We start from the raw sequence: 132,664 nt of genomic DNA, 5'->3' as shown, positions 1-132,664 counted from the left end.
TGAGACACGGATGTGGATGGCCTTAAAAATCTTATTACTGTTTTAATTATACGGAAACCTGTAGATTTTGAAGCACATGGGCTAATTATTTACAAGGCTGCAAGTTTCAGTAATATCACAGTTGACGTAACGTCCGTTAGAGTGTCCGCAATGGTGTGGATGTCCCGGCGGACTTTCCAAAAACACCTCCTGCCACGTCATAAGGACCTCCCACTGCACTACCACATCATAAGCACATCCCACTGCACAATAGTGAACATCCAGAAGGACATCACGGCGGACATCCACAATAATAAAAATTCACAAATTCACAAATATGCAATTTACGGAATTAAAATTTTGACATGAATACGAGGAAAATGCAACAATTTTATTTAAAAAAAAACATACATATTTAAATTAAAAAAAGTACATAGTTCACAAAAAAAATCATCCCAAACCAAAATACGATTCAAACAAAGTACATGTTAGGCCTTCATTTTCGACGATAATACATGCGTTAGAGTTTTTAAAAAAATCGTATATATAGGGTTTGCAACGAGCCGTATATATAGAGTTTTTTTTAAAAAATAAAATAAAAAATTGGGACGTCTGCCGAGACGTCCGTCGTGGCACCGCAATGGCAAACGTCACGACGGACGTCGCCGGAAAGCCGCGGATCTGCGGTGTCCGCATCCGTCCCTCCCACGCCTAATGGCGGACGTCCTGCGCGGACATCCGGCACGTCGGTCAGACGTCCGCCGGGACATCCGCCATTGCAGATGCTCTCAGTTCGATTTTGTGCAAAGTTGTGTTACATGCCACACTAGGGATGTCAATCGGGCATGCCCGTCGGGTCTCGGGCCAACCCTACTCGGGTTGCGGGTTAATCGGATGCGGGCTAATCGGGTTGTGATTTCTTTCGGGTTATAAAAGTTCAACCCTAACCCTAAAGGTCGGGTTTCGGGCTAGCCCAGCGGGTTAATCGGGTTGCTACCGATAATATTAACATGCGATCAATTCAATAAATAATTACGGGCTACATTGACATCCCTATGCCACACCTAGTGAGAGTCAAGTTAGAACTAGCTAACATTGATTGCCTAATCATGATAATGAGATCATAATTTTTTGGGGATTTTATGTGTGAATGTTAATTAGTCTAGAATCAATTTGTCGCTTATCCATGTTCTCACTTCGTTGGTAAGGCATTTAAAAGGTCAACTACTCTGCACAGAAAACTATTGTATATTTGGTGTAAGACATTAGCCTTAATTTAATAAATTAAACTCATTATCACCAATTATTGATGATTACGATAGAATATATGAACCCTCACAAAACGAACAAAATGTGTAACTTGCAGACCCAAGAAATTTACCTCAGTGAAATTTTTGTGATAATTAGTATATTTAGTTATAGTCGTTATTAATAACAATGAAATATTTAAATTATTAATAGTAGTAGTATTAATTTTAACTACCACAAAAATAGGATTCATTATTGTACTCCGTTTATAGCCTCAACATGCGATAAATTTAAGTTTATAGTTTCAAGTGCCTACTTTTTTTTTATTAACTTGAACTTTGATAAACTATCTAATTGTAACCATAATTACCCGAAAGTGAGACATTTGTTGATTCTTTGATAAAATTACAAAAATTGACGTCCAATTGCAATGAGATTAGAGCATAATATATTGTACACTCACAGGAATTTCCAACAAATATCATCTAACAATTGGAGTGGTCAGAGTCACACATGAAATTTAGTGCAACAATACCTACATTCGAGTGCAATTCTAACTATATATTGATAGTCTGATGAGTATAAGAGCTACTAACGATGGGAAATTTCCAGTACGTAGTGAAATTTCGAGTGAAATTTCATGTGAAATTTCCAGTATAAGAGCTACTAACGATGGGAAATTTCGAGTGAAATTTCATGTGATCGATAGTTGTTATTATGATTACCAAACTGATCGGATAGATGGGCTCTCACATCTGTGCGTCTGCCCATTTCTCAACCTCTCCCAAAGCCCAAGAAGAAACAGGCCCATGTAAGTGTAATGACGTCATTATCATGCTGAGTTACTCACGAATTACCCCCTCTATCCCATAATAGAGGTCATAGTTGGAGAATGACATGAGATTTTAGGAGATATTATTTTGTGTGTTAGGTGAAGAGAAAAAATAATATATTTATGTTACTGTGAGAAAGAACTTTTTTCAAAAAAAGGAAATGTGGTATTTTTTTGGGACAAACTAAAAAGGAAAGTGTGACATCTATTATGGGACGGAAGGAGTACTGTACCATGTCAATAATATTACTTGGCACTCGCTTCCCAAAAATAATTTATTTTTCTATTTATAACATATTGCACTTAATATATCAATTTATTTTCATTTTCTTCCTCTCACTTTCTCCATTGTCAATATCTTTTTAATACTCCTATCTAAATCTTTTTCTCTATTAAAGATACATTAACTATTTTGATTACAAATTATATTCTTCATTCATACAATATACTGATAATAATTTTTATTAAAATTCATGGCATACTTAGACCTATCTTTTTTTGGTAAATAAAACCTGATTACTAGAATAAATTATTAAAGAACATAGCGAAATGAATGGAATGTAAAGAGCCTCAGAATACACAAATAAGGCTAGGGAAAAATACCGAAATAACGACCTTATCGCAACGAAAAAGTACCAAAAATACCGAAATACTGTGATTTTCGGTATAGTATGATACCTTACTGAAAGATTTCGGTAAGGTAACAGTATGAATTTTCATATACCGCATTATACCGTTGCATACCGAAATTCGGTATATACTGTAAATTAAGGTATATATAGTAAAATATAAATTTAATTATATATAAAATATATTTTATATATTTTTAAATTATAAAATCTATTGTGAAATATAAATATAATTATGAATAAAATATATTTAATATATTTTTTAAATTATAAAATATAAATAATATTATAAAAACTCAAATTATCTACTTTCATTAATGTTGAAAGTCAAGTATACCATAAAAGTAAGGTATACCGAACTTCGGTACGGTATCGGTATGGAATTTCGCCATATCGAAAATAAGGTATACCAAGTTCGGTATACCGAAAATTTTTGTAAGGTAAAGATATAATTTTTTCACATACCGAATTGACGGTAAAGTATATGGTATGTTGGTTTCGATAAGGTATACCGTACCTACCCACCCCTGTCACAAACCACATTCATTAAAAAATTTCATTTAAATGTTAGTAAACGTTAATGAATCTCGAATTCATTTTTGATCCTATTACTGTCAAGCGGCCATGAGAAGGAAGAGCCATGGTGAAGCGTGCATACACATCGCACAACGACCACAGAGGTTATTCCCGAATATGCTTCTTTCATTTATCTGCAATTCACAACATGATCTTGGCGCTCCAATTTCTTTACTACAGGAGTACTTTTTATGCTTCACTTCACTTTTTCATTCTTCCATAATTATTGTGCTTTCCCAGTTAAAGATATTGTGCTGCCTATAACTGGTCGGCAATGCTTAAGATTCATTTTCACATGATTTAGAAATCAGACGATAGTTATGGCTTATTAAACTAATTGGTTATTCTAGCATTGATCAGTACTGGCATATTAGAGCTTGGCCCAATTGGACGCCGGTGGGTCAAATAACAACGTGACAAGATAGAGACGATCAGATTTCGGAGTATAAGTGTGATTGAAGTAGCTCTGGATCTTGATAATCCAATTAGAAGCATCCATACCTGTGAAACGTGGCGGCTCCATGCGGGGACGAGGAATTGACCTCGGGCTGGTGGTCGCCGGGGTAGTAGTCCGAGATGGTGGTGGTTTCCACCCATGCATCAGCGTAGATATCTCCATAACCGGGTCTGGCGCTTCCTTGTGTCTGTCCTCAGTCACGTGTCCGCCAAAAGCTAGAGTTTCCATCTTCTTAAGCATCGGTTCTCGGTGCCGCGCCAAAGTGTGGAGGCTGTACTTCAGTGGAGATTGGGGCTCCAAATCCATCGAACCTAATGCCATGGTTGTTGAGTGTTGAGGGAGAAGAGTAGTCAATGGAAGCACCAATTGATAGGGTTTAAGTTCCGTATCGAGAGGTTTGTAGAGCACGCGAAGATTGAATAGAGCGAAAGAGATAATTCCCTAGTTGAAGTTCTAGGGTTTTTGGAATAAGAATGAGAATAGAAGTTTATTTCATATTTCTTAATGTTTTTGACTCTCTAATGGACTCTTGTATTTATAGAGTCCGGACCCTGCTTGATTCGACTCTACGATTCGGGAAAGAATCAAGAAGAAAACCCGAAAAGATTTATATAAATCCTATGCTAAAATACAATAAATATCTTTTGCTTGAGAAGCAAGGTTTGTGTTCCAAAAATACTATAGCTAGACAAGGAAATTAAATAATAAACTACCAATAAAAGATATCGGGCCACGGCTTAGTTGGTCGTTTGGGCTTGGGGCTCGAGGTCCCTATCAAGAAGCTTGCCTTTATAGTGAAAGTAATCAACAATGAAGGATTGCTACGTCTGCTGGTTATTGCTATGCATAAGGGTTCTGGAAAGTTCTTTTTTTTTTTGCTAACAAGTCATTATCATTTATCTTCTTATATTGCAATCTATGACTACGTTTTGACTCACTTCTCCCAACCATTTACTTATAAACCACCTGGTTTAGTTGCGGAAACATGAGCATCTTATATAACTTCAGTAACTAAACATGAAGTAACACAGGATTGACTATTTCCTCTGATAATAGAATAGAACTGCATCTTTTGTTTCATTGGCAGATTTAGCGTTCTCCTTAAAAATTGATTCTTTGCATGTGTAGTATTTACTTTTTAAATTGTTATGCTTGATTCTGATGTAGGTTTAATCTTACAAGGAAATCTTTTCTTGGCTATAGACTTTGTTTCTCGGCATAATGATTGTTTCATTGACATTATTATACTTTCAACTGTAAGTCGTATATCCAGATATTATCTTTACTTCTGCATTTTGTATTTCTATAATTTTGTCAACCTGGCATTGCCCTCTGAAGAAGCTATTTTAGAAGTAAACCGAAGCCATTGCCCTCTGAAGAAGCAGAAAATAGAGCTGTTAGTCCACCAAGGAATAACGCATGAAATATTGGGTGCACAACTAGGGATGTAAGAAGATCTCCGACTAATTCTAACTGTCCGGGGTGACTGCCTGTTAACTCTAAAGCTTAGGCTTGGCTTGGAGTAATTTTCCCAGAATTCTCTCAACTAACCTTGCATCTGATGTCTGATTTTAGAATGAAGATAAATTTTTTGGCAGCTTTACTAAGATTTTGAAGTGTAGTTTTGTTTTACTAAGACCACAGGCTTGATCCCTTAGGCTAAGGTTTATTTGAAATATGCCGGCGACCTGTTTCAATGTGCTTATTTCAATATACTAGAATCTAACATATTAACTATTCATATTTCATTTCATTCCATTTCTGTATTATTTGTGTTACCAAGCATAGGAATGTAATCAATCAAGGAATAGCAATTCCATTTCATTTGTATTCCTTACATTCACCAAGCACAAGAATGGAATGCGGATTCCATTCCATTCCCATCTTCATTCCATACCATCGTACGAAGAAGTCCCTTGTTATAGTTGTAATGTAATACATATGCTTTATAATTTAAGAATCCCAATGTATTATTTGATGTATCAACGTCACGAATTCAGCGAAAATAACTTTTTTTATAGCTCATTGAGTTTCGTGCATGCAACAAATTGGTAGACCAGCGAGAAAATTGAAGTAATTCTTTTATCGTAAACAATATTGAATTGAAGGGATGCTAAGGCCATCCACAATAGCGCTTAGCGCATTGCTTAGCCGAGCGCCGGCGCTAGGCGGTGCGCTAGGCGATCTATTGCAACCGCCCAGCCATTTCCGGAATTAAAAACCGCCTAGCGCTTGGCGGTTCCGTGGCGCTAAGCGGTGCACTGGGCGATCCGCTCGGCGCTATTGTAGCGTCCGGATCGCCTAGCGCACCGCCTAGCGCGATTTTTTTTTTGAAACACTATATATACGCGCCGGTCCAAGCCACGGCGTGGCCGCCCCCCAACGTACGGAGTGGGGTACCTCACGATGAAGACGGCCGCCTCCAAGCACATGCCGACATGCGTCAAATGGAGGCTCATATTCGACTCCAAAAGGATTTAATTGAAGAGTTATTGGCGCGGAGGACTGCACGGCAGTAGTTTTTTTTGTTAATTATGTATTTTTTTTAATTAATGTACTTTTTAAATTTTAATAATATTATTGAATTTTCTCGTATAGGTCTCGTAAATTAAATATGCCTATTTTGTGTGATTGTTAATTATTTGTTTTATATAATTTTGAGTGATGTGGCTATTGATGTGCCTGGGCTATTTATGATGTGACTAGGCTATGGCTGGGCTATTTATGATGTGACAGGAGGATTTTTAGTGTTGATGATGTGGCAGGAGGAGTTTGTGGCTAGGCTATGGCTGAGCTATTGCTGGGCCATTTCTATTGTGGATGGCCTGGCTAAGAGCATCCACAGTGGATGCCCTAGTGGAAGTCCTAGTGGTTGCCACATCAGCATGCTCCTTCTTTCTGCAATGATTTGGACCTAGTGGGTGCCAAATCAATTAAACTCAATTTGCTTTTAATTTTTAATATTATTATTTTTTTATTTTTGTTTTTAATTAATAAAATACCAAATTATATTATATTAAACATTACAAATTTGAAAAAACACCTACATTACTTAATTAAAAAAAACTACATCATATTTAGCAAAAAGAAATGCCCAACATCGGCATATCGTCGTTGACACCACGGGGTTTTGGGAATTGACTCGGATCCTTTATTGAAAGTGTGAAAATAAGAAAAGAAAAGAGAAAGTGAGAGGAGTAGAGAGTTAGTGTGTGAAGTGAAGAGAAAGTTGAGTATTTTTATAGTGGTTTAATTAGGGTTTAAAGAATTAAAAAAAATAAATAAATAAAAATGAAAAATCGCCCGATCAGGCTCGGGCTCTAGGCTGCAATGGATGCCCGATCTCACGCCCGATGGATCGGGCGCGACCGATCTTTCGGTCATGCCCGAAGATGCCCGATGTCTGCAATGGATGCCTAACGACGCCCGAGCCAGATCTCGGGCGATCGGGCGTGAGATCGGACATCCACTGTGGATGCTCTAAGATTTTACTGAGGCTTTGAATTCTGAACTAAAATAAGTTTATACATCAAATTTTATCTTATATCTTCTAACAAACGATTGTCATTTAAGGGTTGAGTTTATTTTGAATAAAAAGGTAGTTCAAAAAGTACAAAAGTCATTTCAGCAATATTACATCAAAGTTAAGAGATGTGTGGGAATATTTTTAAAGGAGTACTGCGTTTGATTTTATGGCAAAGTTTAGTTACTAAAAATGTGGTTCACTCTAAATCACTATTTAGTAACCCAATTTATCTAATGTATTTATTTTGTATCCTTTATAAAATTAACCATATGGAGTATATTAGAGGTAAGCGCTCAAATTAGGAAAATTCGGAACGATATTAAAATTGTTGGTAGGAATTGAAGATACATTATTATTTATTGGCTCACTTCATTGTTTGAAATATTGTTTGGAAGAATTCAAATGATAGTTGAGATTCATTTTAGGAAATTGGACATGTTTCCCCGTTAAACTGCGTTTCGAAATGGGGGGACGCGGACGTCGGCGATGGACGAGAGGTGATCCGCGGGTTTCAGCAGACGTCTGTCGTGATGTCCGCTAATGTCCCAGCAGACGTCCCAAATTTTGATTTAAAAAAAACCTCTATATATACGGTTCGTTGCAAACTTTATATATACGATTTTTTAAAAACTCTAACGCATGTATTATCGTCGAAAATGAAGGCCTAAAACAAAAACATATCGTACTGTCGGGGCAGGGGCACTCCGTGCCCCCGAGTAGCGGCGAACTATACAGATTCAAGACATAACATGTACTTTGTTTGAATCGTTTTTTGGTTTGGGATGTATTTTTGGTGAACTATGTATTTTTTTAAATAAAATGGTTGCATTTTTCCCTTATTCGTGTCGGAATTTTAATTTTGTAAAATTGCATATTTGCGAATTTTGATTATTGTGGATGTCCGCTATTGTGGAGTGGGATGTCCTTATGACGTGGCAGTGCTGTGAGATGTTCTTATGACGTGGCAGGAGGTGCTTTTGGGATGTCCGTCGGGACATCCGTTCTATTGCGGATGCTCTTAGTGACACCTAGTGATGCAATTAACTGATAGAGTGTAGACTCTGTAGAGGGAAATGACAATGTCGCCGGCAATAAACTATTATTTGATGAATTTATCATTAAATTTATGAAATATAATTAAGGCTCGAGTGGTTTCAGCTCATGCTTGTTTGAGTGTTTTGGCAATGACGGATCTAGGTGGGGTCAGAGGGGTTCGGCCGACCCCACCGCCGGGCAACGCGGGCCGAGAAACACCATTAGTTCCGGTCTTTGAAATCGCCGTCGACCCCACGGTGTGTCAGGGCGGAGAAGATAGCAGATGCAGTGTTTGGTGTCTATATAAGTTTGACTAGAAATCGAGAGAGGGAGGAACACCTTGAACATTTCCGAGAAGAAATTCAAAAAATGAGTTGCACGAAGTGGAAAGATGGAGTTGAGAAGAAGAAGAAACTGAACAAAGGTGGGATCGGAAAAGAAATCTTTATTGCGGGACCCACGTTTAGTTGGTGTGCCGAGAAAATAAGGCATATAATAGTAGTATTAAATTAATCAATATAAATGTAATTCATATTTTTTAAAAAAATAAGGCATATAATAGTAGTATTAAATTAATCAATATAAATGTAATTCATATTTTTTAAAAAATAACGGATTCGTAGCTATGGATATAATATCTTATTTTGATTGAAAATAATAAAAATAGATTATTTCAAAATATTAAACATTAATATTTTAATAGTTTCATAAAACTTTAATTAGTTATGTGAAGTGATTGGATAAAATGCTTTTAGAATTAAATTTAATTTTCAATGTTAATAAACTTATTTATTTCGTCATTTTTTATCGAAATATTTTACTTTACCAATTTCAAACTTTTGTAAATGAAGAGAAAAATGAGATGTTGTTTGATGCGAGTTTTGATTCATAGGCAACATATTTGGATGATGTAATTTGATCTGAAAAAAAAGAGTTTACGACGACTATGATACCCGAGGTGCACAATTTGATTACTTCAATGGAGAAAATGAGGGCGATATATAACGACAAATGAAGCCACAAAGAAAACCTCATTGATGTCGAAACACGAGAACAATACTCTTCACTATCCGACCCCACGAGTTTCATTTTCTGGATCCGTTATTGGTTTTGAGTGAACCATGTTTGTGAAATCGGTCACCCCAGCAAGAACTCTAATACCAGAACTCAGTTACAAATTAATAGCATTACTTGTATACTTTACAAGAGTGGAAATAGATTCAGGATCACGGAGTTCATGAAAAGTTTGGCTCAAAAGATACTTGTATAATTAAGCCCTTGCTTGTTTAACTAGTAGCCAAGTTGCTCCATCAACCAACCAAAATTGCCGGATTGTAAGAACTCATAACATCTAGCTTCTTGCTTGGCTAGACTTTCTTGATGGCGGGTAAAGTCAGCTAGCAACGGGTAACAATAGAACTTGAAACAATTAATCACCATTCTTACACACCAGTAGAAGAAACCATTGATTTTGTAGTGCTACATTGCAGGGTTGAATGGCAGGGCAAGAAACAAGTATGCATATGCATGTTCTTCCTGCCAAAGGAGGATCGCACTTTAATTCTCCCCACGACATTATTATCTATGATTCTTCGACTCGATTGATATATTTTGGGAGTCAATCTTCAGCCTTGATATAGGACCTAGCTATGCACCTTCACTGGCATATGCTGAGAACATCGCATATGCTTCCAGTCTATACCTTTCCTTTAAGGTTTCTCACCCTTTACTTTTCTTTGGGGTCATGCTAAAGAAAAGTTCTCACCTTCACTCTCCCCCTCTTTTTGCTCTTCTACATTGAGCTTATATTTCTATGTTGTAAGGAATCAGATCCTTGTTTTTCTTTTGCTTTTTTTACATACAAGATTCCTCATTTTTATGTCGTTTTTTTTCTTCACCAGGTGATGCATTCACAATTCCAACACAGATGCATGTAGTCAAGAAGCAAGAATGATTATTATTGTCATTTATCACATGGAAATGAATAGGTTTCACTCACATTATTATTTTAGTACGTATAAAAAGGATAGGTTAATTGTAAGTTGAATATTAAAGTTTAGTACATGTCATTGTTCTCATAGTATATTGTGTACATAACTACAGGAGATAATTCATGGTTATTACAGACATAATGCTGTGATAATGATATTATAGACGACATGGTAAACTTGGAATCAAGCATCAAATCCTGTCTGATTCACATAAACTAAATTAAGCAAAATTATTTACCATCAATATACTATATTTAACTAATTGATAGTTGTTTGAGGTAACATGGAGATGCACTTAGTCATTGTTTAATTTTACAGATTTCGTGGAGTGTTAGGAGATATTTATTGGATTTTTAAATGCATTTCCTTGTTACTTTAGTATTGGTGTTCTGGTGGTGCACCGTGCATATAGCTTTCTTCAGCAGTTTTGCAGAAGTTTTTCTAATCCTACTTTTCTGGACAAAAGATGAAATGAAAGGTTATTTCTCATTTGGCTCCAGATCGTGATTGGTGCCAACATTTCATGTTTTTTTTATTTACATGCACTTTCAAATTTTAACTGTGGCATTGTTTAGGGTATTCGACATGTTTCCTTCTTAAATTTCGTTTTTACTATTTAGTGACACTTAGTGAGTAGTGATTCAGTTGGCTTATGCTTGTTTAAGTTTTCTGACTGAACCAAGCTTGTGTAATAGCTCACCCCAACAAGAAACTCAGTTACTAATTAATAGCATTACTCGTATACATTCCAAAAGTGGAAATAGATTCAAGATCACAGAACTCATGAAAAATTAGTACTATCAAAATTAGTACTCATCAATATTCATACACACCAATAGAAGATAACCATTGATTCTGCAGTGCTGCATTGCGGGGTTGAATTGCAGGGTAATTCTCCTTTGGCAAGAAACATATGCATTTGCATGTTCGTCCTGCCGAAGGAGAATCACACTGTTATTCTCTCCACATCGTTAACTATCTATCTTCCTTCGACTCGATCAGATATATGTTGGGGTTGATGTTCAGCCTTTATATAGGATCTAGCTACGCACCTTCGCTAGCATATGCTGAGGATATGGCATATGCTTCCAGTCTATTCTCATGCTTTAGGGTTTTTCACCCTTTACCTTTCTTTGTGGTCATGGTAAAGAAAAGTTCTCACCTTCACCCTCCCCTTTTTTGAACTTCTACATTGAGCTTATTTTGCCATGTCGTAAGGAATCAGATCCTTGGTTTTTTGGCTTTTATACATACAAGATTCCTCATTTTTATGTCGTTATTTTTTCTTCACCAGGTTGCATTCACTATATCAACATAGATGCATGTAGTCAGGAATCAAGAATGATGATTATTGTCACTTGTTACATGGAAATGAATAGGTTTCCTACTCACATTAGTATCTACTCACATGCTGATAGTGCATGGGGTCGGGCGGCCTGCCCAACCCCGCCTGCATCCGTACCGGAGATAATATTATATGGTGATTGTAGACATAATGTTGTGATAATGACATTATAAGACGACATGAGTCAACTTGGAATCAAGCATCAAATTGTGTCTGATTCATCACATAAACTAAATTAAGCTAAATTAATTTATAACCGTAGAAAAGATTACGTTTGTCTTGTAGTATTCTTTATCCTATATCGTGACCCAAGAGATTATGGTTGTCTTTATGTCAAAATCGATGTTACCAACCAAATATTATTAAAATGTTCTTTGATTTGTAGTCCTATACAAATATTTTCTCTATCCTACGAAGTCATATATAAATAAAAATGTTGAAAAACTCTCTGCTATTTCCTTGCGTGCTTGGGAAAACCAAAACGTTTATTAGTAAGAATATGCTTGAAATATACCTATGTAGAAACCGTGTATAAATATAGAGGAAAGGGATCTCAATTGTCCATCATAACATGGAGAGCATTGTGAAATTAGGGATGCATTACTGGGTAAATACTCCTTTGGCAGTGGGCGGATAATGCTAACTCGGCGGTCGGAAAACTGCCAAAGGAGATTTGCCCCGCGATACATCCTTAAATTATATATTTTTTTATTTTCTTCTATTTATTTCTTTTCTTTTGATTTATAACTATAGCTGCAGTTTTTTTTAAAATTTTGAAATCTATAAATGCGACCCCACCTTCTTCTTTTCTCACAACCCAACCGAAAAAGTACAACTAAAATAACGATCTCACTCCTTAGACAATGCCAGATGGAAAAATTCCATCGTACATTATGGAGAAAGCGATATTTTTTACTCGACAATCCGTTTCGCATGTCCAGTGTGAATTTCAAGTCACTTCGACATAATTGACGTTTCAGCAACGTCTACTATGACTGCATCAAGTAATGTATTTTATGTATAGGAGTGTTTTGAAGGGGTGTGTTAAAATGACAACACCTTAGCCTGCAATATTATAAACGCTACACTGCAATATCCAATACGCTAGACTGCAATCAGTCTAGCGTATTGGATATTGCAGTCGGACAAAAATTGCAGTCTAGCGTATTGGATATTGCAGCCCGAGAAAATTTGCCATTGAGCGTTTCTTATGATTGCCACATGGCAGCTGATTATTCGTCCACATGTACAAATGATTGGCTAGGAATGATGGTATGGTGTCACTTTAAGATGTGTTATCATTTTAACACAAACTGTGTTTTAAAAAGTAATTCTATATTTATGCATATACTCATGCTAATTTTGCAATCAAAAGTGTCACCCACAAGTGTACGGGATAAGTAGCACTTGGCAAGCTAAAATTATCGATCCATGAAGACTAAAAGCCGGTTTGAGTACTATGATGCAACTTTGAACACTATCTAGACTAATAAAAGGGGTTTTTGGTTTTCATAACTAAGATAAAAAAACAAATAAGCAATAAAGGCAAATTAACTAAGTAAAGCAAATAAAAGATGATTTTCACACAAATTGGGAACTATAGGGATATGGATCCGTCGGTATGAATCACGGGTGTCACCTAGGAATCATGCTCATCTATTGGGTCTCATGTGTGGCTAGGGAAGTCGGGAAGATTGGTTAGACCCCCTCTCGGGTGCATCTAACACGTGGATCAATCTCTAGTGTAGGAGTCTACTCTATACAATTTGAGATTGACTCCCTAAAACAACGGACCCAAGTCCTCTCTCTAGCTCATGCATCTCTCGATCACATGTAAGACACGTAGCTGTTGATTACCTAATCATTCTAATCATGCATTTCTCAATGTCAACAATTAGAACAAGATATATCAAATTGATAGCTAATCAATTGGATAATAAAAACCCAATAACCAACAAAACCAACACAATGAGATAGATAAGCATAAATCTAAGTTCAACCCGTAGATTCCATTCAAACTTCACCAAATCCCTAAAGAAATCAAAACAAAAGGAAATACAAAGGAAATGGAAAAATAACATAATAGAAAGATAAACTAGAACTTCCTATAAGTGATATTGATGGTGGGGATTCTTCTCCTTCAATCTCTTGAGAGGAGAAGCTCCTTGGCCTTCAAATCCTCTTCATTCTCTTGTTCCAGCTCTTGATTTGGTAGTGTGGGAGTTAGGGCTCGAATGCGTGAAGTTCCTTTTATATTTGGAGTGAAAAATGGGCAAAATAAGGAAGCTGTCAAAAACACCCGACCGGGTGATCTATGACTGTCAAAACGCTCGACCGGGTGTTTTGTCTGGAACTAGCAACTCGCTTCAAAACGCCAGGCGGGCGAATTCTCTGTCTCTCTATGTACATTTCCAGCCAGAACGCACGTTCAACTCCGTTTAAGCTCGTTTTAGACCTGTTTTTGCATCAAGACTTTGACACTATCGTTAGCTCTAAAAGTAGCAAATAAGTGGATGAAACCTAAACTTTATACCTCAAATTACTCAATAACTTGTATTAATCACCCACCTAAACATCCTAAATTATGGGTTTGTCAGCATAATAAATAGCCAAGCATTGGATATGCATATCCAAGGGATGTAATTAAGCCACATGGAAATTGTTAGTTGAATAATTAATTCGAAAAGAGCAATAAGTCTCATTCCGGCAATTTTTCATTCTTTATTTTTCACTCTCATAATGATCCACTATATTAAAATACTGAAAAACTTACAGAAAAACTTGCAGGAAGAAGCACGGCGGTGTGAAGAAGATATGAATAATAACCTAATTAGTTCTACTAATATTTGATTAGTTTTTAATTAGTGGGTTGTCCCTTATTAGTATAATATTAAAAATGATTAGTCAAATTAATAATATTAATAACACTACACGTACATAACTGAAAAAACTGAAAAAAAGTTAGTAAATTAGTTCTACTACTACACGTACACTATTATTTTTAAGAGGGAGCATTTTTTTTTTCCACGAACTTTGCCAAAGTATCATTTTAGGTCTGTGAACTTTGAAAATATCATTTTAGGTCCGTCAATTACAAGTTAATATCATTAGAGGTATTTTGAACTTTTTCTGGACGAAAATGCCCTTAAGGTCTTCAAATGGCAATTTGGACAATTCTTTCGCCATTCATCTTGCGCTAGAAGCCTATAGTCCAACAATTTTTAACGGCAAATTTTTATAATTAAATTCAATTTGGATGGTAATTGATCTCCATTCTGAAATTCATATAAATAATACTCCGAATGACCATCCAAATTAATAGCTATCTACTTTCAAGACAAATAAACAAAATATAATTCACAAAACACCTATAGTAAGTTCTTAAAATGCAGTTTAGATAGAAAAATAAAATAAAGTATCAGGTCCCAATTTACTATCCCTACATAATTGGTTATCTAATAATTGAAAAATTAACACATGCTACTATTTTTACGGTAAATTTTAATTATATTTAAAATCAATTTGGATGGTAATTGTATTAAATAGTAGTAAAAAAAATTGTTGGACTCTAGGTGTTTGACGCAAGATGAGTGGCGAAAGAATTGTCCAAATTGCCCTTTGAAGGCCTTAAGGGCATTTTCATCCGGAAAAAGTTCAAAATACCTCAAATGATATTAACTTGTAGTTAACGGACCTAAAATGATATTTTCAAAGTTCACGGACCTAAAATGATATTTTGACAAAATTTCTGGACCTAAAAAGATGTTCCCTCTATTCTTACTACTACAGATACATAATTTTCAATATTAATAATTGTTTATTAGTTTAAAATTGACAGAATCTTAATTTTAAAAAAAATCTTATTATATTTAGTTTAAGTTACTCCGTCCCTCAAGAATATGCTCTCTTTTTTTTTTAGTATATCTCCTAAGAATATGCACTTTCTAATTTTGGAAAGTCATTTCTCTCTAATGAGGTGAGACCCATTCTCCACTAATAATACTTTATTTACTTTTTCTCTCTACCTCTCTCTTACTTTACCAATTTTACATTAAAACATGCATCAACTCCAAAGTGCATATTCTTTAGGGACGGAGGAAGTATTACAAAGGGTCATGGGTTAGTGTGTAATTTAGATCAAATATAGGTGTGACTGAAAAAAATAAAAAGTAAGTGAGTGCAGAATATTCTTTTGAGTTTGAGTTCAGTGTAAATGGTTGGAGTAAAATTAATATTTAGTGTGATATTTACACTAAAATAGGTTTAAGTTTAGTGTAATGGTTGGGGATGCCCTTATAATTTGCATGATCAATTTCGATTTATCTAGTATAAATTTCATCATTTCCATCAAGTTCTCACCTCTTGTATAGTTGTATTTGCTAATACTCTATTAGGCATCAATACATCAATTGTTTAAATTCCGAATTCTTCCAATTATACATGTTACCCATATGTTATGAAACTTCCAATCTATACTCCCTCCATCCTCCGTCCAACTAAGTTGAGTCATTTCTTTTTTTTGACAAAAAACAAATCATCTAATCGCTTTACTTTTTCTCATCATCTACTTTACTCTCTCTTATCTCTCCTACTTTTTTTTTTCTCTCTTCTATTTTATTTTATTATCATTTAACTCATTCAACACAATTTATTAATTTCGTGCCCAAAAGAAGTGACCCAACGTAGTTGAGACGGAGGGAGTATAACAAATGACGTTTCATCATCTCGATATTTATGTTTCATTATATCATATGATTTAATATCCATTCTTGTTAGGTTTTTCATTACAAACATAACAATATTACATTGGCCAATACATACAATATATTCCATCAATTTGCATCTACTAATGTATATTTATTAGATTGCCCCTGCATAAGATAGTCAGTTCATTAAGGTGGTCAAGCTACCATGCATGACATTCCGAGTTGATAAAAACTAACAATATATTATAATTATCATTAGTACTATTTTATAAAATGTTTGAGTGCATAAGTATTCAACAAAAAGTTTGAATTTGCATGCATGCATGCTTTAATTCATATTCCCCATTAACCCCACTTTTGACTGCTTTATTTAAAACCACCCGCGCTCGAGTTTCCACATAAATTCACCAGAAAAAAAAATCTTTATTACTACTATTTCTCATATATTCATCCCAAATTGGGATATGCTGGATATATGTGGCATATGCGGGGACAATTCCTGCCCTAAATTCTTGAAAATATACGAGTATTTCATAAAGACAAATAAAGTATTCCCTTTTTGTTATAAAAGTGATGGGTCCACGAGTATCAATTCTCATGGCATCCCCTTTCTCCCAACCCAGTTTCTTTTGATTCAATCTTCATTTCAACAAATTCATTTACTCATTGCCACGTTTCGCTTAACCACGGGCGGAGACACGTGTAATGGGAAGGGAAGGGAAGGGAAGGGAAAGGCTACGGATTTTCAGTGTACAAATCCACCATGTTTGAAGATCTTGAGCGTGTTGAATGGAATTTAATTAATGGGGTTTTCGTGACTGATATTTTCTCTGTTAGAAGAGGAAGATAAGAGGTTGTAAATTGAGGGTTAATCTTGTTGATTAAATTTAATCCTTATCTATGAATATCTCCAAAATGAATAATATAATGAAACATTTTAATCAGGTTTAGCAACTTTCAAGTTTTTTAATGTATAAATCGATTATTAATTATACTTTTATTTGTTAATATTAAGTCCTATTATTTGTTAATGTCCTTTTTGGATATAGATTACATTTTAAATATGCATTGGTCACTGATCTAATTAGTACCAAGTACTACTATATCTTTGAGCAACATACATAAATATTTGAGACATAGGATCCTAACCATTTTTGCAGGAAACTCATTGAATTACTATTCATATTCAACTAATTAATTATTTCCTCGAATGCAAAGCATGCCAATCGAAAAAAACTTTGTAAAAAAAGATTGAGGATCTAGAAATGTATTCTTGAGAATGTTCTGTTTTATATTTTTCATTTATGATTTTGTTTATTTTTGTTTTGGATCATGTACATCAAGTTGTGAAAAAAAAAAGGTTAGACAACACAGGCTGTAGATGCTTAGCTTTGAAGCTCTTTTTTCCAGTATTTGCCTTCTCAATCTAGTTCGTCTCTTTGAATGTTAAAGGGCCATTTCTGCATCATCCATCGAGACAACAATGTTCATCTTTGTTTTAGCTATTTTAACAAATTTAACTAATTTCTATAAATGCCTTTGGTCTGCCATATGTTTTAGTATCTTTTTAGTGTGTCTCTGTATATGTTCTAAAATCTTGTCACTTCTAGATTCCGATCGACAAGCATTGTAGCAAACTTAAACATAAAGAAATTATTTGGTGGATCTATATATCAATATATTATGCATGTATGGAGTCGGAATCAATTGAAATCATTCTCTTTTTTGACGAATTAGAGCATAAAGAATGATTGCGGAATGTACCATTTGTACGACATTGGGGTACACTATATATACATGAACCCACTCGTTCATATTGATCACAACAAACATTACAATATTTGAGATATGCATGTGTATATTTGTGTTACGGGGCAATTACTCCTCTGGCAGTAGCACAAGCTAATCACTTAATAAGCTACCGCCAAGGGAGATTTGCCACGCAATTCAACTGAATACAAACTCTTATGCTAGTTTAAGTTCTATCTAATTTTTTATATATTCATCTTTCTATACTCATTGTTATCGGTCACAACCAATAGCCCCTACTGGAGATGCATGTGTACATTTGTATTACAGGGTATTACTCTTCTGGCAGTTGCGTAAGCTAGATGCTTAAGAAGCTACTGCCAAAGGAGATTTGCCCCGCAGTACAATTTAGTACAAAAGTTTATGTTCTAACTCCCTTTTACTATCTACTCATCTTTTTGCGTTCATCCACTTCCTAAAGATTGAGGTAACAACTTTTGTACACATTCCCTTTGGCCTCCACTTGGCCACAACTGGCATCGTCTATTGAAGTGTCTTAATGTAAGGCCTTTCCAAGACCCCTGCTTAGGCCTATATATAGGCATGAATTTAAAAGTTCTTCTACACGTTAGGAGGAAGTCATTTTATCTTTGAAATAATACGCCAATCCGATGGTACTAACTGATGTACATATAATTTATTTTGTGAAAAGAGGGATCATCCCCAACTCAACAGAACTGTTAGTTTCTTCATTTCTCTTCGTAATAATTTCCCTAGTTCATCTTCTCAGTTTGCATATTAGTTATTCTCTAATTGTAAATAGTTACATTACTGCACGCAAAGCTTTTTTCTTTCTTTATTTCTATATTTCTAACATTTGGATAAGCTGCATTAATACTCCCTCCGTCTCATGTTGCTTACACTGTTGTTTTTCGGCTCGTCACAAACTCCTTACACTATTTATAGTTTAAGTTAAAATTAATGCATTTAATTAATATGTTAATTTAAGTTAAGAGTTCCTTTATTAAGTGATGTCTAATTACACTTAAAATTTTTAATTTAATTACACTAAAAAATTAATCCCAAATTTATGACCTAAAATGAAAAATGCGAGTAACATGGGACGGATGAAAGTAGTATTTAGTTCTGTACTTCGTCTCTTTGATGCATATAGTAAGATGTATGTTTGATTGTAATATCAACTAACATATATTCATTAAATAACATATTAATTCTAACTTGTACAATAAAAAGAGAATCATAGACCGCCGTCCCGTGTATTTTTTAATCTGGAAATTTAGTTAATTGTTATCGTGGGATTACGAAGTTTCTGTTTTTTGACTTAGTGAAATTTCTACACAAGACAAATACAACATTAAACAATCGAAGTTCTCGTGATTAGATGACTAAGTAGCGTTTGCACGTGAGAGTGGAAAGTGGTTTAATTAATCAAACTACGCAGCCCTCAAGTATTATTTCGGGTCAACTGCGACTTCAAAGATGCCATGTATGAACGGTATATTCTCGTCTCTTTACGAAAATACCCTTCGCCAAGGGATTGGATACAAACACGAATACACGATCATACAACAAATGATTTTTTTATATATAAAAACAATTGATTGGTTCGTCTGTGACCAGAGTTTTTTTTATACAATTTAGTTTTGTAAATTGTGTGTATATTTACAATCATACCGTGAAACAAGATTAATCCAATTATAATTGTTTTAATCATTCACAATCATACAGTAAACGTGTTTGGAAATTCTGAGGGCAAGGGCATTTCCGTCCATAACAAATTCAGACACCATCATATATAAAACCAACTCCTCTCAAAATCCAAACAAACCACATCCAATACCTTTCAATTTTTCATCAGCCGCCGCAGCCATATATGGAAGCTGAAACTGTTCTAAACCTCTTCGATTCGATGTGGTTCCACCTCGGAATCCTCGAAAAAACCCCAACCCCTCCATCCCTTCAAACCCAACCGAATCAACCATCAAATCAAAAAGTTTCGCGCCAAATATCGTTGCTAGGAAGATCAAAGAGCGACGACCTGTCAAGCTTCACAACAAAGAATTCCACCTCTCCCTCTATAATAAAACCCCACCTCCAAACCATACTCTCCGACAAAGAGGTTTCGGTTTCATTGGAAATTCCGAAAAGTCCAGCGATGAAGAAAGCCGTGATCAAACAGCAGCACGACATGAGAAGGAAGAAGAAGCTGAGCAAAAGCATGTCTCAGCTGGAGTTCGAAGAGGTGAAGGGCTTCATCGACATGGGCTTCGTGTTCTCGGAAGAAGCCAAGGAGGACCGGGCCCTCGTTGAGATCGTCCCCGGCCTGCAAAAGTTTGGGCAGAGCACAGAATGCGGTGTTCCAGAAACCGAAGAGAAGAGGAGGAGAAGGAGTGAGGAAGCTTCTAGAATGAGAGGGAGGCCGTACCTATCAGAAGCGTGGGATTTTTATGAAGAGGAAGAGAAAAGGTTGATGAAATGGAGGGTTCCTTTTCCTCTTCCTCTTCCTGCTGCTGCAACAAATGAGATGGACATCAAAGATAGCCTCAAATCCTGGGCCCACACAGTGGCTTCTGCTGTTAGATGATGATCATGATCTGAAGAAAAGCTTACGTGTTAATATTCTTTTTTTCTTTTTCTTTTAAGTAGCGTTTGGTTATGGTTTTTCTTCTTTTTTAGAGTTCGAAACATTCAAATTCTTTTTCTTGTTCTGGAAGTTTGTAATTGTAAATAGCAATTTGGGCTGCCTTGTTTGTAGATTCAAATAAAGCCAGGCATGCTCTTGTTTGTACATTATAGTATACATTGACACATTCATTGATTCGATTTTTTTTTTCTTATTTAATTTGCCGGTGACGATATCTATGGTGCAGTCAGTGTGTGTATAAATTGATTAGGTATATGAATTTATAAAGTAATTGGAGATATTGAATTATGTATTTTGATAAGGTGGTTGTAAAATATCAAATTGAGATTATATAATGATTTACTTTCTCATTAATCTGTTGGGCCGGTGCGTGAGGGCGACAAGTGATTTACAAGATGTTCAGAAACATGAGCCCGATGTAGGCCCATGACCCATAAGCCCGTAATTTTGGAGACAAAATTAGCCTAAGATAAAAGTATGCCTCGAAGAAAAGATAGAGAAACGGTTGAATTTTGTTACAGTAACGAAATCAATAGGTATTATTATTAGCACGAATTTTGTTAGGAATTTAGCTAAATCTAATTTTCATAATTAATAGAGCGCGAATTCCTCAACGCGCCGCCGATATGACGGAGCCGAGGCGATTAAGAGGGCACAGCGCCGCCGCCACTTGTTGCATCGCTTCCCGAGCCCGACCAGGCTTCATCGCCACAGCCGCCGAGGTCTCGTCCTCTCACACTCTAATTCATCATCTGCGTCTAAAAACAGTTCAATTGAGCTCGAATAACAAGTTTTTCCGTATTTAAAGTTGCTGACATGCAGTAACATTTTATGGATGTACCTCTTCTATCTACTTTCAGTGTTCTTAATTTGCTTTCCAATTGTAGGATGGTCGCGTTTGCTTTTATGATTTGCGGTGCAAAGATATGCTGTTCTCTATGGATGTGGGGAATGGGAACCCTGTTTCATCTTTATGCTTCAGGCCAGGTTTGTGATTTTTCTCCTATTTTGGGTGGACTTTGTTTTGATGTTTAATAGTATTAGATTTTATCGCTGTTTTTAATAAATTCTTCTCATATTATCGGATAAGATGTCAAGCTAACTTTGACTACCTAAACAAGAGTATTGATCTCGTTTATTGGAGTGAATGAATGCAAGTCTGCCTATTCTGTAACTACAAGTTTGCTTTTGAGCTAGTGTTTGATAGTTGGAGGGTAAGTAGTTTCTGCTGGTGGTTTAATTTTTCCCCTTTTTCAGCTGTGATACACAATTAGAATACACTTGCTCATTAATAATAATAATAGTATGCTTCTATGCTCTTAGTTATTTCTCAGGTACTTTTCTTGCATAAAATGATTTTTGCTGTTTCTTTATCTCTTTTGATGGGAGTTTTTTTGCCATACATGCTGCAGGGAATGAAGAGACCATCTATGTTTCTGTAGAAAATGAAGTCAAGTGCTTTGATTTACATATGGTATGCTTTGATTTTGTTACTGAGAATATTGGTCAATATTGGATCTTAATTTCTACGCATGACGGTTCTCGTTGTTTCGTCACCTTTGTTATGTGAATGATTCAGATTGTTACTATTTTGTCAGAAACCAATAACCATAATCCTTATTCTGATAGATTGTGCTTACAAGTCTCTTTTCACTTTTGTGGCCATTTACATTTTATTTTCATTTTTGCTATGAAGGTTGTTTTTTGCATTAATAATGCCTAAAAGTGAGTGCTAATGCTATTACTAACAGCCTCGTTAAATATGTCAGACGAATTCGTGGAAGCAGCTAGAAAGTTACAATTATAATAAGGATGAGATAAATCAGGTATGCCATCTTAATTCATATTTGTTCTATTGTAGATTTTTTTCTTGATTTGACTGGTTGGTTAGAAAGCATATTGTTACTTGAAAAGGAATTAGTGATCAACTCCATAAGTCAATTTGTTTTCTTAGTCAGACAGGAGTGATCAGCTTTGTTTTGGCTAACATCTTCTCCTAACTTACTATAATATGGAGTACAATCAAACCTAATTTATGGTGATTACTCAAAATTGTGTCATCATTTACAATGTACAGATTGCTTGTCACCCAAAATCGTCCTTTCTAGCTGCTGCAGATGATGCGGGAGATGTAAAGGTATGCACTTCTTCTTCATGTGGTTTCCTTGTCATGGGTACTATACACAAATGAGTTCATCGAAGATGTTATGATGATTGCCATCCTTGCAGATCGTTGATGTTCACCAACGATGTCTATACAAAACATTGAGAGCAGGTCATCAGAGTGTATCCTTTCCTTTGTAATATAGATTGGTTTTTCATAGGGCATTCAGCTTAAACTCATCAGATTGTCATTCTTCTTTTCCTTCCGAGCATCAATACTCAGATCTGCTGATCACTTTTCTTTCAAGCTTTTCCTGTTGACCTTAATTCTGCCAAGGTAGTGAGGCACTTTTAGTTTCTTAAGAAATTCCTTGTGTTTCTGTTTGATGACTTTTCTATCTCTAATGCCTTTCCATTATTAACTTGTTTCTTCAGATCTGCAGCAGTGTCCAGTTCCTTCCTTGGAGATCTTGGGAAGGTATTCTTAGTAATATATCTGATTCTAAATGACTCTATTGTTCTTTATTCTGGTCACCTCCTCAATCTACATTCCTCTCATGTGATTTTTAATTGAAGCTATCTTGTAAATGAGTTCAGTGTGCTTTGTTCAGGTCACCTCATCAATCTACGTAGCTCTCATGTGACTTTTAATAAAAACTATCCTGTATCCCATTTTGTTATGTATTTTAGAGAACTGTACCCCTGCTGGACATATTCTGTTATTGAAAATAAATCTTATCTATCCGTGCCTTGTGCTTTACAGTTTACACTTTGTTTTTGTGGTCTACTTAATTATCCTTGTTTCTTATGTCATGTTTTTGTAGTCATCACTGGTGGTCTGGATTCAAAACTTGCGCTTTGGGACTTCTCCAAAGGGCGTCCAAACAAAATTATGGACTTTGGTATGAGTGCCTTGTGCTTTGCTCTTAATTTCTATGTACTACTTAGTGCTGCTCTTAAGCAGCTTCCCGTGATAATATTACACTCCCCCCTAAAAAAATATTATATGCTTGATTTCAGTATAGCTGGTTTGAATTTGAAATAGACGAAAATAAAAATTTCTTAATCATTCATGAGTTTAAGTAATTGTAGTACATAGTTGGATTCCAGATTTCCAGGATGATATAAAACTTTCATTAGCTCGAATTAGTAAAAGTGGCCCATTTTCAGTATTTATGTGATATCATCTTTATTCTAGAATGCTTTAGGTTGAGGTGAAAGGGGCACTGTTTATTTTTCCATGATATTGCTCTCCTATTTCAAACTCCAATCTTGCTAGATAAAAATCATGTTCCATTGTGAATAGGCAGATAAATGCTAAATTATACTATCATTTTGGTTTTTATCCCATGCCTTTTTTTGCACTCAAAATTTCTATCCCATACATATGCTTTCTAATTTATCTAAACTTTTGCACTAAAAAATGCAGTGATACTTTATTCTCCTGTTTCAGACTCCAATCTTGCTAAATAAAAATCATGTTCCATTGTGAATAGGCAGATAAATGTTAAATTATACTACTATCCTTTTTTGCATTCAGAACTTTTATCCCATGCCTTTTTTGCATTCAGAATTTCTATCCCACACATATTGATTTCTAATTTATTTAAATGAAAACTTTTGCAGGCAGCGGAGGCAACGCTGGACAGTGCTATAACCCAGCTTTTGTGCATGCTCTAGTAGTTCCTGACCTTGATTTTGTAGATAGTGTTGGAAAGATCTGTGTTGTGGCTAGGGGTGATGGTGTTGTCAATGTAATTAATCTTGAGCCCGAACATGCTTCTCAAAAATCCAAAAATACATCAAAGCCAAACACGGGTACTAAATCACAACCAAAAGAGGATTCCCCAACCGTAGATCAAAATGACGGAAACCTACATTTGGACTACTCGAAGGGAGGACATGTGGCTGCAGTATCCTCTGTGTAAGTGATACTGCCAACTGCTTGTAGTAATACTCTTTTGTTTTGCATTCTCTCTCACACACATTTAAAAGAAGTTTTATTCATTGCCGCCGCCATTATATGTTATTCAGGAGCTTTTCTATGTTTGGAGAGAAAGGGAAGTTTATCATTTCTGGTGGAAACGATAAGTCAGTAAAAGTCTGGGATTGGATGAAATCACATGATGGTGGTCAAACTAGCAACGGCAGCAGTGATATTCTATGTTCCAGCATTACTCTGAGTAGAAAGGTGAGCTAGACATTCTTGATATGGTATATACAAAGCTTGTGTCCCACTCTCACCTCACCCTTCTTCACTATGGCATTTTTATGATTGTATCTTTGTCTGATCAGGTGAATTGGCTCTGCACAACTCCCTCAGATTCGGAAAATCTAGTTGTCTGTGATACATCTAAACTAGTAAAGGTTTATACAATTGGCTAAATTCCCAGAATGCCACATTTAGTGGATGAACTATTTATCTTTTTGGACTCTGTTGAGATCTGTATTAACCTGCCACACATCACAACAAATGACAGTTTGTGGTGGCAATCTTGAATTTAGTGTTATATGTTCCTAAGATATTTTTTCTTCAATGTATTTTGCTCGTAAGAGAGATTTATTTTTGCAATATCTTTCTTGCTTTCTGTTCATTTCATGAAATGTTAATTTTGAGGATTTAGTTTGGATAACTACGGTTACTCTTTTTTGCACTGAATACATAATTATGAATTCGACGAAATAAGTTTTATATTTGCCAATTATATAACAAATTATAGGAGTGTGATCCGATGATAATGAAAGGTCAACATAAACTTAAGTTGATATTTTAATACATTGTGCTGACATTAATATTTAAATGTTAACATAGTTTATTAAAATATCAACACAAATATGTGTTGACATTTTAATGTGATCATATTGACATTTTTAATACACTACGTTGATGAGTTAGCAAATAAGCAACTTAAGAAAAATTAGCATTTTAAAACATTTCACAAATTATTTATGATGAATTTCGTGCTATATCAAAACTTGACCGTTCATATAGGCCATTATAAGATTTAATTCAACTCCACATGTTAACATTCCTTACTCTTCTTTTGCTACTTAAGTTTCACATTTAAATGATGATAGCTTTACACCAGGTTAAATGCTGTAAATGCATACTTGTAGACAATTTACTACTCTATTAATAAATTATAATGGCAATGATCAAAAAAGCAAACAAAATAAAACATAACACCAAACTATATGACAAGGACTGATACAGTGTAAAACTACATTAATTCAGGGGCCTATTTGAGAAGACCCGAATATATGAGGACAAATCTGTAATATTCCAGAGTTAAGAGTCCTTGAAGATGAAGAATAGTTGGTTGAGTCAGTTGAGAGATGTATGTCCCCAACCATAACCTGCCTTACAATTCCCGCAAAAATTTTGAAATCTTTCAACCAGAAATTAGAAAGAAAAAGAAAAAAAAGATGATCCTTCTCCATCACCTTCTGCTTAAAGCTTCATTCCACCAAACTCAACAGCCTTTCCCAATTTTATTTCATCTTCATCAAACACAACACTTATATTCCTTGATTTTGTCTCTCAAATCATTTCCACATATATATTGCCATACTTGGAAATCTTCTACTTCCAGCCTGAGTGAGAAAATACTCTGGGGAGAATTAGAAACCTGCTATTTGCAGAAGGTGGCAAAGTAAAGATGATGGAATCTGGAATTCCCATATGCAACACTTGTGGAGAACAAGTGGGATTAAACTCCAAAGGTGAAGTCTTTGTAGCCTGCAATGAATGCAATTATCCCATTTGCCAACATTGTTTGGATTACGAGATCAAGGAAGGCCGTACCGCCTGCATCCGCTGTGCCACTCCTTATGCCGAAGGTACTACTACTCTTTCGATTTTGCTTTTACTGAATATTCACCTGATCACAGCTTTGATGCATGTTTTCATAATGAGCAAATTGAGATCTGAGTGTTGTCATGTTTCACATTTTTTTTCTCAAAATATATGTTTTTGTATATAAAACATTCAAGATTTGAATGTATTGAATGGACAGATGGTGCAGCAGCGGCTGAAGAATCCGGCAATCATATTCCAACTATACATACTTCTCAGGCAAGAAGCATCATAATGTTTTTTGTTAAGATGAAAAGTTACTTTGTGATTATACTTTGTTTCAATGTTTATTGGAATGCCAATATATGCTTGAATGTTTTTGCAGGAAACTGGAGTTCATGCTAGAAATATCAGTACTGTTTCCACAATAGACAGTGGTGAGTGAACAATTTTAACAATAATAAAAAATGAAATCTATCTTCCTACATTGTTGGATGAGAAACTTATGATCTTACTCTTGTCTTATATCCAAGAATACATGGATGATTCTGGAAATCCGATATGGAAGAATCGGGTGGAAAGTTGGAAAGACAAGAAGAACAAGAAGAGCAAAGCTCCCAAAAAGGATAAAAAGGCAGAAATAGTTCCAACTGAACAGCAAATGGATGGCCAACCTCAGTAAGCACACTGAAACTTGCATCATTTCACAATAACTACATCAACACATTCTGCATCCATTATAATAGATATACATCTTCTTGTTTGATCACTTAATTGATGAGTATGTCTTAACATCAAAAAATGCAGGTCAGTGGATGCTTCTCAGCCACTTTCCAGAGTGATCCCTATACCGAAATCCCAGCTCACAGCATACAGAGCTGTGATCATCATGCGACTCATCATCCTAGCCTTTTTCTTCCAATATCGTGTCACACATCCTGTTGATAGTGCCTTTGGTCTATGGCTGACTTCTGTCATCTGTGAGATATGGTTTGCCTTCTCTTGGGTGCTCGATCAGTTCCCCAAATGGTGTCCTATCAACAGAGAGACCTTCATTGACCGCTTGTCTGCTAGGTCTCTTCTCTTTCACCTTACATTCTTCTTCTTCTTCTTCTTCACCTAAAACATGACAAGATTTGCTTAAGATTTTGTGATCTGATGATACTCTAGGTATGAGCGCGAGGGAGAGCCGTCTGAGCTTGCTGCTGTGGATTTCTTTGTGAGTACAGTGGATCCATTGAAGGAGCCTCCTTTGATAACAGCAAACACAGTCCTCTCGATCCTCGCAGTGGATTATCCGGTTGATAAAGTCTCTTGCTATGTATCTGATGATGGTGCAGCCATGCTTACCTTCGAGTCCCTTGTAGAGACGGCTGATTTTGCAAGGAAATGGGTGCCCTTCTGCAAGAAATTCTCCATTGAGCCTCGTGCCCCGGAGTTTTACTTCTCACAGAAGATCGACTACTTGAAGGATAAAATCCAACCTTCCTTTGTCAAGGAACGCAGAGCAATGAAAGTACGTGAATTCTTCAGCATTGATCCATTCTCTTCCTCTAGATTTGTCTCGAAAATCATCCTTTGTTCTACTGTGTTACAGAGAGACTACGAAGAGTATAAAGTTCGGATAAATGCTTTAGTAGCAAAGGCCCAGAAAACACCAGATGAAGGGTGGATCATGGCTGATGGAACATCTTGGCCGGGAAACAATTCCCGCGATCATCCTGGAATGATTCAGGTTCAATCTAGTACCACCATTCATACATATGTTCTTGTGATACACCAATATCAACTCACACTGTCGAAACCATGTTCGATCTTAGGTGTTTTTAGGAAACACAGGCGCACACGATACCGATGGCAATGAGCTGCCGAGGTTGGTTTATGTCTCTAGAGAGAAGAGACCTGGTTACCAACATCACAAGAAGGCTGGTGCAGAAAATGCTCTGGTATGGCCGCGTTTTTACTATCTTTCATCTCCAATCGAAGAGAATGATGACAATGCTGATGATAATCTTGTTTCAGATAAGAGTTTCTGCGGTTCTAACAAATGCACCGTATATACTCAATCTCGATTGTGATCACTACGTGAACAACAGCAAGGCTATTCGTGAGGCAATGTGTTTCTACATGGATCCTCAAGTCGGCCGCGATGTCTGCTATGTGCAGTTCCCCCAGAGGTTCGATGGCATTGACAAGAGTGATCGATATGCCAACCGTAACACAGTTTTCTTCGACGTAACGACCCTTCTCCATTCACTAAAAAATCCTTACTACAATCTTGTCCATAAATTTACTTCTACTATTGCAGGTGAACATGAAAGGGTTGGATGGAATTCAAGGACCAGTGTATGTCGGGACAGGATGTGTCTTCAACAGACAAGCCCTTTACGGCTATGGCCCTTCAAATCTACCTACTCTGCCTGCCAAGTCATCGTCGTCGTCTTGCTGCTGCTGTCGTCGAAAGAAGCCGGCGAAGGAGAAGGATTTCGCAGAGACGTATCGTGATGCCAAACGAGAAGACCTCAACGCTGCCATCTTCAACCTCAGAGAGATCGACAGTCAGTTTCTTTACATAATTCTTTTCATTTCATAGCAACTGAAGCTCACCGTGTTTATGATCTTGTGCAGATTACGATGAGCACGAGAGGTCAATGCTCATCTCCCAGATGAGCTTCGAGAAGACCTTCGGGCTGTCTAGCGTCTTCATCGAGTCGACGCTGCTGGAAAACGGAGGAGTGGCTGATTCCGCGAATCCATCAACGCTGATCAGAGAAGCAATCCATGTGATCGGCTGCGGGTATGAAGAGAAAACGACATGGGGGAAAGAGATCGGTTGGATCTACGGGTCGGTTACAGAGGATATTCTGACGGGATTCAAGATGCAATGCCGCGGGTGGAGATCAATCTACTGTATGCCGCTGAGGCCGGCGTTCAAGGGATCTGCGCCGATCAACTTGTCGGACAGGCTGCACCAGGTTCTGCGATGGGCGTTGGGATCAGTCGAGATCTTCCTGAGCAGACATTGCCCCTTGTGGTACGGCTTCGGCGCCGGCCGCCTCAAATGGCTGCAACGCCTCGCCTACATCAACACCATTGTTTACCCTTTCACCTCTCTCCCTCTGGTCGCATACTGCACCCTCCCCGCGATATGCCTCGTCACCGGCAAATTCATCATCCCCACGGTAATTCAATTTGGGCTAGGGTTTCCAATTTTTCCCTAATTTTTTTCAATTTGTCTAATTAGATCTGAATTGATTTCAGCTGTCGAATCTGGCGAGCGTGCTGTTTCTAGGGCTTTTCATATCGATCATCCTGACGAGCGTGATCGAGCTGCGGTGGAGCGGGGTGAGCATCGAGGCGCTGTGGCGTAACGAGCAGTTCTGGGTGATCGGCGGCGTTTCGGCGCATCTCTTCGCGGTGTTCCAGGGGTTCCTGAAGATGCTGGCGGGAGTGGACACGAACTTCACGGTGACGGCGAAGGCGGCAGACGACGGGGAGTTTGCGGATCTGTATGTATTCAAGTGGACGACGGTGCTGATCCCGCCGACGACGATCCTGATAATGAACCTGGTGGGAGTGGTGGCGGGATTCTCAGACGCGCTGAACAGCGGGTACGAGTCGTGGGGCCCGCTGTTCGGGAAAGTGTTCTTCGCGTTTTGGGTGATTCTTCATCTGTATCCGTTCCTCAAAGGTCTGATGGGGCGGCAGAATAGGACTCCCACCATTGTTGTGCTGTGGTCGGTGCTTTTGGCCTCTGTTTTCTCTCTCATATGGGTGAAGATCGACCCCTTCGTCAGCACCAATGATGCATCGGCGGCTGCGGCCAGCTGCATCTCCATTGATTGTTAGAGAGGAGGAACCTCTTTTCAAATTTGGGTTTTTATTTTGTACTAAAAGAATGATGGTGGACGTGTTTGGTCAGATTGATTACTGTTTTAGTTTAATTTGAATACGTGGGTTTGAAGGAGCAATTTCAATCTTCTGTAATGTGTTCATTTAGTAGATGATTTTAGAACAAGACCAAGGGATTTGCACCGCCGCTTATTATTTGCTTTTTTGATTTATCTCTCCTGCCAATAGTCAAACAATTTATCATTTGATCAAACTATCTTACTGCATTATGATTTACGGACTACTCCCTCCGTCCCTGATTTTTTATGTTTAGAAATATGTTATTTTTTTGAAAGTAAAAATATAGTAGCATTACTTAGAGTGGAACCAAGAAAATACTATTTTTGATAATTGACCTCCCATTCTACAAATTTTATCTTACTTACATTTTATTATAGGTATAAGATTAATATATTAAAATAAAATTCTTGTAATTTAGGTTTTCATCTACTAATTAATAAGTTGTCACATATTTGGAATCAATTAAAATTTATTTTATGTATTATATTATTTGTGTGTTTTAATTTAATTAATTTGATAACATATTAAATTTATAAGTGTAAAAAATTAAAATAAAATAGTGATGATGAGAAAATGAATGGAAAGTAGAATAAACCCTTCCATTATAGGAAGATAGGCTCTTCGATAAATGCTAACGTAGAAATAATAATAATAATAATAATAATAATAATAATAATAATAATAATAATAATAATAATAATAATAATAATAATAATAATAATAATAATAATGGCATCCACAATGGGGCGCCCTAAGGCGCGTCACTTCAGCAGTTTTATCCTCCTACCCTCTCACCTGCAATGGGGTGCCCTAAGGCACGCCATATATGTTTTAATATTGTTTTATTAATTAATTTAAATGTTTTCAAATATATAATGCAAAATAATTTAAAAACACAACGAGTAACCAAAAATCGGCGAATATTGCATTAATAAATACACAAAAGTTACACGATTCAAGTTGGCTAATCTACGCAATTCTCAACTCTCGGTGCAACTCATCGATCAACCCCCGAAGATCGCGTGGCATCGTCCGCCGATCCCGCAATGGGGTGCTCGATGGCGCGGACGATAGCCCATCGTCCGCATCCATCGTCTGTCGAGCCAACAATGGCGCGGACGATATGCCATCGTCCGCGCTTCAACCGCGGACAATGCATCGGACGTGGGCGTAGGGTGCGGACGATGGCGGGCACCCACAATGGGGCGGACGACGGCGCCCGCAGAGGATGGCACGCATCGGGCGTGCCATCGGCCGTCCCATTGTGGATGCCCTAAAAATAAATAAAATAATCCTTTGAGACGACCTTCCATTGCTAATGATCTTACTCTAAGTCACGCACCACCAACCTGAATTTAATGTGGAGTTACTATTCTTCTAGTTCTTTATAATGTCATGATTGTGTGAAGCAATAATAGTAGATTAATCATCGAATTTAGGAATATTAATTATCGGTAATAAATGCCGTAGGAAGATAGGATGGGGGTAAGGGGGCAGTTGGAGAAGGTAATGGAAGGGTCTATCCAACTTTTCTTCAATTTTGCAATGAATATCAGAACTCATAAGCATCCACAATAGCGGCGAGCGGATCGGCTAGCCGAATATCAGAACTCATAAGCATCCACAATGGCGGCAAGCGGACTGGCTAGCCGATCCCGGCACTAGCCGGTCCGCTCGCCGAACCATTGTAATCGGCTAGCCGAATTTCGGCGAAAAAATCGGCAAGCGCACGCCTATTTCCGAGCGCTGGCCGATGCGCTCGCCGATCCGCTGGCCACCATTGCAGGCTCCGGATCGGCGAGCGGATTTTTTTTTTAATTTTCGAAACACTATATATACGTGATTTGCACGTCATTTACATTTGCACCGCTTGTTTTAACGAGTATTCTCTCTATCTTAATTTCTGTACAAGAGCAACAACGCGAAATTGATAACAACAACGAAGGTACTTCAGTGACGAGCGGGTCTCAAACTCCCTCGGTACCCGTGGGAGGTGGATGGGGTCCGATGCGACAGCGACGGAGGCGACGAGGAGTGAGACGGAAGCAGGTTTTTTTTAATTAATGTAATTTTTTAATTAATGTAATTTTTTTAATTAATGTACTTTTTAAATTTTAATAATATAATTGAATTTTCCCGTATCTGTGTCGTAAATTTAATTCCAGATTTTGTGTGATTATTAATTATTTGTTTTATATAATTTTGAGTGATGTGGCTAGACTATTGTTAGGCTATTGTTGGGCTATTTGTTTGTTTTGATAATGTGGCAGGAGGATTTTTAGTACTGATGATGTGGCAGGAGGAGTTTGTGGCTAGACTATGGTTGTGCTATTCTTATTGTGGATGCTCTAAGTTTTAGTGCTATAACGTAAATATAGACAAAACCAGGGGTATTATTACTTCACACCAACTGTCACTCACTCACTCACTCACTCACTCACTCACTCATCATCCCTCCCTTCATAAAACTGACGATAACTTTTGTAGTACAACAAACGGAAAAATTCTTTTTTTGGTAATGCATGTTAATGGAATTCCATTTTAATGAAGCGTTTTAGTTGTATTCCGACTCAGGGAGTGACGCATAACCATTATGCGTCGTTAATAGAGAGACGCCTAACCATCATGCGTCTTTTTTAAATGACTCATAAGAATTATGCGTCTTTATTTAGTGACGCATAAGCATTGTGCGTTTTTCTTAAATGACGCATAACACTTATGCGTCTTTTCTTAGCGACGCATAACACTTATGCGTCTTCTGTCGGGTTTTAAAACAGGCAGAAGGCAGAAAGCTTCGCATAAGGCAGAAAGCAGCGAACCAAGCGAACAAATCGTCTAGGGTCGACTTCATCCGACGAATCCCAGCAATTTCCGGTCAATGACAGTAATGTAATGTTTTCGTCCCTTTGAGTCATTCTTAGCAAGTCTGTCCCTCGCCCATGGGGTTAAATCACATTCGGTGTGTTCTATTGTCTTCTTCTGCACCCACCATTGTACCGTCCTCCAAAATGTCAAATCCAACAACGCTCTAATAGGCAACTCTCTCACACCCCTCAACACGTTGTTGTAGCACTCCGACATGTTTGTTGTGGACACCCCCCAAAATGTCAAATCCACCAACGCTCTAATAGGCAACTCTCTCACACCCCTCAACACGTTGTTGTGGACACTCCGACATGTTTATTGTGGACACTCCAACCCACTTGAATTTTGAGCATTTTTGAACATAAACATCACACTTTCATCATTGCAAATCACAGAACATGTATAACTCATACCGGAAGCAAAGACCATACATTGTCTCCATAATAATTCAATTGTGTTTTGGTTCATATCTATTCTCATCGCATCACAGACCATTGCTACCAATTCAGAATAAGAAACACATGAATTTAATATGATCGAGCTCCTCGCACGAGGTGGTTCATAAACAATACTCATATGTGGTAGTTGCACTACTCTACCACCCCAATACGAACTTACAAATACTTTCATGGTTTCTGCATAAAAAATATTTAAAAAAACAACAATTATGGACATTTTTCCTACAAGCCCTAATTTAATAAATTGGGTAAAACTAACAAATAAAATCAAAAAAACATTAATAATGATTAATGTAGCTAAATTGAAGAACAATTACCGAATTTTATGGAGAAAACGTTGGAAATCGCCGAAAATCGCATGAAATCGAGAGAGGAATTGAGAGTGTATTATGTGCGCTGCTTCTGCCTTCTGCTGTTAAAACCTGACTGAAAGACGCATAACCGTTATGCGTCATTACACTAAGACGCATAACAGTTATGCGTCTTTAACGACGCATAATGGTTGTGCGTCACTAACAGAAGACGCATAAGGCTTGTATGTTTCATTAATAATGACGCGTAACAGTTATGGGTCACTCCTTAAGTCGGAAGAACACTACACTCTTTCATTAAAATGGAACTCTATTACTAGCCTAGAACCAAAAAAAAAAAAAAAAAAAAGAACGAACTCTACAGCAAACCTATACTACAAACTAAATCTCTCACTATTACAAATTTACAATGGCAAAAATGGCACCAGATCCTTCTCAACTCCTCCACCACGCGCCACCTCCGCCCCCACCCCTACCCCAAAACTCCCTGCCCGATCCTCCTCCTCACCCCTCGACCCCGAACAACTCCTGGCACTCCAATCCCTCAACCTCCAAAAACCCCTGCACCTCCCCCACCGCCTCCTGCGACTCCTCCTCCCCCTTCCGCCACCTCCTGCGACGTCGCCCTCAAATCCCTCTCCATCCTCACCTCCCTCACCTTCTCCCACTGCCCCCTCACCCCATCCGCCTCCCCTCCCAACTCTCCTCCAACCTCCTCTCCTTCACCTGCCTCAACAGCCTCCACAAGCTCACCGGCGTCTGGCTCAGCCGCCTCCACAATCTCACCGCCCTCACCGTCTCCTCCGTCCCCATCTCCGCCAGCGGCCACACCATCATCCTCGCCCCCATGAAATCCCTCCATTCCCTCAACATCTCCCTCCCCAAACACTGGCACCCAAATCTCACCTCCGTCGACCTCTCCGCCAATCACATCAAAGGGAAGATTCCAATTTCCCTCACCCGTCTCGAAAATCTCGCCCATCTCAATCTTCCCACCACCCTCCCTCTAGAATCTCTCCCTCTCCTCAAATTCGCTAACCGGCCCGATTTCGGAGTCGCTAGCGGCGTTGCCTTCGCTGACGCATCTTGATCTGAGCTTCAATCAGCTCAACGGAACGATACCCAATTTCATCAGAGATATGAAGAAGCTGAAGTACTTGAATCTCGCAAGCAACTCCTTCCACGGCGTCCTGCCTTTCAATGCCACGTTTATAAAGGGATTGGAGGTGTTCAAGGAAGGTCAAAATTCCAATCTTTGCTACAATCACACGGTTTTGGGGTCAAAATTGAAGCTTGGGATCGCTGCCTGTGATAAGCACGGGCTGCCGCTGTCGCCGCCGCCGGCGAAGGGCTCGTCGGGGGATGATTCGAGCGATGGCTCCGACGATTATGATGATGATGACGACAATGTGGTGGAGAAGAAGAAGCATCACAATGGGCCGAGTAAGGTTGTTCTTGGTGTTGCGATTGGGCTTTCTTCGATTGTGTTTTTTATTGTTTTCTTGGTTCTTTTATCTAAATGCTGTAAATGAGATTGAATTTTTTTTATCTTAGGTTAGGGGAATTAGAGCATCCACGTTGCAATAGCCCAGCCATAGTGTTTCGAAAATTAAATAAAAATAAATAAAAAATCGGCTGGCCTATCGAGAGCCTGCAATGGCGGCCAGCCGATCGGCGAGCGCATCGGCGTGCGCTCGGGAATCGGCGTGCGCTCGCCAATTTGGTGCTGGCCGGCTGTAATGGTTCGGTGAGCGCACCGTCCAGCGCCGGAAATCGGCTAGCCGACGCTCGCCGTCATTGTGGATGCTCTTATTGCGACCTTCAAAGATGAGTTTGTTTCTATGATTTATTTTGGCAAAAAGAATTTCGAGAAAGGTGATTCTTTAGTGATTATGTTGACTACTTTTTCCTTCATTTATTGCTTTGACCAGAAAGACTGGTTTCTGCTCCGACATTTACTTGTGATGTGGAGAAGAGGTGAAAAAGGAAAAAATAAAAAAATGAATAAAAAAGTGGCTGGTTCAAATTTGTTTATGTATGTATACATGCAAGAATCTGCTTTTGCTGCAGATTTCAGCCTTTGATTTTCTTACTTTGATCTGGCCCTTTTCTTCAATACTGTGATTCATTGAATTTATGAAGATGTAGTAGTTTTTATTTTGCAAGTAAATTTAATTGTTTATGTTTATGGTTGATCAAGTTTGGGGCCAAAGTGTTGCATCCCCTTTAAATGCATAATGAAGGATGGCGTGCAAATATTAGGTGTATATGGCTTTTGAGGAGGTTTTTTCTCCAAGTCTTAGATTCATGTCTTGAATGGGTAGGGCATGAATTCATTTATCTTACTTTTCACTTAAATAACTCTCCAAACAATCATATCTATCTTGCTTCTTATTAAATTCTACCACCAAACCTTACCTTAGTACTATTATTGTTTAGGTATATGCATGTGGGATCATTTTTGGTGTTCTACTTGCGAGTATTATTTTCCATTTCGAGTTCCTATATTTTAATTTAATTTATATTAAATAATTTTTTTGATGTGTATTGAATATCAAAGTAGAGCCCAGTTGAGATATACGAGGATTTATTAATATTTGACAATACGGATGATGATGTGGACCTTTTGCCATGTTTAAGATATTGTCCAGTTCCTAGTGTTATTGGGGTTTTCTATTTTTTATTTTTGGAAGATTAAACCATTTTTGCCACTACATTAAAAGGGTGAGTCACTGAGTCCTAAACTATAATTAATCTTTCCATAAATTCCATGCCTCTTAACTGAACCAGCCTGATTCCTGACAATTCAATTAGGTTTAATTATGAAAATTTATAATCTATTCTATTTCTGTGACAGTAGAGACAGAAATGCCACGAGTGCAAAAGTGGATGATATCATTCGTCTAAACAACTTATTATTGGCCTGTCCAGTAATCATTTGGTCCATTTAGAGTGTCTACTATGGAGAGCCCGCGGCTATAGCCGCGGGTTGGGGCGGAGGGCGGGCGGACAACATTTTGGGGGCGGTAGGGGTGGTGGACGCGGGATAGGCGGGGTTGGGGCGAGCTCGCAGCTGGGGAGAATTAGCCGCGCCTATAGGCGCGGCGCCCATAGGGGGCGGACACCAGTGCAGCGGATTCAATTTCGATTTTTTTTATTTACCTCTATAAATACCACTCTCCACCCCCTATTTTTCACCATTTTCACAAAATCCATACGTCATGAACGTCTACAAGCGGCTCGTCACTCGGATTGAGAGTCGACTAGGGTTGGTTGATAATGCTCCTGGGGAAACCGCGGCCGGCAGCAGCGAGAGAGGAGGAGGAGGAGAAGAAGACGACGAGGAAGCCGACCCCGACACCGAGTAGACGGTGGCAGAGTTTTTAGTTGTATTTTATTTTTATTATTCGTTGTATAATTTTACCGATTTGCAATACAACGAATATTCGGCTTTAATTACCTCGTTTTCTATTTATTTACACTGCGATTATTTTAATTACAAAATTTGTGGGCTATTGGAGGTGTCCACTATAGTGAAGGAAATAGAATTTTGAGCTGTAGACAATAAAACTGGGACTATGGACAAAAACTGGGGTGGGGCTATTGGACTTGTCCGCCTTATAGTGGATACCCTTAGTATCTGGGGACCCCAAATCAATTAAATCTTATGCTTGCCTGGAAACTCAAGTTTGCCATCTAATTTCATCTCTCAAATCATCTTTTTATTTTTTCCCCTTTTTTTAAAGGGAAATGCTATGTGGCCACATTATGGCCGGCCATAAAATGACATTTTAGTAAAATTTAGATGTTATAGCTCAAATAGGTCATTTAATACTCCAATACTTTTACACTATTACCCTTTCTATTACCCTTTCTATTTAATTGTAATTGTTTTCCAATTTCATTTCCTTAATCCGATATTTACATTTCTTTTTTAATTTATTTATTTTATAATTTTCTATTTTCAGTAATTTATTTTTAAACAATTTTTTAGTCTAAGATTAAGTTTTTATCTTTCCCTAAATGTTTTTCAACTGATCATATTAAATTGAAATCAATAATAACTAAGTTGTAACACAATTAGATAGTCTATAATATTTAATCATGTTATAGTTTAAATTATCAATTATACTAAAAATGTAGGGTGCATTATAATATAATTTTAAAAATAAACATACTAATTATTTTTATATACTATGATATAGTTGTGTTTACATAATTATCTTTTTTCTCTTTATTGCAATGTTATAATTACTTAAATTCAATATATATAATAAAGCAAATTTAATGAATTTGTAATTGTACGGATGATAATTTTCTGAAAATACTGACTCCAATAATTTGCGTATCATGAGGTGCAAATGTTATAAGAAGTGAATTGTCGAATTTGTATTGGTATAAATGACGGTTGTCAACCATAGTTAATTATTGTGATTAATATGCATTTACAAACTACATAATAAATTAAAAATAAAAAAAATTCAACTACATGGGTTATACTTATATTTGCATAAAAAATATTAGGAGTTGTATATTTCAAGTAAATGGCACAATAGTCTCAACATGTTTACTCTTTTTGAGGTGTATCGATTTTGTTGAATTAGCATTAATCACACAAATATTTATTAATATTTTAAGTTTATGGCTAGCCATATTATGGCCATTTAGCATCACCCTTTTTTAAATAGGGAAATGGTAATAAGAGTATCCACATTGGGGCGCCTTAAAGCCCGTCCTATGCACCACCACGTTACCATTTTATCCTCCTGCCCTTCCACCTGCAGTGGGGCGCCCTAGGCATTTTCTTCTATTTGAATGTTTAAATAACTACAAAAATTGGGAAAAACCTTCATTTCATTTATAAAATTAATACATTACAATACGAATTAAAAAAAAAACTCAAACTCAGCGACGACGGTTACAGGCCCACACTTCTTCAATCATGTCGTTCATGAGCTGCGCATGGTCGTGTTGGTTGCGCATTGAGGCCTGTCTAGATAGAACCTTGACATACTTGGATTTTACATGATTTTAGAGGGTGGTTTTGTATGAATGTGATCATATTTCGTCTATTATTAGGCGTGTTTATATCTACTTCTCTATTATGTTGGTATGTTGACCTTTTTGTTAAGAATGTGTAGAAAAAGGTGTAAAATAGGTGGATATGCAGCAGCCTTGGTTTGAGACAATTCTTCTAGAGATTTTGAAGTCCAATCAACACCCACTGCATATCATTCTCTTCGTCTTCGAAAGAGCTTCGCGTGGGTATCTCAAACGCCCTAATCGGAGTTCGGATGAGAGAGATATGGCCGATCTACGAAAGCCGCGCACAGGTAACCCGGCCGGGTTAATTTACAGTGCAAAAATACAACCCGGCCGGGTTGAGCCAGAATCCAGCAACTGTCCTAAAATGGTGACCCGGCCGGGTTTAATTTCCAGTTCAAAAATACAACCCGGCCGGGTCGGATTGTCTGACGCGTCTGAAAGCTGAAAACGCGATTTTTGAAGGGAAATAAGAGGAGAAGAAGCCTAGGGTTCATTCTATTCCACACCTACCGCCCCTACACACACAAATACCCTCAAGAACACTTTGGAGAGAGAGATTTGAAGATTGAAGAGTCCACATCGAAAGATTGAAGCTTCACTCCATAGATCGATCTTACAGGAGTATTTAGTATCTTTATTTTATGTTTTTGATGGATTACTTTGTGTTGAACATGGCTTCCTTTATGAACATGAGTAGCTAAACTTTTCTTTTAGAATTCTTGGTGATGATGCACTAATTTCATAGTTTTTATCCAATTGATTTTGTTCTTGCCTTGCTCTTGTAGTTATTTGATTGTTCTTGAGTTTATTCCTTTCAATTGCTTGATCACCACTTGATTGTGTAGGATTAATTAGATTAATCGGGAGATGAAATAATTAATCCGGAAATAAGAATAATTCACACCTTAATACAATATAACTCGGGAGAGTTGAGGTTTTGAGTGAGGTCATTGACCTAATCGAGCTTTTGGGAGTTAGGAGTTTAGGATTAGAAGGGGACTTCGATCCTAGCACCTAATCTACAGGTTTTTCACCTCGGGAGGGGGTTTAATCTATAATTGTGGTCGGCTTAGTAACTCTAGAGACACCAAAAGGTAAGGCAAATCGATTGGATAAGAGCTTAGAATTGTGCATCGGATCCTTGAGTTCTGCAATTTTCTCCATATTATCTTTTCTCACCGTGTCTCCGTGTTCTTAGTTATTATTTGCTTATTATATGCTTTTATTAGTTGTTAGAACAAACCAAACGCTTCTTGATTGTCTAGATAGTAGTTAATCTTTGTTCGTGGTAGTTAAGTTGATACGAAATTGTCTCTGTGGGATACGATACTCTTGCTTACTAATTGCTACACTAGCCCCGTACACTTGCGGGTATCACTTGTGTTAAAATAAGTTGAGTCAAGTTTTTGGCGCCGTTGCCGGGGACAATTGTGTGTCATTATAGCTTAATATCGTGATAATAATTGAGATTACTAATCTAGATTTTACTTGCTTTATTTTTAATTTTTATTTTTGAGTTCTCTAATAGATGTGTTTCCTTGCTCAGGGTGTATGCACACGCGTTCTAAAGGTCCACCTCTAGAGCCTATCGATCTCGAGATTGAAGCATCCAACAGAAGGAGGAACGCGCAGAGAAGGTTAAACCAAAGGATTCGGGTTTCTTCACCCGCTCACAGGTGTCCACCCTCTCCTATCCAGAGAACTCCATCACCCAGTCCATCTCCACCTCCATCACCTATCCAGTACGAGCCTCATTCTCCAATTCTAATGGATAACGGGGAGGAGAACAACAATGAGGATCCTGTCATCCGCCAACTCCGTCTACAGCTGGTTGCCATGCAGAGGCAATTGGATGAACAGAATGTGAGGCCAGTGCCCGTGCAAAATCAATTTGCCTACAGACAGGTTGCTAATCCACCAGTCAACAATGCGGGGATAGCGGCCAACAGCTTCGAATTGAGACCGGGGTTGATAGACAGAGCAGAAGCAAACGCATTTGGTGGGACAGGTTCAGAAGATGCCAACAAGCACCTCACCAAGTTCATACAGATCAGCAACACAGTGAAGGCGAATGGGGTCACAGATGAGCAAGTCCGCCTCCGATTATTCCCATTCTCTTTGAAAGATGAGGCAAGGGACTGGTATGACAGCATGGGTCCTAACTCTGTGCCTACATGGGATGCAATGGTGGAGCTGTTCTTGGAGAAATATTATCCACCTAGCGAGGCACTCAAACGCCAAGCTGAGGTCATTCAATACAAGATGCACCCGCAGGAGAATATCATGGAGGCTTGGAAAAGGTTCAAGCAGCTGATGAGAAGATGCCCCAATCACGGGCTAACTCCGGGACAACAGATCTTAACCTTCTACAGGGGAGGCACGCTGGAAGCAATGCGTGAACTGAACATGAGCGCCGGAAGATCTCTCTTGAAATTGGGGGAAGCTGAAGCACTTGAAGTGATCGAGATGGTAGCTTCTAATGATGATGGATGGAGAAACGACAGAGGAAAATCATATAGGGTGGCATCCACCTCCGATAATGATAGGATTGATGCAATATCCAAGCAGCTGGAATTTCTAACTGACAAGCTTGGGTATATGGGAACAAGTCAGTTTGGGACTGAGATGCAACAAGGAGTCGAAGATGTAAACTACGTTCATCAAGGTGGCAACAACAGAAATTTCAACAATTACCACCCCAACCAAGGAGGAGGCAATTACAATCACTATGGGAACAAGGTGCATCCCAACTTATCATACGGGAACCCAAATAATGCCCTGCAACCCGGATTCCAGGTATCAAATGGCCAAATCATAGAACCGAGGAAGGATGAGCTGAAAGATGTGTTAATGGCCTTTATGAAGCAAACGGGAGAGTGCATGAAGGACTCCAACAAACGGCTAGTGCAGGTTGAAGCTAATGTGAATGACCTTAATATTCACATGAAGAGCATCGATAACCAGATGAGCCAGATTTCACAGGCAGTGGGTATTCAGCATCAACCGGGCCAATTTCCGTCACAAACAATTGTCAATCCTAAAGACTGTAAGGATTGCAAAGCCATTAATCTTAGGAGTGGAAAGAGCTATGATGGCCCAACCTTGCCTGCAGAGAAGGAGAAAATCTCTCAAGAAGAGGTGGTGGAAGAAGAAGAACCAGTGGAAGAGGTGCCGCCTCCCAAGGCAAGCATCGTGATACCTGCACCCCCTGCTGAGGTTAAGATCCCATTTCCACAGCGCGTGCAGAAGAAGAAACTAGATGATCACTTCTCTAGGTTTCTTGACATATTTAGAAAAGTGCACATCAACATCCCGTTGGTAGAGGCGTTACAGCAAAGGCCTACATATGCAAAGTTTCTAAAAGATGTGCTCTCCAAGAAGAAGAAGTGGACTGACTATGAGACGGTGAACATATCTGAAAATTGTAGTGCCATAATTCAGAAAAAGCTACCGGCCAAGCTTAAAGATCCTGGGAGTTTCAACATCTCATGCGTTATTGGAAATGACAGACAGACAAAGGCACTTTGTGATCTGGGGGCGAGCATAAATTTGATGCCATTATCATTTTTCAGAAAGATGAAGATCGGCACTCTCAAGCCGACAACAATAACACTACAGATGGCAGATAGAACAGTCACCTATCCTAAAGGAATTGTTGAGGACGTTCTTGTGAGGGTACATGACTTCATTTTTCCCGTCGATTTTGTAGTATTGGATATGGAAGAAGACGTGAATATACCGCTTATCCTGGGGCGCCCATTCCTTGCAACGGGAAAAGCATTGATAGATGTGGCAAAGGGAGAGCTCACTCTTCGTATGGGTAACAAACGTCACATCCTATCTATCTACAATGCTATGAAGAGTCGTGAGGAAGAAGAACTTGTTATGAAGAAAGAGTGCAAAGCTGTGCACGTTGTAGAGGTCCAAAAGGCACAAGAAATTGAGTCCACATTTGGGGATTTTTCTTTACCGCAATGGATGTTTGGTTCATGTGGTGGATCAACTTCTAAAGAAGAGACTACATCAAATCCTAAAGTGAAGGTGAAGAAAACAAAAGCAGAAAATTTATCCAAAGTGGAAACTGAAATTTCTGATGGAGCTCTGAAAAATACTTGGTGGAAGAAGAGATTGGCTATATCATATGCTTCCAAGATTGACAGAAAATCCAACGCCACCATTTATGGCGTGACATGATGCAGCTCATGGACGACGTCGAGCCAACGACGATAACCAAAGGCACTGTAGGGGAGGTAACCCCTAGTAGGTATCTTTTAATTCTTTTATTTCAGTTTGTTTTTGGTGTGTTTTATGTTGCTTGCATACCATGTTAGTCTCCCTTCTCCACCAACTTTTCAAACTTATTCTTTGCATAGCTTTGAATAAGTTTGGGGGGATGATATGGTGGATACGGACACTAACGAGGTACTTATCTTTTTGCTTTAGATTGATTAGTTGTGTTTTGTTGTTTTTATTTTGTTTTAGGATAGAATTGCTTTGTTTAAGAAATTCATGAAGTTTTGTGTTGTTTGGTTGTGATTGATTGCAAATTTTGGGCTTGAATTAAAAAAAAAAAAAAATTTGGTATAATTGGGGTGAAGACTAGTCTTCTATGATAAAAGAACCATCCATTTTGAGCTATCACTTGACCATTGACTTGAGAGTTTGAGTAATTGGGTGCATAAGTAACGAATTGCTTGTTTGTCTTGATTCATGCTATTTACCCAAGTGAGATTTTTGAGCCTTCAATTCTTTCATGTGTGTTTTATCATCAATTGTGCATGTGTTTCTAGAACTTGCTCCTGGTCTTCTTGAGTCTACAAAGTGACCTTAAATATAGGGGAAGATGTTAGGCCATCGTTGTTAGCCTCTTTTTTACCTAAACACTAACCTTAGTATATAACACCCTTGTTAGCCAAGTTTGAGCCTTAAGCCTTTTCTTTTGTCAAGCTAATCAAGTGGATTAGGAATCCTAGACTCTAAATTTGTTGAGATTTGAAAAAGAAGAGTTGGGAAAGTATAATTGAAAAAGGTTGGTTGAGTTTGTACTTAGAAAAAAAAGTGAATGAAAAAGAAAAAAAAAAGAAGAAAAAAAAAGGAAAAAGAAGAAAGAAAAAAAATTTGTATATAGAGAATAATTTGAGGTCTTTGGAAGTTGGGAAGAAATTAGACAAAGTCTAGTTTTTATCTAGAAGTGTTTTGAGAATGGTTGAAGTTAAAAGTTGATTGTTGTGATTTCTTGGGATTTTACGTTTTGGGAATTTCAGTCACTTTAGCCAAATATTTCCTCACCTTACCAAAGAGCCTACATTATAACCTAAATAAAAGACCTTTCGGACTCTTGATTTATTGTCACACGAGGTAGAGGAGAGGTCAGACATTGAGCAAGCTTATGGTAAACCATGCATTTTTGCTTGATTTGAGTGACTACTTGATACGTTATACACTTTTTAGTGAGGTGAATATACACACATATATACATCCCGAGTGAAGTACGAATCCAAGGTGATATACGAGTTAGTAGCAAAAGTGCATTCGACAGCTTAACTTGATGGAATTTGTATTGTGATATGCTCCTTTATTCCATATTCTTTGAGACGATGATGATGTCTAAAACCCCTTTAAATCCAAGTCTTCTTTTAATTCTTTTTCTTCATTGCTCGAGGACTAGCAATTATGTAAGTTTGGGGGAGTTGACATACTTGGATTTTACATGATTTTAGAGGGTGGTTTTGTATGAATGTGATCATATTTCGTCTATTATTAGGCGTGTTTATATCTACTTCTCTATTATGTTGGTATGTTGACCTTTTTGTTAAGAATGTGTAGAAAAAGGTGTAAAATAGGTGGATATGCAGCAGCCTTGGTTTGAGACAATTCTTCTAGAGATTTTGAAGTCCAATCAACACCCATTGCATATCATTCTCTTCGTCTTCGAAAGAGCTTCGCGTGGGTATCTCAAACGCCCTAATCGGAGTTCGGATGAGAGAGATATGGCCGATCTACGAAAGCCGCGCACAGGTAACCCGGCCGGGTTAATTTACAGTGCAAAAATACAACCCGGCCGGGTTGAGCCAGAATCCAGCAACTGTCCTAAAATGGTGACCCGGCCGGGTTTAATTTCCAGTTCAAAAATACAACCCGGCCGGGTCGGATTGTCTGACGCGTCTGAAAGCTGAAAACGCGATTTTTGAAGGAAAATAAGAGGAGAAGAAGCCTAGGGTTCATTCTATTCCACACCTACCGCCCCTACACACACAAATACCCTCAAGAACACTTTGGAGAGAGAGATTTGAAGATTGAAGAGTCCACATCGAAAGATTGAAGCTTCACTCCATAGATCGATCTTACAGGAGTATTTAGTATCTTTATTTTATGTTTTTGATGGATTACTTTGTGTTGAACATGGCTTCCTTTATGAACATGAGTAGCTAAACTTTTCTTTTAGAATTCTTGGTGATGATGCACTAATTTCATAGTTTTTATCCAATTGATTTTGTTCTTGCCTTGCTCTTGTAGTTATTTGATTGTTCTTGAGTTTATTCCTTTCAATTGCTTGATCACCACTTGATTGTGTAGGATTAATTAGATTAATCGGGAGATGAAATAATTAATCCGGAAATAAGAATAATTCACACCTTAATACAATATAACTCGGGAGAGTTGAGGTTTTGAGTGAGGTCATTGACCTAATCGAGCTTTTGGGAGTTAGGAGTTTAGGATTAGAAGGGGACTTCGATCCTAGCACCTAATCTACAGGTTTTTCACCTCGGGAGGGGGTTTAATCTATAATTGTGGTCGGCTTAGTAACTCTAGAGACACCAAAAGGTAAGGCAAATCGATTGGATAAGAGCTTAGAATTGTGCATCGTATCCTTGAGTTCTGCAATTTTCTCCATATTATCTTTTCTCACCGTGTCTCCGTGTTCTTAGTTATTATTTGCTTATTATATGCTTTTATTAGTTGTTAGAACAAACCAAACGCTTCTTGATTGTCTAGATAGTAGTTAATCTTTGTTCGTGGTAGTTAAGTTGATACGAAATTGTCTCTGTGGGATACGATACTCTTGCTTACTAATTGCTACACTAGCCCCGTACACTTGCGGGTATCACTTGTGTTAAAATAAGTTGAGTCAAACCTCATTGAAACCCGTCGGTAATCCTTGAGCGGGGACGGGGTCGCCGTGCTGGAGGAGCTAGATGCACCTTCGTCATCGGTCCAATCGGTGATGCTCCTACCTTCATGTTCGACTATGCGAGAAATGTTCGTATGAAAATTAGAATGACAATCGAGGTTTAAATAGACAAATTTCGAAGAAAAAAAAATAAAAACGCGTTGCATCGTCCGCGTCGCCCATAGTGGGCGGACGATGCCCTATCCTCCTGCGCTTCGTCCGCGGACTAAGCTTAGGGCGCGGACGACGCATCGTCCATCGTCCGTGCACCCACAGTGGCGGACGATGCCGCGCCCGAGGCATCGGGCGACCTATCGTCCGTCCCACTGTGGATGCCCTAACAAAATCACAAACCTATCTTTTATATAGACGATGAGATTCATCATACAAAACTTACTAACTTTGCCTCTTAATCTACCTGGATAAGAATAACATCTCTATCTATTTATCCTAGACAAGAATAACATCTCTACGACTCTATCTATTATGCTAGAAGAACGAAAAATTGATAAAATATTTTCCCTTCAATCAACAGATTGAGGTTGAGGTTGAATTAATTTTTTTTTTTTTGAGAAAAGAGAAAATTTCATATATACTAAGATGTTTCTTCTAATACAATAGTCAAAATATTTTTAGGAATAAAATTTACACCCACAAAATTTGAACACCTAGATAACAAGTGAGCAACATGATTACAAGTTCTATGGATGAAATTAAAATTGATGACGAGAACTCTTCTCGCAACTGCCAAGATATCATCCTTTATCACATCACTATAAGGATCAAGTTCAACATCCCCATGTAATCCTCTCATCAAATTTTAGTTATCACTTTGCACATATAAATTGGATATATTTTGTAAAAGAGTCATATTCAAACCATAACGAACAGCAATACCATCCATCAACGTTGTCGAACCAGCTGCTTTAACTTCAGTCTTGCATGCATGCGAACATAACCATCCCCTTTTCATCTCTAAATATCACACCTAGACCAACTTGACCATCATGGAGCATATTTATATCACTATTCATAATAAAAGTGCTCGTTTAAGGAGGTTTTCATCTCTGAAACATGTGGTGTTCAGCTCTATTTTCTGTATCCCGTTCAAAAGTATCAGATATTTCCATCCAACTTTTATGGGCCCTCAAAAGAATTTCTTTCCAATGAAAGGATTTTTTTTCTCAAAGTAAAATTCATTTCTCCTCTTCCAAATATTCCATGCAATACAAGCAAAAAGTGTAAAGGCTTTTTGAGGTTGAATTACTAAGGATACGCGACGTGTAGACATAAATGTGAGTTATAATTATAAAATTGGACTTATATATGGTTTATTTCACTATTAATTGAATATTTTAAAACCATGTGAAGATAGCTTGAACTATTCCGTGCATTTAATTTAACATGTAGGCATCGTTTGGTAGCCATGTCATGTTTCGACTAGACATGATACAATTCGTGATATTTATCATAGTTTCAACTTGTTTATTTACCTTGATTGGGTGTTTGATAGCTTAAGATAATTACGAGTTATCATATTTAAGTGTTTGGTACAACAAGTTACAAATAAGGATAAAATTATGATTGTCAAAAGTATCCTCATTAATTTAAATTAATCCCTAAACTATCCTTAAAGAATAATTGTTGTCTCTCTCTTCTACGGCTCTCTGTCTACTACACTTCTCCAAATTTCCAATATCCCAAAATCACCATCTTCCTCATTTTCTCTCTACTATACTTCTCCAAATTCCCAAAACCACCGTCTTCCTCAATCTCCTCTCCACGCACTGGCGATTCTCCATGGCGCCACCACCGTCACCGCCTTCCCTCTCCCTTCCCCCTCGTCTCCCTCGTCTCCCTCTCTCTATGGATCGTGCTCTCTCTCTCTCTGTCCACTCTCTGAGTTGGACAAACTCAATCCTTTGCAACGTAATGTCAAGATCTGTATTAAATTTGAACAAGCTCAAGAGGCCAGGTTTAACAAAAATCTGCAAATGAGCAAATCACCATGTCAGTAGCTGCAATGTGTCCGGAGATGATATAGTCACACAATTAGAGATTGGAGAAATAGTCCAACAAATTAGCATTGAAATAGGCCAAGCGATTTGAGGGTTTTTTCAAGGTATTTCAGGTAAATCTTGAAGAATACTTGCAAAAGTCCTAACCTTGATTCAGAAATAGAGTCGCCGGAAGAAATGGATTCACCGGATGTTTGAGTTGCCGGAAGAAATGGAGGGAGGCAGAATGAGAGTATTGTGGAAGAACTTCTTGTCCCAATTTTTTTGAAGTGGGGATTATTTTTTGTGTAGTGAGGCGTTTATTTTGGATTAGGTTTAGAAAATTTTAAATTATGGGTAAAAATGTATTTTGTAAAATTAACTAGGTATTCTTGATATGTAACATGGCAAAATGGTTGGTTACATATATCATTGAAACATAGATTTTTCAATGGGCTTTGTGCGGGCCGGATACAAAACACGGGCTATTAAGTTTACTAACATAGCTACCAAATGCACAAATAAACCCGGATTAATCCCCTTATCTAGCCGTAACATAGCTACCAAACGGCCCCGTAGTATATTTAATTTTTGCTTTACTCATCTTCCCATTATAGTTGTTATTGGCTCACACGTCAATTATTTGGTGTGTGCTTATAAAGTTATAATTTTTAAAATATAGATCTATGTATTTTTATAGGACTTATAAGATGTTAAATTATTCCTTTGGTTATATTTTTAAAAAAAATTATACACATACCTGGTTTCAACAACCTGATATAGTATTTGATATTGCCATTGCTGATCTGTAAAGATTCTTGATAGAATTGAACACAATATCAAGAATCAAATTGAAGCTGCTGGCTGTTTGATTACTATACATGAACAGGCAATTCAATGCAGATTAAATCAGAACAAATTCCCAGGAAAAAACCAAGGGAGAATGAATGCTAAAACTAGACAAGCCATCAAGATATTACAAAGTGGCTGCCCCTGCAAACATCGTCTGCCTCCATACGATGCGCTGCTGTCGCCCCCATCGCCTCCTCGTCTCCCCTCGCTCCACTCCTCCATGAAACCGCTGTCGTCAACACCACTTATATTCCTTGCAGCCTCTCCACATATTTCACACAATCTACAACCCCATAAATTTTGCATAAACCAAACCAGCAATATCTGATAACTAACAATCAAACTAAGTAAACAGATAAGGTAAAAGACAGAATTACCTCTTCCCTTTAACGCTAAACCAAGCCTTGGCGCATTGCAAGTGAGCAAATCCAAGCTCGCCTTTACATCCACAGCCAAGCTCGATCAACTCAGCCCCGCTCTTCCCAATCTCCTTTGCACTCAAATGGCATACTCTACAAACCCTCTCATCCACCGAGCCAGACGAGCATGCCTCCCCCCGCTCCACATCCACCACCGATGACTTGTTTCGACCTTCCAAGTCACTGCCTCCTATTGCAATCACAACTTCCAACTTTCTTGAACTGTCACATGAGTCTTTGTTGCTATCCTTCAGCTCTTGATCCATTAGCCTTCTCTTACAGAATCAAATCATCAGTTTACATGGCATACTTTTATTGGGTAATGGGAAGGAGAAGAGTGAGGGGGTGGTGGTGGAGTTCCACTATTGTATTGATAAACAAGTGGTATATGAAAAAACAGAGGATTTGCCCAGCCTGTCGCTCTCGAAATGACTTCTTCTCCGCCTTGGGTTGGAAGTTGACTTCTCTCTCTCTCTCTCTCTCTCTCTCTCTCTCTCTCTCTCTCTCTAATTGGCTATAGACAATTGTATTTCTGTTGGTTCCGAACCCAGAGCAAGCAAGAGCTGGTTGACATTAGTTATTACAAATGATTTTGGGCTTATTATCTATGTGAGTTGTAACTTTGTATCTCAAATCATTGAAATTTCTCAACAAATGATTGATGGCTTTCTTTAATCTGTCCTTAATTTGATGACTGATTGATGGCTTTCTTTAATCTGTCCTTAATTTAATGTCATCAGTTTAGCTATATATTCCAACTACTAAAGGAAAGTTTTGGTCAAACATGGTAAATTTTGTTATCTTGGAAAAGCAAGAAGAATAGTTTGCATAATGGAGACGTTAAGGGCGTTTACTATGAAAGATCAGTCTAAATAGATGAGAATGGAATATATGCTGAATTTTAGCTAACTTTGCTTGATTGAAAGAGTCTCAAAGTTCTTTTATCCAGAATTCCAAACACAGTCATAAAATTTAACTAAAATTGATGGGGTGTGCCAGGCCCAAGCAGTAGTGCAACGCATGGACGACACTTGAAGGCCCAAGTAGCAAGCTACTTTGACGAGCCTTCCCACTTAAAAAATAAATTTAATATCATGTGAACTAATGACCCACATATCAGATATTAAACTGATAAGAACAGATACTACACTTGATCTTAGCCAAAAGGCCGAGAAAGGTATGAGTTTTAAAAGCAAGGCCCTTCTTATTTTATAGTCCTCTTCCTTCATATCACTATTCAGTCGTTTTCGATGTTGGATTAGAGTAACTTTCTCAAATTCCAAACCCAGCTTTTTCACCTTTCACTGAAACAAACAATATCTCACTCTCTTGTCGATCAATGGCTGCAGTGAAGAGTAGAGTCGAGTTGATCTAAGGTGAGAAAGGCCCTCTTAGCTAGCTTCTTCGAGGTTCCTTTTTGAGTTTTGAAGTGACTGAGACTCGTTCACATAAAACATGCCTTTAAATTTTAATTCATTTGCCCATTAAAAAAAAAGGAATCACTGCCTTGTGATCTATAGGTAACCATTTTCTTCTGATATGTGCAGAAACTCAGATGAAAATGCAACTTCCACGCCTTAAAGTTCATAACAAAACATGAAGCATCAACGAGTTTGTTGGACACAGCTCGATCGCAGCAGAACGGATGAGGCAGCAAATCCTTCCAAGTAGTATCTGCTTGCATTTTTTGAGTGATATTAGAGTTAAATTTTGTGCTTGATTGATTGCTCCAAAACACACATGACAAGGAGAGGAATGTGATAGAATTTAGTGTTATTTTGATTAAATAAGATGGAATAACCCAAGCCAAAAGAGATGGTTGGAACAAATGAAAAAATAATAGACAAGGGGAGAGTGGTGATCAATCAAAACACTGATAGGGGATCATGATGGAGGGAAGAATCTGTTGAGGTTGAAAGGTAGAGTGTAGAACTCCTCGTTGCGAGAGTCTCCTTTGAAGGTTCTGAACTTGGCCCACCAAGGCATCCCGCGCTCCTTGGCGCTGTCCTTGTAGTCCAGTGTGTTGTCGAGGAACACAGAGACGAGGAAGGCCACAGTAGGGGACGACAAGAATATGGTGTTGAGCAGATCATTGAACTGCATTAAGTAATAAGTTATGATGCAATTCCTTGAGAAGAAACAAAGAAAAACAAAGTGAAACTGACCCATCCAGCCTTGGTATGAGCAGGGCTATGAAGAGCGGCACTCGTGTATTCTCTGAAGTACTCAGGAATGGACAGTCCGAGGAAGAGCGACACCCCAACTATGAAAAGGTTCCTCATCGAGTTCATGTCTGTGAACTGAAGGAACGACAGCCCCACTGAAGCTGCACCATCATCAATCAACCATTTAATCACCTTTTACATGGAACAAGACGAAGAGGAAGAAGAAGATGGAAAGAACGCTCACCAACAAGGCCGAACATAACGCAATATATAGCTGCAAATATAGTGAAAGGTATTGATGCAAATAATGCTCCAAACTTGCCTGCACATATTCAAACATGTCACTAAAAGACTCTAATCAATCTCTTTCTTGGGGGGTTCTGAGATTTTGATGATATGATAATGCTTACCTAGAATAGCGAAGAAGATCATGAAACCAGCCGAAATTTGGATTACGCGACGACTGCCAACTCTAGTGCTTCCAAGAAGGCCAATATTTTCACTGTTTTCGTGTAGAGAGAGGTCAGAGGAAGTAATCCTATAATCAAAAGCCATTGAGACAGAATGAAACACTCACACAGAAACTGTGGATCCAGTAGCCGTCCCGAACATACCATCCAACAGAATCCCAATGCCCTATACATACATTAATGAGTTCCATAATGTCAGAGAAGAAAGAGAGGGAGAGAGAGCGATGGAGAGGAAGTAGAGACCTGCCAGCCGATTCCGCGGCTAAGAACATGAGCAGGAGGTGGTGTGGCACTTGCCAAACGAGACGCTGCCTTATATGCTCCGGTTGACTACATTACAAGACAAGAGAAAGGCATTTGAGAGCAATGAGCAAATCAATTACTTTGAAAATAAATGTAGAATTCTGATGTACCTCAATCATGGAGACTAGTACAGCAGCCATCATTCCAAAAGCATGGCCAGCATCGAATGTAGGCGCGCCCCACTGAAGTGGATATGGGATTTTGATCCTATTCAAGAACCAATCTTTACATGAGTTTTCAATTCATAGAGAATGGAATGACGTCCCATCAAACTAACTGACCATGGTGCAGAAGAGATGAGGTTTGCTTTGTCAGTGCGGCAATGCATCTGAGTTAACTCGGGATGATGCTTGTATGCACCACTTGCTGTTAGGAGGTGTGCATAAGCCCATATAACCATCACTGATAGCAGAAGACCGAATCGCTCCAACACCGGGATATCTCTTGTTTGGAAGTGCTTCAAGTACTATTCAACATACCAAAACATAGCCATTATAGCCAATCATACCTACTTCAATTAAATTGATATTGGTTAGTTCACATTACCTGAGAGAAGGCAATGAACAAGATCAGCATTGGAATGCCTATTTCTACACATCGTCCAACCTGAATAACCACTTAGTAGCTCATCAATTACTCACCATTATTTCTAGTCAAAACATATAAACACATACCACTGGAAAGCCTCTATCAAGAAGACCAAATCCCACTAAAGAAATAACTGGAGCCATCCCAAGTGGACTGAAAAACCTGATCAAGAAACCATTTTTATTCCAATTAACTCAACTCACAAATAAAAGAGTTCCATATTTATCTGAGTGTAAAATATATACCTGGAACATATAGCCCACAGCTGACTATAGCCCAAAATTATCTGCACACTCGAAGCTACAATCAATGCACCTTGTATTGCTCTCATTGAACTCTCAAATCTCTACAATTAGTAGCAAATATTCAAATTAATCCATCACAAAACACGGCTATGTACTGAGTCAAACTCAACATGCAACAGAAAAGCAGAGCATACCGCATGAGGGTCTGTGATTCTCTGCAAAGATGGATCATGGATGATTGAAATTATAGGGACCATGAATGCCCATGACCCTCCTATAACAGTAGGTAACCTCGTTCCAAACATGGTCTGAAGCAGAGTGTTTACACCTCCAACAAACAGCAATGTTTGAACCACCCTCACTTTATCATCCTAACCACAAAACAAAATCATAAATACCTTAACCCTCCTCACAGCTCAGTCAACTTCTTCATGACTAGTTAAGTTTATAAAATAGAAAGTGGATTACATCGTTTCCGCCCATCAACGGTACAAGAAAGGTTGGAATCATCACAGCCGTTCCCAACGCCAAAATATAATGCTGGAATCCAAGTGCTATTGCTTCCGCTGTTTTTACATGAAAAAATCAGAGGTTTAACTCCCACAAAACGAACAAGGCGGAGGAGATATCAGCCTACCCCAAGAAGGATTAGAATCGATGCAATACTCCAAGCCTTGGAGCTGGTCCATTGGTGGATGACTTATTTCCTCTGGTTTTGGAGTAGCCATCACCACTCACTCACTCTATCTCAAGCTTCACTCACTCTAAAAGGGATGAATCAACAATACAGCAAGATCTAATGCAAGTCTTAGTTTGTCAATTAGATAGAAAGCAATGGGAAAAGTTAAAGGAGGAATAGAGGAAAAGAAAAGCAGAAAAAGTTGACACAGGAGGAGAGGAAATGAGACAGGGAGTCAATGTGATTGGACCATAATCATGTATTTGAATATTTATATGATCATGTAGGGCGGTCCGAAAGATATAGAGAGAGTGTAAAACTTTTTCTTGAGCTTTGTTTGTTTGGTATTTTCCTTATTTTTGGAGAGTGAATTCCGATAATGCCCCTCGAGGAACTGCCAAAACAAGATGTTACCGTTGGACTCTGGATTTCTGACTACTATTTTTTTATTTGGTGAACTCTATTTATTTAGCAACCGGAAAGCGACTAACTTCTCTTTTTTTTTAAGAATAATTTTGATGAGTGAATATTATATAGTGCGATGAAAAGATGGTGAATGTTTGCAGAAATATGGAATATACTTTGTCATGGCTAAAAGATGAAAAGATTGTATTCACGTAATCCTAGCTAGTAATTAATTAGGTTCATTTCTATTAAATTACAATTAAAATATCAACGTCTCTATTGCCAGTGGAAGGACAAAACAGCTTTGATATTCGAGCTCCCTGCTATTCTATCTCTCTCTCTCTCTCTCTCTCCAGCTTTGGGTGGAGAGGGAAGCCGAAATTCATGGCATTTTAAGTCTCTTCTCTTTCAGCCAAACAAACATTTTAGAAAAGTGACCCACCAAATGTAATGCTACTCAACTTTAAGGCGTGTTTAGTTACCCTGATATGAGAAAGTGAGATATAAAACTGAGTTAGAATTGAAGGAGTAGGGCCCACTTAATTAACACCACTCCCATGCGTTCAGTGTTTAATAAATAGATGCAGTTTTATCATTGAAAAAATAATTAATTGAATACTATATTGACCAAGAATCATGTTCTGCCAAAATTGCCCCTTCATTTGGGTTAAAAACATGTTTCGCAGGAATGCCAAAATTTAGGCGCGACCAGCTTATGATTTATGCAACATCTTGGGTGACAAACCCCAACGACTTGAAGTTTTCATTGGGATGCCAGCGTCTGCGCGTCTTGGATACGTTCTGAAGCTGATCGAGGAGAGTCGTCGCTGCGGGTGATCGGTTCTGAGTAGTTGTAGTTTTTGCTGCTATGTTTAAGTATGTTTAGCGTGTGTTAATGGACTAGTATGTTTACTTTTGATGTTTCCTTGTGTATAATCTGCAAACTTTTTTTGACTCTGTAACTGCATAGAGGATAGATTTAGGTGTTCATCTATCCCATTTTCTGTAATTAGATGCAGGCATTATCTAAGAACATCTTCATTATCAAGACTATTGCATTTCCTTATGTTAACTTCCTCCATCTTTTTTAAGGCATCCTACACTCTAAATTCCCTTAGATGCAGGCATTATCTAAGAACATCTTCATTATCAAGACATATGTAACATATCATTTCTTATATATTCCCTTAGATTATCATTTTATAAGGTAAAAGTATCATTTTATTAAAAAAAATGTCATTTTATACACCAAAAATACCTATAATTCTATAGGCTGAAAATATCATTCTATAGGGCAAAACTATCATTTTATCAGTTTTATGTCATTTTGACATGTTAAAGTATCATTTTATCATCTTATATGCAATTTCTCCAGCTAAACTATCATTTTTATAAGCTTACTGTCATTTTATCCGCTTAGATTATCATTTTATAAGGTAAAAGTATCATTTTATTAAACAAAAATGCCATTTTATACACAAAAAATACCTATCATTCTATCGGCTGAAAGTATCATTCTATCGTCTTAAAGTATCATTCTATACCGCAAAACTATCATTTTATCAGTTTTATGTCATTTTGTCACGTTAAAGTATCATTTTATCAGCTTATATGCAATTTCTCCAGCTAAACTATCATTTTTATAAGCTTACTGTAATTTTATCCGCTTAGATTATCATTTTATAAGGTAAAAGTATCATTTTATTAAAAAAAATGTCATTTTATACACCAAAAATACCTATCATTCTATCGGCTGAAAGTATCATTCTATCGGCTCAAAGTATCATTCTATCAGCTGAAAGTATCATTCTATCGGGCAAAAGTATCATTTTATCAGTTTTATGTCATTTTGTCACGTTAAAGTATCATTTTATCAGTTTTATGTCATTTTGTCACGTTAAAGTATCATTCTATCGGCTCAAAGTATCATTCTATAGGCTGAAAGTATCATTCTATAGGGCAAAAGTATCATTTTATCAGTTTTATGTCATTTGTCACATTAAAGTATCATTTTATCAGCTTATATGCAATTTCTCCAGCTAAACTATCATTTTTATAAGCTTACTGTCATTTTATCCGCTTAGATTATCATTTTATAAGGTAAAAGTATCATTTTATTAAACAAAACTGTCATTTTATACACAAAAAATATCATTCTATCGGCTGAAAGTATCATTCTATCATCTTAAAGTATCATTCTATACCGCAAAACTATCATTTTATCAGTTTTATGTCATTTTGTCACGTTAAAGTATCATTTTATCAGCTTATATGCAATTTCTCCAGCTAAACTATCATTTTTATAAGCTTACTGTCATTTTATCCGCTTAGATTATCATTTTATAAGGTAAAAGTATCATTTTATTAAACAAAAATGCCATTTTATACACAAAAAATACCTATCATTCTATCGGCTGAAAGTATCATTCTATAGGGCAAAACTATCATTTTATCAGTTTTATGTCATTTTGTCACGTTAAAGTATAATTTTATCAGCTTATATGCAATTTCTCCAGCTAAACTATCATTTTTATAAGCTTACTGTCATTTTATCAGCTTAGATTATCATTTTATAAGGTAAAAGTATCATTTTATTAAACAAAAATGTTATTTTATACACCAAAAATACCTATCGGCTGAAAGTATCATTCTATCGTCTGAAAATATCATTCTATGCGTCAAAACTATCATTTTATGCATTAAACCTAACATTTATAAGCCAAAACTATCATTTTATGCAATAAACCTATCATTTTATCATTTTATCATTTTACGTGATATTTGGCGAAATTCAGAGTGTCATTTTATCAGTCAAGAGTATCATTTTATCAACGCAGAGTATCATTCTATCCGGCAAAACTATCATTCTATGCAATAAACCTATCATTTTATCATTTTACGTGATATTTGGCAAAATTCAGAGTATCATTTTATCATTCAGAGTATCATTTTATCAACTCAAAGTATCATTCTATCCGGCAAAACTATCATTCTATGCAATAAACCTATCATTTTATCATTTTATCAGTCAGTCAAAAGTATTATTTTATCAACTCAAAGTATCATTCTATCCGGCAAAACTATCATTCTCTTCGTCTTCGAAATAGCTTCGCGTTGGTACCTTGAACATCTAAATTGGAAAATCGCCTTGATTTAGAATGGAAAATCCATTAAGTGAAAATAGTTTTTAGTATAATTTTAATACAATTTTTCACCAATAACTTCCTACGCAAAATACATAGCTTCCTATGCAAAATACAACAACAGCAGTGGTCTACTTGTTACTTCATGTCACTACATATTCCTTCCAATCAGAACACTGAATAGGACAAACATTAAACCCATAAACCCCAGATGATTCCTGTTAACAGGACACTTGTAGTAATATCTTCATGCATTCATGGTCAACTATTATTCCACATGTTTAGTCGGCGCAAAGGTAGGGTTCTTCAATTTTTATGGATGAGGAAGAAATGATTTGGGGGGGAAACGAAAAATGGAAGGGTAAGTAAGGTATTTTGGCCTCATTTCTTGACGCTGCTCTCTATGCAGATATAATTATTGACTCATTCTTGAGAATTTATTTTGGCCCAATTCCCCTTTCTACAGTGCGGGCCCTTGTTATTTATAGGGCCATACAAAATTAACATAAAGAAACTGAACACTAGATAATAGTCAGAAATGAGGCTATATCTGCCTATATCTAATAAGGTGAACAGGCCTAAGTAATAAAAATTGTTTAAATGTGAAGATAACTGGTCCCCAGAATGGTAAAAAAACATCAATGACATTGATTTAGCAGTTTTAGTTCTCAGTCATGTTTAGATTGTGAGTACGTATGGTATTCGTACTTTTGTTATTGAATCATAATGAAAATTGAATTTATCAACTATATACAGTAGTACGACACTTGCTGCAGAAGCGCAAATTTATTTGCTTTAAAAATGATTAATTGACTGTGGGTTGTGAATAAATTAATTGTAAGCAACTAGCAATAGAAACAAAGTTGAGAGTGGTCATCCTTTCTGATTTGATTCAATGATGGCATTTGACTCCAGACAGTGACACAAGATAGATAAAGAACCAATTACAAATTACTACAACTCACTATGACACAAAACACACGAACAGCATAGGCCCATAAAATATCTCTCAAAGATTACATATATCAGGCCTATAAATTTCAACAAATTAACAGCCGTTGAAAATTTTAAAAAACCAAGATATTACCTGACACTCACTGAACTATACAGGAGCCCCAAAAATGCTCCCAATTAAGACAATACATGATCAATCAAGCATTTGCTATGTTGGAGTATATACCATTCATCAGTGTAGCCACCAAAATACTGGTGATGTTATCTCAAACTTGTCGATGGCGGTTCTGAACATGGTATATGGCCTTGAAAAATCGCCATAAAGAGCCAATCCTTCCATCTTCATGTTAGTAGTATGGGTAATGTTGGATGTCCAGGCTTATCATGAAGGACACTTCATTATCTTCTGTCTGATTTTCTATCACTGGATCGTCTATCTTCTGCCTCCTTCCGTCTTTGTTGCCTGTCATCGAACCAATCTGAATCATTCAAATACCTAAATACTAGTATAACATTGCTGCATGCAAATGCATTATAAATGTGTCTTTTAACACTCAGCACCTAACACACAACTGGACAGAAATCAGCCAGGGTAGGGATCATGGCGTGCGCACTCTTAAACTCAGTGCCAAAATTAGAGCAGAATACTAAGTCGAAAAGGGAGAACATAGGAAGGTAATAGGAACAACAAAACTCCAAATTCTTGAATAATTAACTTACACAAATGCTGAGTATCCACTACCAGCTTTAGCAGTGGATAGGAGTGCTGCGTGAGCACCAACAGCAGAAAGATTTTCTTGCCCTCCGACAGTCAACAAGCTCTGTTGGTCAACATCCACCTGAAACAATTACATTGAATCAATCATCTCAAACACACTTCTCTTTGAGCTGCAAATCATTTTCAATAAAACAAAACCTTGTCCCATTTCGACTTTTTGTTCTGTCTACCATCCCGAGCCCCGTCTGAAGTAGTTGATAGTACATTTACTACTACACCAGAAACAGCAGTTAATCTAGAGAAAACAGGCTAAAATAAATCTAAACAATAAGCAGAATTTAACAGAGTAATATGCTGAAGAGTAGGAAGGGTACCTGGAGTTGGTATGTTGATTTTTGATGCAGGGAGGACATTCCCCGGCTGTACTCCTCCAGGAGTGAACTCTAACTTCTGACTTTTTTTCCTTTCTTGCTCTTTTCTCTCCATTTCCCGTCTCATGTCAACTTCTAATAGGCACAATTAAAAGGGGAATATCAGAATAGATAATGTGATTGTTTTTCCCTGAGAAAAACATCAATTAAAATTAATATGATAAAATCAACAGCAACCGTACAATCATCCAGCAAAGTTCAAAATAACTACTGACAAAATAACAATCAAAGTTAGTAAGGATATAGATGCCTATTCAAACTTCTTATCATACATAGATTACAATTATTACTCATGGTAGAAAGTGATTTTGTTAATGCACTTAGGAACCATGAACCAATTTATCATAGATCAAAGGAAACAACATCTAAAAGAAACAATTAGACCTGACTCCCACAGAAAGCACCATGTCCATGCACCAATTTGCACTTGAATACATGTGACAGACACATATTTTTGCATGAGGGGAAGAATGAAGGAGAGAAAAGGAAATGGAAGTGATGAGCCTATCTAAGTGGGACTTGACCCAGCAATGAGCATTCAATATTTGGACTTCTTTTGTAAGAAATACACAGGTGCGGAAAAGTGAATCAACAATTCGTTCACACTTAAAACTAACACTATGAATGTTTCTTTATGTGCTTCAATTTCACTTTTCAGGTCAGACTATTCTATCCCCTTGTATATAATTTACATATTTTCAGAGGTGTTTCATTTAAAACATTGAAAATTCAGGATGATTGTCCATGGAAAATTGGCAGGTTTAAACCTGCAATGCATCTAGAACTCTATGTATCAGATAAAATCCACAAGAAAAGTTCCTAATAAAGCTGGTGCAGATAGCTATCAAACTTAATTAATAGAGAAAAGGAAACACTAAATGCATAAGTCAAGCAAGTGGATGCCGGGATATAACACTTCATGTGTTGAACTTCAAATATTTTCCCTCAAGATTTCTAGGGGCACCCTATAAAAATATATAAGCTGTTAAACAAACATATCATCATGGTTTAAATCGATATCTACTTACCAAAATCCTAAAATTGTACTCAACGGCCACGATATCATCCAACTTCATCTTCCATGTAAAATGGTGTGGTCAATGGGCATTCATTTACTTAACCATACAAGCATTAGACTTACACGAGCTTATTGCAATATTATAAGGTAATGAGTAGTACATGTTTCACTTCTTTATTGCCCCAGCAGCTTAAGATTTCACGAATACAATGTGACAAAAACCCCATTTAGAGTTTTAGACATAGGTGGTTTTTGTGGGAAAATATCATACTAAAGATTCTAAATTTTCATGACAGCTAACATTAGGAATACATGTAAGCTAAATTCGGGAGACTAGCAATCAAACCTATTTCATCATAGAAGTCACTTTTGTCATATCCATGAGGGTCAAATACATCTTTACGGAAGCATGATCCTATCTGGTCGATATCTTGGTAAGTCACAGCATGCAGCAGGAAATCAGGATTTCGATATTCCTTTCTATTCCGCACCTCTGCATTAAAGCTTCTTCCAGTAGTCTTCTTAAGAGCAAGAAACCTACTAATCTTCTCCTGAAACAACAAATCAGAAAGAAAATTTAGATAATTAAGTGAGAAGCTGAAAATAAATAACACTCCGTATGTTCTAAATTGACACACCAAAATGTGAGAACATAAACACATTAATATATTGATTTATCAATCACACGCCCCTTCTTCTGCCTATATGTCTGCACTGACAGCAGCAATACTCTATTGCAAAAGGTATATACGCAAGTGTGGAACAGAGAATCTAAAAAAATCTCTAGAAACATTTCAGATAACCTTTAGACTATAAAGAAATACACCTGCAATGTGTCCGTGCTTGAGTGCTTCTGACATTCTATGGCTTGTCTCATTCACATTTTTTGTTTTCGTGGTCCACTATACAAAAACATCTTTTTTTTATAACTTTAATTAATACATGTGACGAACCCATATGCATTACAGGCCTTACCAAAATAAACAGCTAACTAATGTTCAAAGCCAAAACCTTGCAGAGCATCAGATCATCATGAAGTTGAGTAGTTGACCACTCCAGGATCTAGGACTTTGAACAACTCAGAGCCTACGCCACTTTGAAATTCATATTTTCAAACATGGTCGTGTTTATAGTGAACCAAGATTGTTTAAAAAGAAAGAAAAGACTTTGTTTTTGTCACATTTTATATGAAGCAGTAGTCAAATTTTAAAATTTCTTTGAACTACTTGCTTGCAGTTCTTCTGAGCATTTGGCCTTGGGAGGTGGGGGCAGAAAGTTATTCAATGGATCAACATTCTTTTGATCCTCAACAGAAACCATAACAGCATCCTCAGTACCTGCAGCTTCTGATTCATTTGTAGCATAACTCATGGTATCTGTTTCAGGCTGATCAGCTGGATCCAATTATTGCGGGGTAGCAGCTTGAGTGCTAGGTGTTGGAAGCCGAGCCACACCTGGTGATATCTTTTCTCGTGATTCACCTAAAGCAGAAGCAAAGACTGTATCAACTCTTGCAAAGACCTAAAAGAAGCTATAAAATGTTCTTTAGCTTGCACGTAACAGGAACCTACGTCTTCGAACTCTGCAGTCATTCACCAAAAGAAGAGGACTATCATTTTAAAAAGCTGAAGGCATGCATTATAGAGAATTATATGCGGGGGGAGATTGAAGATGTAAATATGAGTTTATGACTATCAGGAACACACTGAAGGATACAGTTAATGCAATATTATAGAGTCTAGGGAAGCTTAACCATTTGATTTGTCAGCGTGCAATCCTTCTATTCGTTAACGAGTATGAAGATTTCTAGTTTGTTAGGAATTATAACTTCAATGTTCCCCCACACCAGAATCTTAGAAATGTACATCGAGTAATAAACAATTTATGCAAGACATATCAGATAAATACAGAAGCAACATAAGACAGTCAAGAATGAAGACCATAATCAGGTCTCAAAAGCTTTCACTTACCATCACTATTTTGATGTTGCTCCCCATACATTACTTGACCAGTCGCCATAATTTCACCTTCCTGGAATCATATGTGTTTGTTAACGACTCTAATTTCAGAAAATAAAGTAAAACATAGAAAAATAATCAGCCGTAAACATAAGAAACCTCTGCTTCTGGAGACATCGCGCCTTCTTCATGACCATAATCCACAATAGTCGGTCTGACTCTTTTGGCTCTGAACATTATTCAAATCCGAACTAAACTGCTGTGCTTGCAGCAGCTCTTGTGGCGAGAAGAGGGTTTGTTGAGGAATCGCGGATGCTGGAGGAGTGTAGTCGTTGAATTGACCTCTCTCTTCATCTTGCCGCTGCATATGTTCATTGCCGAAATCGCTAATACCATCTTTATCGTTTACGGCGACGGCATCCGACGCCGGCAGGGGAACTCCGTCTTCATGAATATTTGCTACTTCCTCGTCGAGTTCTTCCATCTCGTCATCTTCGTCGCCGTACATTGAGAGCAATGCTATGCCCTCCGATGCTTTCTTCTAGGATGCCATTCCCCCAAATTGAACCCTAATCTAGGGATCCCTTTCTCCACTTTCTGCTGAACAAAACTAAATCTCTTGCTAGGCGGTAGCCCGTTAGGTAGCTGAAAAACCGTCACATGCTTGGCGAGGACCTCCGCGACTTCCGGCTCCAAATCCGCGGGAAACTCGACCCCCGGCAGCTGCGGGTCAGAATCGGATTGTGGCGTCATTTCGATCAACTCATACAACTTGAACATGGACGAATGCGCCATCAAAGACGCGAACGAGGTCAGCGATAGTTGAGATGGTGCCGCCGTCGTGCCGGAGAGGACGATCAGTCCATTATCGCGGACAAACTCCATAGACTTCGTAACAAAGTCGGTGGTGACCCGGGCCAGGGATTCCAACCAATCCATTCCCAAAATAACATCTGGACCGTGAACCGGGAGGACATGCAAATCAATAGAAAAATGTGTCCCTTGCATCGTCAGACGGGTGCCCATGCACATATGGGAGCACAGAAGGGACTCACCGTTTCCAACGTAAACCCGGAACGGTTTGATGGCAGTCAAGGGGAGGTGGAGCTTTTCCACGATCCGAGGGTGTAGGAAATCGTGAGAGCTCCCGATGTCGACCAAGACAGACATAGGTTCAGACCCGATTACGCCCGAGAGAGTGAGAGACTTAGATCGACGACGCCCATCAATTGCCAATAAGTGGGACAAGTCTGCTGTTATTACTTCCTCCGGAAGGGAGTCCTCAGGGAGGTCAACTGGATCATCCTCATCCTCGTTGACACCCATATATGCCAGAAATCGGTGCTTGCAAACATGGCCAACTGCCCATTTTTTCGGACAGTAGAAAACATAGGCCCTGCCTCCTGCGCTCTGCCTTATCTGCTGTAGAGAGGCGAATGATAGGGGTACCCGAGTCCTGGGTTCGCGGAACAGGTTTGCCAACCACAGCCGGTGATGCCTGGCTGGTGGGGCCAGCAGCCTGTGCTGCTGTAGACTGGCGGTTGTCCCGCGGCTGCCACTGGCGACGGGAAAAGGGAGCCGGCGGAACTCAAGTCTGCAGGTAGCAAGCTGTACTGCCAGCGCGAATGCCGCGGCTAGCGATGTCGGGCTGTGAAGGAGGACCTCGTCCTGGATTGGTTGTTTCAGTCCGGCAACATACAAGTCAAGTAAAATATGATCAGGAACACCTACAGCTTTGTTTTGTAATTTCTCAAAAGCTAGCTGATATTCAGATACAGTGCCTGTCTGCTGCAGCTTCTTGAGGAGGCCAACATGGCTGACGTAGCACTGAGGGTCAAAGCGACAGCGCACGTCATCCAAGAATTCGTGCCACGTCACAAACTCTTGGCTGTCACAGTAATTCCAAATCCAGTCAGCGACAACTAGTTCAAATAGCATAATCACGTAATGCAAACGTTGTGCCTCTGTTGTGCCCACGTGATCGAAATAAAACTGGATTTCACGAATCCAGTTATTAACCTATGTGCCGTCAAACCGCCGGGGTTCCATCTTGATCGTGTGCGGTCTCTGATCCGGGTGAAACGTCCCAGATTGCCCAGTCGGGCGTGGTGGGCCCCAACAAGAGGATGCAGATTGGTATGCGGTCCAACGAGCGATGATCAGCCGTGTCATGATGCCACGACTAAGGAGCATATTGCGGCTGGCGAGAAGGGTCGGCCGTCGCACCTCCAAATTCCGGGAACGCATAAGGGTTCGCCGAGCCCGCGGTGGCCATGCCTAGGGTTTGCGAAAACCCACCGGAGGCATGCGGCAGTCTGGAATGATCCATCGTCGAGACCCCTACTGATGGTGTCAGGATATAAGGGATGGGTGGCGCTGTGTAGGCCACGGAGAAGGGCAGCGCTGGTTCGGGCCGATTGACGAACGTCGACTCCGGTGGATGAAAGGAGGGCATCGCCAAACGCGATGTCAATTCGGTGATTGCCGCCATCAGCGTTACCATCTGCGAGGACAGATCAGCCGTCGGTGGTTCCGGCGCCACGCTTGATGTCTGCAGTGCTAGGGTTACGCCGATCGCCTCGGTGTGACCCACGCGTGAATTGCTGGTGGACATGATCGGAGAGGATAATTACGGAAGGAAGAGAGTCAATGGAAGCACCAGATGGTACGAGTAAACTCGTATCGATTCCGGCAGCGCGAAGTCACCGGAGAAGGGTTAGGTTCGTTCGCGGATCCTCCCGTCGAGCAGCCTAGGGTTCTCGATCAATTAGGGTTTGACGAGATAAACTTGCGAAAAAATAAAGTACGAAAAGTAGGAAAATTCTGTTGTATTGATTGGTGTTTCAACGTACGAAACCCCCTATTTATAATACTAAGGACCTTGGGTTTGGTTCGACTCAATTCGATTCGGGAAAGAACCAACAAGAAAACCCGAAACGGACTCGATTTAGAAGTTCCAAAATAAAAGATACGAAAATAATAAAAATAATAAAAAATACCAAAAAACTAAATTAACTCTAACTAATGCGAAACATAATAATCTTTGAACCACGCGCGGGTTTCCCTGCTCACCTCGTCGACCGTCGTGGTTCCTCCCTCGCGACTTCCTCATCGTCGCTGCTATCCTCATCGAGCTCTCCGATCGGCTCCGGCAGCCCCCCATCGGCCTGGGGCAATGGGTCTGTATCACACACATTCTGCGGGACGCCGGCGTACGTTGCGCCGGAGGTGCTGGCGAGGAAAGAGTATAATGGGGAGAAGGTTGATATATGGAGCTGCAGCGTTGTTCTGCTTGTTTTGATGTCTGGTTACTTGCCCTTCCATGACAAAAATGTGATGGCTATGTATAAAAGGATTTACAAAGGGGATTTCAGTTGCCCCCGCTGGTTCTCTCCCGAATTGATTCGATTGGTTTCTCGTATGCTCGATGCCAATCCGGAGACCAGGATCACAATTCTGGAAATTATGAAGAACAGGTGGTTCAAAAGGGGGTTTAAGCACGTCAAATTTTACATCGAGGATTGAAAGGATATGGGCTAGATTAGATTAATATGGATTAAATAATTATAGTTAGGCTACAATTATAATTAGTCCATAAGCCCAACAATCGTGAAACCCTAATGACTCTTTGTCTATATAATGGTTATTTATTCTCCATTATGGGTGATGAAAAATATCGTAGCATTAGAGAGAAAATACGTAAAGCTTTGTAGAGAATTCCTAGCTTTCTCTATAGAGCGATTGTACCGAGGAATTGTTCCTGCATCGGATCAGAATACACGTGGACCTCGATAGTAGTGGATTCAACTTGCAGGACACAATCGTAGAAGAAAACACAACAACAAGTAAGATTTAGTTCCGTTGTGTATTACGTGCTCAACTTGCAATATGATTATGAATCTAGATCTGTTATTCTTGTCTGCAATTTCCGCTGCGCTCATTAGATGAATACAAGAATTCCTAACAGTGGTATCAGAGCTCAGGGCTCGATTCATAATTAATTGTGTTTCCTAATTAATTTGTGGATGATTTTGGAAATCAAAATTATGAAATAAGATTTCAAAATTCTTGCAATCGAATCCGATTTGATTTGATTCATTCAAAATTGAAAATTTCATGAAAAAAAACAATCGAAAGAAGTGAGGGAGAAGGCAATGAGTTGTATGAAATTAGCTTTCGAGAAATTAGATTTCAAACTAATAAATTATTATTTTATCATTATATTAGCTTTCGAGAAATTAGATTTCAAACTAATAAATTATTATTTTATCATTATTTTGAATATTAATATTAAATGTGTTTTAAATATTATTTTAGAATTAATATTAAATATCTGTTTATATTGGTTTGGAATTGATATAGATCAGATGATAAATTTATTAATTGGATTAATGGATGAATGAGCAAGAATTTGTTAATATTATTATTTTGGAATAATAAATAATATATGTGTGCTTGATGATGATTTGGAGTTATTACTTGATTTACAAATTTATTAATTTAGAATTAATATAGATTGAATTAATTTCGTTAATTAGATTAACAAATTGGGACATAGTTATCATCTGGAAATGATAATATATACTCCACAGCACAATATTGATTTGGAATTAGTATTAAATGTGCATAATTATATTAATTTAGAATTAATATAATTAAATCCACATTTAATTAGTGAATAAAATTTGATTTTATTTGTTGAGCATTATTTGATATCCTATGTGATAAGCATGCTATTTGATTTATGCTTATTTATTTAACTATAGTAGTTAGAGACCGTGTTATATTATGTCTGGGTAGCCGGCGCCCAGTATGTGTAGTCCGTCTTATGCTATGTCTGGGTAGGCGGCGCCCAGTAATTGTTTGAAATTTAATATTGGATATTATATTCACAAAATTAGTATCACAAAATTATTCCCCACAAAATATAAGTCTTGTTTTTGAAATAAACGCGTCGTCCATCACAATTGTTTGATGCTCCTAGCCTTTTCGACCACGAGTTTTATGCCCTCGCGTTTACTCTAAATCTACAAGGTTTAGGCTCATTCATAGATGCATGGTTGGCATCGTGTGATGGGGTTGACTTACTTAAATTATTTTGAGTAGCCCTCGCAGCCAGAATAATTTATGGACGTATATTAATTAGATTAATAAACCAAGAATTGTAAAATTGTTGTTACAATTGGCTTGGAGGCCTACCTGGTGATATTATTGTAGTCATCAGCCCTCGCAGAGGCTGCAATAATATAGACTTGGATCTTGGACCACTAAAATTTATATAAGATATAAATTCGTATTTTATGTTTGGGGGCATAATATATGTTAAAATTAGTGGGAGCTAATCAATACAATAAACCCTTGTTTGATTAGTGATGCGAATGTGATCTTTGCATGCTTTTCTGATTTGCTTTCTTTTAATTTCTGTTCAGATAAAATGTCAAACTTGGCTTACAAATGTTTGATGGAAACAAACAAGTTGACTGGGTCAAATTTCACGGATTGGCTCCGTTGTTTGCGCTTGGTGCTAAGACATGACAAGGTTGAGTATGTCCTGGACAAACCAATCGGTGTCATCCCCGATAAGGAATCTCTTGAGTTTGCTACGTTTGACGTTGAAGCTCATCAGAAACACATTGATAATGCTTCTGATGCTCAGTGTGTCATGTTGTCATCTATGAGTTTGGAACTGCAAAGACAACATGAACACATGCTTCCATATGAAATGCTAAAGCACTTGAAGAGTTTGTATGCTTCACAAGCTCAAACTATGGAGTATGAGATACTTCGCGATCTCTTCAACTGCAAGCTTCATGATGCAAGCAAGGTTTCTGAACATGTGCTAAAAATGATTGGTTTGATTGAGAGGTTAACATCGATTGGAACGGTGCTCCCCGCAAATGTCTCAACAAATCTAATTTTGCAGTCTCTTCCTAGTAGTTTTGAGAATTTCATTGTGAATTTCAACATGAACAACACGAAGGTTGGGCTGCCAGAGCTGCACAATAAGCTTAAGACTTATGAGTCTTCCACTGCTAAGATAAAATCTGTGCTCATGGTGAGCTCTTCTGCGAAGTCTTCGAAATGGAAGAATAAGCAGCAACAGAAGAAGAAAGCATCTAAGGATGTTGTTCTAAAGCCTAAGAGTGGAGGGGCCAATAAGAAGTCGAAATTATCAAAGGATGAGTGTCTTTTCTGTCATGAGAAGGGACACTGGAAGAGAGACTGCCCAAAATTCAAGGCACAAGGTGCAGAAAGTGGGAGCTCAGGTATGTTTGTCATTGAGATAAATATGTCTATGAATAATTCATAATCTTAGGTATTAGATACAACTTGTGCCTCACACATTTGTAATAATGTGCAGGGTCTAAGTGACGGCAAGAAAGTGAGACATGGGGAAGTTGATTTGCGTGTTTGGAAATGGAGCAAGAGTTGCTGCCGAATGCGTGGGAACTTATAGATTAGATCTTCCCTCATGACATAGACTAGATTTACATAATTGTTATTTTGTTTCAGTTGTTTCAAAGAATATTATTTCCATTCCGATGTTAGAATTTGAAGGTTTTTCCTTCCATTTTGCAAACAGCAGATGCTCGTTTTCTTTTAATGGATTGTTTTATGGAAATGCCACTCTTGAAAATGGATTATATATACTTGAATACAAACGAAATATTCTCAATGTGCAAAACAAAAGACCTAAGCTAAGTAATACGAATAATGCAACTTATCTTTGACATTGCAGACTTGGTCATATTAATGAGAAAAGAATAGCAAGATTGAGAAAGTTAGACTATCTCACTTCATTTGATTTAGAATCCTATGGAGCTTGTGAATTCTATCTCAAAGGAAAAATGACAAGTAAACCATTTTCTGGGAAAGGGGTGCGTGCCAAAGATTTGCTAGAGTTGATTCACACTGATGTGTGTGGACCGTTTCCAACTCAAGCAAGAGGTGGTTATTCGTACTTCATAACTTTTACTGATGATTTATCAAGGTATGGATATGTGTATCTTATGAAAAATAAATCGGAGGCCTTCGATAAATTTAAAAGAGTTTAAGTGTGAAGTTGAGAAACAACTTGGAAAAGTATCAAGACTCTTCGATCAGATCGAGGAGGGGAATACTTGAGCCGAGAATTTCTTGATTACTTGAAGTCACATGGAATCCAGTCGGACTGAATACCTCCTGGTACACCTCAAATGAATGGAGTATCTGAAAGGAGAAACCGAACATTATTAGATATGGTTCGATCCATGATGAGTTTAGCTAGTCTTCCTTTATTTCTCTGGGGTCATGCTTTATTGACTGCTATTTACATTCTGAATAGAGTTCCATCTAAATCAGTTGAGAAACCACCGTATGAGTTATGGTATGGCAAAAAGCCTTGTCTTAACTATATGCGGACCTGGGGTTGTCCAGCTTTTGTTAAGAAAATGATGACTGATAAGTTGGAATCTAAAAGTGAGAAGTGTTACTTTGTGGGATATCCTAAACAAACTAGAGGATATGAATTCTACTGCCCCGGAGATCACAAGGTGATAATCTCTAGGAATGTGAAGTTTCTTGAAGACACTTATGTCTTAAAGGAACAAAGTCACAACATGGTAGATCTTGAAGAAATTCAAGAACCACAAGATAACATTGAGAATGAGGTATTATCAAATGGTTTGAACAATAACTCAGTGGGAGTATTTGATGATCTATTGGGAGGGGAAATTACTATTAGAGGAGACCTTAGAGGGACTCTCGAAGAACCTCCTCAAGACAATGAGATGCATCAAAGACAAGATGATACAATAGTTGCATCACCTCTACCTCAAGAAGATCATAGTGATATACCTGAACCTACTCACATTCAGAATGAACAGCCCGAGCCAGAAGAAAACCAACTCAATAGGCCTAGAAGGATTCGTCGTGCACCTGAGAGACTGAATCTAATGGTTGAGAACCAAGATGATGAAGTTGATTTAGATGACAATGAGCCTAAGACCTATACCGAGGCGGTGTCAGACACCGATCGAGAGAAGTGGCTTGAAGCCTTGATATCTGAAATGGACTCGATGTACTTCAACTTAGTCTGGGAACTAGTTGACTTGCCAGATGGGGTTTACCCCATAGGTTGCAAATAGATCTTCAAAAAGAAGAGAGATGCAGATGACAAAGTACAAACCTACAAGGCTAGGTTAGTGGCAAAGGGTTATAGTCAGCGCGAAGGCATTGACTATGATGAAACCTTTTCGCCAGTTGCTAAGATCAAGTCCATTAGGATATTACTTGCAATTGCTGCATACTACAATTTCGACATTTGGCAAATGGATGTCAAAACCGCATTTCTCAATGGAGAATTAGAAGGCGATGTCTATATGACACAGCCAGAAGGTTTTGTATCGAAAGAAAGGCTGAATGCAGTGTGCAAGCTAAAGAAGTCCATCTATGGACTTAAGCAAGCTTCGAGGAGTTGGAATATTTGTTTTGACAGAACAATCAAATCGTTTGGTTTTGTCAGAAGCAAAGAGGACCCATGTGTTTATAGTAAACGCGAGAATGGAAACGTTGTCTTCCTCATCATATATGTTGATGACATCTTGATTATGGGAAGCTATCGTTCCATGATGCAATCCGTGAAAGAATGGTTGTCTAGTTCCTTTATGATGAAGGATATGGGTGATGCTTCCTACATCCTTGGAATCAAGATCTATCGAGATAGACCGAATAGGATGTTGGGATTATCACAATCCACTTACATAGACAAGTTGCTAAGGCGCTTCTCAATGGAGAATTCTAAGAAAAGTTTTCTTCCTATGGGACATGGCATTGTATTGTCAAAGAAGGATTGTCCTTCTAATGACAAAGAAATAGACAACATGAAAAGGATCCCATATGCCTCAGCTATAGGATCTATTATGTATGCCATGATTTCTACTAGGCCAGATGTGGCCTATGCGCTTAGCATGACAGACAGATTTCAGCAAAATCCCGGTGAGGAACATTGGAAAACCGTTAAGACTATTCTTAAGTACCTTAGAAGGACTAAAGAATATTTCTTAGTCTATGGTGGACAACCAGAGTTATCAGTTACTGGGTACACTGATGCTAGTTTTCAAACAGACCATGATGACTATAAGTCTCAGTCTGGATATGTTTTTGTCCTCAATGGTGCAGCAGTGAGTTGGAATAGTTCCAAACAAGGTACAACTGCCGATTCCACCACCGAAGCCGAGTATATTGCTGCATCTGAAGCTGCCAAAGAAGTTGTTGCTTTGTTAGAATTCGTTAAAGAACTGGGTGTCATTTCGAGTGCCAATAGTGCAATACCTTTGTATTGTGACAACACTAGTGCTGTTGCGCAAGCAAAAGAACCCAGAGCTACGAACAGGAACAAGCATGTTCCCAGAAGATATCATCTGATCAGAGAAATAATTGAAAGAGGCGACATAAAATTAGAAAGAGTACCCACTGATGATAACTTGGCTGATCCTTTCACCAAACCGTTATGTATAGCAAAACACAACAAGCACTTTGAGAGCTTAGGTGTTATGCATGTTGGTATATGACTTTGAATCAGTGGGAGTTACAGTTTTATATGTCTTAGAAACATTTTGTGTTGAGACAATATTACTTGATCACATTATATGAAAATTTTATTTCGAGTGCCAATAGTGCAATACCGAGTGCCAATAGTGCAATACCTTTGTATTGTGACAACACTGGTGCTGTTGCGCAAGCAAAAGAACCCAGAGCTACGAACAGGAAGAAGCATGTTCCCAGAAGATATCATCTGATCAGAGAAATAATTGAAAGAGGCGACATAAAATTAGAAAGAGTACCCACTGATGATAACTTGGCTGATCCTTTCACCAAACCGTTATGTATAGCAAAACACAACAAGCACTTTGAGAGCTTAGGTGTTATGCATGTTGGTATATGACTTTGAATCAGTGGGAGTTACAGTTTTATATGTCTTAGAAACATTTTGTGTTGAGACAATATTACTTGATCACATTATATGAAAATTTTATTTCCTATGGGTTTTGTGCACTTATTGGAATAATTGTTTTAAATGTTTGATTTTATTCTAAATATTTGTTCCCTTGAATTGTGACTCTCGTTAATGGTGTGAGACATTAATGATATAGTATAATTCTAAAATAGCCCTAACCAATGATCATCAAGAATGGGATATTGGTGATATGTTATAGGTTAGCATGTGGTTTGCATCACATTCTTCGAGAATGTAGTTGTTCTCACAACTATGAGATATTAGATACTCGTGATGGACACATGGTATACTTTGGAGAGTATTGGTATACCCTACTATTAAACTGTTTTGTTGAGTGTCTACAGTTTATTAGTACATGAAGTATGTAATAGTCCTTGGATCTGAGGTCATTACACATTTTGTTTGTTGAGTGGTGTGCTTTGACCTTGTACAACGCTTTGCCTCCCCTCGGAGGATTAAGACACGGACTTGTGTTGGGTACATCATAAGATAAATGGAAATGGTAGTTGAGCCAAGAATGAGATTCATTCCTCGATTAGAATTTCGAGAGAACACTCAAATTCTCTATATTACTTGACCATTAAGTCATTGGCCAATGCAAAGATATATTCAATTAAAGTAATTGAATATGATCGAATGAGTCATTTAATGAAGATGAGATAAAGTGATTGAGCTATTTGGATGACACATGACAAATCTTAGGCTCAATCGGGTGGTTCGTGAATGAAAGGATATTACTATAAACTTTGTGTAAAGGCTTGTTTACCGAATTCACGTAAACGTCCTTCATATATCGAGCTACGCTGCCAACGCAGTCTAGGAGTTTTGTGCAGACTTCGATTAGATCGTCGTCGATAATGAGGGCCTAAAGGGTCACACTATAAGTGTATTTTGATCCGCTCAAGGGTACAAAGTTGGAACTGCGTATTATATCTAATGCTAGTCCAAGTGGGAGATTGAAAGGATATGGGCTAGATTAGATTAATATGGATTAAATAATTATAGTTGGGCTACAATTATAATTAGTCAATAAGCCCAACAATCGTGAAACCCAAATGACTCTTTGTCTATATAATGGTTATTTATTCTCCATTGTGGGTGATGAAAAATATCGTAGCATTAGAGAGAAAATACGTAAAACTTTGTAGAGAATTCCTAGCTTTCTCTATAGAGCGATTGTACCGAGGAATTGTTCCTGCATCGGATCAGAATACACGTGGACCTCGATAGTAGTGGATTCAACTTGCAGGACACAATCGTAGAAGAAAACACAACAACAAGTAAGATTTAGTTCTGTTGTGTATTACGTGCTCAACTTGCAATATGATTATGAATCTAGATCTGTTATTCTTGTCTGCAATTTCCGCTGCGCTCATTAGATGAAAACAAGGATAACATGCTGTGTAGCGTTAATGATGAGAATCTGTTCGACGATTGCCTCTCCGAGCAATCGCAGTCAGAATCGGACTCGGAGCCGGAGGTCAAAAGGAAGCCAGCTAGCTTGAATGCGTTCGACATAATCTCTTTCTCGAGTGGTTTTGATCTGTCAGGGTGTTGTTTGAGGAAGGCGCAAACGGCAGGGCACGATTTGTGACGGCAGCGACGTTTTCTACCGTGGTATCGAAGCTGGAGGAAATCGCCAAGGCTGTGAGCTTCGCAGTGAGGAAGAAGGATTTCAGTGTGAGTCTTGAGGGATCGATGGATGGTGTGAAGGGGCCATCGACGATAGCTGTCGAGATATTTGAACTAACACCGTCGTTGAGAGTGGTTGAGGTGATGAGAAAGGGAGGTGACAGAGTAGAATATGAGGAATTCTGTAACAAAGAATTGAGGCCTGGATTGCTCAGCCTCAACAATGAGAAAGGGAGGTGACAGAGTAGAATATGAGGAATCCAAACCCAAAAAATTAGGTACTCGAATCCAAAATTTCTAATTTATGCTATACAATACTTGATCCACATGTGAATTCGAGTACTTGAACTTGACTATTCGGGTACCTATAAATCCAAAATTATTATGTTATGATTTATTCTATTTATATAAATTATTTTGTAATGAGTACGAGAGTTATCAAAATTAACATAAAACTTATTGCCTACATGTGCAATGTTTAAACTTCAATTTTACCTCTATTATTTTCTCATTATTATGATAATATGACTATGCATATACAGAATAATAGTCATTTGGGACGTAGCGGTGGCGGATCGGTCTGAGCAAAAGGAACTTAAAGTTGAATGGGTGGAGGCATGAAAACATTGTTAAAACTAAGAGTGATTAAATAAATTTACCCCATAATAATGCACAAATCTATAAACAAATATTAATTGGGTACTTTTTGGATTCCCGGAAACCTAAAAAAATCCTTACACCAATCACTCGAACCCATAATTTGAGGTTTCGAGCATCCAAAACTCGTTGGGTATTGGGTCGGGATTGGGTATACCCGAAACTTGAGAACTAATTTTGCAGCCCTAATCATGTAGTTAGATGAAGAAGCTCAAATGTAATAAGATCATCCCCTTGTGTGATCAAGTATTAGGTCATGTAAAATCATCTTGGGAGGCAATGTGCTTGTTCTAACTCATCCGTTTTTAGAACATTAGGAGCTATTCGCTTTTGGATTTTGTTTCAAAGATTTTGTGACATGTTATTTAGGAGTATTAAAAATTCGAACTTGTAGAAAGACAAAGCTGCGGTTTTGATTTTGGACAGCTGAAGAATGGGATTAGGAATTTGTGAAATGATTCTATTTGAATGAATTACATTGTTAGGAACTGGTTTGTAGAATGTGACATGCAATAATAATCAAATTGTGAGAAATAAAGATTGGTGTATTTATTGGGTCGTGTTTGTGAGCTTCACTCTTTAGTCTACCAATATTGAATCTTCTGATAAATCCTCTTCTTCCTCATTATATCTGCTGGATCAGATTTTACCTACACCATTTCAGCCGATAATGCTTCGCCAAATCAAGAAATCATATGAAAATGCTTACATGAACATACAATGGAAGTGAAATTAAAAACAGAGATGTCCATCCACTTTGAGTAACAACCGTAGCCTATACTCCCTCCATCCCGTAAAAATAGGGACTTTGGGGACGACAAGTGTTTTAATGTGAAATTGACAAAGTATGAGAGATGTAGAAAGAAATAGTGATTAATGTATGGTTAGTGGAGTGACTTACCAAAAATAGAAAGAAGCTATTGACAAAGTAGGAGAGATGTAGAAAGAAAAAGCGATTAAAGTAATACTCGTTCTCCACGCCCACTTTATAAGAGAAAAGACTTACCAAAAGTAGAAAGAAGCTCACTTTATAAAATAAAAGACTTACCAAAAATAGAAAGAATCTATTTTTGTGGGATCGATCCCCTGACTATTTATTAAGGATGGACGAGTTCCATCCCACTCGACCACACTCATTGAGATCACATTAATTTCATTTTGTTCGTTATTTAAAAATCATTTTCCAAGTGCAATAGTATTATTTCCAAAGCTAGGAGTCCTGTTTCTTTAAAATTTAAATGAGTAACTTTAACTCAAAACAATTGCAAATTCATACTCTGTATTTTTTTTCTCACAAAAGAAGAAATTGTGTATGTTCTTGGATTTTAAAAAAAGATTAGGTATACGTTCATTGGATTGGATTTGAATTTAAAAAGAAAAGGAAAATTAAACTATAGAAGCAATATTCCAGCATGATTTTGTTTTTGCTATAAATAGATTTTTCAATAAATGTTGCAATAATAGTTTCGGTTGCTTACCATTCGCATTATCAACCACTTAATCAAACAAATTAATAGACGCATGAAAAGTACTAGAATAAGTGACTTGGCATTCGAATAAAAAATCAAGAGAAGAAATGTTTAGGTTTCAAATTTAGGAGTAAATATTCCCTAGTTCGGACACACCACATGTCAAGATGAGTTGGTATGCCCAACCACTAATATTTTGACAAATGGATCCATAAAGGATCACTTGCATATGGAAATTCAAATAAATATAGAAAGTTTTTCAAAAATTGTAATTGTCAAATATATTTATATAAGTACAAATTCATACATATATTTTGCATAATTTAAAGATAAGTCATAATATGTCATGACATTTCATCATTTAATTTTTCCTGTTTTATATTTATGTATACATATACGAAAACACTAATTTAATAGGTTATATTTTAAATTTTAGCAGCAAATTAACTAATTAATATTAATTTTATCAGCATATTAATTAATTTTTGATTAATTTCAGCAGTTCTAAACGCACGTTATCATTATTAATCAAATTAATCATGCTATCAATCTTAACAACTCTACTTTATTTAAAGATAAATTGTTTGTCTAGTAGTATTATGTTTACAGAATGTATGAATAATCCAGTGTAAAATTTTTAAATTACTTATTTTTTAAATTTTAAAGAGGAAAAATTAAAGTATGCCATGATATTGCGTATGACTTATGTTAATTAATTATGCTAAATATATGTTTAAATTTGTATTTGTATAAATATTATTGAGGATCACAATTTTAGGAAGAAATTCTATATTTACTTGAACTTCCATATGCAAGTGATTCTTTATGGATCTATTTGTCGAAATATTAGTGGTTGGGCATACCAACTCATCTTGACATGTTGTATGTCTGGACTAGAGAATATTTTCTCCGAATTTAGGGAAACTGATTTAATTACGAAATCCTTCATAGTTTCTAGATTATTACAACATAAAATAAAAAGGCAAAGTTAGACTTTTAACCATAAATAGATAACAAATTTTCAAATTTATAACTTTTAGAGGTATTTGTTGAAAGAGTGATGCTAAATGGCCATAATGTGGCCGGCCATAAAGAGTCAATTTAGTCCATTTACAAGTATAAAAAAATTAGAATTACCGATATAAACTTATATGTGTGTGAATGGACTTGTGAGTTGATACTCATCTTTGAATTCCATTACGTAAAACACATTAATATCACGAATTACTGTATACGTTTAGCAACAATCAAGAAATGACAGTAGTAATAAGTTGGGCAAAAACTACGAAAGAGCAACACTAACATGTTGAGCAACATATAATGAAGATGATATAAAAGTAAAATCAAGTAGTTTTACACCAAAAATTTGAAAAAAAATCAATTTATTTTGTTATTTAATTAATTTATGGCTGACCATAATGTGGCCGCATAGCTTTATTCTTGTTGAAATATCACCAATTCCTTTGACAAAATCTGGTATTCCGGATTTTATTATGTTTTTAATAAAATATATTCATTCACTCTTTAGTAAAAACAATTATATATCAGTTTTGTAACCGTCACTTCTGATCACTATAAATGTTTTATTGGGAACTCATTGCCATTGTTGTTACTTAACACAATCATTTTTATATGCAAAAACAATTACTAGTACTATTTTTTTGGATCTCGTGGTGTGTGGGTGGTGGGGGGAGGGGGGGTTGATCACACAAGTTTTTGAAAATGAATTTAAGGTTTTATTAACAAACCTTTTATGCTAAAAAAGATATATACTGATTTGAATATGTGCTACATATTAAACATGGTTGGAAAAGAATGCACTCATTTGACAAACTAAATTAAGCGGTCATGATCATGTTATGTATATTAGTTAAAATATTGCAATTCTAACTTTGTACGAATATTTAATTGTTTGATATTAGTATTAACAATTTCCATATTAATGTATACTACGAGTATGACAATTATAGAGAGAATCCAGTGAATATTTGATGGAATAATGGATGGAATATTGGAATGTGCTATGCATGGACCTTAATGACGAACAATAGTCAAACAAAAAATATTTCATTTCAAATGGCAGCTAGCGAGGCGCCTACCAAGATTTAAAATTTTAGTCCAGCCCTTTTCTAGATCTGTATATAACTGTATGTTACAATTTATAAACAAATATTTGATAATCAATTAAAACATTGATCATGTCCAATTCCTGACATGTACACTATGAATTGTTATTTTTGTTATGAACTTGAAAATGCTGTACCGGAGTTGATCGGTATCGAATGAATGCGAATCTATAAAAGTTTAATATAAAGTTTATCCTGCAATACTAGGGGCATAACCTGTAATATTTATTAGTAGGCGTTTTAGATGGATTTCTACAAATTGCATGAAAGTAATAAGTGGATTGGAGTGTAGATTGTTATGTATTGTATTATAGACATAGAATGTTTAATTTACATTATATATAGACTAATTGCTTTTGTATACAGTTATTTTTCATTATAGACAATAATGCAATACTCAACAATCTATATTTCAATCCATCTATTACTATCATGCAATTTGTATAAATCCATCTAAAACGCCTAATAATGAATATTGCATGATACGCTCTAATATTGCAGGATAACCTGCCACGTGACACCACGAAGTTGGTGGTACGTAGTCACTTTAAAGTTGTTGTCACCATAACACACCCTCATATGAGTATTCCCAATCAGAAAATGAACACTTTTTAAAATTTTCTTTAATTGACTCATTTTTATACTTTAATCATATTTTGAACACTATTATCTAAAGAATAAATATAATTATTCACTATTTATCATCCGTATTAAACTAACATACACAAAATTTGTCAGCGGATGGCTAATGTGAAATTAACTAGTATCAACTGCAAATTAGTGCAACAAGTAGTAGGAGTATATGATATATAATGCCATATAGTAGTATTTTTTTAGACAACTAGGAAAATACAATTTATCGTAATTATATACATGGATATATTAGTCACAATAATTAATTTTCCATCTCTAAAGTCATATCAGTCCTTTATCATATATTTAATTATTTATCATGAAGGTATATATACTCGTGCTGAACCCAAAGTTCATACTCTTTAGGGACGGAGTGAGTATTATATAACCCAAAGTTCATATTCTTTAGGGACGGAACAGAATGAGTATTATATACTCATGTTACATAGTCAACAAACACCATCAAATTAAAAAATATTGCTACTAATTATCTTGGATTAGCAATCCTAAATTACTTAAATAGTAGAGATGCAAATCTGACTATAAAATCTGAGTGGGGACCAAAATTAATCAAAAGGTGGTTAATGCATAAAAGCTTATGTGCCACATTCAATTATTTAATTGAATGGCCTCGATTTTAGAAATCTACCATTTAATTATTCTTATTAAAACTAACCTTGACCAAGCAGCAGTAACTATTCCTAAATGCCACATTAATCCATAGGCAAAATATAGCAATTACACGTCAAAGAAGAGCAATATAATTCCATTTCCTTTCCATTTAGAATTGAAGACCTTGTCATTTAAGTATTTATTTATTTATTTATTGATACAAGACCGGGATTGTGCACACTATAGATAAAATTAAGAAATGTTGTTACATGCATTCTCACGTTAATCATTAAAACAAAATAATATACACACATGAGTCATACCGTATTGCAAATCTACAGAAATTTAGAAATTCAAAATCGAGATTATCTAGCTAGCTCATGATGGCCAGCTGATCAAACAGTTTATACTGATTTAGTAATAGATTAGTCTACAATATATTAAATATATATATACTTATAAATTAAGTAATCAAATGTGAGTCATCACAAATCTAAATTTCATTATACATCTGCATTGTACCGTACGGTGTGAAATTATTAGTAGTTAAATGCAGGTGACACATATACTACTATTTGATATTTAAATCACCCAATCGGTTGATAGAGTAAATTGGGAGCTACTTACAAACTCAATCAAGGAGTTATGAAGGAATCTATTTAACTGGATTTGATGGATTAGTTATTATTAAGTTTATTATATTTGTCATTTTATTTTTCACTACTCAATTTTATATTTTCATTACTTAATCATTTTGCTCAAATAAATGTTCCATTTAACAATATATTTATAATTAAGTAATTTTAAATTTATCAATTGTATACCAACCTTTTAACAATATATCAATTAACGTATCTCAATATTTTTATCTTCTCAATCTAACCTTATCGATCTTGTATTTATTTTATAATTTAAATTTCAAATATTTATTCCTAACAAATAAAAATAAGGTGATTTATTTTATATCTTTCATATAAAAACAATAGGTTACCCTATAACATGTCATCGTAATGTCACGGTTTCAATCATTGAAGTGAATTTTGGATGATAAAATAAGGTTTCACATACATATAAACTTAAAAGGAACAATAGGTGATGATTTTGGAACACAGAAATTGCCACCAAAATTGACTAATTAGTACTATTGCAGTTAGATTTCCACCAAGAATACATCAATTTCTACTTAAATGTTCATTCTTTAATTACGACCATATGCATCTAGCTGTGGTGCAATTAACTTACGAATATTGGAAGCATTGAGATATTCTTCGTGGGTGAAAATAACTTGTTCATGGCGATTTAATTTAACTGCATTTTCTTGGACACGTCGCATTAAATTATGAAAATGACGGAAGTAATCATTATACAATGATCATGCTTGAATGTAAAACTTTTGAAGAGCTTGATGTCAGCTTTGTATTCGTAATTTGCTTGGAAATTGAGAAGCCACGTTTGCATATACGCTGTGAAATACGTACATATCTTACTCTATATGGTTGCAATAATGTTAGAGCATCCTTTGATGAATAAAAATTTAGTGGTCCAAAAATGTTATCAAATTGATCAAATTTAATTTTCATTTAAGATCAAATTTGTACCGTGTGATACAAAATTTTGGGTACTTCTTAAGTAGTTAGCATATATAGTAAGATGTTCTTATTTGAATACATTCCTTCCTCTATATATATATTTCATTCATCAAATTTGTAAATATTTTCTTACTTAATATATATAGGCTAATTAATATCAGTGTAAAGTGTTTTTTCTATCAAAATTTATGTTCAGTGAATATATATGGACATATGGTCTCAAGCGCATCCCCAAGAATGTCCTAATGTTTAAAACGTAGATGATGACATTTATCAAAATACATTTCAATATTTTGGCAGAATGTGTTGTTTTCCATCCGAGTACATGTGTACATATATTACTCCCTTCGTCCCTCCGTCCCATTCTAAGTGAATTATTTTCCTTTTTAAAATGTCTCACTCTAAATGATAGTAGTATGTTTTTAAAAATAGAAATCACTCTCTCTACTTTTTCCCTTTCTCTTATTTTATCCATCCAACTTACAAAAAAACACTACAAAAAATATCGTGCCGGAATAGAAATGCTCCACTTAGAGTGGGACGGATGGAGCACATATTAGAGGGAACATTTTTTTTGTGAGCGAACTTTACCAAGGTATCAATTTTGGTTCATAACATTTGAAAATAACTTTTTAAGGTCCATTAACTTCGATGTAATATCGTTTAAGCTACTTTTTCACTATTTTAAACTTTTTTGGACAAAAATACCCTCAAACTCATAAAAGGCATTTCAATCTATTTATTCACTTTTCTTTATAAATAGTAAAGAGTGAAAGACATAGACTGAAATGCCCTTCATGGGCTTGAGAGTATTTTCGTCCAAATTTGAAATAGTAAAGAGTAGCTTAAACTATATTACATTGAAGTTAATGGACCTGAAAAGATATTTTCAAATGTTACAGACCAACCTTAGCAAAGTTCGCAGACAAAAAAAATGTTGCCTCTATTATTTAATTGATCTTGATTTATGGAAACCCTAAATAATGATGAATATGAAATGAAGCACATGTGGACAAAGAATTGTGAATTCACATTGTACAGAATGAAAGTCTTTGTTTTTAGGTAAGATAAGGTTGATAGGGAATCCATTTTCAAAGTGACGTATTTCTTGGAAAGCATATAATGCCCAGAAAGAAAGATGATTTCTTCTTTGACGTTGATCAATAGATAAATCAAAGTCAGCAGAGTCACTAGCTGAGATGAAACAAAGCAATTAAGATAATCACTTGAATAGGATAAAAAAATAGTATTTGTAAATAGGACAACTGTCATAGAAAAAAAATGGTTTTATGTTTTAGGGAAAGTCACATGATACTCAACAGCCAATGGACCCCTTCTTCATCTGTATCCATAATTCAAGAATTATTACATTATTCCACAGTAGACAACAAGTGGAGTGTCCGACCATTGTTGAATTTTCATTGTTTTCCCCATTAAGAAACTACACCCACCCCTCCAGCAATTATGCATGAAAGTCTAGGTAAATATCTCATTATTCTGACTAATACTCACTATTCAGTTGTTGAATCAAACTGCACAATCTCAACCCTCTCTCTCTACCTTTTCTTCAACCACATCCTCATCTTGATCAAAAAAATTTCCAACATGATATCTTGGTGGTTTGATTTTCCTTATTTAATTCTCTTGTCAGAGAGCATCGACTGACGGCTGGGTCGGTCCGATTGGGAACGACGATTATCTGCAAGAAGATCGAATATCTCAAGGGTTTGTATGTATCTTGATTGAAATATTTACTTTATGAGAAACCCTGGTAGTCGTAATTCTTATTTGATGACCAATATATTATCTTTTCCCCTATGAATTTTAATCATTTATTGAACTAACTGTATCTTGAATGGCTATTGGTTTGATGCTTCTATATTGCTCGAATCAAAGACCATGAACCTTTTTCGAGCTTTACAAACTAAACCGATTTAAAAAAAATTGATTCACAGAGTTTAGAGTTTAATCTCTGAAGATATCATCCTTTCTAGGTAGGATATTTATAAAGTTTTATGTATTCATGTTTAATTTCATGTAGGCTGCATGTCATCCTGCCTCTTTCTATCCCAATTTTAGGGTTTTCCCTTTCCCCATATATTGAGATATTTGTTTGCAAGTAATGAAGGTGTAAAAATTATGCTCCTACTACAATTGGAAAATAGCAAATAATTAATGGGAATTTAGAAATTCCCTTTCTCAGCCTCTAACTCTGAGTTCCACTGCTTCTTAATTTTGTAAGTTACTATTACTCTGATCTGAAGAAATAAAATTTCATTGGGAAACAATAGAAAATTACAAGTACTTCTTTATTTTTGTCCCCTCAAATTGCTTCCCTTATTCGTCCTTTAAATTTTTTTTATTGGGTGGGGTGAGGGTGGATTTAAGTATATCTGTATAATCAAACTCTTTCAATTCTGCATATATATTCAACTGTCTCACCTGCCCATTTGGAGTTTTTTAAATCAAATCTACTTCTATCAATGAAGCTGAATGAAACTATTAATATAAGGAATTATTTGAAAATTTCCCACCCTCAGCCATCTGTAAAAAACTATAAACCCATAGTCCAGTACTGCTCTAGTGGCTACATGCAAGTATATTAAGCTGTACACAAATTTCATACTACATGCATAATCAATTTTAGTCAAGATTGTTTATTGTTTTAATAATTCAAGTGTACTATATTTTTTTAATTGATCTTTTATGACACATTTAACCTAATTTGATCTGATTTAAGACAATTGAATCCCAAGACAAGCTCTCCTTGATCGACAGTGAAGAGAAGATGAGTTTGAGTGGAGAAGAAGACAAGAAGATGGCAGCATCATCAGATTCATCGGCGAACCTCTCCTCGATAGACTTGAACGAGGATGCATGCAGCAACATTGTAGTGGAGGATCCCATGGTTCAAATGTCGGGCATAAGCATTCAAGAAGGGGAGCAAGGGAGATCCGAGGATGACAATGACAATGACAACGAAGATGGCAAGGATAAGAAGAATGCAGTGCGACAATACATCCGATCCAAGATGCCAAGGCTTAAATGGACTCCTGAGCTCCATCTCTCCTTTGTCCATGCCATTGAAAGACTAGGTGGCCAAGAAAGTAAGTTGTTCATCTACATTATATATATATATGCATAAATATATGAAATATGTGATGTAATCAATCTTGGATTTATTATATTTTGCAGGAGCTACTCCGAAAGCAGTGCTTCAATTGATGAATGTGAGAGGACTTGGCATCTCTCATGTCAAGAGTCATCTCCAGGTGCACAAGGCTAGTCTCAAATATCTCTTTTTCTTAAACTTCCTATTTTTCTCATAATTATATTACTCATTATTTCAGATGTATAGAGGTAAGAAGCTCGATGAATCCGGACGAGGTACATTTGATTTCATTTTTATAAATCATGTTTGATTTTTGAGAGTTTTGTTTTATGAATATTTGCATATGCAATAGTAATAGGTCGAGCAAATAGGATATATATCCAAGGGAGAGGCTACTTCTCAAGCTCATCATCACCTTATACTGAGAAATGCAGGCCATTTCATGAGTTGAGAATGGAGAATGGTGGCATTGTCTTTTCAAGGAATTTGAATAATCAACTTGATCACAATTATCATCAGATCAAACCCTTATCTTCTTCTTCTTACAGGTTCTTGTCATGATCAAATTAAATCATCACATAATCAAAATGCCACTTATATATCACATTTATTTTCATTACAAGGCAGGTATCATCCATGGTCTTCTTATCGCCACGAACCAAAAGTTAGGTTTGGACCGGGACTAATTTCAGAGGTCGGAACCCTAGAGAAACGGTCTATCTCTAGCCGGATCCTAGAAGGAAGAAGATGGCTCCAAGATCAATCCAAAGAGAAAGAAATCTCCAAATCCAACAACAATTGGAATTTAAGGCCACAATCTCGTTGGAATAGTAATTCCATCGACAGCATTCATATTAATTATCATCAGAAATCGGGCTTCTTAGCGTCTCATAACTCCAAGCACAATCTCGAGAATATTATTCAGGTAATTAACAAATGAAATAAACCTAGTTTAGCATAATCATGACCATAATTAGTATTCATGTACAGATGAATGAGGAGAAGAAGTGGTTTCCAGCAGATTTAAAACTGGGATTGAGCCTCAGTTTAAGCAGCAGCAAAGATGGCAACGACCACTCGGATATTAACACGAAGCTTTCGCTTGCTTTAACCCCTCATTCATCGACTGCAACCTAGCTAAGCAATGATTTTTATTTATTAAATTGTAGTATCATCATATATAGGTGATGAAATAATATGTGTACACCATATATATAATATATTTAATGCAATCATATGGGATAGGATAGATTTCATTAAGAACAAGAATACTATAAATGCGGGATGGTTATCAGTCAATTTGCAATCATATTTAATAATTGTTACCTTGACCCCCTTTAATAAATTATATTGATTGGGCTTGATTGTGATTTGGACCCGACAATTAAACAACAGTACTAATTATTGAATGTTGTACTGGATTATTAATTCTTCTTCTATTTCTTCAATTTTCTACACGACATCGATTATTCTGCAGTTCTCTCTCGAAAAGGAAATTTTAAAATCTGAACTTCCTTCAGAGGATAACCATATTCCGTAGGTTATAAGGATTGAACTTTTTTGTTACTATTTACTTACATGATCATATCATATTTTCAGATTAGTGTGTGAACACATATTAAATTATGGGAGGATGGACCCCCACACATTGACTTGAAAGGGGCGGCAAATGTGATTATTTAATTCGGGCTTGCGCTTAAATTAGAAGAATTAATGAAGATTAAAGAGAACAAGTAGGGGACCTCATCATCGTTAATAAATGAGAAATTATGTTTGACAGCCTATTTTCATGTCCTAATTAGTTAGTCGTGATCTCGTCGCCATGTATTTATGTGCCATTAAGACATGGCATTAACCTTAGGCCCAAATATTATGGGCCTCTGAAACTTCATACCTCAAATTATAGGAATAAGCCCATTGACATCAGTCCCAAATAAATGTAGTATTACTCAACTGAAATTGGGCCAAGTGCCAATAATATGTTCTCTACTTTATAGTGAAATCAAATTGTGTTGTGTTATAATTGGGAATTTATCGAATTGAATTTGAATTTTTTTTCTGTCAACTTAATTAATTGATAGTATAAATTATATTCTAATCCTCAATTATATTTTTGGGGAGTATATTAAAATATAATAAAAAAATTTAATTGAATATATGATTTATTCATATACATTACTGTTTGTAATTTATGTACTCTATATATTGAGTTTTGTGTACGAGTGCATGCCTAGCTTGTGTTTGGAAGATATCCAATTTTACAACTATTTGGATTTTGGAATCCAAATATTTGTTTTAGCCAAAGAATTTGAACTGAATTTGGAGGATTTGCAATTGAAATTCAATTCCAAAACCAAATTCATGTACCAAGCGATGTTTTTTGAATTGAAGATTCAAATTCCTAAATCCAAATCTCAATTTTATGAAAACAAAAACACTCTTAGATTCAAAACTGTGAAGTTATCGATGCTTGTTGGAAAAGAGAGAGTATAATTTTACAAGTGATGATCGATTCATTTGGCAACGACATACACTATAAAAGGACAAGCTGAACCTCCTTGTTCAGACATAACAAGAAAATGAACTTTCTGAAACTGCACGAAGAAAGAGCTCGACAAACAATACACCGTGTATTATATATACACGTCGAGCATATGATGATCAGAAATCACATGCTTCATCCTAACCTCACCACCATATCAAAAGGAGAGGGTGTGAAAAAAAACTATAATCACTTCCCTTCAAAGCTCATCAACTCGTATTGTATTTTCTCGAAAAATTGGGGAAGGCGTAAAATTAGTATAGCTGGAAGGTCTGCCAAATCTGACACTTTCCAAAGAATAGAACCACGGCAGCATTGGCCATATGGTGTCCTACGACTTCATAGGCCGCGGGTACGAAGCACGATGCACGAGCTCCTGCAAGAACGCAAACGCCAGTGAGAAAAGATGACACAAAACAGTGATGGTCAAGTATAGGTGTCAAGAGTCAAGTGTCCACACCTCTGAGTAGCGGACATGATCATGTCGCGAGTTAGAAGTCTTTACAATAGTCTCCCATTTGGTGCTAGTGGCTGAGGTCTTCTGCCTCTGCAGCTTCTTGGGGTGAAGAGGGCTGCCTCGACGTGAGTTAGCAAACGGATTCATGGAAGGCAGAGTACGCCAAAGCCAAGATTCAGATGGAGATTTTGGTAGTGGCGGAGGTAAAGATTTCATAGGAGGATCCATCTCTTGCGTTCCATTGTCCGGCTCTAGTTTCTCTTCTTCCTTCACTACGAATTTAGCTTCACAGGGAGCTTCGTTTCTCGATTGTTGATTATGGCTTTGCATCGGTTTAAAATCTTCCATTGCATCAGCAGCATAGTTATGTGAAAATGCAGAAGGTATGGATTTAGGAGTTAGTGTTTTGGCTTCCTTCAATGTGTTGGCCTTGGAGGCATCAAGAACTTGAGATTTTGTGGTGGGAAGTTCTTTCTTCTTCACGTAATCTACGTACACTGTTTTCTCCACAGGATCGGCTGCAGGGGCTGCGCTTATCTGATTCCCAGACACGTCTTGAAGGGCCTTGAACATCTTGCGCGATGAAGCAATCTTAGCATTGAAAGCCTCGGTCTCTTTAGGGACGCCGAGAAACCCTGCTCCTTCGCGAAATGGAGACTTTGGGGATTCGTTACGATATGGAGAAATGTTTCCACTTCGCTGGCGCCCCATTGGAGACACTCCTGCTGATCTGTGTGAGTCAAACTGATTGCTAAACTTGTCGATTCCTGGCAGATCCCGAGATAGCAATCCCGAATGAAATTTCTTCTTTTGTACCACATGGCAAGCATTCTGCAGGGATTCAAGAGATCATCAACAAAATTGCAAATAATTTCATCTATATAGTTGAAAATGAAATAGGCTAGTTTTGAGAGATGATCACCTTGTCAAGTGGTCCACTATGTGCATTTCTTGTGAATCTTTTCACATCACGCGTTGTAGGGGAAGGATCCCGGCTTTTGGGTTTCAACTTCAATGCAGGCAGAGGATTCAGAAGGCACAATGAATTCTTGACACAAAAACGAGGGAGGATCCCCCAAGCTTTCCCAGACTTTTTACTAGGAGGAGCAACCGACTCCTGATCCTCATCTTCGCTTTCCACATTATTGATATACTGAGTGTAATATGGCAATGCATCCGAACTGTATTGTCTGAGTGAAGGCTTCATCTCCCTAGAAACCGGCCTCTGTGGCTTCTCCGCAACTGGAACCGCTTTCTTCACAGCGTATTCAGGTGTTTCCAGAACAGCAGCCTTGGCTGCAGGCAGGAACCTATTCATCATGAAGTCTCGAGTTTGAGTGTCGACAGAGAACGTTCCGGATGGCTTCACGCCTGAACTCAAGTAGCCACTTATCCCACTCACACTGTAGTTGAAGGACCATGACTCTGTCATTGAGTGTGTGTCGAGTGCATCCGAATATGTGTCATCTCCACTCTCTGAATCCGAATCATCTTTACAGTTCAAACTATCATTCAATCTCTCCAAAAGACTAGCATGATCAGTGAAGGAAAATGCTTCAGCATTCGACCTGTAAGTGTTATGATCGTTCGTTCTGTCACCAGAAAAGTATCTCAAGGGACCAGATAACCGGCCAGGAGGAATCTTTGGGATTTCGCCCGAACTGCGCCTTATTGCGTCTGATACCCTTGCTGGAGGAAGACGTGGTGTGTTTGACTCCTCCGGGGTATGTGCATGGCTCTCGACTTCACCTTTAGGCCTTCCCGGGATTTGCTCCCAGTGAAATGGAACGGATGCTGGTTTGGTCATCGTCACCTCCTCACTGTCCCAGTTGGATTTCGTAGGTTGAAGAGATTGCTGCCGGGAGGGCAGTGGCCTCTCGACCACCTTCCGTTTAGCTAGATCAGAAGATTTTGAAGGTGAAGAATATCTCCTTGCAGACATAAGTGGTGCATTGAAATCTAGTTGCCTTTTTTCCATTCTGTATTTATCAATCTACCAAAAAAAGGACTAAATTAGTAAAGTGCAGCACTTTATATACACAAGAATGGAAATTCAGAGGAAAAAATTTTGAACTACCGATCATCTGTATAATCATGTATATATACACAAGAAAGAATAAACATTTTTTTTCAATTTTTAAGATGCTGCAGTTCTATGTATAAAGTGAGGGAGTGAAGAAAAAAAACAACAAAATAATAAAAAGTCATCATTATAAGGGATTTCTTCAGAGTCTTCAGTTCAAAGGAAGAAATTTCAACAAACTGAAAAGGTTTTCTAATTTCTTTTGAAATCTAATCAGCAACAGTGTTGATGAGGAATCATTGACGAGTGCACCAAACCTTTGAATTTTTACGGCAAAGAGAACTGACCACTGAAAAAGCACCCACCTTTACTTATCAACCAACTTACATTTCTAATTTAAATTGGCGCCTCTCATCAATGTTCTGTTATCAGTCATCTTTTATTTGATTATTTCCCTTTTTCAAATATAAAGAGTCCATTTCCTGAATTTCCAGTAATTAGTTAATTGGCAGCCAAAGATTAAGGCAATCGGCCAAAACGGGACAAAATCTGAAAGCTTAAATCTTGTTCTGTATTTTGAGTGATTAGTTGCATTCATAAAGTACTAATGTTGGAAAGAAATCTCAATCAAAAACAAGAATTATGGCAAGAATCAAGGAAGGATTAATGAGAATCAAATCAAGAGGATAGTTACTAGAATTAGAATATGTTTTCAATGTATAGCTAGAATTGGAGTTTATATAAAAAGGCTGTGTAATATAATAATCAAAGAAAAAAAAATCATAATCTTAGCTAAAAAGGAAGAAAATCTATTCAGTTATCCAAATTTTAACCGTTTTATTAACAACACAAAAATCTGGGAAAAATTAAGCAAAATCCAATTGTGGACAAAAATGCACATTCCCAAAAAGAAATCAAAAGCAAATAGAGAAGTGCTACTTCAATAACTTCTTCACCCCTCCACCCCCCCCCCCCCCCCCCCCACCACCACACACACACACACAAAAGAAAAGAAAATGAAAGAAACCTACAAAATCATCAGTCAAGAATGGATATTTACTAAAACCCACAACACAGAAATTCGTCATAAGCCTAGAACTCAAGATGGGAGTCACATTACAAGAAGAAGAAACAATAAGACATAGCTAAAAGAATCCATGAAAAAAACAAGGCAAAAAACAAAAAAATCTGGCATTTCCTTTGGTACCTGGGGAAGACAGAAGAAGCCCACAAATTTTTCTATTTCTTGGATTTGGAGTTTCTTCCCGCGAATGGTGGCAAAAGAAAAAGGTAAAATAGGGAGAGAGAGAGAGAGAGAGAGAGAGAGTTGTGCTTTTCAAGATTAATGAGGAGTATTTAGTAGGCAGGAGTAGCGCTGATTACTCACAGGCTGAAATGCATGTGGAAGGATGGTACAACGTGGTGGGCCTAAATTTTTTATTTTTTTAGGACTAATAAAAAAGGAGGAGGGCCAATAGCATTATTTTATCATTAGCTAGGTCTTTGGTTTTGTCGGAGAGACTTATGTCACGGACTCGGACATACCGTTGGATTACAGCGACAGTTATAAAAACCTAACCGTCATTATTTCCCGCGCCCATTTTTGTTTAATTTAGCAATGTTTACTTTTTTTGGGCTGGGCCGGTGGGCCCTACTCAAACTCATTGCTATTCACACAATCACACCACACAAAAAAAAAGCTACTATCGGCTAATTGAGGAGGAATATTATTTTTATTTATTTTTGTCGCACTTATTTAAATATTTGCCGTGAAGTTAGGGAGAAGAATAGCTTTAATTACGCTAATTGAATCCTCCTGCTGCTATTTTCTACTCACTTTTGCCTAAAAAATACTTCCAAATATGCGGCTGCCATGGCTAGAATTTCACCTAATCTAATCAAAATAGTTAAATAGGTATCGTTCCTGATTTGCCGTTCGTTTATGAAGTCAATTACGGCCAATTTCTTAATACGAATGAACATACCATTGTGCATTATCTTTAATATATTATCAATATTTTGTCATTATTTACCTTAATGAAGATTCATGATACATCCTTTCTATTTACAAATATAATTATATGATTATAAATTCACAAACTAATGTTCCCTATATTTTTTTCCTCTTTTATATCCTACTATTTCGCATTAAAATTTGTGTTATTCACCAATAGAACGGTGTTTTATGGATGAAGAGAATAAAAGAAAGCAACTTTGTTAAATTTGACATGTCGTCAACACTACAACAAAAAAACCATTAAAAATATTTTTAATGCAATTAATCTACTCCTATGAACTAATTAGTTTTACAAAGTGTGGGATCGATTAATAATTGATAATAATCTACTCCTATGAATTAAGTTTTAAAAAGTGGTATTAGTGAGACAGATTCGTAATTAGATTAGCGTGTTCGGTCGAACCAATTTTGAGATTTCTAGATTTGGGCATCCGTAAAATAACTTGGACGACTTTATTGTCTGCCATTAATTGTTGAAGATATCAATTCAATCAACTTATTAATTATCTTGTTGAGAAAATATGAGAGGGGCCACTTTCGGTTCGATGCATGTTAAGCTATGGGCATTGATTTTTTCAATTATGTTTTGTAAGAAGAAGACGATCGACACAAATATGTCAGACTGATTGAGTCTTCATAAATCCCAGGAATTTCCTAATTGCTAATCACAGATTTTTATATTGTTGCTTTTCTTCTAATATTAAATTAGAGTGATATTTATAGGCCTAGATTGCCATAAAAAAATAATGGTAGTATATTTTTTTGTTAAAATTGTGACAGTAGAAATAAATAGTACTACTAGTATGAGTTTATATTTTCATATGGATATTTATATTCAATATATTTATCGATCTAACACTACAATTAACACCTACTCAGCATTTTGATTAATTTGAGACATGTCACGTAATAACAGAAAATAATGCTATTTTTTCCTACTACGGAGTAGTTTTTAAGCTAGGGACCGGAATTTGATACTTATGTTTTGGACTTCTGTGATGTAAAAAATGAGCATCATGGAGTATTATTATCTAATCCCCAATGTTTTCCCTCAACATTTTTGAGAAATTAAGGAGTAATTCCTAGTACGTAAAAAATGCTGACAAAATCTCTGGTGTATGAGAAATGGAGTAAAATAAAAGATACACAGGAAAATTAAATTATTAGAAGACAACGCATGACGATGATAAGTCAAATCAAACTTGCTACTTAGGAGTTCAATTCGATCCCTTAATTGAAGACACCACTTCATTTGACTAACTCTGAGTTATACTGTTGGACTGGAGAGATGTGATCGGTTGCTAAATTTTTAAAATTTATAATTCTGATAATTAATCAATGCAGTGTATTAAAAATGTCAACACAAATTTGTGTTGATTAGTTAGCACAACACAAATTTATGTTGACATTTTTAATACACTGCATTGATTAGTTAGCAGAGTTAACAACTTAAAATAATTATAAACGGATCACACCATACCATCCCTAGATTTCGGTGACTAACTAATTTCCCCCAAATTATGGTAATTCATTTTTATACAACCAAATCGGGTGTTACTTTATTATAAAACGATGTCCCATTGAAATACACAAATTTGAAAATGACATGCACATGCAAATTTCGTGGTAGAAGAGCCGAGAAATCACTATCTGTGAATGGCATGACTGTTTTGGTTTTGGATAAAATACTGCAGATTATATTAAATCGGTCATGTATAATGAATTAACTGAAAATGCGTTATTGCTTATTACGGATCGAGTTTATGCTCGGATGTAATAATTTTCTTTTGCGTTAATATAGTATTGTTTACCATTACCATATGACAATAGTACCTTATTTGTTTGGTTTGGGTCTATTTGAAAATTTGGAAAATTTTATTTCTCTAAATGTGGTCGATAGGAAAGATGGGGAGAAAATTACATTTCATCAGCCCATCTCCGTTGAGGCATAGTGGCAAAAAATAAATTCTTAACGATGATCAAACTAAATGGGCTTTCATGGGCCTCAATCGTTCAATAGCCCAAACCAATATGAGCTGGGTCGTGAATGACGAACTTAATTTTCTACACAACAATAACCAAAATCCTAATGCTCTTGTCTTAGTTTCTACCAATTGTAGAATATTTGTAACCAAGTACGACGATATCTTTTCATTGAAGTGTTTTAATAATCAAAAGGTAGTGATTTGTGAAAGCTATAGAAAGTGTAAAATTGTACTACTATATACATTTTACGTCACTATATTACATATATATAGTTTTGAATGTATAATTTTAAAATTGTCCACGTGGATGCATGCGTTGTTTGTTGGAGTTTGAATGTTAAAACCACGTGTTTAATACATAGCGGCACGTGGCAATTCCATGATTAGGTAAGCAGACGAATATGAGGATCTCGCCATAACTAATTAATCCGAGGAAAAAAAATCTTTACACGAAGCGTTCCTATTAAGCGCAAATAGGCTGCTGCGACTTCATAGTCATCTATTCTACCGATTTCCTTTACGAACTTCAAATTGATCGCATTTTATTTTCATTTTTCCTTTGTTTATCGCTTCCTTAACTTTTCCTTCTGCACAAGATAACGATGAATATCTGGATTGGAAGGCAATATTGTACTACTAGTAGCAATATTTGGATGGGAAGACAACTATATATGAAGTGTAAAATGAATTTGACAATGTGTGAATATTAAAAGCTATACTACATTTAACATAATTTATTAAAATATCTTAGCTAGGCGTTATTTTCCAAAATCCCAGGTAATCGGTGACCGACAACTACGTACACTGTCTAAATATTACGAAACTCTACGCAAAATGTGACTAATAATTAAACTAATAACTCAAATTGAAAAATGTAATGAAACCTTAATTAAAATTGTATATATATATTTACATAGCAATAAGCAATTAGTAATCCCAGTCAAGCTAATTTCTCACTAAGATATGCCAAATAGCGAAGATGGCAGCCTAAAACGGTATCGGCAAAAATCCGGGTCTCCTCCTCCGTATTTCCCTCCGGCACATCCACCACGTAACTCTCGATAACCACCGCTCCGCTGCCGCCGTCCTCCGCCTCATGCACGGTGGTTGTGGACTGATAATTCTCCAGCCGCTGATCTCCTTCAATCACGGTGTAGATCATCACGTGATTCTCCTCATCGAGCCGATCCAGCCGCTCTCGGCTCATCCTCCCCGGCATGCCGGAGACCAGCGCCACCTCCCTCACGCTCCCCACGCCTCCGCCGCCCAGGATGGTGCACTTCTTCACGAGCTTCTTGTAGGCGTGGGGCTGGTCGAAACGACGTAGTATTGACCAAACGAGAGGAAGTGGGGCGCCTACCCTTTGCACCGCTAAAGAAGTGCATTGATTTGGCTTCGGATTGTGACTGTGGTGAAGAGAGATCATTTTCTCTGTTGCGGAATTGCCTCGATATTCATCATTTCGCATTTTTAGTCTTTTTTCCCCCTAAATTTCTTACCTTGGTAACATACTTATATATATATATATATATATTGCGTTACGCTAATATTTAATATGAGTGCGCTGAATTTTGGATTTATGTGCAAGTGGGCACAAATTTCACCTCAACTAGTTTCTGAGGACTTTGATATTTGTCATGTAGTGGGGGGCAGGGGCTCATTTTGGGCACAAATTTTTATGAAAGAACAATGGTTTTGAAATACTAGTAGTAGTAGTACTACATTGTAATATTGGCTCTGTTTGTAATTATATACAAATGTATTTTTACATAAATGCAAACTCAATTTTGATTCTTCCATATAAAATAGTACTAGTACATATAAGCAATTCCGTTTGGAGTTGTATCCAACTAAGCTCATGGTTTTGCACACATTTTTTATACGTTCAAATTTTATCTTTATGTGACATTTTTGTTTATCTAACGATATAATTAATGAAGCTTTAATCCAATTAACCGATTTGTTAATTAGAACTGACAATTATGTCGTCATGTCGTGCTCATATATACGACACAATATTAAAGATGAATGAATTTTAATAAGTTTATAAGTGTAGTATTGTGAAAATATTACACTATAGTTATAGAAAATGAAGACCTCCAAATTAATATTATAAAATATACTATTAGATACTCCATATAATAAAATTACTTGGTAAATTAATTATTTCACGCAGACAGATAACTACTAATTCGACACACGACATAGTAATAGCCAAACCATAATTTTCGTATCGAGTTAAGATTGTCACTCTCGATATTGATAGTATAATGTTAGTTTGAATTATTAATATTATTTATTGTATATAATCTAATGGTCTATGATCTGAATGTTCAACTATAAACTATTTACAAGTAATTACTCAATGACTTTTAATTTGATTCGATGACTCAACATCGGCAACTCAAAACTAGCTAGCTAGTTTAAATGTATAAATGAGTTATATGTCCACATAAACTCTATATTTGATAGATGAAATGAAACTGAAATAAGAGAGAGAGATAACATATTCCCAAAATGCCCTTATTACTTCCACCCAATCAAATTTCAAACTAGCTTGACCAAAAGTGTGTTGAAATCTTGTTTATTATGGCCATCGGTCAAATGAAATTATTAATATTAATTGTGTTTTGGCTTTCATCCACATGCAAACCACCTGAGATTAATGTTGATATTTAATTTATTGTTTGCAGAATAAACTTCTTGTTGTTTTATAGGAGGAGTACTACAAGTGAAATAGTAAAACAAAATGAAGTTTTAATGTGCTCTAATCTCGATGTGAATTGTGAAGTGGACATCGTCTGCAATTTTTCTTCATCTGCTACTAAATGCTCAGACCACTAACTTTGTGAAATTGTCGATATTGGTCTTATTCGGTGTGCAGTGATTTTCAATATTGAACACCTTTGATCATTTTTAAGTGCATTGAAGCAGTTGATGCAAAAGAATTGTATTGAGTTAAAGCAGTTTATGTGTATATATCAATAACTTTGTTAATCGTTAGGTAATCTCTCTGTTTCAGTTGATGCAAAAATATGTAGTTTTACTCTCAAAAGCTAATGTTTTAAACTCATTTACTAATCTACCCCTCTGTAATGATTTGATTAAGCTTTAGTGTTAATTGGTAATCAAAATAAATATGAGCATATTATATGCTCACGAATCACGACTCCCAACCATCAAAGGAAATTATACTTTTAAACCAAAAGCAAGTTTTATTTACACGAATTGCCGATTATATGATTTGAATAATAATATCATGATATTATGGTATTATCTGCATTGTATTTATCGAATCAATAAGTTGGACAATATTAGTCGGAAAGAAACTGAATCTCAGCACGAATATCGAAATGCATTTTCATACAGATTCTTTTATTTCACACAGATGGTTCATTATATATATATATTAAAAAAAATAGCTTCATCCTTCAGTGTTGTCAAATGTCTATAATTGCTGAGCCATATTTTTTATGCTAGAAGCCAAAATGACTGTCAATAGATGTGAAGTATTTTTGGTGTCAACATCACCAAAAATAGTTGCAACATAAGCACTAATAATAAGCAATTGAAATTAGTGAGATATATACGTTGACAACATCAATATCAAAATAACTAAGGAATAGTTTTTGTAGAATAACCAAAGTATAGTTTGAAACGAAATATACTACTAAAATTATATCATAAAGCTAAAAAAATATTTTTATTTTTAGATTATAAAGAGCATTTCAATAAGATCATAGATTAAAAATATTTATATAATTATGTATAAATAAATATTGATATCTGTGAAATTTTTAATATACTCAATAAATTTACGATGTATACCATTTAAAATTGAGATGCCAAGTTATAAGTTATAACCATGCACAACTATATGATATAATATGGGCTATATGGCCGAGTATATAATATAACAATAAACATAATTTAAATTGTTGGGGACCAAAAACCCCAGGCCCAACTATAATAAATTGTTTTTATTTTTTTTTAAAATAAACCATGTAAACTTTAAATGTTAAATTTGACTTCAGTAAATACTATTAATAAATTTAGTTTAATAGTATAATTATACCCTCAATTAATTCAGAGGAATAATGAGGTAAAAATAGAGAATGCTTGTGATAAATGAGTTGTAAAAACTATAAATGTTAATTAATTTTAAATTTTAAATAAATCACCTACAAATCATATTTCAATAATTTAGAAAAATATTTAAATTTTAAGTAAATATTAACATATTTAAGTTTTTTTTATTGAATATTGTATAATTATTTTGAATTAAGCTCAAAATAATATGAAAAATTATTCACATCATTTTTTCATTATCGCTATAGAATAACATAACTAAGAACAAAATTAATTTATGCTTTAAAAATGTTATGTACATGTGCAATTAATATATATTATCGTTATTTTAAAATTAATACTATCTTTATGTATATGTAGAATTTATATGCCATTAATCCAACTTATAAAAGTGCATACTTTCATTATTTCACGACTATACTACAAGTTGTTTGCTATAGACAAGCTCAAATAATGCTATGCTCCAATTAATTGTCTGTCAAGCCTTTATCGTGGGGTGTTTGATTTTATTGAAAATTTAAAGATATTTGTCGTTTATAATAAATACTTTTTGAAATGTTCGAATATAAATATATAATAAATTTAATCTATTTATTACTCTTCCATCATAAAATAATTGAACTATATTATTTTTCGAAATATTCAGAAATAAGTAAGTCAGGTTTTTATTATGGTAAGAGTTGGCCATTTGAATCTGCATTGATTCTTTTATCACTTATTCAATAAATAGGGAGTAGTATTTTTAAATTTTCGTGTTAAAGGGAAATGTTCACTTGTCGTGTTACCGATTCCGAAATAAACATCTTTTTGTATACTATTTATTTCAAATAGAAATTTCCGTCTTTATAGTTACTTTGTCTATTTAATTATAATTCACGTGGCAAATAACTAGTACGCATTATCTGTGATTATTATTATTATCCTAAATTTGTTTACACAATCTGTTTGGAAGTTATAAAGCCTTTTAATCATTTAGTGCATGCATAAAATTCATTACGAAATTTGTAGTAAATGCGAAGTAATAATAAGTTATGATTTATCTTTGATTTTGGTGACTCTAAATCGGACACGCTGTATTAGAAATTTAGAATGTGCGCCGTTGGTTTGAACGCCCCTTTTCGAATTAAAAATATTCGCAAAATTAAACCACGCCAGGAGTCGGTGACGTTTATTATTTATATTAATATTAAATCTCCAGGCTGAACTAATCAATCTAACTCCATTGATTTTCTTTTAATAATGACGCCAACGTAGAAGCAGAGTTTAACGCCACTTCTGCCAGATTCAGATTGCCATGATTCCGCTAATCATTCTCAGATTTACGGCTGCAGATCTTCCGGTAACTCTCCTTCATCATTATTTGCCATTGTTTGTTCCGTTTCCAGCTTTTGTTGATGTGAATTCGTTAATACACTGCTGCTTGATTGGTTATTTGTTCCTTTCTACATGCTTTCCGGATGTACGGATGAGGAACTTTTGTTTCATTAATTAATTGGAAAATGAATTTTAATTCGTTAATACACTGCAGCTATCTTCTTTACTTTTAGTGTAAGTTTTTGGATTTCTTATTGGCTGATTGTTTCCTGTTTGAAGATCAATTTAAGTTCTCTATTGATTGTTGACTTTGTAACGAGAATGTGTTTTTTCCCTTCCTATCATTGTCATTTCCACTCCTTTGCTATATTCATTGTTTAATTGATCAATGAATCCAGTCCTTCCTTATTTTTCTTTAGTTTTTACTTTGTTCTCTTGTTTGTGAATATCATGCTTGTGTATTGGAGTTGTGGAGAGACAGCTGTTGTTTGATGGATTTGTTGGAAAGTAGATTATATCATTGGTTATCACATTGCATCCTGTTGGCTAGTGAAGGATAAGTTGGAGTCTTGGAGCTAGTTTTTATTCTCATGTTTTGGGAATTGGTTACAAAATCAGTACAAGGAAAGCCTAGTTTTGAAACTAAAGGAAAAATCAAGTACCGTAGCGGAAAAACAAAGATAGAAAATGTGTTGCCTAAGCTAGAAAAGTTATTTAGCAGTGAATCTATCATGTTGGGAGGTTAATGTGCTTCTCCGTTCTAGTTCACTTTGGTGCCACATAAGATGAAAGGAATAGACATGCATCAACTATAAAATCTGTCAGGAAAATCTACTTTTATTTATTGACATCTATGTGGATAGCATGATTTTCAGATTCATTTTCATCTATGTGGAAAAAAGGTGACCCTGAAAATGTTTTTATTATATGTACCATCTTCATTGTGTCCATTTTTTGGGTGGATACGAGAGATAGTTTATTCGGTTAAAAAATGCTAATTGGTACATTCTGTTATGAAATGCATTAAGATAACCACTGTGAAAATAATTGAACTGTCTGAGCTAGCTCATTTCCCCCCTCCTTTTCAAGTTGTAGATTCTTTGTTCTACACGCAAATCATAGACAAGCTGTTTATGAACAATTTGTGGAGCAGAGCTTGCGTTTGCTATGACTCTTATGCATGTTGCATGTTGCCAAACATGATATTGTATTTTGAGTTCAAGAATACATGGAGGAGACAACGGACGACACTAGACTGGTGGAAGGATCAGTTCATAATGCCCAGTGGTGGCCGTCAGGTCTTATTGATAAACTGCGAGTAATTTCTCTGGCATCTCCAGATGAAACCTCAAGTTCTAAATCAAAATGTCAGCTTGACTGTGGGAGTCCAGCCCTTCATTTAGCATCACAGATTTTGTGGGACACTGGAAAGCTAGCAGAACCAATTCCGGATGGTTTCTACTTTGTCTATCCAGTAAGTGTTACAGAGTATAATTAATTTTAAGATGTGCTATACATTTTTTGTATGCTAAACTTACGACTAATATATTCTGCTTTGTTTGGTGAAGTTTATAAAATAAGAAATAAAATAGATAAGATAATGTTACTATGTTTAATTAGTTTGATTTTATTCCTTCCAATCTAGTTTATGACAGATATGTAGATCACATTGCCTCAAAGCCATTTTCAATCACACCTCAAAAAGTTTTTATTATATTGAATTTGCAACCAGTTCTCTTTTCTACTCTGTTATTTTTCAAGAAGTGCTATGCAATGTTGTTACAAGTAATTAAGAAAACTTCTTGCATAGACTCCAGGGATTTTTTTGAGTATCTTGGCCACCACTGCTGCTGCATTCCTTTGATCATTGTAATAAATTGGTTCCTGATTCGTAACATTTAGTATCAAATTATTGTGCTCAAGCCAAAACTATGTATCCAGTTTCCACATCTGTGACATGCAAATTTGCAGACAAAGCCATCTTTTTAGTGAGATTCTCCCCGAATTGTTTATTAGCTTTGTATGACTAACACCAAGCATATGTTGCTATTAGTGTAATACATCTCTTTCAAATCTGCATAACAGTGAGGGATTATCGCCATTAAACTACTCGACTTTCAGTCTTAAGAACACATTAATTTCTGAAAACAATAGCATTGATGTAGATAAATATTGCGTGAAAGCTCTGGGTTCTAAGTTCTAACAAATTTTCAGTCATAGCCCTATATTAGAGTCTAATAGTTCTATTCATGCTTACCAGCTCAGGGTCTTCTTTGTTAAGGAATTTTGTGTTAGCTTACATTTTGGAACTTGTATATTGTGCATGATGGAATTGTTTAATAAACTGCTCTTCTTGTCATAGATGGAATAGTTTAATAAACTGTTCTTCTTTTTCATTCTATGAAATGGAGGCCCTTTGTGTTTTATTGATAAAGGAATGTATACCATTTCATACTGTTCGTGCTAATGACTTGATTTACTTTCTCTTCTAAACCAGGCATTACCTTATTAAAATGGCAAGGGGCATTGCAAACCAACTTAATTGTGGCTATCTTGGCTACTTATGATTCTTCTTAATTTTTTAGGAAAGAAGATTCAAGGAGCTTTTTGATACTATTCCCTCCATAGATGAGCTCCAGGCTTTGGATGCTGATGGGCTCAGGCCCAATGTTATTCTTGTTGATGCACGTAAAGATAAGAAGCTTTCTATGTTAAAGCAGCTAGCTGTCACATTGGTGAGGGGACTCAATCCAAATCCTGCCGCCATTACCAAGAAGCTAGCTGGATTGGTGTGCAATTCTTTGAGTTCCTTTTTACCGTAGTTTTTTCTTTGAGGTAGCTTCATAAAATTAAGTTTTTTAAATATTTTATTAATACCTCTATAGGTCTGTGATTTCTTCAAAAGACCCAAATTGGAACCCGATCATGTGAGAGGCGCACTTGAAGCGGTCTCTCATGCATTGGACAGTCAAGGTATCCATATGCTGGGCCATGTAAAGCATGGATCTTGCCATTCCAAAGCTATCTTATTCAAAGTTCTTGCTGATACTGTTGGCCTGGAATGTATGCTTATGGTGGTAAGGTGCCAACCTCTTTTTTAAGACAAGCAATGAGTTTTATATTTATCATACCATCAGCAGCTGCTTATCTTCCTACTTTTTTCCATAGCTGAATTTGTTCTGCATAAACAACTCCTCATTTTGTGTTTGTATTTGCCACTTCTTCCAGGGTTTAGATAGAGAAGGGGTAATACAGCGATCAGACGCGTATAGGCACCTGTCTGCCATAGTTGTTTTAAATTCTATTGAATATTTGGTTGATCTTGCACGTAGCCCTGGGAAGTTGGTGCCATGCTCAGCTAAGGCAGTCCTTCTCTCTCATCTCTCTGCTGGTGAGAGTGATTCTGCTGAAAATGATTCATATGATTCACCTATTGAACCAAATAGTCCAGTGCGTGCATTTTCAGATCAAACAGAAGTTGAAGGGTAAGAATAAATGTTTTGGATCCAGTGTGTGTTGTCCTTAACTTGGAACTTTATATAAAATCTCTTTGTACTGAGCCTTAACCTTTTAGCATTACACCCTGTCCCCTGATACTGCTGGAATATAGTGCTTTCAGCTTATACATGCGGTGGCGCCTCTTTTTGGGAAGTTGTTTAACAATCCAAATCTCAGAACTGATAATCTGATCCTTGTTGCGTGCATCTATTTTTATTTCCCACAGAGAAAATAATGTGTAGCATGCATGGAAACTTTTTCTGTGTTGCTATCAAACTAAAATAATATTCATCTGATCATGTGATTAGTTTGGGTGAGGTTACTAAATTCCTGTTCATGTCCAGATTATCCCACAGTGAACCAAATTCCTTTTGGAGGCGTAGTCGAAAGAAAACAATAGCTGAACAAAGGACCGCAAGTTCAAGGTCTTGTAAATTTTCTAAACTGAAAATGCACTCCTATATTCCTCTTTTCTAGATGAAGGAGGTGGTAAATTTTGAGTGAAGTGCTATACCGAAGTGTGATCTTCAGTTTCTAATTAAGGATGTGTATCTTGTGTCAGGGGCAGTGTCCCTCAGGCACCTCTAACTTAATGGTTTTCTCCAACATCTGGCATGCCCTTTATAGCTTTATAGGATACGAACTTAATGATAAAAGTGAATTTTAGTCAAAAACCCAATGAATTGTTAGAGCTGACAATATGTTGAACTAGATCACACATCTGAAATGCCGCATGTTATCTACTTTGTTCACAACTAGTTTGATACTTTATTAAGACTAGTTTGTGTTTGAGAAAGCATCTTTACTTGTCCAAATACTCAAATATTAGCATGCATGAAATCATATGTAGAATTTTGACATCTTGCAAGTTAGTTTTGGATTAGTACAAAACTAGGCATCAGGATATTTCTTTTTTTTGTTAATTCTCTAAATCAGCTTGTTAATATACTATTCCTCCACATATATTTATGATAGGGTAGTACCACACACTTATTTTTATCCAAGGGGCTGATGTTTCTAAGATTAGATAGGAATATATTCTTTCCCACCCATCTCATTTTGCATCCTAAAACATTTCTATTACGTGCCACTTCATTTTCTATCTGCATTACCTAGATTTGCAATAAATTTCATTCATGCAAAAATTGTTCATTTTTTCACCAAGAAAATTAATTTGTTTCTCAGTTCATTCAAGCCAGTGAGGTTGCAAGTTTGTCCATTAAATTTCACTTTAATTTTATTGAATTTTGTTCGTATGTTGATGTAACTTCTTGCCATTTTTTCATGTATGAAATGCTGCTTTTACCCATTCATTTAGATTTCATTATCCACTTACTTTTCTGTTGGGCTATAAAATGTTCCAGTCCCGAGCATCCTTTCTTCCGTGGACATGGGCGATCTTTGCTTGGAGATTGCAGGCATTCATTCCAAGAGTATGAAAATGATAACAACGCATCAAGGTCTGTAGCTACAGCATTTGTAATATGGTAGTCAGTTCAGATGAAGCATATGTTTTGTGTGCTCTCTAGTGTACTTCTCTCATTCTCATAATAATCATCGATCTAGGATGTCTATCAGGAAGATTGCATCTGTTTGCTGGTTATATGTCTATCACTGGAATTAATCCTGGTGAAGCATTGTCTAGCATCTCTAACATATGCTTGAGACAAGAATTGATCAGCATATAAAACTGAAACATTTGATTAGTTGGCCTACCGTTTATTCATCCCATTGCTTTAATTACGTATATTTTATGGAGCTAGCTTCTTTATCCGTCTCATCAATATTGATCTTTTGGTGTTTGTTCATAATGATAACATCTTCTCCCTTGGTCCCTATATACTTGCAAAAAGATAATGGGATAAAATTAAGGTAAAAACTGAGAAGTGTTCTATACATTTTTATTATGCGATGTCATTAACTGTTACAACGGTAAACTCTCATCTTAATCTTCAACCTTATACTCACAGATTAATTGTACAATGCAGTGCAGTGACGAATCCTTCATTTCTCTAATTGCTTTTCAACATGCATTTCTTCCAGTCCCTCTGCCTTTGTTTTCTTCAGAAATATATTTTACAATGCCTTTCTCATATAATTTACAATCATATTGAAGGTCTGTTGGTGCATCTCCAATAGAAGCTCGTAGGAGAAGACGGCGATGCATTAGCATGGTTCCCGAGATTGGTGATGATATAGTGAGGTGGTTCTCTCTTTTTGCTTGCTTCATCCTAGATGTGCTCACATTGAATCGGTGATGTTGTTCATTGTATCTTAATTCTTAAAATATTTCGTATAGGGGATAGAAATTGTATGACAACTGTACCATGTGAAGGGCCAAACCTACTTTATCAGTGACGATGGAATGGCTATATGATAATTGACCAGCACACGAGCAATATGACTATTATTATTAGATGCCATTTGACTTCCAGAACAAAATTTCCCATGGGTTTTATGAAGGTTGATATTCTAATGATTAGGTAGAAAATAAATTATTGCATGAATTGTGGCTAAATTCTGTTCATTGCAGAACTTGATGTGAACTTTCTTGGATGCTTGGCTGAATATGTTAATGAAAAATGTCAAATTGAAAATGATGACTGTTTTTATGCATCTATTATTGTATATCTACTTGTGAGTTCTATCTGTAGCAAGGCTCTCTGCTTTCTATTTCAGAAACCTCTTCCGCGCAGTTTAAAAATATATCTTCTTTACTTAGCATTTTATAGTTTAAGTGTTGCCTTGATAATGTTGCGATTCTGCATGGGAATGTTCTTACATGGTCATCAAAGTTTGAATTCAGGGCTGTTCGTGAGATGAATGAAACACTCAAGAGAAATCGTCATCCAGAGGAACAAGTAGCTTCGTCTTATAGTTGTTCCGCGAGTGAACAAGAAGACTACTCAGACCGAGGAAGTGTAAGAACCTTTACCTTTTTTATTCCTTTACACTAATTAGTGTAGTTAACCCAGTAAACAGTTGGTGATAAAAGAGTAATAAAGCAATTTATCTGCAGTGACTAAATTTCTTTATTTGTAGTTTGAGAAATGCTGAACTTTATAGTGGAATATTTCCTTTCTGTGGCAATTTATTCTCCTTTTCTTTCATTTTCGGATAACATTTCCTGTTCATTAAATTCAACATGGGTCTAATGGGTTTTTAGCAGTTTAAGGATATATTAAAAATAGCTACATACCTTTCAAAGTTTTGCTTTTCTTTGGAAAATATTACAAACTATGATCTTCAAAATGATGGCAGAATACTTACTCCGCATGCTTTCCATATTTTCTGCTTTATGTTTAAACGTATGGCCAGTGTTGCCTTTAATAGACTTGTCGCTTTTGCATGAATATGTATACGTGCCCCACTATTTATCTTCAACCTCTATGTTGGTAGTTGGATTTGTTATATAATGGCCATCTTTCATTTCCAGGTGTCAAGGTTCAATCCGGATCCACATGATGGTCTATATGGTCAAAAGCCATTGACATATAATCTTCCCCTGAAACAATTACACTCTCAAAAGGCAATCTCTTTGCCTTCTTCGCCTCAACGATTTTCCAAGAAAGGTTATCTTATGAGTGACACCTCAGAAATTTGTTCGAGTCCTGATATGATGTCAACATTTAATAAAGTGCTTGAGTCTTCAAAGTTCCTGAACCAGCCACTGCTACCGTTCGAAGAATGGAATATTGATTTTTCTGAATTAACCATCGGAGCTCGTGTAGGAATTGGTACGTATGTATGTATGAATGTTCTTAGATTAGCTTTAGTGAAGCATGAATTTGGTGTGGATTGAAGTAGAAGCAGAAGTATTTGTTGTCATATTTGGAACCATCTTTATAGTTGCATGTCCTGCACCTCAAGAACTTTGTGCTCCATAGAGATGTGTGCGTAACCATTTTTTTAATCTTTTTTTTAACTCAACAAACTCTACAGGATGGTTAGGTATAAAGTTTCTGCTCTCAAATTGAGACTCACTAGTTGATATGTAGTTTTAAATTTATTCTCATTACACGTGCTTTGCAAAGTACTTTATTTGTTTTCAGAACACTCTACCCTCTATTTACCTCTCAGCTCTGTTGAAGACTATTTTATCTTCTTCCTCGTGCATTAGGATTCTTTGGTGAAGTTTTTCGTGGCACCTGGAATGGTTTAGATGTTGGGATCAAAGTATTTCTGGAACAAGATCCAACTGCTGAAAATATTGAAGATTTCTGCAACGAAATATCTATCTTGAGGTAATATATTTGTTATACCTCTGATGTTTTGAGTCTGTTGTGAAAATGACATCCTTTGTAAGGGGAATGTGACATATTCAGTTTCTAATGATTCCTTTTCTATCCCACAGCCGGATTCGCCACCCAAATGGTAATCATCCTGCCTAACTTACTGTTTCTTTCTCTACTGTCAAATGTTTGTTAGCAAAAGCACATTGTCTTCTTCATGTAGTTATATTATTCCTTGGTGCGTGCACAACACCTCCACGTCTCTCCCTAGTTACTGAATTTATGGAGATGGGTTCACTGTATTATTTAATCCATGCAAGTGGGCTGAAAAAGAAGCTGAGTTGGCAAAGGAGACTCAAAATGCTTAGTGATATATGCAGGTGTGTTGCTGAATGTCAATCTTTGTTTCATCATCTTTGGCTTATTTGAATATTGCATCTTGAAATGTTGTATTTTTGGCGAATTGTAAATGTTAGGTAGTATCGATCATGTCAAATGGTGACTTTATTTGATTTGGTGTCCGTAGGCTCATCAGTAAAGACAATATGATTTTTGGTTTATGGTCGGATTCACTAGATTCTTCCTTTTGCCACTAATTCTGGTCCATTCTTTCCCGGGGTATGTAGGGGATTAACAAGCATCCATCGAATGAATGTGGTACACCGTGATCTGAAAAGTGCAAATTGCCTTGTGAACAAGCATTGGGTGGTGAAGATATGTGATTTTGGACTTTCGCGGAAACTGATCACCAGGCCCATGAAAGATTCTTCTTCAGCTGGAACGCCAGAATGGATGGCACCGGAACTCATTCGCAATGAGCCATTCACAGAAAAATGCGATATCTTCAGCTTGGGCGTCATAATGTGGGAGCTCTGCACACTCAAAAGACCATGGGAAGGCATACCATCTGTACAGGTAAGCCTCAGCAAACAGCAACTACCGCACAAACAAAACTCCCATTCTTCCATAGCAAGCCTAAGAGGGTCACATGATGTACATTTGATGTTGTCTTGACGAGCAGGTAGTTTATGCTGTTGGCCACGACAGGCAGACACTTGAAATCCCAGAAGGTCCTCTAGGCAAGCTGATATCAGGTAGTACTTTAAGATTAAGTTATGATGTATTCTTATACATTCTGTGTTCCTTTGGGAGAAATACAAACCTAATTATTTTCTGCCTTATTCAGACTGCTGGGCTGAACCAGATGAACGACCAAGCTGTCAGGAGATTCTGTCACGCCTGCAAGAATGCGAGCTCTTATTGTGCTAGTATGTGACTCTTATTCATATCTTTCGAGGAATACATATTACTATTGCCCTTCTGTGCAATAATTGAACATACAAGGTGTTAGATGGGCGTTGTTGAAAACAAGTATTGCAAATATGGGCCGATAATTAGCAAGATTTTGTACTACGGATGTAGACTATGATCGGATGCAATTGTATGGAATGAAATAGAGCAAACTGCTTGCGTAACATTGTCTCGTTGCTTACTTGTAATTGGATTGTTATCAGGTTGCTTCTAAAACAGAACATGAAAATACTGCTCGTCTGCTCCTTTGGCTAGAACTTCTGCAAATTCCTGGGCTTATGTTCAGACAACTATTGGGCAGTAATACTAATATACTAAGTATTAGAAATGGGCATTTCTAAGGGGCGAGTGGCCCATTTCTAATAAGGCACGCCCAGTGGGACAGAATACAAATACTAATATATTAACACTAAGAGTACCATTTAAAGTCCATTTTCCATTTTCTTGTGGAATTTTGAACTTTCTATTTACAGGGTGATTAGTTCATTTCCAATTTAATTTTTCTTTTTTTTTTACTATTACTAGTTGAGAACATCGAGGCCAAAATGTAGCAGCCCTTTTGGTGGTGGCTCGTGAATCATGATTCATGACCAGCCTAAGCTTATCAGTTATCATACAGAAAATGTGCCCACCCTAGGCTGGGGAATTCTTTTGTCAGTATAACTATTGAACAAGAATTATACATTTGTTACCACACTTCTCATTCCATTATTCGAAACCCCACTTACTTGAAATATATCCATCACAACTTACTCCCCTTAAATCGACTAGTGTCCGTTTCAAGTGGCCATAATGAGATCTTACTATATTTAAACATATTTTTGTCACACTTGGCATATAGGTTCCACAATTTTATGTAGAAGAACTGTAGAAGTGGTGTCATCTCATTCACAAATATTTGTACTGCATAGGTACTAACACGATCCACATCTCGTGAAGTTCATTCCACCCATGTGAAAGAACTAGTCAATTTTCATTAAATCAAAACAAACATCATTTGCAGAGATTTCAATGTAATTTGTTGAGAAAACAAACTGTCATGCCCCAAGTTTACAAGAAAGAGGTGCATAGTGCATTGTTCTAAAGGAAAAGGAAGCCCCCATGCCCATGTCCCCCCTCTACAAATCCCACTTGCTATATTTTATAAGAATTATATGCTCCTATAATTTTAACAAAAATATTGAAGGGTCCTATATCTCAATTTATTTATTCCTATCCATATGAATAAAATAACGTTAAATTTTTTTTTAGCCAAGGACAAGTGTACGATTAAGTACCCATAATTATAAACATAGTAATTAACAATTAGGGTTTTGATGTCTGGTCAGCATTTATTTGGTCTTGGATATATTTCCTTAGAACGTATGCACTTAATTTTTTGAGAATATGTCAAAAGAGTTGGTGCAGTTGGGCAACAGAGCCAAACAGATTTATGATTGTGATTGTGATCGTGATCATGATCAGATAGAATTTTCTGATGAAAAAACAAGAAAAGAAAAATAATGAAAACGGCAACCATAAAAATAATGAGAAGAAAAAGTGTCAGTAAAATTCCTTGTTTGTTACAGCTTCTTGGTGTCAGACTTCTTTCTCTCTATAATTGATGAAGAGAGAGATACCATATTCAGACAGCCCACGACATGACCTCCTCAAAAAGAATCCCATAGCCATCAAGATTATCATGATATAAGCATAATTAGCCATTGCTAGTTTTCTTAAACCTAATCATTTAGTTTGGATTTTGTGATTTAGGGGAGATTAAGATTTGAATGGAGCACGACACCCTCCAAAATGGACCCTCTTCTCCATCCTTCACATGCTGCCCACTAACATCTACATCTCTACTATTAAATGATATATGGGGTCCTCCAATCCAACTCCATTAGACTATATATATACCCACAAATTTAATTAATCAAATCATATAAATTTCAATTTTATCTAATTTCTTCAATTTCCCTTTTTTTCTTGGGAAGAGACCTTTTCTTTTTGTAGTTGGCCAACAGGGGTGAGATGCATTAATCTGTCTAACTGAATTCTTTGGATATGAGTAATAAATATACAAAAAAATAATATTCCTCGAGTCACCATATTGCTTTTGAATTTCGTTATATGATGTTAAATTGAAAAGATAAAGCTTATTTATATCTGAAAGAAAATGATACCGGTAATTTTGTGTTCTACCAAAGATAAAAAATGGATCTTGGATTAAAATTAAAACTATGGAAAAGTTCACCATGTGTATATATTGGGTTAATAAGACAAGCATGTATCACACAAGTCAAAGTTAATTAGCACTTCCCAAAGCTAAATAAAGGTTATCATATCCCTCACTTTTCAGTGAAACCCACAATCCACATGACCTTTTCTTGCTTGGGGATATTGGAAGATCACAAATCCTCTCAAAAGAAGATCTCTATACCCAATACACCACAACTATGTGTCCCATATTTTGATTTCATATCCTAATTTCTCCATCCCCAATCTATACACCATTAAGAGAATTGAACTTCTCCACTCCCCTCCTCATCAATGACCCTACTTTCCACTAATTGCTTGGATTGGTACACACTAGCAACTTAGCAAAATCATCTAAATATTGACATGTGTCACGTTTTGATTTCGCCACATGTACTAGAACCCGCGGCCAGTCGGATGACTTGGAAAAACCAATCATGGACAAACATGTGTGTGCCCATAAGCAACCAACCCCTCACACCCAACCCAAATTATTGAACTCAGTGATGGGAGGATGGCAAGGGGTGAATGATAGATCTAAAAGGCAAAGTACAACACACATTAAATCATGGCAAGAGTTTTTTCACATTCCAATCCATCACAAGTCACCAAATAAAATACTACATTCCAATACTACTATATATATGCCACGTAATATTTTTAGTAAAACAAATACTAATTCGCCAACAGAAATAATTAAGTGGAAAATGAATAAAAAGAAAGGTCCAAAAGCATATAATAGAAACTTGCATGAAAAAAACAACAACTACTATATTCAACTGAAGTGATTGATACCCACCAGCATTCTCTCTCTCTCTCTCTTTCTCTTCAAATATTAAGAGAAGAAGAGAACAAAGAGAAAAGAAGCTTCTCTTCATCTTCCTCTTCCTCTCCTCAAATCTCCCTCTCTCTCAAAAATAATAGGAAAAAGAGTTTTGAGCCATGAAAAACAGCATAAGGTGCTGCATTTCGTGCATTCTGCCGTGCGGGGCCCTCGACGTGATCCGCATAGTGCACACCAACGGGCACGTGGAGGAAATCAGCGGCGCGGTGACGGCCGCAGAGATCATGAAACTGCACCCCAAACACGTCCTAAAGAAGCCGTCGTCTCCGTCGGCGGCGGACGGCATGTGCCCCAAAATAATCGTAGTTCCACCCGACGCGCAGCTCCAGCGCGGCAAGATTTACTTCCTCATGCCCCTCCCGCCGCCGCCGCAGCCCAAGAAGAAGAAGAAGAGCCAAGCTTCTAGAACCAACGGAGCTTCCAAAACCGACGGTAATACTAATACTAACTCCGTCACTGACCTACTTGTCTCCGATCGTTATTTGAGCGAGATTTTGTCGGAGAAGGTTTCGTCGCAGAGAGATCGCCGGCGAGGCCGCGGCCGTGTTTGGAGACCGCATTTAGATAGCATTTCTGAGGGAGGATCTGATGCCTAGTAATTTATTTTATTTTCTTTTTTTTATATAGTTTTTACTTCGTCAGATTATTTACTAGGGTTTCTCAACTCAATACTAGTATTGGCTGTAACCCTTAATTTCTTGTTTTTATATTTTGCTACTGTTTTTGTATGAGCATTCAAGGAAGAAAATAAGGTTAATTAGTTAAAGAATAAATTTCAAGAATTAAATTTATGTGGATTAGAGCAGTAATTAGATAAAACAATATATATAGATAAGATTGACTGGAAATTTGAAAGCGAACCCACTTCTACAGTTGATAGTGGAGTTGTTGCAACTGTGTTTAATTTCGTTTTGTGACAAATTAATTACTTAAGTTTGTGTGATGGTTATATATATAAGTGATCAAATCGGTTTCCATGTTTTCTGGTTGTAGCTGCCTCACAATATTTGTAGTGCACATATACATAAAAGAAAAAAAAATTAATGAACAGAATGATTTTTGAAGGTAGTGATGTCGGTTGGAATAGTTAAGGACAAAAGTATTAATTATAATCAGAGAGGATTGGCCTACTTTACATGTTATATCATATTCTATAGTTTGAATAATATGTTGGTATTGTAAATGAAATTAGTCCAAAAGCAATGCTAGTATATCATTTGCTCAAATTATCGTGTGAGATGGTATCATGTGTGTAAATTATTGCTCCATAAAACACGAGGATTAGTTGAGAAGCATTATTTACTAATTGAAATCTAATGATACTTTTGTCAATAAGTATAGTTAAAAGTAGCTAGAACAGTTAAAAAGGTACTCCCTAGAAAAGAACTTATTACGCTTTTAATTAAAGTGTTACCTTTTTAGTTTATAAAACATTATTAATCTTTACTTTGAACGTAGAGTATATAGTTTATAAGGAGTATTACATTTTCCCTTAATTGATCATTGCATTTTCCTTACAAGATATATCTCACTTTACAATGACATAATATTACAAGATTAATATAATTGGCCTAACACACACCACAATATTAGTAAGTTTAATTAGAAAGAATTGCATTAATTAACCGAAAAGTGTCTACATGATTTTCCGTGAGCATTATTTATTTCGTTTATTTTCGTTTGTGAAAGATTTAAAAGCAACCATTGATAGATAGCTACCTGAAATCATAGTACTCCAACAAACCACATCTGTTTAAGAATATTATAGCAAACACTTTTTGAGTTAGCCAACTTCAACCATTTGCATTTGGAATACAATATGTGGATGACGACTGTACCTACTCTAACATCTATCATATCACCACATATGTTTCATATACATCGAATAAAGGCATCATTCTTTATCACAAAACCTACATTATCAAGATTTGAAAATCGAAACATACCATTATTAGTTATAGAGTCTCCAAGTAAATTGTTCAAAACACTTCATGCTTATCCAGTAGGAATGGTCATGAAAATTAAATTATACTATGACACAATTATGATGAAATTACCACGAAGAAATCATCCATGGATATATTGAGTCATTGACAATATCGTCCACATCCGTCACCATAAATTAAAAATATTATTGTATATAAAAATTTTATACTGTGTGAAAATAATCATCTGTATGAATATAATGCATTACAATAAGTCACAAAAATAGAGATGCAATTACTTATGCTGGAAAAATTTTAAATGATCATAATTTAGGATATAAAAGAAAGCGTCCTTAAGTTGAAAATAAATTATCTTAATTTTTTGATTTTGTAGGACGCTTTTATTTGTGTTCCTATTTTGATCGGGACACCAAGAACGACATTACTTTTTAGAGCGTTTGTGGTATATATATGGAAACACAAATTATCCGTATTTTTTGCAGTCTACTCTAATATTGGATTTTAGTTATCAACATAAAAAGAATTTTAATTGGACCTTTCTTCAATGTATGTATACATTCTTAATTCTCTATTTGAAATATATACATCATTTACATTATAATCTTGAATACATGATCCACCAAAATAGCATAAATGTCGATTGCGCGACCCCACACAACATATACCTACACATTTCATTAATCCTTTTACACACTATTGTATAATATCTTTTACACTTAACTAGAGTGCCCCAAACATAAAATTCATATATGTAACTTTAATTTTCTCTATATGACACAACAAAAGAATATGTATGTAGATATAGTGGATCTAATTAGACGTAGGATAATTGGGATCTCAATCAATTGACCACAAATAGATCAAATGATGAAAATTATTGTTTTGTCAAATTATGTAGTAGGACTTATCCGTGCACTTAAAATGAGAATATGGTTGTGGATTAGGCATAGCCATTAGGGCCGTGTCGTTCGCATTCTATATATTTCATGTGCTTTAATTGTCACGTCAACTCTCTTCCATTATCCTCAAAAATAAAACTCCAACTAAAAGTAAGGAATAAATAATTGCAGCTTCACCTATACACTTAACTTCATATTCCATTCTTTTTTGCAGTAGTCTTTTATGAAGGTGATGGCCCCCTTTTGAGTTACTTACCACTATTGATTGGATACATTGACAGGACTAAAAGAACATTGTAATTGTTCCATATTCTTTTGTATTATTTGAAAGTCATCCCACGCCTCTATAATTAAAATAATGTACTTGCTTGAAACTTCAGCTGAATGAGATTGTCTTTTTTTTTAAAGTTTGTTCACGAAAAATATTTGTCTAGTGCAAATTTCTACGTGAACACTACTAAGATATGGAATTGTAGTGTTTAAATCTACCAATATTATGCCATTAGAGATATCGGTCATCCGCATTCTATTTCGCCTTATTCTTATTAACTTATTATAGGAAAAAAAAAAAGAATACAAACTGAGAAAGAAAAACTAAAAATTGTTTGTCACTTATTCAATAAACTTACTAAATACATTATGTGTCAGTAAGTGCAGTTGTATTTTATTTATATAAATTCGTTGAATACTTCGTGTTAATTTCTCCAACCCCAATCATGGAGCAGTGGAATTATATAACGTCTCTTACTTTGTCAAACCACGTGTTTGAGATGGAAAATGGAAATAAATTGAATACCTGGGCCTAATATGATTTATTAGTAATTTAGAAAAATATTTAATTCGTTTTAAAAGTATACAATTTTCTTATGATTAGGACATCTTAAATTGGAATAAAATGAATAAATAGAAAATAATACTGTGAAATAACTTGAACATTAATATAACTATTAACATATTTAAAATTTACAAAAGGATATTATATGGTCGGCTACCTCGTACCTACATAGTTTTAATCTGATCATTATTAGATTATAGATTAATCTCTTTCAAATGATTGGTAAATTTTACTAGTACTCCCTCCGTCTCAAGTTACTCGAGTCGTAATCATTTTTGGGTTGTCCCAAGTTACTTAAGTCATTTCTCTTTTTAGCAAAAAAAACAAAACATCTAACCACATCTACTTTATTCTTTCTTTTATTTTACTTTTTCTCATCTCTCTTACTTTATTTCCCCTTCTACTTTATTTTACTTTATTTAACTCATTAAGTACAACTATCTTAAATCTTGTAACGAAAAGAAACGTCTCAAGTAACGTGGAACGGAGGGAATAGTATAATCGAATATTGTGAAGATAAAGTCAGCCCTTGAGATAAATAAGTAGCATTAGTGTTAATATTCCGACCTCACAAAATTAAGCGGCAATTGCATTGAAAGATAAATAAATTAGTATAAGTTCGTTGGTTACAATAAATGAAAAAAGAAACCCTAGTCGTCGGCAGGTAAGAATGGAGCCGGGAGGGCAAAAACGTCATTACGGAAGAGCACACGGCAATTGCATGACCGGACAATTCCAAACCCACGCTCCTCGTCATCGGCCCATTCACCCCGTGCGTCTTCTCCCTCTAATTTTCCGCCTAAAATAAGCCCAAACCATTTGTTGTTTAATTTCACAGACAAAAACATTCACCAAAAAATTCAAATTCAAATCCAATCCAATCAAATCAATCATCGCTAACCCACAGACGTTACGTGACGCAGTTACCAATGACATTTCGGCCGAATTCGCGTGACCGTCGTTCTCACGCGCTCCCCCCCGCCGATGCCGATACCCCCTCACCAGTCGGCCCTATCCCTCTCCTTTTTACCCCAAACCAATTCCATATCATCATCTCTCCCCTTCCCCTCCCGCCGCCTCTCCTTTTCCGATTCCTTCCTCTCTCAGATCTCGACGCTCAATTGGATTTGCTAGCCTCGTCTACCCATGGGCGATTTGACGGAATCTTCCACTCCTCAGCCGCCGCGCCAGGGCCCATTCCGCGAGGACTGCTGGACGGAGGAGGCCACTTCCACGCTCGTTGATACCTGGGGGCAGCGTTACCTCGAGCTCAACCGAGGTAACCTCCGCCAGAAGGATTGGCAGGAGGTGGCCAATGCGGTCAACGCGCTCCACGGCCATACGAAGAAGACGCGCCGCACCGATGTGCAGTGTAAGAACCGGATCGATACTCTGAAGAAGAAGTACAAGACCGAGAGGACCAGGATCGCTGAATCTAACGGAGCCCTAACGTCGTCCTGGCCGTTTTTCTCCACTCTGGACCACTTGATCGGATCTAATTTCAACAAGCACCTGCAGAGTAAGGTGATCACCTCCGCCGTTCCGATTTCGTCGGCTCAATCTTCGCCGCCGTTGTCTCTTCCTGCTCCGCCGCTGGCTGTGCCGTTATCCTATCGCAAACCGATGTCTCCTGCAATGGTGACGCCGATTAGTCTGCAAAAGCGTCCGATGCTGTCTCCGGCTATGGACAAATCGTTCTTTAGGAAAAACTACTCAGCAATGGCTGCTGCAGCTGCTGCAGCTGACGATGAAGCTGATGATGAGGATGAGTTGGAGGGTGATGAGGTGGAGGGCAGCGAGGATGGTGCTGAAGAGGAGGAAGAGGTAGGGCAAGAAGGGACGAGGAGACTGGCCAAGGCTATAGAGAAGTTTGGGGAAATTTTTGAGAAGGTAGAGGGTATGAAGCAGAGACAGCTGGTGGAGTTGGAAAAGCAAAGGATGCAGTTTGCTAAAGATTTGGAGGTTCAAAGGATGCAGTTGTTTATGGATACACAGGTCCAGTTAGAGAAGGTCAAGCGGGCAAAACGACCTGGATCTTCTGATGGTATAATTGCTATACATCGTGATTTAGTTAATTTTCTACCAATTTGTGCCTTTTTACTTCTATGTGTACCTTTTCTCTTTTCTTACTTAGCTGAGTATATAAATGAAATTGCATACTTTGGCATCAATTAAGAATAAGTCCGTTCAGGTTGCGGCTCGTATTACCTTGGTGATTCTGGTTTTCCTCTGATCATGTAGGTAGATGGGAACGAACCTGCAATCTGAAGTCTTTAGTTGTTGATAGCTAGCATGTCTTTTGTTTTAGTTATGCATGAGAATTGGTTGGCACATTTTGTTATGTGAGCCAGCGGTGTATCTTGTTGATATTAGGATTATCGAGGAAACTAGAAATTGCTCAAGTCATCGTGCTGGAAACTCCCTTCCAAAAGATTGCTCTTGAACATTAAAGCATGTTTTGGCCTCTAAAGGATTATGTGTGCATTTTTGAGATATGATGAATCATCAGTTTTTGGGGTTGATGGACTATAAATGCTAGTTGCAAGATGTAGGGCATTTAATTCCATCTTACAATATTCTTTGGGAGGGAGTCTGGATTTAGCTTTGATGGCTGATGAACTTTCTTAGTTGGTACGGAGTAACATTTAGTTGAATACATCATTATAGACTAATGATGCTAATTTCAATTTAGTGTTGCACTGTGCTTCATTCTTTGTTGTCACTACGTAACATTTGTTTTGAATGTCTCTGAAAGATTAAATATTTAGATCAATAAAATATATTGTTTGAACAATGTTTTTTGTCCTTGCTTCTTTGTTCTGTATTTTATGTCTGTGCCATTTCATGCTGGATGGGATACTGTAGGTTCAGTACTATGATTGAAATGGTAACCTGTTGAGTTATGACTTATGAACCCTTTAGCTCTGGAATTGAGTATGTCATTTACGTCTCAGCACAACTTGTTTTAATATATCTGCCCTTGCTTGTTTGGCTTCTGGTATTATATGTTAAAAGTGGATGTATAATTAGGAACAATTTCAGATTGTGATTATGGCTATTGCATTGTGCATATTCTCGGGGGAAAACATCTAATTGTTTGTATTACCATCTATCTACATTTGGTATACTTTTGTCCTTGATTTTTCCGAGCTGTGATTTTCTGGCAATTATGCAGATATGTATAGCTAGTGCGGACTGAGTTGTTGTGCAATCCTTGGCAGGGTTGAGCGCTGAGCAGCTGAACAATATGGTATTTCTTCTTGTTGATGGCTGAAGAAGATTCTTTAGTCGGGAAAGGAATTGAGTAGCTAATTTTTAAGTAGAAGAGAGATTCATGTCAATGTTAGGGTTCCTTATGATTAATCTACTATTGTCTGCCCCATATGTTTGGCCTGTTTAGGATCATTAATTTTTATTCTTCTGAGTGGATATAGAGGAATTTTTAGTGTTTGAATATGTATAATCCTTCGCATCTGTTGATGTACCTTCTATGATGAATTGTTAATGTAGTAGGATTATGTTTTCAATATATGAAGTTTCTGGTAACAAGTGGTTCTCGACCCTCAGGCTTTAACATAAACTATATAAACGGCTTCTCCTTCATTGTTTTCTACTACAGTTTTGTTTTGCTTTTCTTTGTCAGAAATATCATTTGATTGCGTTGTCAATATCGCTCTTGTTTGTTTATATCTATATGTTCTGATATAACCGTTTGATTCGTGCATATTTTCATTTAGCATTTGTTCCTTCATATACACCTTCTCGTTTGTTATTTGTAGAAGTTTTATGCTGAACAAAAGCATGTAGACACCTTCTAACACTTGTAACTATTGAGGGCCTAAACACCCTAGTGTTTTAGTTCACGTGACGAGTGCTGAATTTAAGGTGAAGGCATTTTGAAATGTATGCGTGTGCAGTGCGCATCCAAAAGTGAATTAATCCGCAAATTCAACCAAATTGACCTTAAATTGAATAATTCACGAAAATAACCTGACGTCCATGGGATTTGATTAAAAATAAGTGAGTTCTCATCAAGTTTTCAAATATTTATTCTTTCAATCTTTTGAAATTTAGTATTCCATCTCTTTCTTAAATTATTGTTCATTTTATGTTGTACTAGAACTCAGGCTAAACGAAATAAATACTCCCTCCGTTTCATAATAAATGACATACTTGGAAAATGACATTAGATTTTAGGAGATGTTTTATGTGTTAGAGGAGAGAGAAAATAATATATTTATATTAATATGAGGTGAAGCTCTTTTCAAAAAGGAAAAGGTGTCATCATTTGTGGGACAAAGAGAGCACGGAGTATAATATATTTTAAGAATACGGAGTATATGTAAAAATGTATTTTGATTTAAAATTTGAAAGTTATAAAAAAATGAGACCGGTATTCCATTTAACTTTTTTACTTATTTCCTATATAAAGTCAAACAATTTCTTAACACTCGTGCCGAATCAAAGTGTGTCTTTAATTGGCGAACGGAAGGATCACTCCATTCATCTAATTAAAATTTTATTTTTGTCATTTTAGTCTGCACTCCCAAATTAGTTCATTTATTTTTTAATATTGTTTTTTACAATAAATTACACTATTAATGATGTGGATTTCACTACCTACTAACATTATTTCAACTACTTTTCTATTTCTATCGCACACCTTATCAATTTCGCGTTGAAGTCTCTATTTTTATTGAATGAGGGATTCTAAGAGTTTAAATGACATTTATTAATGTATTCATTTGACGTTGCAAATAGAGAATTATCAAGATAATATATTAGTTTTAAAAAAAAGAGTACCACTAATGTTTGCATGGCCAATTGGCCTGATAGATTAGTCCAAAATCCAAAAGTTTTGGGTTCCAATTCAGAATTTCTAATCCGAAAAAGTTACAATCCAAATAATTTGTGATCGAATAGCTGCAATAACCTGATAGTCCGATTATGTACAAGTTGGCTCAGTTGATATCGTTACTAGAAATTTGTAAAATTCGACTTTTGTAGTTAAAAGCTAAACAATTTATAGACTTCATAGGTTATTTTAATCACCGCGGAAAAGTTCTCATCTAAACTGAACTGTTTTGTTTTGTTTTGTTTGTGAGGATCATCTAAATTGAACTGCATTTGATCGAATTATGTAAGAAACAATAAGCTTGAAATTGAACCACATATAGCATGTCATAACCGGAGAAGACATCTAGTTCATAATTCATATACTACTAAGTACCCGCCTGCAATAATTAGCTCCCTTTCATGTATGCATAAAAATTATACTATTATCAAAAACCAAAAACACGAAATTTCAAGTGGAATCTATTACACAATCCGGAAGAGAATCTTGTATAATACTCTGTATGAAAATTTTCCCTGATTCAATGCAACAAAACACAAACCCCTCGATTGTGAGGACTAAAAGATATAGTACACTTTATTATAGAATACAACTACAATAGTAGTATATAAAAAAGCTCTTGATTTAGCAGTTTTACTTAAAAATGTGTAAGTTATTCATACCCAGAGTTTCATGTGTGTGCCTACTGCCTACATATTCTCTCAAGTGTAAATCAAGTCCTTCTTTCTCCATCCACTATATACAACTTGCTATGTGAATCTGGTCCTGCAAAATAATCATAGAAAGTTGAGACTGATTACATAATTTCCTCAAATGTTGTCCCACTGAATAGAATGAATAAGAACTTGATTATTCTACATAATCATGCTTAGTCTACATGTTTTTTAATTTCTAAGTCATGCTCCAATTTCGTATTAATTCTATGTCACATATGGCGTGTATAGATGTATGGTACCATCAATATATATGCAGAACTTAAAATTTTTAAATAAGATAAAACAGCATAGTAAAATATGGAACTCATGGGTCGGACACAGTAGAAAAGGTGTTGGCTGTAGCGTGAGATTTTGATTTTTTATTAAGGAGGACTATGAAATGGTTTAGAAAATGGAATTCATGGGTCGGACACTGTGGAAAAGGTCATCATCGGTGTTAGAATTAGAAGACAAAGTCAGCATGGAGCCGTCTCTTGCAATAAACGAAATTGAACCCCACCCTCGAAGGATTGAGGCTGAGATGCCGGACTATGTGATCGACGGCAACTCCAAAAACTGAGATGCCACCTGGATCCATCATTAATGGAAGCCAATATACATAATGCAATATATAGAAATAGACACAACTTCTACAACATACTGTAGAAAAAAGTAGCACAAATAAATCACAAGCCAAATCATCTAATGCAGAGCTGTACAATATCTTCAATTTCATGATACTCATGAAATTCAAAAGTACTCTACGAAACTTACACTGATTCACGAAAATGGATTTAACAATAAAAGCACTGAGAACTTTCACAAACATATACTATAATTTCATATTATAAACTTAGAGGTGACTCTGATGACATTTCAGGAAAATATTTGTAGTTTTTTAATAGTATCAATTTTCAAGTTTATATGCGGTATCATGAAAAGTTTTTTTAATTCTATCGATTTCATAAATTGGAGCAAACTTTTGAATGTTTTAACATCTTGTTTTCCTTAATTATGAATCATGATTATTTTGTTAACGGACTAAAAATGGCCGTGACCTTAAATAAGTACAAAACTATAAAATACTTATAAGCACTACTTTTTTATTTGAAGAGTTTGGGCTAATTCATGTCCTTGAAAGTCATAGGAAACAGTACACAAACACATATATGTTCGAATATTAAAACTCAATTCAGTCAATAAAAAAGAGAGGCTTAACTGCAGTTTAAGGGTTGATAAGAAGAGTCAAGCTTATGGCCTAAAGTCGATTAAGTGTTAAAGTCGATTAAGTGTTAAAGCATCCTGAGGTGAATCAAATAGTATATCTTTATTCTCATTGCTTTACATGATTTATATGGTTTGATGCTCGCAAAAATATGTTTTATGGTGTAGGAAGTAGAATGATTGGTGAAACAGGACATGGAATGAAGCTCAAGATGAACACAAAGGTCATTGAAGAAAGTCGTGCAAAATGGTCAATTTGACAGACTGCCCAGTTTGCGTCAGAGTCCAGAATAGGCTGAAATATAGCCACCCGGCCGGGTGAATCCGGGTGAATTTCATGCCTAAAAAATCACCCGGCCGGGTGAAAAAAAATGAGAAAAACGTTCCAGTGAGCCCTCAAAAAGTGCCACCCGGCCGGACGAATTTCCTGCCCTATAGGCCGGGTACGAAGACGCAGTAACCGCTGAATTCAGTTTTCATATAGTTTGGAGGCAGTTTTTGGGGGAGATTCAGACAGATTTGGACGAGAAAAGTGAGAGGAAAAGAGAGAAGGAGATGAGGAAGAAGAGAAGGAAGAAATTCCGGCCAATATTTCAACGATCCGTCTCTGAATCCCAATTCCACTCATAGAGAGCATGATTCATATGGTTTTTATTGCAAATTCCACCATGTGTTTAGGCTAAACTATCTATGTGACTCTAAGTTGTAATCTAGGCTTTGTATAGATATTTCTACACCATTGAATTCATGTGTTTTGTTACCAACAATGTGCTTAAAACATATGTTGTACTCATTCCTTTTACCACGTAAAACTAGCTATCTCTTGATTAATCTAGTTAGACGGACATAGTTCTAAAGTTGGCCAGACAAAAGAACAATAAAAGCACGAGAACAAGCAAAACAATCACAAGAGTTAGGAAAATGTTTAATTCAATAAATCAAAACATGTTCATAATAGTCTTTGAAGGGTGATTTCTGTGTAAGCAGTGATAGTAAGTAAGTCAAGTGTGCACAGAGAAAACTAAAGCAAGTGCTCGGTCAAGACACCACGCTCCTTAAATCCACCGGATCACCAGGTCCAGGAACTCAAGAGAACAACAGTGTTTTTGTCGTTGGACACACTCGACTCCCCTTCAAAAATAAATCCCTCAACCCGAATACTATAAATTAGTATAGAGAAGCGGGGTCGATCCCACGAAGATGGATTCGTGAAGTAGTGCTTAGAAACTCTGGAAACAAGCGGCTGCTGCCACGCAAAAGGATTGAGAATTTTAACTACCTCTAGACCTAGGCATGAAATGTAAATGCTAGACCTAGGACACGGAAAGGAAAATAGAATCAGACTTAAATACTGAGAGACACATTTTACTTCCTAGATTGAGTAAACGCCTAACTAATTAAGACTAGACAGAGAGAATAAAACGGCGGGGACCATGACTCCAAATATAGTAAGTACGGCCAAAGCTGCAAATAACAAACTTATGCTCCAACTAACAGCAACATGAAATTTCCTAACCGATTCAAGCACGCAAATGGAGAAAGAAGAGCATATATCTGGATTCGAACAGAATATAAAGATTTGGATGCTGGAAACTTACCATGAACCGGAAATACATCAGATCTGCGTAAACTAGGCGAAATGAAATGAAAACACGTAAACTAGGCATGAAATTTAATCAATCTTGCTCAGATTCACGTCGGAAGCTTAATCCACTCCGGATCCAAGCGATCTGAACCCAACAACAGACAAAATCGACTCTACAACTCCGGTTTTCACATATCTATCCCTATCAACTCCGAATTCAAACAATCACCAACATCTCCACAACACCAGCGAACTCAACTCTCCGATTCATCAACAAACAGACTCCGATCACCCAGATCAAACCACAACCTGCATAAATTCAGAAAACAATTGCGAAACGCATCCAAAACAAGTAAACTAACTCAAATTCTAGAAGATCATAGCAGCAAAACCAGAAATCAACATCATCGACATAACTGAAAATAAAACTTGCATAAAAGACGGAATAAATGGTAAAAACAACCAGAGGTCCGAGCTTCGAACAACGAAGCTCGGCGAAATCAGCAAAGTACGAAAACGGAAATTAAATTGTTTCTTCGCCCCACAGAAGGACGGTGTTACAACCCAGTCGAAAACGTGAGAAAGCTAGATGTGAACCCAAGGTACGTCACCCTGAATCTCTCCACGAAAAGAACCCAAGTGTGTGAAAAGTGAACTAAGCTACAGGCTGTTAGCGAGGCCTCCAACCGAGAAGGTCCCTCCAGCGTGCATGTTTCTCCCTTTTATAGATGCTGACATAACCTTCTAGAGTCTTCGTAGAAATCTCTATTCTACCCTTCAACTCCGAGGTTTCCTCCGTCAAGCAATTTTTCGCACATTGTTCACTTATCCGCCAGTTTCCTCGGGCGTGTGATTACCGCCTTCCCTTCCTGGACCTGGCGGATTCCTTCCTACACACCTAGCTTAAAACAAGTGTTAGACCCTGTAAATTCACGAATTTTTCCCTTAGACCTATGCATGAAATTAGCCTTATCAAACTGCTCACACTTAAACCATGCTTGTCCTCAAGTATGAAAGATAAGAAAAAAGAAATAAGGCGAATTTCAATGCACGGTTCCCAAGAACGACTCTATAAACAAGACACTAACACAAAAACAGACTCCTAGACCTAGACAACTACAGATTCAGAAAAGAAAGAAAAAAAAACACACACAAAGAACACAAAACACAACAAATAAGCATGCACTAGTTTCAACGTTTAGGCAACGGTCCCCACAAGCTTAAGTTCTCTCTGATTGTCTAAATTCTTCAAATCCTCCCTTTTCCTTCGTCGACCTAAACGGTCCGTCAGTTTGTCAAGAAGCCTATGGATTTCCTAGCGGTTAGGTTCGCTCGATCGCTCATTCCTCACCAGGGATGTTAGGACCAAAACGCTCCAAAGTTAAAGTTACAGCACTGATGCGTTGGGTTACGAGAGTTTCTCCTTTCTATCATCTCTCTTTTTTTCCCCTGGACTTCGTCCAGCTTATACCTCCCCTTTTTTTTCAATTTTCTCCTCCTCTGGACTTCGTCCAACTTATACCTCCTCTTCCTGGACTTCGTCCAGCTTATACCAACAGTTCTGGACTTCGTCCAGCTTATTCCTCCATAACCCATTTTTCCTCCTTTGTACTCTACTCCCTAAGCATCAAGTGGCTGCCCATTTTTACATGTTAACTCAAAGTGTTTAGGCTTATAACTCACTTTTATAGTAGGGCTGCACAGCTAGGTTATCTAAAGCATCCTCTATCGTCCTCACTTCATCCAAACCGCTTTTGGTTTATTAAGGAAAAGGGCATCAAAGTTAACGTGTATTCTTTCTTCAATTGCTCTTACTAAGGGAATTTTTGCCTTATTGTATCCACTAGCTCATGCAACACGCAAAAATAAAATAAAAAAAAACTGAAGACTCTAAGACTCTTATTCACATACTGCACCTATTCCCTCCCCCTCCCACTTCACTCAAGCTTGCCCCCTAGCTATCCTAGTGAAGGGGGGAAACAGGGAAGTATGAACAACACAAAACAGACCATAAAACGAACAAACAACATGCTAAAAACAAAACAAACTTCTCACACTTAGACCGTACACCTGGCTAAGTGGGAGAAAGTTCAATAACTAAAACCAAACATGCAAAACGGCACAACCCCTTCTCACACTTAGACCAAAGAATGGGCTAAGTGTGGGAAATTGCAACACATAAGTACAGAACAAGCATACTGGCACATAAAAATAAAAACAGAAAGCAATAAAAGATGAAAAGTAAAAGTTACTTGGGTTGGGGGGGTTCAATTCGGGGTCTGGCCCCCTCGGGAGCCAGACTTGGGCAGCATGGCCTGTTGGGTCACCTTAGCTTTCTTTCTCGCCGGCGATTCCGGCCTCTCTGTCGTCTCTGCTGTCTGTATGGGTACAGTCTTCTTCAGGGTCACGGATTTGGGGATTGATTTCACAGTCACGGACTTGCTGGTAGAGGGGGCGGTTAGAGGTTTTGTCAGTTGGGAAAGCTTTTGAAGAGGTAAACTTCCCGGCCCCGGTGATTCCGAAGTGCTCCCAGGTCCAGGAAGCAACTCTGGTGCGTCTGGGAACTTCCTTCTAAACCATTTTGCCATCGTCATCATCAGTGCGACGGCCTCCGTCATCTTCTCAGTATACTTGGCTGATGTAGCCACTAGATCGGAAACACGCCCTTTAAGGGCCACGATCTCTTCCCTAACTTGCCCAACTTCCATTCGCATGTTGTGTACTTCCGTTCTTACTCCCGTGACCTCATTCCGTACTCTCTCACTTTCAGCACTGTCCTTTCCTTTGCCCCGTAGGGCCACGATCTCTTCTCTCACCATTTTAATTTCGGATCTCATCCATCCGACTTATTTCCTCATTTCTTCAACTTCCACGACTGATCTTCTGGTTTCATCCACATTAGCAATTTCCTTCACTCCCGCCACCTCTTGCTCCTGTTTGATCTGGACTCCGACTTACCAACTTCATAAAAACAGACATCCCTCCCGTGCGTGATTAGCAGCCCCTTGTTGAAGAAGTAATCCATGTTGAAAACCTCTGGGGGTAGACACATCTTCACTTCTCGGCAGGACTTGCGGATCTTCATGATCACATTCCGCTGTAGATAAGCCCCGAGAAGATGGCATGTGTATAGATGCCGGGAAGGGTTGGCAGTTACTTGGTGGCAGGCTTGGGCTAACCAGTAGCCCAAGTGGACACGTACACCCGTGGCCATGCACCAGGTAAAGTATAAGTCGGGAGTCGTCAATGCGTTGTTAGCTGTGCCCATCAGATTATAGCTAATAAAGGTTTGGGCGAACCTCAGGATCCTGTTCTCGATATGGTGGGCCTTCGAAAAACTAGTTTTAAATTGACCCACCCTCGGGTGGGTCAAGAACTCCCATGCTCTCTGCGCTTTGAAACCTGGCGTGAACTTTGGTGGGCCGACCATTCTCTCGTTCCATAATCCTTCGTCATCTTCTGTACGCGTCAACAGACCCATCCGTAAGGTCCACTCACGGATGCTCATCACATGTTCTTCGGTGAAGAGCCGGAAGTTAATGGAATCGGCATCCAAGTCGGTGGTAGATTTAAACCGAAAAGTCGAGAAAAATTCCCGGTCCAAGTCTATCGGAACCTCAAGGGTGCTATGTTTTAGCAACCAGTCAAAGTCGATTGCCTCTAGATCTCCTTTAGTTCCGCCGAGTCATACATCTTCCCGGATTTAGCAACCTTTCCTAAACCACTCTTCTCCGTGTATATTGCTGTGCGTTTTGGATCCGCGAACTTCCTCATCTCGTTCAGCAACTCATTAGTAATCCAGATTTCTTTCGGCTCAAAGTTGAGCTCCACCTCTTGTTCTTCTTCGGAGTCACTGGACCCATCAGGGCTTCCGGACTCAGCAGCGTACGGTACCTTAGCAGGTGGAGGGAGAGAGGGTTCAACGAACTTCCCCTTTGCTTTCTTGGTCGAGGAAGGAGCAATCTGTTTTCCTTTCCTCTTCCTCTCGACCGCGTGTCGGCGCTCCTCCTTGTCGCTCTCCCCATTAGTAGGTCTAGGAGAGTTTACCTGGTCAGGAGCTGCAGGCTCTAGATCCAGCGACCCTGCTTCTGTCCGCTGGACGTGTTCCTCTATTTCATCACGTAAACCTCGACGAGCTTGCCTCCTTGCTTCCCGTGCGTTAACTGGTGAATCGGTCCCATTGGGGACATCAGTCAGATCTACCATCAAAGTCATCCCTTCGCCGTCTGGTTCTTGTTCAGCATCAGCAACGAGGGCTTCTCCCTTGTCAGACATAAAATGGGTCGCCCCCTTGAGATAAACAGGGGACTCTACCCCAACCAACTCTTGTTCATCGTGGGCTCCAATACCCACGGACTTCGAAGGGGTTTCCCCCTCTTTGACATCTTCCTCAACAATTAGGGCTTCGGCACCCTCAACCACTTCTGGGGTTTCCCCCGCTAATTTTCTATAAGAATTTAGGGCTTCGTCGCCCTCTGGAACATCACTACCAACAACTGGGGTTTCCCCCCCTCCAAACTTTTCCAAAACAGGGGATTCCCCCTCTGTACGACTATCAGTAACAACAGAAAGATCTACACCCACAGATTCTGGTAGGGTTACTTTCTCCACAAAATCCACGGCGGCAAACACAGGGTTCACCCCTCAGGAACTCCAACTACTTCATCATTTAAAACAGGGGATTTCCTCTCAGCGACAGAATCTAACCTGGGTTCACTTACAACCAATAATCCCAGCCCTGCCGCCAGATCTGCTTCTTCTTCGTGCTTTTCTGCGGCGGCTGTCTCCGGGACGGCAGTGTCAGGTTCTACGACGGCTTCCGGTTGGGATGTTGAAACCCCTGAAGTTTCCGGTGGGGGTGGTACGGCAGATGTTGAAACAGCCGGTACAAATTTCCCCATCACAGCCGCGAACATGACAAATGCCTCCATCGCCTTTCTGGCCCCCCAAATTTTTGTAGGAGGTCAGCCATGAACGCCACCGTATTAGAATCGGCGAGTCCTGAAGTACTTCCGGCACCCTGTTTGTTGTCCATGAAGAATGCTGCAAAATTTTCACAGAAACTCAGACGGAATTTTCTCGATTAGGGTTAGAGAAAGAAAACCTAAAGAGAAATTTTGGGGATTTTTGAATGTAGAGAGAGAGTGAGTAATGAAAAATAAAAAGCAGCACACGGTTATTAGCTGATGGGTATGGACGAGGACGGTTTTGCAGGCATGACGCTAGCAACCGTATGTCTCCTCATAAAGGTGCCCCTTTAGTTTTTTTTTTTGAAATCTGAACTGGTGCCAATTCCCTCCAATGTTTTGCTCCTGAACTCCCTGCGCCAGTAGATACTCTCTGCAGAACTACACATAAAAAAAGAATCAAACTAGAAAAATGAAACGCCAGACCCCCCCAGGTCTAGAATATGACAATATCAAAAACATTCCCAAGGAGTCTGGTATTTCGAAAATATTTTTGGAAGATTATTTTTTTCTGATTTGTTTGGGTTTTCTTGATTTAAGGAAAATAATTAAATATTTACAAATTGTGTTCAAGTGTTCTCACGATTCCTAGGTCAGGTCATGGTAAAAGTTCTTGGATACTGGACCTAGGAAGTTCTTAAGAACACTCTCTTCCTAGACCTATCGGGCGATATCAGGGAGTGCGTGTAGTGGCCTTTCCTCCACTACACACAGCTCCGAGTTATCCCTAAATACCTTCACACGATGACCGTTGACAAGAAAAGGAGTTGAGTTTGAAGCACTTCCCTGGATCTCTACTGCTCCATTTGCACTAAGACTCACAATAGTGTATGGTCCAGTCCATTTGGACTTCAGCTTACCAGGCATTAACTTGAGCCGGGATTGGAACATGAGAACTTTCTGCCCAACTTGCAGTTCCTTGGTCCGGAGATTCTTATCATGCCAAAGCTTGGTCTTTTCTTTGTACCACATCGCTGATTCGTAAGACTCAAGCCTCAATTCTTCCAACTCCTGGAGCTGCAGTTTCCTCTCTCCCTCACAGGCTTGAGGATTCATATTAATCTCCTTGACTGCCCAGTACGCCCTATGCTCAATTCCCACCGGCAAGTGACACATCTTGCCGAATACTAACCTGTAAGGAGACATTCCAATGGGCGTTTTATATGCTATTCTGTATGCCCATAGTGCGTCATCAAGTCTCTTACTCCAGTCCTTCCTTGACGGATTAACCGTCTTTTCCAGAATCGCTTTGATTTCCCTGTTTGATATTTCAGCTTGTCCATTTGATTGAGGATGATATGGTGTGGAAAGGCGATGGTGAACTCCGTACTTTCTCATTAGAGCTTCAATAGTTCGGTTACGGAAATGCGTCCCATTATCAGATATTATAGCTCTGGGCACTCCGTACCTGTTAATGATGTTAGCTCTAAGAAATTTCGCTACCTCTTTGGCTTCACACGATGTGGTCGCCTTGGCCTCTATCCACTCTGAAACATAATCAACTGCCACAAGTATGTATGCGTTCCCATATGAAGACGGAAATGGACCCATGAAATCCATTCCCCAGACATCGAAGATCTCACACACAATCACTGGAACTTGTGGCATTTCGTCCCTCCTGGAGATTCCCCCTGTCTGTTGACACCTCTCACAGTTCTGGCAAAACTCGAAAGCATCCTTATGCAATGTAGGCCAGTAAAAACCACTATCTAACACCTTCCTTACAGTCTTCCTAGGTCCAAAGTGACCTCCACAAGCTAGAGCATGGCAATGGTTCAGCACATCCCTTTGTTCCCATTCTGGTATGCATCTTCTAATCACTTGGTCAGCTCCCATTTTCCACAAATACGGGTCGTCCCAGAAATAATACTTGGCCTCGCTTTTGAGCTTCATCCTCTGGGCCCGGGAAATTTCCTGCGAACTGGGCACCTCTCCAGTGACCAAGTAGTTTGCCAAATTTGCGAACCATGGCTCATCGTTTAGACGACATTTTCCTCTCTCAGAATCTCCTGGATTTGTTAACGCCATGATCTTTTCCCAATTGACGGGTCTAGGAAGTTCTCCTAAATAGTACAGATGTTCCTCGGGGAATGCATCTGGAATTGCTTCCTCGGTCCCCCCTTGAAAAATACGACTCAAGTGGTCAGCCACTTTGTTCTCAGTTCCTTTCTTATCCTTGACCTCCCAATCAAATTCTTGTAAAAGTAACACATAAACGGATTAATCTTGGTTTGGACTCCTTCTTCGCCAGTAGGTACTTAATGGCCGCGTGGTCTGTTAAAACGATCACCTTCGACCCCAGCAAGTACGGGCGAAACTTCTCGAATGAGTATACAACAGCCAGCATCTCCTTTTCAGTGGTGTCATAATTCTTCTGAGCTTGATTCAGTGTCTTGGATGCATAAAAAATCACGTAGCTTTTCCCATCAACTCTTTGACCTAGCACCGCTCCCACGGCGTAGTCGCTTGCGTCGCACATGATCTCAAAGGGTAGATTCCAGTCGGGCGCTCTAATAATGGGAGCAGAAACTAACCTATCCTTTAACAACTGAAAAGCTTTTTTGCACTCCTCATCGAAAACAAACTCCACATCGTTATGCAATAAGTGAGTGAGTGGTTGAGCAATTCTCGCAAAATCCTTTATAAACCTTCTATAAAATCCTGCATGCCCTAGGAATCCTCTCACCTCTTTCTGAGTCGTCGGGTAAGGCAGTTTTGAGATAACATCGATTTTTGCTTGATCTACCTGTATGCCTCTTTCCGATACCACATGCCCTAGGACAATTCCTTCGGGGACCATAAAGTGGCATTTCTCAAAATTCAAAACCAAGTGCTTCTCCTGACACCTCCTCAGCACTACATCCAAACTTGCCAAACACGAGTCAAATGAATTCTCATGCACAGTGAAGTCATCCATAAAAATCTCGATGCAATCCTCCAGGAGATCCGAGAAGATACTCATCATACACCGCTGAAAGGTGCCTGGCGCATTGCACAGACCAAACGACATCCGTCTATAAGCATACGTTCCAAAGGGACACGTGAAAGTTGTCTTCTCCTGGTCCTCGGGATCCACATAGATTTCAAAATACCCACTATATCTATCCAGGAAGCAGAAATATTGCTTGCCCGCCAACCTCTCCAACATCTGGTCAATGAAAGGTAACGGGAAGTGATCCTTCTTAGTAGCCTCGTTCAGCTTCCGGTAGTCAATACACATCCTCCACCCAGTAACAAGTCGAGTGGGGACCAACTCATTTTTATCATTCTTAACCACCTGTATTCCTGACTTCTTTGGTACCATATGTACTGGACTAACCCATTCACTATCTGGTATGGAATATATGATTCCTAGGGATAGCAGCTTCAATACTTCCTTCAGCACTTCTTCCCTCATGTTCGGATTCAACTTGCGTTGCGGGTCCCTGCAGGCCTTTGCTCCTTATTCTAGACGAATGTGATGCATGCACATATCTGGACTGATTCCAACCAAGTCAGAGAGTGTCCACCCAATAGCCTTCTTGTGTCTCCGGATCACATTCAACAATTTCTCTTCTTGTCCCTAGGTCAAGCCGCTGTTAATAATTACCGGAAAATTTTCATTCTCCTCCAGATACGCATAATTGAGCCCAGGTGGAAGCGTTTTCAATTCTTTCTTGGGGACATCTTTTTCCTGGGGCAAGGGATTTTTCTCTGTCGACTCTGTTGTGATTCTCTTCTTAGACTCAGTAGAACTATCCATGCTCGCCACATAAGGTGCCTTCCTTGATCTAGCTAGCTTCGGGTTCGCACAGAATTCCATAATCGCTTCAGCTAGCTCATCATCTGATAACTCACTCGTGTTCATTGCTTGACACCAACTAGCTACTTCTCTATCAATGGCATGACTCATCTCGGAATTCTCGATCTGTTCCCGCATTAATTCTGTCTCAAGGTATTCCTGGACCAAGGGGTTAATAACATCTATAGCATGCAAATTTTCGACGTCAAGAGGTTTTTTCATTGCCTCATCTATGCTGAATGTATATTTCTCCCCATTATAATCAAGGCATATGGTACCATCAAAAACATCAATGATAGTCTTGGCGGTACATAGGAAGGGTCTCCCTAAAAGTACTCCGCCAGATTCTGCAGATTCATTATCGCTCATTCTAATCACATGGAAATCAGCTGGGTACAAGAAGTCATGTACCTTTACTATTACATTCTCAAGAACTCCTTCAGGACAAATGCATGACCTATCTGCCAATTGGATCACAACTTTCGTGTCCACAATGCCTACCCCTACTAACTTCTTGTATATAGACAGTGGTAACACATTTATGGATGCACCTAAATCGCACATAGCATGCTCGATTTTTACATCACCAATAGAGATGGGTAAGGTAAACATACCTGGATCATTGCATTTCGAAGGCATCCTCCGCTTTTGAATCACTACAGAGACGTTCTCGCCTATCAAAATTTTTCCACTGGGTCTAGCCTTCCCAGCTATAAATTCCTTGATGAACTTGCTAAACACCGGCAATTTCAAGG

At 37.1% G+C, this 132,664-nt stretch overlaps 9 protein-coding genes, 1 non-coding gene and 3 pseudogenes across 27 annotated transcripts; 8 read left to right on the top strand and 5 right to left on the bottom strand.

Moving 5' to 3' along the window:
* Positions 1–19,967: 19,967 nt before the first annotated feature.
* LOC121746070 lies at positions 19,968–20,678 on the top strand. The gene has a single exon (XM_042139995.1). It carries the CDS (start codon positions 19,968–19,970, stop codon positions 20,676–20,678), a length of 711 nt encoding a protein of 236 aa, XP_041995929.1.
* Positions 20,679–21,269: 591 nt separating this feature from the next.
* LOC121746068 (cellulose synthase A catalytic subunit 8 [UDP-forming]-like) lies at positions 21,270–30,684 on the top strand. The gene is made up of 23 exons (XM_042139994.1): positions 21,270–21,460; positions 21,626–21,725; positions 22,151–22,212; positions 22,508–22,564; positions 22,816–22,875; positions 22,968–23,024; positions 23,277–23,319; positions 23,666–23,743; positions 24,468–24,765; positions 24,876–25,032; positions 25,137–25,221; positions 26,445–26,681; positions 26,858–26,916; positions 27,023–27,074; positions 27,171–27,315; positions 27,445–27,711; positions 27,808–28,153; positions 28,235–28,372; positions 28,458–28,583; positions 28,660–28,872; positions 28,946–29,195; positions 29,266–29,819; positions 29,899–30,684. The coding sequence occupies exons 1-23, from the start codon at positions 21,365–21,367 to the stop codon at positions 30,484–30,486; spliced, it is 4,068 nt and encodes a 1,355-aa protein (XP_041995928.1). The 5' UTR covers positions 21,270–21,364; the 3' UTR covers positions 30,487–30,684.
* A 3,739-nt stretch (positions 30,685–34,423) lies between these two features.
* LOC121746067 lies at positions 34,424–37,028 on the top strand (annotated as a pseudogene).
* A 13,625-nt stretch (positions 37,029–50,653) lies between these two features.
* On the bottom strand, positions 50,654–50,849 carry LOC121746314. The gene has a single exon (XR_006039014.1). It is a non-coding gene; the product is annotated as a U2 spliceosomal RNA (small nuclear RNA).
* A 575-nt stretch (positions 50,850–51,424) lies between these two features.
* Positions 51,425–54,369, bottom strand: LOC121745149 (nucleobase-ascorbate transporter 2). The gene is made up of 14 exons (XM_042138943.1): positions 54,077–54,369; positions 53,908–54,005; positions 53,634–53,810; positions 53,440–53,540; positions 53,281–53,356; positions 53,153–53,212; positions 52,888–53,072; positions 52,717–52,813; positions 52,547–52,633; positions 52,411–52,469; positions 52,244–52,335; positions 52,078–52,155; positions 51,834–51,994; positions 51,425–51,765 (listed from the first exon to the last, which is right to left on the bottom strand). Exons 1-14 carry the CDS (start codon positions 54,165–54,167, stop codon positions 51,553–51,555), a joined length of 1,575 nt encoding a protein of 524 aa, XP_041994877.1. The 5' UTR covers positions 54,168–54,369; the 3' UTR covers positions 51,425–51,552.
* A 4,178-nt stretch (positions 54,370–58,547) lies between these two features.
* LOC121743833 lies at positions 58,548–63,317 on the bottom strand (annotated as a pseudogene).
* Positions 63,318–65,769: 2,452 nt separating this feature from the next.
* LOC121746066 lies at positions 65,770–74,614 on the top strand (annotated as a pseudogene).
* An 8,346-nt stretch (positions 74,615–82,960) lies between these two features.
* Positions 82,961–85,942, top strand: LOC121744027 (putative Myb family transcription factor At1g14600). 10 transcript variants are annotated; one of them, XM_042137465.1, is made up of 7 exons: positions 82,964–83,185; positions 84,239–84,567; positions 84,656–84,741; positions 84,811–84,847; positions 84,925–85,120; positions 85,200–85,497; positions 85,563–85,942. In XM_042137465.1, the coding sequence occupies exons 2-7, from the start codon at positions 84,249–84,251 to the stop codon at positions 85,707–85,709; spliced, it is 1,083 nt and encodes a 360-aa protein (XP_041993399.1). In that variant the 5' UTR covers positions 82,964–83,185; positions 84,239–84,248; the 3' UTR covers positions 85,710–85,942. The 10 variants fall into 10 exon arrangements, with proteins under 10 accessions (XP_041993405.1, XP_041993399.1, XP_041993398.1 ...); XM_042137464.1 differs by having other exon boundaries at positions 82,964–83,189; XM_042137462.1 differs by having other exon boundaries at positions 82,964–83,454; positions 84,201–84,567.
* A 1,070-nt stretch (positions 85,943–87,012) lies between these two features.
* On the bottom strand, positions 87,013–90,945 carry LOC121743184. Of its 2 annotated transcripts, none has more exons than XM_042136414.1 (4): positions 90,802–90,945; positions 88,494–89,564; positions 87,575–88,402; positions 87,013–87,490 (listed from the first exon to the last, which is right to left on the bottom strand). In XM_042136414.1, the coding sequence occupies exons 2-4, from the start codon at positions 89,547–89,549 to the stop codon at positions 87,446–87,448; spliced, it is 1,929 nt and encodes a 642-aa protein (XP_041992348.1). In that variant the 5' UTR covers positions 89,550–89,564; positions 90,802–90,945; the 3' UTR covers positions 87,013–87,445. The 2 variants fall into 2 exon arrangements, with proteins under 2 accessions (XP_041992348.1, XP_041992347.1); XM_042136413.1 differs by lacking the exon at positions 90,802–90,945 and adding an exon at positions 90,626–90,760.
* Positions 90,946–94,536: 3,591 nt separating this feature from the next.
* Positions 94,537–95,070, bottom strand: LOC121744204 (abscisic acid receptor PYL12-like). Its single transcript, XM_042137678.1, has one exon. It carries the CDS (start codon positions 95,062–95,064, stop codon positions 94,537–94,539), a length of 528 nt encoding a protein of 175 aa, XP_041993612.1. The 5' UTR covers positions 95,065–95,070.
* A 3,803-nt stretch (positions 95,071–98,873) lies between these two features.
* Positions 98,874–108,584, top strand: LOC121744737 (serine/threonine-protein kinase EDR1-like). Of its 7 annotated transcripts, none has more exons than XM_042138345.1 (17): positions 98,874–99,024; positions 100,095–100,473; positions 101,585–101,788; positions 101,885–102,076; positions 102,228–102,484; positions 102,842–102,922; positions 103,862–103,957; positions 104,614–104,700; positions 105,304–105,418; positions 105,934–106,234; positions 106,618–106,741; positions 106,852–106,871; positions 106,953–107,109; positions 107,356–107,644; positions 107,751–107,823; positions 107,916–107,997; positions 108,566–108,584. In XM_042138345.1, exons 2-17 carry the CDS (start codon positions 100,228–100,230, stop codon positions 108,567–108,569), a joined length of 2,328 nt encoding a protein of 775 aa, XP_041994279.1. In that variant the 5' UTR covers positions 98,874–99,024; positions 100,095–100,227; the 3' UTR covers positions 108,570–108,584. The 7 variants fall into 7 exon arrangements, with proteins under 7 accessions (XP_041994279.1, XP_041994282.1, XP_041994283.1 ...); XM_042138348.1 differs by lacking the exon at positions 108,566–108,584 and adding an exon at positions 108,244–108,368; XM_042138346.1 differs by having other exon boundaries at positions 98,875–99,024; positions 100,089–100,473.
* Positions 108,585–111,048: 2,464 nt separating this feature from the next.
* Positions 111,049–111,909, top strand: LOC121743606. The gene has a single exon (XM_042136934.1). It carries the CDS (start codon positions 111,221–111,223, stop codon positions 111,716–111,718), a length of 498 nt encoding a protein of 165 aa, XP_041992868.1. The 5' UTR covers positions 111,049–111,220; the 3' UTR covers positions 111,719–111,909.
* A 3,534-nt stretch (positions 111,910–115,443) lies between these two features.
* LOC121745323 (trihelix transcription factor ASIL2-like) lies at positions 115,444–118,348 on the top strand. Of its 2 annotated transcripts, none has more exons than XM_042139181.1 (2): positions 115,444–116,846; positions 118,024–118,348. In XM_042139181.1, exons 1-2 carry the CDS (start codon positions 115,949–115,951, stop codon positions 118,074–118,076), a joined length of 951 nt encoding a protein of 316 aa, XP_041995115.1. In that variant the 5' UTR covers positions 115,444–115,948; the 3' UTR covers positions 118,077–118,348. The 2 variants fall into 2 exon arrangements, with proteins under 2 accessions (XP_041995115.1, XP_041995116.1); XM_042139182.1 differs by having other exon boundaries at positions 115,446–116,846; positions 117,978–118,348.
* The last annotated feature ends 14,316 nt before the right edge of the window (positions 118,349–132,664 follow it).

This window comes from Salvia splendens, chromosome 8, assembly GCF_004379255.2.
Source record: "Salvia splendens isolate huo1 chromosome 8, SspV2, whole genome shotgun sequence".
In the NCBI taxonomy this organism is placed as follows: domain Eukaryota; kingdom Viridiplantae; phylum Streptophyta; class Magnoliopsida; order Lamiales; family Lamiaceae; genus Salvia; species Salvia splendens.
This window is presented reverse-complemented; position numbering and strand designations above follow the sequence as displayed.

Excerpts from the sequence above, each read along its gene's own strand:
- LOC121746070 (XM_042139995.1), top strand. The coding sequence starts at position 19,968 with ATGGAAGCTGAAACTGTTCTAAACCTCTTCGATTCGATGTGGTTCCAC.
- LOC121746068 (XM_042139994.1), top strand. The coding sequence starts at position 21,365 with ATGACGGAGCCGAGGCGATTAAGAGGGCACAGCGCCGCCGCCACTTGT. Across the intron at positions 26,682-26,857 it reads TGCCACTCCTTATGCCGAAG|ATGGTGCAGCAGCGGCTGAA; the intron begins GTACTACTACTC and ends TTGAATGGACAG. Across the intron at positions 28,373-28,457 it reads ATCATCCTGGAATGATTCAG|GTGTTTTTAGGAAACACAGG; the intron begins GTTCAATCTAGT and ends GTTCGATCTTAG.
- LOC121745149 (XM_042138943.1), bottom strand. The coding sequence starts at position 54,167 with ATGGCTACTCCAAAACCAGAGGAAATAAGTCATCCACCAATGGACCAG. Across the intron at positions 53,811-53,907 it reads CGTTGATGGGCGGAAACGAT|GATGATAAAGTGAGGGTGGT; the intron begins GTAATCCACTTT and ends TTTTGTGGTTAG. Across the intron at positions 51,995-52,077 it reads CGTTATGTTCGGCCTTGTTG|CTTCAGTGGGGCTGTCGTTC; the intron begins GTGAGCGTTCTT and ends ATGATGGTGCAG.
- LOC121744027 (XM_042137465.1), top strand. The coding sequence starts at position 84,249 with ATGAGTTTGAGTGGAGAAGAAGACAAGAAGATGGCAGCATCATCAGAT. Across the intron at positions 84,568-84,655 it reads AAGACTAGGTGGCCAAGAAA|GAGCTACTCCGAAAGCAGTG; the intron begins GTAAGTTGTTCA and ends TATATTTTGCAG. Across the intron at positions 84,742-84,810 it reads GTCATCTCCAGGTGCACAAG|ATGTATAGAGGTAAGAAGCT; the intron begins GCTAGTCTCAAA and ends TCATTATTTCAG.
- LOC121743184 (XM_042136413.1), bottom strand. The coding sequence starts at position 90,682 with ATGACGAATTTCTGTGTTGTGGGTTTTAGTAAATATCCATTCTTGACT. Across the intron at positions 89,565-90,625 it reads CATTCTTGACTGATGATTTT|ATTGATAAATACAGAATGGA; the intron begins GTAGGTTTCTTT and ends TTTTTTTGGTAG. Across the intron at positions 87,491-87,574 it reads ATCATGTCCGCTACTCAGAG|GAGCTCGTGCATCGTGCTTC; the intron begins GTGTGGACACTT and ends GCGTTCTTGCAG.
- LOC121744204 (XM_042137678.1), bottom strand. The coding sequence starts at position 95,064 with ATGCGAAATGATGAATATCGAGGCAATTCCGCAACAGAGAAAATGATC.
- LOC121744737 (XM_042138345.1), top strand. The coding sequence starts at position 100,228 with ATGGAGGAGACAACGGACGACACTAGACTGGTGGAAGGATCAGTTCAT. Across the intron at positions 107,645-107,750 it reads AAGGCATACCATCTGTACAG|GTAGTTTATGCTGTTGGCCA; the intron begins GTAAGCCTCAGC and ends CTTGACGAGCAG. Across the intron at positions 107,824-107,915 it reads TCTAGGCAAGCTGATATCAG|ACTGCTGGGCTGAACCAGAT; the intron begins GTAGTACTTTAA and ends TGCCTTATTCAG.
- LOC121743606 (XM_042136934.1), top strand. The coding sequence starts at position 111,221 with ATGAAAAACAGCATAAGGTGCTGCATTTCGTGCATTCTGCCGTGCGGG.
- LOC121745323 (XM_042139181.1), top strand. The coding sequence starts at position 115,949 with ATGGGCGATTTGACGGAATCTTCCACTCCTCAGCCGCCGCGCCAGGGC. Across the intron at positions 116,847-118,023 it reads ACGACCTGGATCTTCTGATG|GGTTGAGCGCTGAGCAGCTG; the intron begins GTATAATTGCTA and ends AATCCTTGGCAG.